This window comes from Nicotiana sylvestris, chromosome 1 (genome assembly GCF_000393655.2).
Source record: "Nicotiana sylvestris chromosome 1, ASM39365v2, whole genome shotgun sequence".
Taxonomy (NCBI): Eukaryota; Viridiplantae; Streptophyta; class Magnoliopsida; order Solanales; family Solanaceae; genus Nicotiana; species Nicotiana sylvestris.
Genome location: NC_091057.1, coordinates 162859715 through 163003893, shown reverse-complemented (window position 1 = coordinate 163003893; position 144179 = coordinate 162859715). Strand labels below are relative to the sequence as shown.

General features: G+C 38.3%; 7 protein-coding genes and 1 non-coding gene across 10 annotated transcripts; 5 read left to right on the top strand and 3 right to left on the bottom strand.

The window, feature by feature from the left end:
* The first annotated feature begins 58877 nt into the window (after positions 1-58877).
* On the top strand, positions 58878-64719 carry LOC104216351 (ATPase GET3A-like). Of its 2 annotated transcripts, XM_009766373.2 has the most exons (7): positions 58878-59309; positions 59929-60053; positions 61343-61493; positions 61671-61781; positions 63366-63504; positions 63899-64014; positions 64217-64719. In XM_009766373.2, exons 1-7 carry the CDS (start codon positions 59043-59045, stop codon positions 64391-64393), a joined length of 1086 nt encoding a protein of 361 aa, XP_009764675.1. In that variant the 5' UTR covers positions 58878-59042; the 3' UTR covers positions 64394-64719. The 2 variants fall into 2 exon arrangements, with proteins under 2 accessions (XP_009764675.1, XP_070026627.1); XM_070170526.1 differs by lacking the exon at positions 64217-64719 and having other exon boundaries at positions 63899-64020.
* A 212-nt stretch (positions 64720-64931) lies between these two features.
* Positions 64932-65012, top strand: TRNAL-AAG (transfer RNA leucine (anticodon AAG)). The gene has a single exon. It is a non-coding gene; the product is annotated as a tRNA-Leu (tRNA).
* Positions 65013-65679: 667 nt separating this feature from the next.
* Positions 65680-69982, bottom strand: LOC104216350 (ubiquitin-related modifier 1 homolog 1-like). The gene is made up of 4 exons (XM_009766372.2): positions 69434-69982; positions 66508-66583; positions 66311-66393; positions 65680-65935 (listed from the first exon to the last, which is right to left on the bottom strand). The coding sequence occupies exons 1-4, from the start codon at positions 69454-69456 to the stop codon at positions 65818-65820; spliced, it is 300 nt and encodes a 99-aa protein (XP_009764674.1). The 5' UTR covers positions 69457-69982; the 3' UTR covers positions 65680-65817.
* A 10676-nt stretch (positions 69983-80658) lies between these two features.
* On the top strand, positions 80659-84870 carry LOC104249108 (peroxisome biogenesis protein 16). Of its 2 annotated transcripts, none has more exons than XM_009805487.2 (8): positions 80659-81003; positions 82188-82262; positions 82601-82817; positions 82973-83271; positions 83364-83632; positions 84212-84279; positions 84389-84450; positions 84560-84870. In XM_009805487.2, exons 3-8 carry the CDS (start codon positions 82618-82620, stop codon positions 84619-84621), a joined length of 960 nt encoding a protein of 319 aa, XP_009803789.1. In that variant the 5' UTR covers positions 80659-81003; positions 82188-82262; positions 82601-82617; the 3' UTR covers positions 84622-84870. The 2 variants fall into 2 exon arrangements, with proteins under 2 accessions (XP_009803789.1, XP_009803788.1); XM_009805486.2 differs by having other exon boundaries at positions 80667-81003; positions 82188-82245.
* A 3492-nt stretch (positions 84871-88362) lies between these two features.
* On the top strand, positions 88363-89253 carry LOC104249109 (transcription factor TCP9-like). Its single transcript, XM_009805488.2, has one exon. The coding sequence runs from the start codon at positions 88363-88365 to the stop codon at positions 89251-89253; it is 891 nt and encodes a 296-aa protein (XP_009803790.1).
* A 6682-nt stretch (positions 89254-95935) lies between these two features.
* Positions 95936-116078, bottom strand: LOC104214588 (phospholipase D gamma 1-like). The gene is made up of 10 exons (XM_070170509.1): positions 113738-116078; positions 112925-113041; positions 112073-112267; positions 109647-109895; positions 109488-109556; positions 109220-109367; positions 100224-100372; positions 99874-100041; positions 99351-99548; positions 95936-96568 (listed from the first exon to the last, which is right to left on the bottom strand). Exons 1-10 carry the CDS (start codon positions 115403-115405, stop codon positions 96275-96277), a joined length of 3255 nt encoding a protein of 1084 aa, XP_070026610.1. The 5' UTR covers positions 115406-116078; the 3' UTR covers positions 95936-96274.
* Positions 116079-116372: 294 nt separating this feature from the next.
* On the bottom strand, positions 116373-116705 carry LOC138876845 (uncharacterized). The gene has a single exon (XM_070155843.1). It carries the CDS (start codon positions 116703-116705, stop codon positions 116373-116375), a length of 333 nt encoding a protein of 110 aa, XP_070011944.1.
* Positions 116706-118863: 2158 nt separating this feature from the next.
* LOC138876842 (uncharacterized) lies at positions 118864-124446 on the top strand. The gene is made up of 11 exons (XM_070155838.1): positions 118864-119313; positions 120638-121132; positions 121292-121441; positions 121706-121996; positions 122146-122269; positions 122352-122630; positions 122741-122803; positions 122896-123316; positions 123408-123528; positions 123618-124138; positions 124236-124446. The coding sequence occupies exons 1-11, from the start codon at positions 118864-118866 to the stop codon at positions 124444-124446; spliced, it is 3126 nt and encodes a 1041-aa protein (XP_070011939.1).
* The last annotated feature ends 19733 nt before the right edge of the window (positions 124447-144179 follow it).

The following is a 144179-nucleotide window of genomic DNA, read 5'->3' as shown; positions in this document are numbered from 1 at the left end:
TTTGCAGATATGGATGACCGAGCACCTTTGCCATCATTCCGAGATTTTGAGCCATGGTTCCCCGGAAAAGACCCGCATAGAAGAATCTTACGCGAGAGCCAAAGAGATCAGTTTGCCCGAAGGAGTCCTGGCTTGGACCTCGTTCTTTCAAGCTCTTACTGCCAGCCAAATACAATGGAAGTTGGGATGGTTGCCCGTTGATGAGGTCTTATATATGTCAGCGACTAAAACTCATTTCTTGCTGATGGGGCTTAAGAGCATTCAACCTTACGCACCCGGCCGAGTTTTAAGACAGTTCGGAAAATGCCAGACAGTACCTCATGAGGAAGATCTAAGCACTCAAGCAATCGAGATAAGTCCTAACGGACAGTTCCCAGAAGCAAAGATTCGCCAAATCTGGAATGAGGGTCAATATTTGAAATCAGATACTTGCGTGCGGGATCAAGCCAAAGGAGAAACGGCGCCAGGTTACCTTGCATGGTACAGAAGGGAACTCGAGCATGAAAGGCCAGCTAAGAGACCCCACATCCGGAATTTTACCGAATCATCACAAAAGCAGTGGGATTGGTTAGCAAAAGAAAGAGGCTATTGCACCGAAATCAGCAGGTTAAAGCAACAAGTGGAAAAATTGAAATATGAACACAACGTGCAAGTTGCTACCGATCTGGGAGAGCGGAACAGGTTGATTCAAGAAAATGAAATGCTCAGAGCCCAGATCAAACAGATAAGGTTGGATGCAGATAGACAACCAAGGCGTCGATCGGACGAGCAGCTGATAAAAGGGCTAAAAGGTGAAATCAGGGAATGGCGAGATGGTTTGGAGAAATCTGAAAACATCATAGCAGAGCTCAAGGCACAGTGGGATACAAGAACGGACAAGCATCGCAGGTACCTGAATCGATTGGAAAGCAACCATGAGAAGACTGTTGTTAAAATGAAAAGAGAGATGGCTGCACTTGAGATCAAAACAGTTAATCAGGCCAAGGATTTCCAAATTGAGAGCAGATACTGGTATGACTCAATAGCCCAGATGAAGTTGGAAGTACGACGACTGAAGCATCAGCATGTACAAGATGCTCAAGTTTTCAAGATATGCAGCGATCAGACAAAACGCCTGCTCGTAGAGAAGAAGCAAACCAGAGATAGGATCAAGGCCATTGCCCATGCCATCACCAGACGATGCCTACGATGTGAGAACATGTCCAGCGCTACCGTCCTCTCGGCAGTAATGGGTTATGTCAAGCAGACTATGCACGAGCTAGAGCAACTTGAGAGGGATCTCACGCCTAGGACCGCGGCGAGGCCGAACGACGCCCCGCGGAAACCAATTTTTAAAACCATAATGCATTCATAGGTCAAATCTGTATCTTAGCATCTTCTGCCTGTTTTTCTTTCATCAGGGTGATTTTTAGTCTATTTTTGAGTCTAGGTTTATTTCCAAAGTTTGCTTTTTCTTTTGCAAAATGCAGTTTGTAATGGACTACTTCAATAATAAAGAGTTTGCTTCTTTCACGCTCATTCGTGTTTTCGAACTACGTAATGATCTGATTCACGTGAGTATCGTGATACGTAGGCAATCCTCATCGGATCCGATCGCATTTTATTTTGCTACAAAAAAATATAAAAGAAAAATAAATGAAAATAAAAAAAAAAAAAGAAAAAAAGGGAAATAAGAGGAAAATACCGGAATGACGCATGCTCTCGTAGCAGACATATAGTAATCCACTTAACTGTATAGGTGCATCATGCCCAACGTGAGATTAACTATCTGTTGTTTGCTACAAATTAACCATGCGCTTGTCATTGAGCATGTTTCCAGGGTTTTTGAAAAGACGGTTGGTTTGGTGAAAGTCTGGCCTCGCACTCATACTTCACGAGGTCAAGGAGAGGTGTTCAACTACCTATTGTTAGGACCAGAAACAGTACTCACACTTACTTCACCAGGTCAAAAGGAAGTGTGGAAATGTCTTCGGAAATTCCATTGCAAACAGTCCCCGTCTCTGAGGAGAGCTCAATCTCAGCCGTCCTCACGCCTGAATCCGCAACTGCAGAAGAAAATAGAATCCTACGGCTCCGCATGTTGGAAATGCTGGATGATTGGAACAATGGGAAAGAGCCGCCAAGTGTCGTCCCCGGATTCCCTGAATTATTCTCCAGGTCAGGTGGGACTTCTAATGTCCCCATAAATTACCCTGCTACCCCATTCGGGTATCCAGCCAACTCCGTTTTCTCCGCCGGATCACCTTCTGAGCCTCATCCCCGAATGTCGGCCACCGATGCAAGCATGAATATCTTTACTGCATCGCCTTGCCCAGCTACGGCACAGCCTGCCACATACAAGCCAAGCTTTGACTCATCCTCTTTTACATTCCAAGCACCATCGTTCTCAATGGAACCAACCAGGTTCGCTACCAACAATAATCCTCTACCGCCTCAGTGCGAACTCGCACCGGGACAGGAACAGAACCCCAGGATTGCAGAACAAAATGAGATTGCTAAGAGAATGAGAAGCCTTGAACAAAGTTTGAAGAATATGCAAGGTTTGAGCGGGCAAAAGAGCGTCTCTTACGCCGACCTGTGCATGTTCCCTCACGTGCACCTGCCGACGGGTTTCAAGACCCCCAAGTTCGAGAAATACGATGGGCACGGTGACCCCATTGCACACCTTAAAAAATACTGCAACCAATTGCGGGGAGCCGGCGGAAAGGAAGAACTGCTAATGGCGTATTTTGGGGAAAGCTTAGTAGGGATAGCTTCGGAATGGTATATGGATCAGGAAATGTCCCGATGGCATATATGGGATGATCTCGCCAGAGATTTTGTAAAGCAATTCCAGTATAACATCGACATTGCGCCAGACCGAAACTCTCTGTCGAATTTGAAGAAGAAGCCTTCGGAAAGTTTTAGAGAGTATGCTATCAAGTGGCGTGAACAGGCGTCGAGAGTAAAGCCTCCCATGGATGAAGTGGAAATGGTCACTACCTTTCTCCAGGCTCAAGAGTCTGACTATTTCCAAAACATGATGTCGGCCATGGGTAAGCCATTCGCGGAAGCAATCAAGATAGGAGAAATGGTAGAGAATGGGCTGAAAACGGGTCGGATTCTGAGTCAAGCAGCCCTAAGGGCAACCTCTCAGGCCATCCAAAGCGGGTCTGGAGGGACGACAAGGGGGAAGAAGAAGGAAGAAACGGCTATGGCAGCCTCTGAAGCAAGGGAGTATCGTCATCACAGGCCCCATTTTCCGGAAAGGGCCTCACAACACTACTACCCCCACTCAAATGCGGCATATGCTCATCAACCTTATATGGTCATGAATGCCCAACCTTATAACCATTCACCACAACAAGCTAACCGAGGCCCAGCTCCACCTCCCAGAAATCAGCCTCCTTACCGCAACCACTATAACCCACAACCCCCGCAAAATAACTACCGCCCCCAAGAGCCACCTCGACGGCGGACTTTCACGCCCATCGGTGAGCCATACTCGACTTTGTTCCCAAAGTTGGTTCAGTTAGGTTTCCTACAACCCATCCCTCAAACAAGGCAAAACCCGACATCTCCTTCTTACAAAGCCGGAGTCAGATGCGCCTATCATTCAGGGGCCGAGGGGCATGATACAAACGACTGCTGGTCATTGAAAAGAGTGGTCGAAAATTTGATAGAGCAGGGGAAGATAGTGCTAAGGGACGAAGAGATCCCAAATGTAACTAACAATCCATTGCCCGCTCACAATAATGGGCCGCTGATCGGCATGATTTGTGAAGACAAAGAGTTCGACCCTGCCTTGAAAGCCATAATTGCCATTGTCGACACAGCGAGGAGGCCTGAAACAGACCAGAAATCAGAAAGGGGGGAGGAGGCCAAGGCTGCAGAAAGCAAGCCCGAAAAGAAGGTGGAGAAGAAAGTAGTACCAGCAAAGGGTGGAGTTCTTTACATACCACGAGGTCAAGCCAAGAAGACGCAGAACTTCGGGGATCAAAAAGACAAAACCTATGTATGTGCCAAAAGGGGCCTATGTGGTCCGGGGGACGATTCAACCACCTCGGCTGAATGAGCCAGTGGTTATCGGACGCGTGCCACAAAAGCCAATGACCAACCCGTCCACAGTGCCGTGGAATTATCAAAAGACTTTGGTAACGTATAAAGGTAAGGAGGTCAGGGAAGAACTTCCAGAAAATACTTTCGTTGGAGGGTACTCAAATACCCAAGAACTGAACAACGCCACACAAAGGCGCTTCCCTCCAAAGGAGCCTGTGAGTGTTGAAGAAGCGGAAGTGTTCTTCAAGCAGATGAAGATGCCGGATTATGAGGTGATAGACCAGCTGCGCAAGCACCCTGAGCGAGTGTCCATGCTGTCACTATTGATGAAGTCAACCGAGCATCAAAAGATCCTGCTGAAAACCCTGAACGAAGCATACGTACCGGTCGAAACCTCGGTAGAACAACTGGAGCGGATGACAGAAAGATTCTTCGCCGTCAACCAAATCTCCTTCAGCAAGAACGATCTACCCCCGGAAGGAGCAGCACACAACAAGGCATTGCATTTAACAGTCAAATGTGAGGACTACTATGTCAAGCGGGTGATGCTGGATGGGGGATCAGGTGTTGACATCTGCCCGCTCTCCACGCTGCAAAGAATGGAAATTGAGACCGGAAGAATCCGACCCAACAACGTCTGCGTGAGAGCTTTCGATGGTATCAAGAGAGACACCATGGGAGAAATAGACCTGTTGCTGGTCATAGGACCAGTCGAATCTCGAGTCACTTTCCAAGTGATAGACATGGACACATCATACAATTTCCTCCTTGGCAGGCCTTGGATCCATGCGGCAGGAGCCGTGCCTTCTACTCTTCACCAGATGGTGAAGTTCGAGTATGAAGACCAAGAGATCGTGGTCCATGGAGAAGATGAACATGCCATTTATCGGGACCCATCTATCCCGTATCTTGAACCAAGAGAAGGGAGTGAGCATACGGTCTATCAAGCTTTCGAGGTGGTATTGGCAGAGCAGCACGAAGAGGGAGTACCTTGCCCCCAGCCTTTCTTGTCTAACGCTTCGGTTATGGTGGCCAAAGAAATGATCCGACACGGATTTAGGCCAGGGAAGGGGCTTGGACGAAATCTTCAGGGAACGACGGAACCCATTACTTTACCAGTCGTCAAGAAACCTTTTGGACTAGGTTTCAAACCTACTCCAGCAGACGAAAAATGGGCAAAGAAAAGGAGAAATGAGGGCTGGAAGTTGCCTCAACCACTGCCGGATTTACATGCGACTTTTGTCAGGCCAGGGTACACTGAAGAAGAAGAAGATGAGGTCTTCACAGTTGAGGAAATCGAGGAAATATGTGGGGCAATGAGGGAAATGCTCTACGAGGTCCACATGGTTCAACCAGGCGAAGGCACGAGCACTGCTGAGATGATATACATAGGGCCAAACGCCAAGCTCCAAAACTGGGAGATCACGCCATTCCCAACTAGACGGAAGTCCGGGTAGACCTGTCCTGCCACCTTTCCTGTATCACAAGTTATCTCCGGGACATAACTTGAACGTTTTCTTCTTTTCATTTGTTATTCCGAATTCCTAGTTGTAAACGTTGTTGTCTTCCAATTTTCAAAAGAAAATAATAAAAAAAAATCATCATTGCTTTCCTATTCTTTCTTTCGTCCTGATTTTATTACTTTTCCTCTTATCTTCCTTTTCAGTCCTAATAATGCGGCTTTAAATATGACATGCTTGCGGACTTCACGCCCAGGTCACAATGAGCTATTTAATTGCGAATTAATGAATCCAGAACCAGAATATGATGCGGAAGAGGCTTTTAGGGAGATAAACCGAGAGTTGGAATATTTCGAGAATAAACCTAAGCCGAATCTGAATGACACTGAACCGGTAAATTTAGGAACCCCGGAAGAAATCCGGGAGACCAAGATAAGCATTCACACGGACAAGAAAACGCGAGAGGCGATAATTCAACTTCTTCTTGAATTTAAAGACGTGTTTGCTTGGTCATATGATGACATGCCGGGACTAGGTGTCGATCTAGTGGTTCACAAATTGCCGATTCATCCTGATTGTCCTCCGGTTCAACAAAAGCAACGAAAGTTCAAAACCGAGGTCAGTGACAAAATTAAAGAGGAGATCACCAAGCAACTGAAAACAGGAGTGATCCGGGTAGTCCAATACACAACATGGTTGGCGAATGTGGTTCCAGTACCGAAAAAGGACGGGAAAACTCGGGTATGTGTAGATTACCGAGATTTGAACAGAGCAAGTCCTAAAGATAATTTCCCGCTGCCCAACATCCACATCCTCGTTGACAATTGCGCCAAGCACGAGATACAGTCTTTCGTAGATTGTTACGCTGGGTATCATCAGGTATTGATGGATGAAGAGGATGCCGAGAAAACTGCCTTCACCACGCCTTGGGGCACCTACTGTTATCGGGTCATGCCATTTGGTTTAAAGAATGCTGGGGCTACTTACATGAGGGCCATGACCGCCATTTTCCATGACATGATGCATCAGGAAATAGAGGTGTACGTGGACGATGTTATAGTCAAGTCCAGGACGCAGGATAACCACATCCAAGACTTGAGGAAATTCTTCGAGAGGCTAAGGAAGTATGACTTGAAGCTAAATCCAGCCAAATGCGCTTTCGGAGTTCCGTCAGGTAAACTTTTGGGTTTCATCGTAAGCAGGAGAGGTATCGAGCTAGATCCGACTAAGATAAAATCTATCAAAGATCTACCTCCCCCAAGAACGAAGAAAGACGTGATGAGTCTTTTGGGCAGGCTGAACTACATCAGTCGGTTTATTGCCCAGCTGACAAGCACGTGTGAGCCCATATTCAAGTTGTTAAGGAAGGATGCGGCGATTAAGTGGACAACGGAGTGTCAAGAAGCCTTTGATAAAGTCAAAGAGTACCTTTCGAATCCCCCAGTCTTGGTCCCTCCCGAACCAGGAAGGCCACTTTTCTTGTATCTGACAGTCTTGGAGAACTCCTTCGGCTGCGTCCTGGGGCAACACGACGTGACCGGGAAAAGGGAACAGGCGATCTACTACCTGAGCAAGAAATTCACCAGCTACGAGGCCAAATACACTCTGTTGGAGAAGACATGCTGCGCTCTCACATGGGTTGCTCAAAAGCTGAGGCATTATCTCCAAGCCCACACTACATTCCTCATAAGCAGGTTGGATCCCTTGAAATATATATTTCAGAAACCAATGCCTACTGGGAGACTGGCTAAATGGCAAATCTTGCTTACGGAGTTCGACATAGTTTATATCACTCGCACGGCAATGAAAGCCCAGGCGTTAGCAGATCATTTGGCCGAAAACCCGGTCGATGAGGAATACCAGCCATTGGATACCTATTTTCCGGATGAAGAGGTAAACACCGTAGAAGCGATCTCGGAGGAAGCTCATGTTTGGAAGATGTTCTTTGACGGAGCCGTGAATGCCAAGGGTATAGGGATCGGGGCAATTTTGATCTCACCTGCCGGTCAGCACTATCCCGCCACAGCTAGACTTCGTTTCTTCTGCACAAATAATACAGCTGAATATGAAGCCTGCATTATGGGCATACATATGGCAATCGATCAGGATGTCGAAGACTTACTGATTATGGGAGACTCTGACCTGATCATCCGGCAAGTTCAAGGCGAATGGGAAACTCGGGATGTCAAACTTATCCCATACCGACAACATGTGGAGGACCTCAGCAAGCGCTTTAACTCAATAGAATTCAGGTATATTCCGAGGTTTCACAATGAACTGGCAGATGCACTTGCTACTCTGGCTTCTATGCTACCCTACCCGGGCAACGCCCACGTCGATCCTTTGGAAATCCAAATCAAGGAAAGACACGGTTACTGCAGTGTAATCGAGGCGGGATCAAATACGCAGCCTTGGTACCATGACATCAAGAAATTCTTGAAGACACAAGAATACCCCGAGCATGCAACTGGAGATCAAAAGAGGACCATTAGGCGACATGCAAGTGGTTTCTTTTTGAGCAGTGAATTGTTATATAAGAGGACTCCGGACCTCAATCTCTTAAGATGTGTCGATATCGAGGAAGCAAGAAAGATCATGCACGAAGTACACGCAGGTGTATGTGGACCTCACATGAACGGGTATGTCTTAGCGAAGAAGATCCTTAGAGCAGGTTATTACTGGATGACCATGGAAAAGGATTGCTTTAGCTTTGTCCGGAAGTGTCATCAGTGTCAGGTGCACGGTAATTTGATTCATGCACCTCCCACAGAACTGCATCCCATGTCCGCACCTTGGCCATTTGTCGCTTGGGGCATGGACGTCATTGGACCAATTGAACCAAAGGCTTCGAATGGACACAGGTTTATACTGGTTGCCATCGATTACTTCACAAAGTGGGTAGAGGCTGTCACTCTCAAGTCGGTCACCAAGAAAGCTGTAGTGGATTTTGTACACTCAAATCTTATCTGTCGCTTCGGTATTCCTGCGACTATCATTACAGATAATGCAGCAAACTTGAACAGTCACTTGATGGGAGATGTGTGCGAGCAATTCAAGATAACACACAGGAATTCCACTCCTTATCGGCCAAAAGCCAATGGTGCTGTAGAAGCTGCAAATAAAAACATCAAGAAGATTTTGAGGAAAACAATACAAAGTTCCCGACAGTGGCATGAGCAGTTACCTTTTGCGTTATTGGGGTATCGCACTACGGTGCGCACATCGGTGGGAGCGACTCCTTATCTTTTGGTTTATGGAACCGAGGCCGTAATACCGGCAGAGATAGAGATTCCTTCACTTCGAATCATTGTCGAAGCAGAAATCGAGGACAGCGAGTGGGTTAAGACTCGACTGGAGCAATTGACGTTGATTGATGAAAAGCGGATGGCTGCAGTTTGTCACGGACAGTTATACCAACGAAGGATGGCCCGTGCTTACAACAAGAAAGTCCGACCTCGGAATTTCGAAGTAGGACAATTGGTACTGAGGCGTATTCTGCCGCATCATGAAGAAGCAAGAGGAAAGTTTGCCCCAAATTGGAAAGGCCCATACATTGTGAGGAAGATACTGCCGCGGGGAGCATTGTATTTAGGTGATATCGAAGGAAATGACCCCGACACAGCAGTAAATGCAGATGCAGTCAAGAGGTACTACGTCTAAATCATACTCCGGTGGTCCTGACACATTTGAAAATGGCAAAGGTTTTATTCCCCACTACTCCCTAAACACTACCCAATCCTCTCAAAAAAAAAAAAAAAAAAAAAAAAAACAAAACATTGATTGAGGCCTGAACTACGTTTGACTTGATTCCGAAAGGATACGTAGGCAGCCTCTCCCTGAGGTTCAGTCACACCAACAACAAAATCCCATTCACCCTGAAATGGAAAACCGGGGCATGTCAGGACACTTGAGAAGTTTAGTCTCAGCTACCTCTCTTCACCAGGTACAAGCCTTCAAATCAATTACCAAAGATGGTGGGAAACCAATAAGCATCACAAAAGGAAACCAGCACACCCTGAGTTGAGAGAAATAAAATGAGAGAGTCTCGGCGGTGAAAACCTTCGGGCACCACGAGGCGACGGGAGAAGAGAAACCAAAATGAGAGAGCTTGTTTAGTAAAAACTCGCAAAGAGTGCTATCAAGCGACGACAGGAAGAGAAATGAGAGAGGTCAGCCAGCGAAAACCCGCAAAGGGCGCTGTCGGCCGAAAAGGATGACGCCACCCCAAGAAAGTCTCGGCAGAGTGCCACCAGTTTGGAATCACAGGTCCGTTTCTGATTCAGGAAAACGCAAGCTCTTAGAAGGTCAGACGTCCAGTCCAAAAGGCATGTCATGTCATTTAAAGCCAGCGTTATCTTCCTCAGATAAGTCTTTCTCTCCCCGAAAAGGGTACTTCTTTTCTGATTTGTTTTCCCCTGCTTTGTTTCTTTTCGAATCCCTTTTGCATTTTAACCCCGAGTTCAGGACACACCGGAAAGGGTAGGTGGCGTGGTTTGTTTACACGGAATCCCGTCTCATGAAGGAAAGCACCTCATCTCGTTGATACGATTACCCAAGCATGATGAATCATGACGTTTGATGGTGTTCCGGAGAAAGGAAAAGAGAGAAATCTTGAAATCTTTCCCAGCAAGTCCACCTTCGGACAAATCCCCACAGAGTCTCCCCCTGTACAAATCCCAACAGAGTCTTGTACAATCTCCCACAAAATCTCCCCAACTCATATAAAAAAAAAAAAAAAAAAAAAAACAAAAATCCTAGAAATCCCAGCACATCCCAGAAAATGGAATCTCCCCAGCACATCCCAGCGGGTCCTTTTGTAGACATCCCCAACAAGCTTACCCCAACAAATCCTAGAAATCCCACTTTGAAATAAATCCCCAGCATGCCCATTGTACAAAATTCCCCACAAAGAATCCACTTTGTAAATATTCCCCACAAAGCTTCCCTTTTGTACAAATCCCCACAAAATACCTCCAATAAAATCCCCGTTGAGAACCTCCAAGCAAAACGGGACACAAAAAAAAAGAAAGAGAGCCTTACGAGGCAAATCATCACAGAATCTGGAAATACAAGCCTGAGCGGTCTAAAGGGTTTCGGCATATGAATCAAATCAATGGCGGGACTTCACAACAGAAATGAAGACGCAACAAAGCAACTGGGAACGATCGAGGTCACCGAACCGACCGTCATTTCCGAACTAACAATTGTTCTTTATCTGAAAAGTTGAAACAGGTATAATCCAAGACAACCGTGCAAGAAGCAGGTGTCGCCCAAAGAGGAAGGTACAAGAAACATTTTGGCAATAAGGAATTCACTCGAAAGGTAAGCTTCCACGAAACTCCCTTTTATCTAAAACAAGAAAACTCAGCATTAGGGTTTTAAACCCTAAACTGAATTTTCCTTTTAGTCAGCATTAGGGTTTTAAACCCTAAACTGAACTTTTCCCTTTCAGCCAGCATTAGAGTTTTAAACTCTAAACTGAGCTCTTCCATGCAATCAGCATTAGGGTTTTAAACCCTAAACTGAATTTTCCTTTAGTCAGCATTAGGGTTTTAAACCCTAAACTGAACTTTTTCCTTTCAGCCAGCATTAGAGTTTTAAACTCTAAACTGAGCTTTTCCATGCAATCAGCATTAGGGTTTTAAACCCTAAACTGAATTTTCCTTTAGTCAGCATTAGGGTTTTAAACCCTAAACTGAACTTTTTCCTTTTAGCCAGCATTAGAGTTTTAAACTCTAAACTGAGCTTTTCCATGCAATCAGCATTAGGGTTTTAAACCCTAAACTGAATTTTCCTTTAGTCAGCATTAGGGTTTTAAACCCTAAACTGAACTTTTTCCTTTCAGCCAGCATTAGAGTTTTAAACTCTAAACTGAGCTTTTCCATGCAATCAGCATTAGGGTTTTAAACCCTAAACTGAATTTTCCTTCCAGCCAGCATTAGAGTTTTAAACTCTAAACTGAGCTTTTCCATGCAATCAGCATTAGGGTTTTAAACCCTAAACTGAATTTTCCTTTAGTCAGCATTAGGGTTTTAAACCCTAAACTGAACTTTTCCTTCTAGCCAGCATTAGAGTTTTAAACTCTAAACTGAGCTTTTCCATGCAATCAGCATTAGGGTTTTAAACCCTAAACTGAATTTTCCTTTAGTCAGCATTAGGGTTTTAAACCCTAAACTGAACTTTTCCTTCTAGCCAGCATTAGAGTTTTAAACTCTAAACTGAGCTTTTCCATGCAATCAGCATTAGGGTTTTAAACCCTAAACTGAATTTTCCTTTAGTCAGCATTAGGGTTTTAAACCCTAAACTGAACTTTTCCTTCTAGCCAGCATTAGAGTTTTAAACTCTAAACTGAGCTCTTTCATGCAATCAGCATTAGGGTTTTAAACCCTAAACTGAATTTTCCTTTTAGTCAGCATTAGAGTTTTAAACTCTAAACTGAACTTTTTCCTTTCAGCCAGCATTAGAGTTTTAAACTCTAAACTGAGCTTTTCCATGCAGTCAGCATTAGGGTTTTAAACCCTAAACTGAACTTTTCCCTTTCAGCCAGCATTAGAGTTCTAAACTCTAAACGGAGCTTTTCCAGCCAATCAGCATTAGGGTTTTAAACCCTAAACTGAATTCTTCCTTTGTTCGGCGTTAGGGTTTTAAACCCTACACTGAACCTTTCCCCAGCTAGTCGATATTAGGGCTCCGACCCTGAACTGAGCACGCATATCCTCTTTCATCAATTTTATGAACTACCTAGTGAATAATTAACGAAATTTTCCTAGTGAAACTGGGGCAGAAAATTTCGTTCGTTTGTTGTCTCCCGCAGGATCGACCTCGAGCCACATGAATCGAAATGACCCACGAGATGAATCCCAGTTCGGAATCAAAGAAGAAAAAGACAAAAAGAGATATCCCGAGATATCAGAGTAAAGGGAAAGCAGATCGACTCCAACATTTGACTAAGGTCCTGACCTCTGCCGGTCACATTTTATTCGGTATCCTGGGGATTAAAAAACAAGTCGCCGCAACTCGCAAGCATCAAGATTCAGATCAGAGTCTACAAGCAGAATCAGCTAAGACCCAAGATCAAGTCGTAAAAGAATCATAGATAGGAATCTTGTAACTAGCAGTTGACATACATAAAAGTAGTTAGTTCAGTTTCCAATTTTCGCTTGGTTGTAATAAGGCGGTCAGTGACATAGCAGTGACAACAGCAGCAGCAGTAACAGCAAGCCTTGCAGTCCCATGGTAGCCCCAGCTACCAAAACCTCCCGAACTACATTGACCTGATTCCTGTTTAGCCCAGGATATGTAGGAAATCTTTGAAGCAAGATTCGGTCAGATCTTTCAAAAAGTGCTTCATACGGAGTGGTCTATAGGCAAAAATCGCTCATACACGCTCACTTGATCTTTGCACGAAAACCCTTCGTGTTTCCGAACAAAGAGGGGCAGCTGTGAGCACGTGATTTTTGCTTCACACGACAATCGCTCCACAATCGCTCCAAAAAGAAATAAAAAAATATATAATTGGCCCCGCTGTACAATTTCGGATTTCTGTGCGGCACCTTGTGGATTTATTTGTGATTTTGGCCCATTCTTATTTATTTACTTTATTAAAATAAAATTCAAAAAATATATATGTGTCCTGCGTAATTCAAACCGTAATTCGGTCGTTAAATAGAAAATCGTGATTAGGCATTTTCGTCCGTGATTTTATTTGGTTTGACCTTACCTGTTTTGAAATATTTTAGTATGTGTGCAAATAATTGTATTTGAGTGTGTATTTAATTTTAATTTGATTTTTGGCTTAGTTTTGTTTTAAAATAAATAAGAAAAGAAATAAAAATAAAAAAAAAAAAAGAAAAAAGAAAGGGCCCTTTCCGGATTTGGGCCAATTTGTTAAAATTGGCCCAACGAACTCAGCCCAAGCGGACAGCCCAAGCCACCAGTCCAAACAGCCCACCCCCAGGCCATGAAACGACGTAGTTTAACACCAAAGCTACGTCGTTTCGATGCCAACCCATCACAACCGTTTAAACCAAGCCGATCCAACGGTCCAAGATCAATCCCCATAACCCATCAACAAACCCGACCCGTTTACACCCGGACCAAACCCAAACCCTCAACACTTGAAACGACACCGTTTCACTTAAGACCATCAGATCCAAACCGTAGATCTAGATTGATCTAACGGTTGAGATCAACCCACCCACTAACTATATAAGCCCAAATCCTTACCCTACCCCCCCTATCCAATACCCCAGCCTCATCGTCTTCACCCAAACCCCCGAACCCTAGAGCCGCCCCTGCACACTCTCACCAGAAACCCGGCGGCCTGAACGCCGGTGACCTTCCCCTTAACACCCTAGAACCCCCTTGCCATCCTGAACATGGATCTGCTAACCATGTAGTCCGAACCATCCCCTAGGTCCTCGAATCTTCATTTGAAGATTCGAGTTAAAACTCGTTTTACACCAACCAACCCCAGCTTCACACCAGACACTCCCCAGACCCCCCTCGTGACCAAACCATACTTGGTTTGGTCCGAATCTGACCAAGGAAGCCTGAATCCCGGATCTGAGCTTTGGAAATTTTTGTATTTCTTCGTCACTGGTTTATACCGGTTCAACCGAAGAGGTTAAGGTCTAATGGACTTTAATCAAAGTGTTTCTCATCTGAGAAACACTTCGATTAAAATCCATTCAGCCTTAAGAAAGGTCTGTCCAAATCCGAGTCGAGGTTTTGATTTTTCAAAGATTTGAGGTGAGTCTTGTTTTCTTTTCCTTTTTTTTAGTCCGTGTGATTGGTCTTTGAAAGTTTGTTCATATTTGTTTTAATTTTATCAACTTTTGTTTGGCCACTTTGTTTGAGCCTCTGTGTTTGTCTGAATCCCTCCCCTCCTATTCTGATAAGGCGTACGTACTGGTGGTATTCCGAATTTGTACTGACTAACTGATTCCTCAAAATACAATTCTGTTTTAATCAGTATAAGTTGAGTCATGTGTCCCATACTTCTGAATGTTTGATTTTTGGCTACGATTGTGTATGTTAATGCTAATATAGTCGAGTCGACAAATGTCGTCAATTAGTTTCAGTAGTTCGAATGTTAACGATTGAACATTTTGCCTGCTGCAACTTTGTTTGAATCAAAGTAAGAATCAAGTAGGGTCATTTATAGTTGTATTTGAATCTGAAAGGATAGATTGTTAAGCTGCAATCTGAATTGAGGGCATGTGCACTCTGTGCACAGCATGTGCATTGTGCACTTGTGCACAGCATGTGCATTGTGCACAGCCTGGTTCCTGCACAAAGGCCCCTTTTGAATTAAAAATAGTTTGACAGCGTGTGCTGTCAAAGCACACCCCTGCTGCCCATGCTCTACTTTAGTTTAAGAAGTATTAAACCTCACTTAAAAGAGTAAGACTGTCAGGGAATATCATGGGGGGACTTTGTTAATACTTAAATAACTAATGGGAATCTGAAATGGAAATGCACATGGGAGGGACTGGGGTATTCTGAAAAAAGGCTATTTAAAAAAAGATAGTTTTGAGGTTTATAAAAGGGGGGGAGATGGACAGAAAAAAGAAGAAAAAGATAGACAGACTGTGAGGATTTTTTTTTTTTGAAGGAGGGAGTTGAAATACACACTGAGAAGGACACACACAGGGATCATAGGAGGACTTGGAGGGTTGTAAAAGAAAAATATTGTGAGGAGTTTGAAAAGGAGGGCTGAAATACATACAAAATAGATACACATAGATAGAGGGAGATTAAGGGATAGAAGGGATACAACCAATAATCAGAAACTTTCTTCCTCCTATTGTTATTGGGTTTTCAGTTGTTTCAATTTGTTCAAACCAATTCTGATCCTCTGAAATCCCAGTTGTGTCTATTAGTTGGTTGCTTTTATTGGTTTACTACTGTTTTGATCTATCTGGAATTCTGATTCTACTCCACTGGGTGCTGCTGTTATTTGGCTATTGTTTTCTACTGGCCATAGTTGCATCACTGCATTCGAGCTTGTTTCTTGCTGCATTGCTTTGTCTGCTGCTATTCTGCCCTGCTGCTACTGATAGTGCTGTGATTGCTGCTGCATTTTGTTGTCATCATACTCTGCTGACTTCCCCCTTTCCTTCAATTGTCAAATATTTCCAGGTACACAACCTCTGAAACTTTGTATGGTTGAAAGTTTGAAGTTGAAGCAGAAATAAAGAAAAGAACAGTTGTTCATGTTATAACATTGGTGTTAAAAAATAGGTCGAATGTTATTTGGGATTGTATATTTTACTGCAAACTGCAAACACTTTGTATAAACTAGCATACATTCTGTTTGAGATGGACTGTCAGATAGCATTGTTCAATAGTAATGACAGTATGACATAGACAACATGTTTTGATTTAGTATACATTCAGTTCAGTATAACACTTGTTTGGTTTAGTTATGACTGTATAACATAGAGTCATAGGCACTTGTATGTATTTTGCCTAGACCACTGAATCAACAAAATTGTGGTACTGGGTCCGGGATAAATGTATCCCAAACAAACTCCCATGCAGTCACATTAAGAGTCTGGCTATGAATGCCAGTTCTCCTGTCAGTTCATTCGCTCCAATGCAGGTTCGATACTGAGTTTCGGTATAGGTTGTTTGTCTCGAAATAATGTGATGATTGTTGAGAAAAACTAATAACCATTTTTTGAGTTCACTTAGTAGTAACTCCCCTGGTAAAACAGTCGATTTCGTTTATCAACTTCAAATAGGTTAAAGTGTTAAAAAATAGAACTTGGAGGTCATTAAACATAACTCAATATATGTTGTTAGTTTGTTTGCAATCTCATTTAGCGAATTAATAAGTTATCCACTCGATGAAGACAAAGCATGCGGTAACCCTCACCTTATGAACAATCAATCAGGTAATCAAACAAGTTTAGTTCCGGCAAACATAATAAGGATTCAGTCCGTATTTGTCCAAACCCGCAAAATTCGGCATCATCCTTCTCTTTAAAGATAAATGTAGTAGAAATGTAGTCATTGTAGGGTACCCTTCTTAAATAATGAGACGAGCCTCGCCGAATAAAAATGCAAACTGCGGGGCCCTCAATAATTGATCACGACAAATACTTAGAATTTGGGAGGGACTGTTTAGAGAATTCCACTACCTTCCCCAAAGATAATAACGCGTTTAGACTCTTTAGGCGCGACTTTAAGTTAAAATATATTCTTAAATTCGGGTGCACATTGATGTGACCCAAATCCAAATCTCAGCGAAGTCAAAATGTGTTGACGATCACGGGTGCATTGATTGTGACGTGGTTCGAGACGCATCTTCACGACGTTGCAATTCTATAAAAATAAATGATAATGATAAAAGCGGTTTAAACTTAATGGGAGCACGCAAGTCATAACATGTATTTAAATCAGATATTTAGCCATTATAACAATTTAAGCGACCGTGCTAGAACCACGGGATTCGAGGGTGCCTAACACCTTCCCTCGGGTCAACAGAATTCCTTACTTAGAATTTCTGGTTCGCAGACTTCATTTGGAAAAGTCGAATATTTTCCTCGATTTGGGATTCAAGATAAACCGGTGACTTGGGACACCAAAAGCCAAACTTTTCCCAAGTGGCGACTCTGAATTAAATAAATAATCCCATTTCGAATATTGTCACTTAAATTGGAAAAACTCCACTCGCGCATCTAACCCCTCGGGGCGGGGCGCGCAAAAAGGAGGTGTGACAGAACCTGCACGGATTGGGCAACCAGGTCAGTGTGGCTTACAAGGATCTATGCCCTTTCCCGGACGTCCAACTCCCGGTTGGGTTCAAGATGCCTAAGTTTGATTTGTATGAAGGGCACGGTGATCCCATGGCCCATTTGCGGGGCTTTTGTAGCAAAATGAGAGGGGCAGGCGGCAAAGACAAGCTACTGATAGCTTATTTCGGTCAAAGTTTGAGTGGGTCGGCACTGGAATGGTATACCAGGCAAGATTCTAGCAGATGGTACACTTGGGATGATCTGGCGCAGGCTTTCGCAGGTCACTTTCAATATAATCTCGAGATAGTCCCTGACCGTCTCACGTTACTGAGGACCGGAAAGAAGCCTGGGGAAAGTTTTTGTGAGTTTGGTTTCCGCTGGAGAGAACAAGAGGCCAGAGTTGATCCTCCCATGAGAGATGGGGAAATGGTGGACTACTTCTTGCAAACACTAGATCCAACTTACTTTGGTCACTTGGTGACGACGGTTGGGAAATCCTTCAATGAAGTAGTGAAGATAGGGGTCATGATAGAAGAGGGTCTGAGGTCTGACAAAATCCTGAACTACTCAGCGCTCAAGGTGACGACCCAGGCTATTCAGAGCGACACAGGGGGTGCGCTTGGAAGGAGGAAGAAAGAAGAAATTGCCACGATTGAGGCAAGCAGTTGGTCCAGGTCCGGCAACCATACTACAACCAACCCAGACCCCACAGGCCAAGCTACCCATACAGCCCACCACAGCACTACTATCCACCTCAAGAACCACACTTCTCTGTACACCAAGACCAAACCTACACTCAGCTTCCGGTTCGCCCACAATGGAGTGCGCCGGCTCCCCAGAACACACAAGCACCACCACAAAATACCTATCCTCCAAGAACGTACAGGAATCCTCCGGGGGCAGGCTTTCGAGGGAGTCAAGCTGCTAGAAATGATAGGCTGCAGAAACATAGAGCCTTTACTGAATTGGGAGAGACCTATACCACCGTATTCCACAAATTGAGACGACTGGGTTTGGTGAGTCCTGTCAAACCTAGAGAGCAAAACCCCCCACCCCAAAATTTGGACAGATCGATAAGCTGCGAGTACTGCTCAGGAATGCTGGGGCATGATACTGAAAAATGTTGGAGGCTGAAGCAGGCAATACAAGATCTTATTGATGCCAACAAAATCGAGGTCCAGGCACCGGAAGCGCCCAACATCAACCAAAACCCATTGTCAGTACACCGCGAAGCTCACATGATCGAGTTGGTATACGAGGGAGGAGAGCTAATGAGACCATCCCAGACAGTGATGACAATCCAAGCCGTTCCGAAAGAGGAATCGACCGGTGGAAGACCAGGGGTACAGTCGCAGGGAGAAGGCGTCAAGCCAGTAGTGATATTGGGAAAGAGTCTGTCCACCGTAACAAAGAAACCCGAGCCAGCCAAATTGGTAATATCAGGGACTCCACCCACACCCGCAGTTGTGTTGAAAGGGGTATACAGGGAACTGGTCACCATAAAGCCTGTAGTCCAACTGCCGATGATTGATAGCAAGGCTGTGCTTTGGAAATATGAGAAGGCAGTGGTGATGTACAAGGGAAAACCAGTGGAGGAAGATAGTTGTGAAGCGCAAGGGCTGACTCGATCAGGACGGTGCTTTGCTCCGGTGGAGTTAAGAAGACCCAACCCAGCTGCAACCAAGAAACCTGTGTCCGAAGAAGAAGCTGAGGAATTCTTAAGGAAGATGAAAGTGCAGGATTATTCCATGGTCGAACAGTTGAAGAAAACACCAGCCCAGATCTCGCTGCTATCATTGCTAATCCATTCTGATGAACATCGTCGGGCCCTGATGAAGATACTGAATGAAGCCCATGTGCCCAACGAGATTTCTGTAAATCACCTGGAAATGATAGCCAACAAAATCTTCGAGGTGAACAGGGTAACATTCTCAGATGATGATCTGCCAGTGGAAGGCACGGAGCATAATAAGGCTCTCTACCTAACTGTCAAATGTGAAGATTCGGCAGTTACTCGGGCATTGGTGGATAACGGCTCAAGTGCCAATATTTGTCCATTATCCACCCTGAACCAGTTAAAGATCGACCACAGAAGAATTCACAAGAATAGCATTTGCGTCCGAGGATTTGACGGAAATGGAACAGCCACCGTGGGGGATATTGTACTCGAATTGACCATCGGTCTAGTCCAGTTCACCATGGAGTTCCAGGTATTAGATGCTGCGGTATCTTATAAACTTCTGTTGGGACGACCGTGGATCCACGCAGCGAAAGCAGTGCCTTCCACCTTGCATCAAATGGTCAAGTTTGAATGGGATAGACAAGAGGTCGTATTGCACGGCGAGGACACTGCGCACACCATGGGTGGCGCCATTGTGCCCTTCATAGAGACCAATGATGACAAGGGTCCCTGGGTCTACTAGATTTTCGATGGGATGTCGGCAAATAAGATTTCTGAGGATGAGGTCATTCAGCACCCTAAGGTAGCTTCTGCAACGATCATGATGGTCTCAGAGATGCTGGATAATGGATTTGTGCCGGGAAAAGGCCTAGGGGTTGAGCTTCAGGGGATTGTACGACCTATCTCCTTGCCCAAGAATTTGGAAACCTTTGGGTTGGGGTTCAAACCAACTGCGGCAGATGTAAAGCGAGCGCGGAAAATGAAGAAAAAAGTCTGGTTTCTTCCCAAACATGTGCCACGTCTCTCAAGATATTTTGTTAGAGCAAGTGCTAAGGGGTCACCGGTCCCAAAAATTCTCGGACCATTGATTGGGATGGACAGGGACCTGAATCAGAGTTTCGAGAGGCTATTCGCTAATGTCAATATGGTAGAAGTTGGAGAAAGTTCCAGCGGCGCAGACATACAGTTTGTGGGGCCTGAGGCCAAAACCAACAATTGGACGGTTACTCCTTTTCCTATCCGGGGGGAGTCCTGGTAGTAGGCTTTGATTTTTGCTTTTCTTGTTCGGATTATTCCAGGGTGTAATCCAAATTTTATTTTTGTTTTGTAAAAGTGTGAACCCTGTTATCCCGCAAGTTTAATAAAATTCTCTTCTTTTGTCTCATTTTAATTTTGTTTTGTTCTTTTTCTTTCTAAACAGTTCTCTTTTTACTGGTTCTAATGACATGGCATGCACAACGGATTTTCGACCTAGTCTAATAAATCAATCCGACTCCGACTCAATGATACAAGAGGACGATCGCGACAATGAGTCTGAATATGACGAGGATGAAGCCTTCGAAGAGATAAACCGAGAACTGTGCCAATTTGAAGAGAAACCCAAGCCTAATCTGAATGACACGAAGGCTGTGAATCTAAGGGATGCGGATAATGTCAGAGAAACCAAAATCAGCATCCACATTGAGCCAAACGTCAGGGAGGAATTGATCAAAACCCTCATGGAATTCAAAGACGTTTTTGCATGGTCATATGATGATACGCCGGGATTAAGCACCAATCTAGTGGTTCACAAATTGCCCACCGACCCGGCATACCCTCCAGTCAAACAAAAGCTAAGGAAATTTAAAACAGAGATGAGTGTAAAGATCAAAGAAGAGGTGATTAAGCAGTTGCAGGCGAGGGTCATTCGGGTCACTCGATATCCCGAGTGGTTGGCCAATGTGGTACCAGTGCCGAAGAAGGACGGGAAAATCAGGGTGTGCGTCGACTACCGCAATATCAACAAAGCAAGTCCTAAGGATAACTTTCCGTTGCCCAACATCCATATCCTGATCGATAATTCGATGGGCGTGAGATCGGATCCTTTGTGGACCGCTATGCAGGATATCATCAGATCTTAATGGACGAAGAAGATGCGGAAAAGACAGCTTTCATTACACCATGGGGAACTTACTGCTACCGGGTCATGCCATTCGAACTGAAGAATGCTGGGGCAATGTACATGCGAGCAATGACTACTGTGTTTCACGACATAATACACAAAGAAATTGAGGTGTACGTAGATGATGTGATCATAAAGTCTCGGCGACAGGGAGACCATGTAGCAGACCTAAGGAGATTTTTTCAAAGACTCAGAAGGTATGATATCAAGATCAACCCGGCCAAATGCGCATTCGGGGTTCCATCAGGAAAGCTGTTAGGATTCATCGTCAGCCGACGGGGTATTGAGTTAGACCCATCCAAGATCAAATCCATCCGAGATTTGCCACCGCCAAAGAACAAAACGAAGGTAATGAGTCTATTGGGGAGGCTAAATTATATCAGCAGGTTCATCGCCCAACTCACGGCAACTTGTGAACCCATATTTCGGCTGCTGAAAAAAGATGTTGCGGTAGACTGGACGGCAGAATGTCAAGAGGCTTTCGACCAAATCAAAGGGTATCTGTCCAATCCACCTGTGTTGGTTCCACCTGAGCCAGGGAGGCCATTAATCCTTTATCTAACGGTCCTAGAAAATTCGTTTGGTTGTGTACTGGGGCAACACGATGTCATAGGAAGGAAGGAGCAGGCCATTTATTATCTTAGCAAGAAGTTCACAGTGTATGAGGTCAAGTACACTCAACTCGAGAAAACATGTTGCGCCCTAACTTGGGTGGCTCAGAAGTTGAAGCACTACCTGTCCTCGTATACTACTTATCTCATATCCCGTTTGGACCCATTGAAGTACATTTTTCAGAAACCTATGCCTACAGGGAGATTAGCAAAATGGCAAATTTTGCTCACAGAGTTTGATATCATCTATGTGACGAGGACGGCCATGAAAGCCCAAGCGCTGGCCGACCATTTGGCAGAGAATCCCGTTGATGAAAAATATGAGCCTTTAAGAATGTATTTTCCCGACGAAGAAGTGATGCATACATGTGAGCTGGAATTACCCGGGGAATCGGGTTGGAAGCTTTTCTTCGATGGAGCTGCAAACGCGAAAGGGGTTGGAATAGGAGTAGTACTCATTTCTGAAACACGACATCACTATCCTGTTACAGCTCAACTACGCTTTTATTGCACCAATAATATGGCCGAGTACGAAGCCTGCATTTTGGGTATGCGATTAGCTGCGGACATGGATGTCCAAGACGTCCTGGTCTTGGGAGACTCGGACCTCTTGGTACATCAGATTCAGGGTGAGTGGGAAACACGGGATTTGAAATTCATACCCTATCGACAATGTTTGCACGATCTGAGCAAGCGATTTCGATCAGTGGAATTCAAACATATCCCAAGAGTCCATAACGAGGTTGTCGATGCATTGGCCACCTTAGCATCAATGTTACACCACCCCGACAAAATGTATGTTGACCCGTTGCACATTCAGGTTCGTGATCAGCATGCTTATTGCAACGCGGTAGAAGAGGAAGCAAATGGCGAGCCTTGGTTTCATGATATAAAGGAGTACCTCAAAATGGGGATATATCCGGAACAGGCCACTAGAGACCAAAAAAGAGCCCTCCAGCGTTTGTCGAATGGTTTCTTCCTCAGCGGAGGAGTGTTGTACAGAAGAACCCAGGACTTGGGATTGTTAAGATGTATAGACGCCGGTCAAGCCACGACGGTTATGGCAGAGGTACATGCTGGAGTTTGAGGGCCACATATGAGTGGATATGTATTGGCAAAGAAGATCCTTCGAGCAGGGTATTATTGGCTCACCATGGAGCATAACTGTATCACTTTCGTGAGGAAATGCCATCAGTGTCAGATACATGGAGATCTGATTCATTCTCCGCCAACAGAGTTGCATACGATGTCAGCCCCCTGGCCATTTGTCGCATGGGGCATGGATGTCATTGGGCCTATCGAGCTGGCAGCGTCCAACGGCCATAGGTTCATTCTGGTGACCATCGACTACTTCACCAAATGGGTTGAGGCTAAAACCTTTAAGTTGGTAACTAAAAAGGTAGTGGTGGATTTTGTTCACTCCCATATCATCTGCAGATTTGGGATCCCAAAAGTGATCATCACGGATAATGGTGCAAATCTTAACAGCAGCCTGATGAGAGAGGCATGCCAACAATTCAAGATTACATACCGCAATTCCATCCCATATCGTCTCAAGGCAAATGGAGCGGTCGAAGCAGCCAATAAGAACATCAAGAAGATACTGCGGAAGATGGTGGAAAGATCTAGACAATGGCACGAGAAATTACCCTTTGCCTTGTTGGGTTATCGCACTACAGTCCGTACTTCCATAGGTGCAACTCCTTATTTGTTGGTGTACGGAACTGAGGCAGTAATACCAGCGGAGGTCGAAATTCCGTCCCTCCGGATTGTCGCTGAAGCCGAGATTGATGATGATGATTGGGTCAAAGCTCGATTGGAACAGTTGAGTTTGATAGACAAAAAAAGGTTGGCAGCAGTGTGCCATGGTCAGTTGTATCAGAAGAGAATGGCAAGGGCGTACAATAAGAAGGTACGCCCCAGAAAATTTGAAGTAGGGCAGTAGGTATTGAAACGGATCCTCCCGTATCAGGTCGAAACAAAAGGCAAGTTCGCCCCGAATTGGCAAGGGCCTTATATCGTGACCAGAGTGTTGTCCAACGGTGCTTTGTGCCTAACAGATGTCGAGGGAAGATGTGTCGACATGGCTATCAATTCTGATGCAGTCAAAAGATATTATGCATAATTTCTTCGATTACGATAGCTATTGGTTCGTTTGTTTGTATTTGGTACTTATTGGATAATGAAATGACGGAGTCAATTCTTTCTTCTATCCAAACACTTTTAACTCTTGCTTCCCCCTTTTTGAGCCTTAAGTTGTTCTTTCATACCCCTCTTTTGGAATCACTAAATGGGAAAAGATATGAAAAAGAAGAAAACTGAAAAAAAAAAAGAAATTAAAAAAGAAGAGAAAGATAAAATCACAAGAAAAACAAGAGAGTTGGGAACTACGTTTGACCTGATTCCTCAAAGAGGATACGTAGGCGCCTCACGGCTCGGTCTTAGTGTGCATAATGCGCATAGCTCAACATAGTGTAAATATAAAATTCCCAAGCAAGAAAACTGGGGCAGGGATTATGTTTTGAATATCCAAAAGGATTTGATTCCAAGAGTTGTAACACTTCACCCATCGATGTTAAGTTAAATATTTGACACACAAAACCGATATCGATGCCCAAAAGACCTCCCGATCAATGTCCGAGAAGTGCCAAGTTAGGACAATGAAAGCCGAGGATAATACGCTGATCTCCAGCAAATAAGGGGATCATAAATGAGAAATGAACTGATAGCCAGAAAGAATCTCCGAAAGAGAGAGTCATGTCGGCAACACCCTAATTCCCCGTTGAAGGGCAAAATGAGAGAGTCTTATCGGTGAAAACCTTCACAGGCACCATAAGGCGACGAAAGATGAGAGATATAAAACGAGATAGTCTTATTGGTGAAAACCTTCACAGGAACCGTAAGGCACCGGGAGCTAAGAGAAAAGAGAGAGTCTTATTAGTGAAAACCCCTCGAAGGTCACTGTAAGGCGACAAGACAGATTGGCCAAAGGATCCACATTGGCGAAGAAATGGACACCTATTCATCCCCAGCAAGTAAGGCCATCAGGCAGGTTGATTGGTACAAATAGACTGGGTCGGAAATACATGGTGCACGACATGATCATAAGGACCAGTCATATCATCCAGATAAGCTCTTTTCTTTTCTTCTTTCCCACCAGCATTTGTTTAGAAAGATTTTTCTCCTTTTCTATCTTCTTCGTTTCTTTCTAGAAATTCGTTTAGAAAAGGATTTTTCAGAGTTTACTACCAGAGGCCAAAGTGGTACAAAAGCAAAGTACGAGTAAGGGATTTGTAGGCCAAGTTCCAAGAAGGTTTCCCCACAGAATGTCGATAAATCGCGGACCCAGGTCCGAGGTGGTCAGACACCACAGGAAAGGAAAATTAATCCGCTGCAAGATAACCCTAACAGTCCTAAAGGTTATCCCCAGCTGATAACATGTTATGCCTTGCAGTTCTGGGAGGAAATAAACTTCTAAGAGAGGGGTTTTAGGATTGAAGAGGACTCCCACAGTTTGTTTTGAAAAGAGAAAGCAGGGAAGAGATAAATGAAAAGCCATCCCCAGTAGACATACCATCCCCAGCAAGCGGCTGTATCCCCAACCAGTTTTGAGAGCACAGAAGGGGAAAAGGAAAAATCATCCCCCAGCAGGAAGGACATTTTTTCTCACCATGATTAAAACTAACAAAATCCTCTTTGTCTGCTGCAGGAAAATAAAGGTTGATAGTGGCAGAGGGACGAGACGCAAGAAAGGTCACCAAAACTGGGGCAGAGAATTTTCTGCCGTTTTCAACATTCTTCTCGGAGGAACGAGGAAACAAAATATTTTTATAGGCGCCCACCTGTATAACGAGAGGAATATTTTATTGTTTTAGTTTAAATAGGCGCCCACCTGTATAACGAGAGGAATATTTTCATGTCTTAGTTTAAATAGGCGCCCACCTGTATAAGGAGAGGAATATTTTTATGTCTTAGTTCAAATAGGCGCCCACCTGTATAACGAGAGGAATATTTGCATGTCTTAGTTTAAATAGGCGCCCACCTGTATAAGGAGAGGAATATTTTCATGTCTTAGTTCAAATAGGCGCCCACCTGTATAACGAGAGGAATATTTTCATGTTTTAGTTTAAATAGGCACCCACCTGTATAATGAGAGGAATATTTTCATGTTTTAGTTTAAATAGGCGCCCACCTGTATAACGAGAGGAATATTTTCATGTCTTAGTTCAAATAGGCGCCCACCTGTATAACGAGCGGAATATTTTATGTCTTAGTTCAAATAGGTGCCCACCTGTATAACGAGAGGAATATTTTATGTCTTAGTTTAAATAGGCGCCCACCTGTATAACGAGAGGAATATTTTCATGTCTTAGTTTAAATAGGCGCCCACCTGTATAACGAGAGGAATATTTTCATGTTTTAGTTTAAATAGGCGCCCACCTGTATAATGAGAGGAATATTTTCATGTTTTAGTTTAAATAGGCGCCCACCTGTATAACGAGAGGATTATTTTCATGTCTTAGTTCAAATAGGCGCCCACCTGTATAACGAGAGGAATATTTTATGTTTTAGTTCAAATAGGCGCCCACCTATATAACGAGAGGAATATTTTATGTCTTAGTTTAAATAGGCGCCCACCTGTATAACGAGAGGAATATTTTCATGTCTTAGTTTAAATAGGCCTGTATAACGAGAGGAATATTTTCATGTCTTAGTTTAAATGTGCGCCCACCTGTATAACGAGAGGAATATTTGCATGTCTTAGTTTAAATAGGCGCCCACCTGTGTAACGAGAGGAATATTTTCATGTCTTAGTTTAAATAGGCGCCCACCTGTATAACGAGCGGAATATTTTATGTCTTAGTTCAAATAGGCGCCCACCTGTATAACGAGAGGAATATTTTATGTCTTAGTTTAAATAGGCGCCCACCTGTATAACGAGGGGAATATTTTCATGTCTTAGTTTAAATAGGCGCCCACCTGTATAACGAGAGGAATATTTTCATGTCTTAGTTTAAATAGGCGTCCACCTGTATAACGAGAGGAATATTTGCATGTCTTAGTTTAAATAGGCGCCCACCTGTATAACGAGAGGAATATTTTATGTCTTAGTTTAAATAGACGCCCACCTGTATAACGAGAGGAATATTTTCATTTCTTAGTTTAAATAGGCGCCCACCTGTATAACGAGAGAAATATTTTATGTCTTAGTTTAAATAGGCGCCCACCTGTATAACGAGAGGAATATTTTCATGTCTTAGTTTAAATAGGCACCCACCTGTATAACGAGAGGAATATTTTCATGTCTTAGTTCAAATAGGCGCCCACCTGTATAACGAGAGGAATATTTTCATGTTTTAGTTTAAATAGGCGCCCACCTGTATAATGAGAGGAATATTTTCATGTTTTAGTTTAAATAGGCGCCCACCTGTATAACGAGAGGAATATTTTCATGTCTTAGTTCAAATAGGCGCCCACCTGTATAACGAGAGGAATATTTTATATTTTAGTTCAAATAGGCGTCCACCTATATAACGAGAGGAATATTTTATGTCTTAGTTTAAATAGGTGCCCACCTGTATAACGAGAGGAATATTTTCATGTCTTAGTTTAAATAGGCCTGTATAACGAGAGGAATATTTTCATGTCTTAGTTTAAATGTGCGCCCACCTGTATAACGAGAGGAATATTTGCATGTCTTAGTTTAAATAGGCGCCCACTTGTATAACGAGAGGAATATTTTTATGTCTTGGCTTAAATAGGCGCCCACCTGTATAACGAGAGGAATATTTTTATGTCTTAGTTTAAATAGGCGCCCACCTGTATAACGAGAGGAATATTTTCATGTCCTAGTTCAAATAGGCGCCCACCTGTATAATGAGAGGAATATTTTATGTCTTAGCTTAAATAGGCGCCCACCTGTATAACGAGAGGAATATTTTCATGTCTTAGTTTAAATAGGCGCCCACCTGTATAGGAGAGGAATATTTTATGTCTTAGTTTAGATAGGCGCCCACCTGTATAACAAGAGGAATACTTTTGAGTCATACTGCAGATTTTGAAATCAGTAACCTCACCGGAAGGCAGAAGGTTACAACAGGAATCCCCAGCAGGAAGCAATAAAAATCCCAGCACCAGGAAGCAGAAGGTTGCAACAAGAGGTCCCAGCACAAATTCAAGCACCTGAGTCAAAAGGAAGAAAAGACACGTCTTGAAAGAAGCGGCTTGTGAACATTAAATTATGCCCAACATAACAAATCTGATGAAGAAAGTCGTATCCCCAGAGGAACCTCCGAAAAGCTTAATGAAGAAAGCCATGTCCCCAGCGGACCGAACAAAATGATGAAAACTGGTATTCAGAAAAGCAAAGGGCCAGTGTCATCCCCAAATTCACGGAAGAAAAGCACCGGAGGAAACACAAGCCGACAAGAAAGCAAGGCAACAAGAACAAGTTGCAGTCTAGCCTAGCTTCTTGTTTTCTTTTTAGCATGATGTAATAAGGAGACCGGTAGAGCAGAAATAACAGCATACAACAGCAGTAACATCATACAACAGCAGTAACAGCATACAACAGCAGCGAACATTACAGTCACATGGTAGTCCCAACTACCGAAACTTCCCGAACTACATTGACCTGATTCCTGTTTAGCCCAGGATATGTAGGAAACCTCTGAAGCAAAGGTTCGGTCAAATCTTTTCCAAAAAAAAAAGTAATGCTTCACACGGAGTACTCGGATGAGCAAAAATCGCTCACTTTATCTTTGCACGAAAACCCTTCGTGTCTTCGGGCAAAGAGGGGCAGCTATAAGCACGTGATTTTTGCTCTATATGAGAATTACTCCCAAAAAATTCAAAATAAAATGATTTTTCTTGGTGTACAATTTTGAGAATATGCGTGACATTTTGATAATTGTTCTGTCTGTAAGCAAAAATACAAAAACACATGTTGCATGCATTTAGGAATTAATGGTATATTTAGAAATTAATTAACCATAAATCGGTTAAAAGAAAATCAAAAAATATATGCATGTGTATTTCTGGACATTGAGTGATTTTTATTTTTTTTTGTTAATTTGTGTGTTAATTATTATAGGTTTTAAATAATATGTGTGATTTTATTTTTTGATTTTTACAATTTATTTAGGAGTTTTGTTTAATTTTGATAATTAAAGAAAAAGAAAAGAGTTGTGAAAAAATGAAAAGAACTCGGATAGGGCCGAAATATAAATGGAAGTCAGGCCCAAATCAATTACCCCAACCCAGTCTAAGCCCAGGCTGCCCAGGCACGGTCCCAAACGACGCCGTATCAGCGTCCCCGTTTGAGCCGTTGATTTGATTCAAATGAACGGTCCCGATCAGGCCACTCATTAAACCTCAACGACGCCGTTTCAGGCAGTCTGATCTGAGTCGTCCAACCCCATTGATCCAACGGATCCAGGCCCTCCCCTAGACCCGTTAACCTGACCCGATCCATTCCCACACCCGGTCTCACCCACCACTTCACCCAAACGACGTCGTCCCCCTCCTGTGAATAGATCCTGGCCATCAATCTCACCTGATCCAACGGCCAGGATCTAAACCCCTAATTCATATATAAACCTAACCCTTTTACCCCGCCCTTTATCCAAGCACCCCACCCTGTTCCTTCGTCTCTCTCAGAAAGGGTCCCAAACCCCTCGAAACCCTAGCAGCCGCCCTGGTTCCCTTTCAACGTAAACCCGGCGGAAAGGACGCCGGTGACTACCATAGCTACACCACTGGACCTACACGCCACCCTGAACACAAAACCCCGGCCACTTAACTTCGAATCACCTCCAGGGTGATCGAATCTTCGATCAAAGATTCGATCCAAAACCCTAAGTCACCTGATGAGTCCCAAAATCACCCCAGTCACTCCCCTGACATCCCTCATACCCTAATCAACTTTTGTTTCGTTCGAATCTAGGTAGAACTCTTCAAACCAAAGATCTAAGCTCAAGAACCCTAAAATCGAATCCATGGGGGTCCGTCCAAATCAATAGCAGGTTGGGGTCTAATAGACCTTAATCGAAGTGTCCTCAGTCGAGAACACTCCGATTAAAGTCCATTCGACCTCAAAAAGGGTCGAGTCCAGTTCGAGCATGGGTTCATTTTGTTTTTAAGTTTCAAGAGGTAAATTTCCCTTTCTTTCCTTCTGTTTGTGTGCTATTTGTATTTGTTTACATGCTAGTTTAATTTGTTTGATTTTTCTGTCATTTTTCCTTTAATTCTATTCTGTCCCCATAAGCTCCTCTATGTGGTCGATTGTTATTTTGCTTGTGTTTGAATACGTTTTGTGATATACATGCTCGAGTTAATTAATGTCGTCAATCATATAGATTCCCTATGTCGTGCAAAATGGTTGAAGGTAGTTGATGCCCCGTTCAGGTCATTTGTTTGATCGATTGATTATTCTACGTCATGATTAGTATAGTCGATTAGATAAACATCGTCGATTAGCTTTATAGGATTGAATGATCAAACATTCTGATTTGTATAGCTATATATGATTGTTTCAAACCATTGTCGCTTAGCTGGTGTTTCACACTAACTGTGAAGGATTCATAGTTGCAATGCACTAGCTGGAACTCAGTTAGGGTGGTTTAAGTTTGGACTTTCAGAAAGTTTAAACTCAGACTGCCAAAGCTTAGGTTAAAACAGTAATATGCCAGGTCTAAGGGGTAATCCTGCGAATTTAGTAACATACTAACAGGCTGTTAAGGATGGGGTCTGCTTAGAGGGTCACTCATTAAGCTTATTTTAATGGCAATAGGGTACTAAAATAGGATTAAACTAATGCAATAGTTGGGAACCAAACTTGGTAGCATGGGAGTGATTAAATATTATAGTCTGCCCATACCTTTGGGCAGAAAATACATGCTGGTAGGCTGTCAAGAAGATGGGATTTGGGGAGTTTTGATTAGTTTTAAGGAATTATGGGCAGGAAAAGGCTGAGGGATCAAAGGCAACCTGGAGCCTGCCATTTCTGCCTATAAATAGACTTATTTAGAACAAGAAAAGGGTCTTGGGAACTGGGAGAAGTCAGTGAGATTTGAGAGCATAGGCTGGAAAATTATTAAGTGTTCAGAGAGAAATAAAGTTGTTAGTTTTAAAGGGTTTGGGTTGTTACTATTTCATTAGGGTATTCTGATTTCTCTGTGGGGTTACTACTGTATTCTGGGCTTCTGTATGCTGCTGATTGATTCTGGTCTTATTGCTATTGAAGCTGTTGTTGGTTATTCATCGAGTTGCTGTGATTATTGAACTGCTGTTACTATTGCATTTGAATATTCTGGGTTTTTCCGTTGGTTTACTACTCTGTTCTAGGATTGTTGGTTGGGGCTCGACCACCTGTGGGTTTTATCGTTGTTGAAACTGCTGTTGGTTGTTCGTGAACTAGTGGTCATACTGTTGCTGTTTGTTGCTGCTGTGTTACTGTTGTATTACTGCTGTCTGTTTGATTGCTGCTGATATCATTCTTCTTCTTCTCGTTCTTATTGTCCAACATCCATGTACACATTCTAATTTCACTGGTGTAATGATGAACTTGGAGCATGAATAAGAGTATAAGAAGAATTGCAGTCTGAATTTAGTATAGTGATTTTTATCTTTTTGCTATTTGCAGTTTAGAACATTCTGTATACCCGACATGTAAAGTTTGACCTCCAAACTGTGTAATGGAATAGTTTTCAGTCTATAAGAGTTTGGTCTAGTAATTATTCGGTGTATGTTAATCAAAAAGAAACTAATGGTGTAGTAGTGATGTTCGGCCAACAATGGTTTCACATAGGGTCGGTTAAGAATGACAATGCGGTAATCGCGTTTGTTTCACCTTGGTTCCTCAGTAGATAATATATATTTCAAATGCATGCTAGGCAGTTTGGATTATCGCAAAAGATAAAAATCGCATAGGTCATGTTATCGGATAAATGTCGCCTGAAACATGTAGTGGTATCACCTAAGTTAGATAGGGCCAGTTTCAGTCTTTTCGCCTTTAAGTGTTGAGCGTGTATGGAATAATTAACTGAACCTCATACGTATGCCCATCGATGAACAAGGTTGCCATATTCATGTCTACTTTTCCGATCCAATCAACTGGTTATCACATTTTGCGAATAAGTAATTGAAAAGTACTTCCCGATTGTTTTATTCCAGAGACGGATTTAATAGAGAAAATGTAGTCATTTTAGGATATCCTTTTTAAAATAAAAATGAGACGAGCCTAACAAAATAAAATGCGTAGATTACGGGGCCCTCACAAAATGTATGGCTTTAATTATTTAGCCTTCGGGACGAGCCGTTTAGCAAATTTCACGGTTTTCCCAAAATACCAATACGTTAGTCTCTCTAGGACGCGCTCTAATAAATCTTACCTTATTAAACTCGGGTGCACATTTATGTGATCCAAATCCAAATCTCAACAGAATCGAATTGCGTCTCTAATCACGGGTACATTGATTGTGACATGGTTCGAGATGCGTGTCCATGACGTTGCAAATTCCTTTCAAAAAATAAGAATGAGATGAGTCTCGCCAAATAAAAATATAAAATTGCGGGACCCTCAGTAAAAATTTGCTTTAAAATTGCTTAGACTTCGGGATGGACCGTTTAGTAAAATTCCACGGCCCTACCCAAAGTAAATGATACGCTAGTCACTTTAGGCGCGTATTTAATAATGTTATCTTCCTAAACTTGGGTGCACATTTATGTGACCCAAATTCCAATCTCAACAGAGTTGAAATGTAGCTCTAACCACGGGTACATTGATTGTGACGTGGTTCGAGATGTGTTTCCACGATATTGCAATTCTTGATAAAATAACAGTAAATAATAAAAGCGGTTAAAAGTTAAATTTTGCACATAGGTTCAACATGTATTAAATCAGATAATCAAACCAAATATGACAGTTGAGCGACCGTGCTAGAACCACGGAACTCGGGAATGCCTAACACCTTCTCTCGGGTTAACAGAATTCCTTATCCGGATTCCTGGTACGCAGACTGTAATATGGAGTCATTCTTTTCCTCGATTCGGGATTAAATCGGTGACTTGGGACACCCTAAAATCTCCCAAGTGGCGACTCTGAAATAAATAAACAAATCCCGTTTCGATTGTCCTTTAATTGGAAAAAACTCCCTACGCCCCTCGCGGGGGCGGAAAAAGGAGGTGTGACATTACTCGTGCGATCAAATCGCCAAAATAACATCATATACATAGGATCAAGCCTCAAACACATGATTTTCTTTTCTTCAACTTTCATAACTCAAATTCTCCATTTTTAGTCTGAAACACGTCATATGACGTCCGTTTTTAGCCAAACTTTACAGATAGTGCTTAACACATATTTAAGACTTGTACCGGGCGTCGGAACCAAAATACGAGCCCGATACCTATATTTTCTAACTCCTTTTCATTTCAAATTTTCATATCAAATTTCAGAAAAACAATTTCTTTCAAAAATTCATTTCTCGGGCTTGGGACCTCAGAATTTGATTCCGGGCACACGCCCAAGTCCCATATTTTTCTACGGACCCTCCGGGACCGTCGAATCACAGGTCCGGGTCCGTTTACCCAAAATGTTGACCGAAGTCAACATTATGCATATTAATACCAAAATTCATCAAATGTTTCACATAATTCACATATTCTAACATAAAAACTTTCCGGCTATGCGCCCGAACTACGCACGCCAATCGAGGCAACTAAAAGCGAGGTTTTCAAGGCCTCGAAAGCGCGGAACAAGGAAGAACTACGGTGATGACCCTTCGGGTCGTCACATTCTCCACCTCTAAAACAATCGTTCGTCCTCGAACGGACAAAAGAAAGAAGTGCCTGAGTCGGGAAATAAATGAGGATAATGGCTCCGCATATCGGACTCGGACTCCCAGGTCGATGCCTCAGGAGGCTGACCTCTCTACTGAATACGCACCGAAGGAAAACTCTTCGACCTCAACTGTCGAACCTGCCGGTCTAGAATAGCCACCGGCTCCTCCTCATATGACAGATCCTTGTCCAATTGGACAGTGCTGAAATCTAACACGTGCGATGGATCTCCGCGATACTTCCGGAGCATAGACACATGAAACACGGGATACACAGTTCACAAGCTAGGTGGCAAGGCAAGTCTATAAGCCACCTCTCTCACACGATCAAGAATCTCAAATGGACCGATGAACCTAGGGCTGAGCTTGACCTTCTTCCCAAATCTCATCACGCCCTTCATAGGCGATACACGGAGCAATACCCGCTCACCAACCATGAAGGCAACATCTCTGAACTTGCGGTCTGCGTAACTCTTCTGTCTGGACTGAGCTGTAAGAAGTCTATCTTGAATAATCCTGACCTTGTCCAAGGCTTCCTGAACCAGATCCGTACCCAATAATCGAGCCTCTCCCGGCTCAAACCATCCAACTGGAGACCAACATCGCCTACCATACAACGCCTCGTACGGAGCCATCTGAATGTTGGACTGGTAGTTGTTGTTCTAGGCAAACTCTGCTAAAGGCAAAAACTGGTCCCACGAGCCTCCAAAATCAATGACACGGGCTCGGAGCATGTCCTCAAGAACCTGAATAGTCCTCTCGGACTGACCGTCCGTCTGGGGATGGAATGTTGTACTCAACTCAACCTGGGTGCCCAACTCTCGCTGAACCGCTCTCCAGAAATGCGAGGTAAACTGCGTACCCCGATCCGAAATGATAGATAGCGGCACCCCATGAAGGCGAACAATCTCCCTGATATAAATCTCGGCTAACCTTTCGGACGAATAGGTGGCTGCAACAGGAACAAAATGCGCTGACTTGGTCAGCCTATCAACAATGACCCAAACTGCATCAAACTTTTTCCGAGTCATCGGAAGTCCAGTAACGAAATCCATCGTAATCCTCTCCCACTTCCACTCGGGAAGTGCAATCCTCTGAAATAGACCACCAGGTCTTTGATGCTCGTACTTAACCTGCTGACAATTCAAACATCGAGCCACGTGCGTAACGATGTCTTTCTTCATCTTACGCCACCAATAGTGCTGCCTCAGATCCTGATACATCTTCGCGGTGCCCGGGTGAATAGAATACCGAGAACTGTGGGCCTCCGCTAAGATCAACTCTCGAATCCCATCAACATTGGGCACACAAACTCGCCCCTGCAATCTCAATACACCATCATCATCTAAGGTTACTTTATTGGCACCTCCACGCTACACCGTGTCTCTCAAGACACACAAATGGGGATCCTCAAACTGCCGCTCGCGGATACGCTCTAATAGTAAGGAACGAGCAACCGTGCAAGCTAACACTTTGCTAGGCTCAGAAATATCCAACCTCACAAGACGATTGGCCAAGGCCTGAACATCCAAAGCAAGCGATCTCTGGCTGACTGGAATATAAGCAAGACTACCCATGCTGGCGGACTTCCTGCTCAATGCATCGGCCACCACATTGGCCTTCCCCGGGTGGTATAAGATAGTAACATCATAATCCTTTAGCAACTCTAACCACCTCCTCTGCCTCAAATTCAACTCTTTCTGCTTGAACAGATACTGAAGACTCTTGTGATCAGTGTAAACCTCACACGTCACGCCATATAAGTAATGCCTCCAGATCTTCAAGGCATGAACAATGGCTGCCAACTCGAGATCATGAACCGGATAATTCTTCTCGTGGATCTTCAACTGCCTCGAAGCATAGGCAATGACTTTGCCTTCCTGCATCAACACTGCACCAAGCCCAATACGAGACGCATCACAATAGACCGTATATGGCCCTGAACCTATGGGCAACACCAACACCGGTGCCGTAGTCAGAGCCATCTTGAGCTTTTGAAAGCTCGCCTCACACTCGTCCGACCACCTGAACTGGACACCCTTCTGGGTCAATTTGGTCATAGGGGCTGCAATGGATGAAAACCCCTCCACGAACCGACGGTAGTAACCTGCCAACCCTAGGAAACTCCGAATATCCGTAGCTGAAGCTAGTCGAGGCCAGTTCTTGACTGCCTCTATCTTCTTCGGGTCTACCTGAATACCTGCTGCTGATACGACATGACCCAGGAATGCGACCGAACTCAACCAAAACTCGCACTTTGAGAACTTAGCATACAACTGACTATCCTTTAGGGTCTGAAGGACCACTCTGAGGTGCTGCTCATGCTCCTCCTGACTGCGGGAGTATATAAGAATATCGTCAATGAAGACTATCACGAACAAGTCCAAATAAGGTCTGAACACTCGGTTCATCAACTCCATGAACGCTGCTGGGGCATTAGTCAATCCAAATGACATGACCAAAAACTCATAGTGCCCATACCGAGTGCGAAATGCTGTCTTAGGGACATCAGACGCCCTAATCCTCAGCTGGTTGTAGCCAGATCTCAAATCTATCTTTGAAAACACCCTCGCACCCTGAAGCTGGTCGAATAAATCGTCGATCCTCGGCAGTGGATACTTATTCTTAATTGTAACCTTGTTCAATTGCCGGTAATCGATGCACATTCTCATCGAACCATCCTTTTTCTTAACAAACAACACCGGCGCACCCCAAGGCGAAACACTGGGTCTAATGAAACCTCTCTCAAGCAAATCCTGCAGTTGTTCCTTTAACTCTTTCAACTCCTGTGGGGCCATACGATATGGCGGGATAGAAATGGGCTGAGTGCCCGGGGCCAAATCAATACAAAAGTCGATATCCCTGTCGGGCGGCATACCCGGCAAGTCTGAAGGGAAACCTCAGGAAACTCCCGAACAACGGGCACCGAATCAATAGAAGGGGCCTCCGCGCTAGAATCGCAAACATACGCCAAGTAGGCCAAACATCCCTTCTCGACCATACGCCGAGCTTTCACATACGAGATAACACTGCGGGTACAATGACCAGAAGTCCCTCTCCACTCTAAACGGGGTAAATCCGGTAAGGCTAAGGTCACGGTCTTGGCATGGCAATCCAAGATAGCATGGTACGGGGATAACCAATCCATCCCCAATATAACATCAAAGTCGACCATGTCCAAAAGCAACAAATCAACACGGGTCTCAAGACCCCCAAACACTACGATACAAGAACGATGAACTTGGTCGACCACAATAGAGTCACCCACCGGTGTTGACACATAAACAGGAATACTCAACGAGTCACTAGGCATAACCAAATAGGGTGCAAAATAGGACGACACATATGAATACGTAGATCCGGGATCAAATAGCACAGAAGCATCCCTATCATAGAACAGAATAGTACATGTAATCACAGCATCTGATGACTCAGCCTCTGGCCTGGCTGGCAAAGCATAACAATGGGGTTGGGCCCCACCTCCCTGAATCATATCCCTGGGACGATCTGCTGCTGGTTGACCCATACCTCTAGCGGTCTGAGCTCCACCTCTAAAACCTCTACCTCCACCTCTATGTCCTCTACCCCCGCCTCTAGCTGGCTGGGCAGGCTGTGGGGCAACTGGTGCCTAGATCATCGGGCGAGAACCCTACTGCTACGAGCTGCTGGAAACTCGAGGGCAATATCTGGCAATGTGACTCACATTGCCGCAAGTATAACAAGCCCTCGGCTGCTGAGAATAACGAAGTGGTGGTGCACTGATAGGTGCTGATAGTGAACTGAAGAGCTGTTGGTCAGAATACTGCGGCTGAGAACCACGACCACCTGGTATACCATGAGAAGCCTGGAGAGCTGACTGAAAGGGCCTCGAAGGATGGCCTCTACCATAAGAATCCCTACCTCCAGACGAGGTACCACTGAATCTACCAGAATGATGGGGCCTCTTATCAGACCCATGACCACCTCCCTGAGCAAGTGCCATCTCTATCCGGCGGGCACCATCTGCCGCCTCCTGAAATGAAATCTCACTACCGGCACTCATGGCCATCTGAACACGGATCGGCTGGGCCAACCCATCAATAAACCTCCGCACCCTCTCTCTATCGGTGGGGAGTATCACAATGGCATGACGAGCAAGATCAATGAACCGGGTCTCATACTAGGTGACCATCATAGGACCCTACTGGAGACGCTCAAACTGCCTGCGAAGAGCATCTCGCTGAGTAACTGGGAGAAACTTCCCCAGAAATAACTCTGAAAACTGATCCCAGGTCAATGATGGCGACCCTGCTGGCCTGGCTAAACAGAAATCCCTCCACCAAGTCTTGGCGGATCCTGCCAGGCGAAAAATGGCGAAGTCGACCCCATTGGTCTCTAAAATTCCCATAGTCCGTAGAACCTCATGACAGCTGAATATGAAATCCTGAGCATCCTCTGAGGGAGTGCCACTATATGTAGTAGTGAAGAGCTTGGTGAAACGATCAAGCCTCCACAAAGCATCCGCGGACATAGCTGCACCATCACTGGACTGAGCCGCAATACCTGGCTGGGCTGCCACAGCTGGCTAAACTGCTGGAACCTGAGCCTGAGGAGCTACCGGCTCTGGAGTATGAGTATCGGGAGTCTGAACTCCTCCCCCAGCCTGAGATGTGGCTGGAGCTGCGGGAAGCAAACCCGCTCTAGAAATGCCCTCCATAAAGCCTACCAGTCGGACCAAAGCGTCCTGAAGCACTAGAGTGGCTATGAAACCCTCTGGGATCTGAGTTGGGCCCACTGGAACAGCTGGGGCCAGAACCTCCTCCTCAAAATCGACCTGAGGCTCCGTCGCTGGAAATGCTGCTCGGGGATGAGCCCTTCCCCAACCTCGGCCTCTGGCACGGCCTCGGCCTCGGCCTCGCCCTCTGCCCCTAATAGGGGTTGTTGCTGGGGGCTCAGGCTGTTCCGCGGTAGAAGAGGAAGCACGTGTCCTCGCCATCTGCGAAAGAACAGAGTGGAAAGACAATCAGTACTTGAGAAATAGAATTGCACGACAAGAATGAACAAGGTGAAGTTTTCCTAACTCGGTAGCCTCTGCGGGATAAATACAGACGTCTCCGTACCGATCCCTCAGACTCTACTGAGCTTGTCCGTGAGTTGTGAGACCTAAGTAACCTAGGGCTCTGATACCAACTTGTCACGACCCGGATTTCCCACCATCGGGTGTCGTGATGGCGCCTACTATCGGAGCTAGGCAAGCCAAATATTTAAAACACCTTTCCTGCTTTCTTTCAAACAATATAATAAACGAGACAAAATCTAAGCGGAAGACTTTAAATCTAAAGCAACTGAAAACCAAAAGTGCGGAAGTTTGAACCAAAATGCTACCCAGAGTCTGGTGTCACTAGCTCACGGACTACTACAGAATACTACTATCAATGTCTAAAGGGAAAATACATCATGTTTATCGGATACAAGATAAACAAATAAAAAAAACATGGAAAGGGACTTCGGCCTGCGAATGCCAGCTAGGCTACCTCGAGAGTCCCTGGACTGAAGATAGCTCCCAGAAGTCCTATTGCTGCGGTCCGTAAGCTGCTCCCTGATCTGTGCACCAAAAATGCACAAAGTGTAGCATCAGCACAACCGACCCCGTGTGCTGGTAAGTTCCTGGCCTAACCCCGGCGAAGTAGTAACGAGGCTAGACAGTACCTACCACAATTAACTTGTACAGATATATACACAACAAGTGCAAGAAAACAATAACAAGATAATACAAAGTAAGACTGGGAGGGGACATTCTATCGGGGAGTAACAGATAAAAATGAAATATCGGAAATAAATAGAAGAAACTCCGGTTTCCATGATATATATATATATATATATATATATATATATATATATATATATATATATATATATATATATATATATATAGTGGACGGCGTGACACACGATCCCATAATATCATATATAAGTGGACGGCGTGCCATATGATCCCATAATATCTTATATAAGTGGACGGCGTGCCACACGATCCCATAATATCTTATATAAGTGGACGGCGTGCCACACGATCCCATAATATCGTATATAAGTGGACGGCGTGCCACACGATCCCATAATATCATATATAAGTGGACGGCGTGCCACACGATCCCATAATATCATATATAAGTGGACGGCGTGCCACACGATCCCATATTATAGTTCATAATATCTGACTTCATATAGTAGACCCCTTCAGGGGAGAATAACAACTCAATACCTTTAACCCGGCAAGGGTACAACTAACAGCCCAAAATATCCCGACAAGGGAGAATATATATATCAGTCTACACATCCCGGCAAGGGAGTATTCACAACACATTCTCCTTTTAAATCATTCTTCCTCAACCGTTCACATTATATGAAACTTATCAAATAAACAAGGAGCTTGTGTCACATTATTCGAATTAAAAGCAATCAAGACTCACGGTCATGCTAGACTCCGGTGCATAGATAACCGTCACCATGCCTATACACCGTACTCCACATTAGCAAGTAGCAAATATCATCCTAATCCTATTCCCTCAAGCCAAAGTTAGAACAAACACTTACCTCGAATGCTCCAAACTCAACTCACGCTTCTAGTATAGCTTTACCTCTTGATTCCACCACCAATCCGCTCGGATCTAGTCATAAGTTACTTAATCACATTAATAATTACTAAATGAATCATCCCCAATGCATGAAAATAGATTTTTCAAGGTTTTTCCCAAAAAGGTCAAAAATACCCCCGGACCCACGTGGTCGAAACTCGAGGTTCGGACCAAAACCCGGTTACCCATTCCCCCATGAATCCCAATAGATGATTTGTTTTTAAATCGGACCCCAAATTGAGGTCCAACTTCTCAATTTGTAGAAAACCTAGGTTCTACCCAAAACACCCAATTTTCCCCATGAAAATCTTTGATTTGAAGTTGAAATTATGTTAAAAGATGTTAAGGAATAAAGAAATTAAGTTAGAAATCACTTACCAATCGTTTTGGAGAAAAACAATTGTTTGGAAAATCGCCTCTTAGGTTTTGGGTTTTTGAAAAGTGAAAAATGACTGAGATTTTTCGAACTTGTATACCTTTCTGAGGACCTGGCGCGGACCGCACAAAAATGTGTTGCGGCCGCGCCGAGTGGGAGAAAAGTGGGGCTTCTCTGAACCCTTCCAGCGCGGACCGCACTGTTTTGGTGCACGGCCGCGCTGGCTAACCTGAAACTCTAGCCCTCAGACTCAGCCACGCGGACCACACAAAAATGCATCGCGGCCGCGCTGCTCCAGCGCGGACCGCGCGGAAATGACCGCGGCTGCGCTGGTGTCTGCAACACCTGAACCTGCATTTTCTTAAGTCCAAGACCTCTCGGGCCCCGTTCAAAACTCACCCGAGCCCTCGGGGCTCCAAACCAAATATGCACACAACCTTTAAAACATCTTACGGACTTACTCGTGCGATCATAATCGCCAAAATAACATCATATACATAGGATCAAGCCTCAAACACATGATTTTCTTTTCTTCAACTTTCATAACTCAAATTCTCCATTTTTAGTCTGAAACACGTCATATGACGTCCGTTTTTAGCCAAACTTTACAGATAGTGCTTAACACATATTTAAGACTTGTACCGGGCGTCGGAACCAAAATACGAGCCCGATACCTATATTTTCTAACTCCTTTTCATTTCAAATTTTCATATCAAATTTCAGAAAAACAATTTCTTTCAAAAATTCATTTCTCGGGCTTGGGACCTCAGAATTTGATTCCGGGCACACGCCCAAGTCCCATATTTTTCTACGGACCCTCCGGGACCATCGAATCACAGGCCCGGGTCCGTTTACCCAAAATATTGACCGATGTCAACATTATGCATATTAATACCAAAATTCATCAAATGTTTCACATAATTCACATATTCAACATTATGCATATTAATACCAAAATTCATCAAATGTTTCACATAATTCACATATTCTAACATAAAAACTTTTCGGTTATGCGCCCGAACTACGCACGCCAATCAAGGCAACTAAAAGCGAGGTTTTCAGGGCCTCAAAAGTGCGGAACAAGGAAGAACTACGGTGATGACCCTTCGGGTCGTCACACATTTTAGCTTTTTTCCAGCGCCTCACTCCTAGAATCTTGAAGCCTATTAAGTATTTCTCTTTTTTTCTTTTATATATGATTTACTCTCTATCATTATTGGTTACTGCATTTGTGTATTTTATTGTCGTGTTATTGTGATTAATCTGCCGCAAGTTTTTATCATATTTGAGCAATATTGTCGTGTTAGAGCTTTCAGATTAGTGAGAAATGGAGAATACTAATGGATTATACTAGCAATCCTCATCTGCTGCTGGGTGGACAGTAACAGTGGCCAAAGAACCAGAAACTGGAGAATTCTATATTGAGGTAGTATGCAACTTTTTACTTTAATGCAAAGTTGGATAATTTATTGCAGAGAGCATAATACAAGTTAGATGCATTGAGAAAGTCTAAAAGGATGTCACCTGTAGTGACATGGAACAGTGGCGTGTGACTATATTATCTGCAGTCCAAGTGCATGCATATGAAGCTCATCTAGATTCTGACGTTGGTGTGATGAGATCTATCGGCTTCCTAGAATCCAAGCTATTGATGTATTTGAATATATTTTATTCTACACTTAATCAAAACATCTGAAAGTGTGCAACAATTTTAGATGCCAACTAAGTTTCCATCTAAAGGATCATTCTGGCATGTCTTCTTCATTATCTCATTAGTAATACAATATATGTTGTCTCTCATTTCCGTCAAAAATTGTCGCCCAAGGACCAAAAATTCTTGAATTTTTACCCATTCCTTTTTGTAGTGATAAACCTCAATACAGAAGACAACTTCTGAAAAATGCACTGCAATATGTCCATGAGCATTTGCTACAATAATGTTCCCTTAGGCACATGATTCATATCAAGCAATTGTATAGCATCATTATTTTTCGTGGAACCTTCATATCAAGCAAATTGTATAGTATCATTATTTTTTATGGAACATTTATTAGGAGATGGAATGAAAGTTTTACCGAAGTCCTAAAATATTTTTAATATTTGGTTGTAAAGATGGTATTAACACTAACATGTTAAACTTTACGGGGCACAACGTTCTTTTTAATTATCCGCATATCGCGCGGGTACTAATACTAGTTATATTAAAAGAAGAGTAGTATGCATTGTGGTTAAGCCAAGTGGCAAGCTAAAATGAAGCCACTTGGCAATTTAGGACAACATTAATTATTAGAAATTATAAATGGAAACATAATCAAAGGAAGTAGTTTAATGAATCTTATACATAATCTAAATATATTTTAGACAAATTTAATCTCTCTCTCTCTCTCTCTCTCTCTCTCTATATATATATATATATATATATATATATATATATATATATATATATATATTGATCCACTCATAGATTTTCTTCTAAATTAGCTAGAAATATGGAGGTAAAAATTAATTAAAAAACTAAAATAGAAAAAAATAAAAAATATAGAAAGACATAAATTGAGATAACCCATGACTATTTATACTTTGAAGTAAGTTAAAATATAAAATAAAACTTACTTAAGATATTAAAGATTTATTGACTTAAAAAATTCAAGCAGTAAAATAAGATCTTACATAAAGTATACAGTTATTTATAAGATAAGAAAAAACTTAAATATTTATATCTTCTATATATACTATCGGGTACTAATACTAGTATTATATTAAAAGGAATATAGTGAGGCATGACATTAAGCCAAGTGGCATATTCAGAAAATGTCACTTAGAAATAGTACATGGAGAAATAATCTAAATAGAAATATTTCTACTTAGTTTTTTTAAGACATAATCTAAATAGGTTTTTAGACAAATTTAATAAGGATTAAAACAACTTAGATTTGATCAAATTTAATTTATGGTAGAAATCAATTAAAATTGCCTCACATTCTTATGCTAAATAAATTTTGATAGCTTTCCAAATATAATTATTAACTAACCACTTGATCTGCTTTCTTTCATTTCATAATTTTATTATTTTTAGAAATAGTACATGGAGAAATAAAATGATAGTGAAATATTATCATTAGATATAATGTGTTCAAATAAATAAGAAATTAACTTTTATGATTAATAATAAAATGAGTGTGGTAGAAATAGATATTAAATTAAACAAGCTAATGAAAGTCACATAACAATGTAATAATATTATGTATTGAATAATATAATAGCAAAAATAAAGAATAAATAGAGAGAAATTAATCAAAACTTTCATCATAAAGAAAAATGATAAAACTTATTTAAATTTGAGATGAGAAAGTTGTTATTTATCTATTATGATAAGAAAGATGATATTGTGGATAATACCACACAACTTATGTCTAACAGATAAAATAAGAACTTAAAAATATTAAAAATAAATTAAAAATAGATTGAGAATATTTATGCTAAGAATTAATTTAGAAAATAAATCAAAGTGATATAAAATACTTAAAAATACTATTGATAAATTTAAAAAACTTAAGAATTCAAGCAATATTTTTAAAATAAAATAGATATTTATTTTAAGATTAAAAATTTTCTAAATTTATCTATATTATATTAAAGGATAGTAATGGATAATAATGCTAAATAAAGTGGCAAATTAATTAAAAGCCATATGAAACTGTCGTAACACCATATATTTGATAACATAATAGCAAAAGTAAAAAAAAAATTAAATATTAGAAATGAAAGGAAAAGACTATTTTGCTTAGAAAGTTCTTAAATTTATGATGAGAATGCTCAAACTATGGATATGACCACCAAAAATTAAAGTCTTACTAGATAAGAATTAAAATTTAAAAAATATAAAATAAATATCTAATATAATAATTTTATTAACTAAAATTAAAAGTCAAATTTTACATATTGAAACTAAAAGATGATTTTTTTATTGCATGTAATACAAAAAATAAATATAAAAAAGCTTAATAGATTTGGAATATAATAATCAAGAAACCTATATATTAATATTTTATACTAATCAAAGTTACAACTTAAAGTCAAATATGATATTATTTTGATTATAAGTAAAATATTAATTAAATATTTCTTAGTAGGAAGAGACTGTATAAAGAAAAAAAATAGATATAATGCGAGAATATATTAAATTAATTTAAAATAAATTAAATAATTGAATAATATTCCAAAATATTATTTATATATTTAAATAGTAAAATAGTTTCGAATAAGAGGATAAAAGCATAGAATATATTAAATTTCAAGAATAAAAAAAATAATATTTATCGATAATTATTAAAAGGATAATAAGCAAAATATTAAGTCAATTAGTAAGCCGAAAAACTCACATGAAAGTATAATAATATTAAATAATAAATAATTTAATAATTATAAGCAAAGAACAAAAACAATTGTGTAAAATTTAAAAGAATAAGACTTATTTAAGCTTTAGATAAAAAAAAAATAAACTAATACTATGAATTTTATTAAAATAATATAATTTAATATGTTTAAACGAGACAAATCACCACATGACATAGTTAGTAATTTTTAACATTGATAACGAAACGAAATTCAAGTACTAAAATTAACATATTGGATTATATAAATATAGAAAAAGAAAACAGGTTCCAATATGAGATTTGCGAAATGGTTTCATGTCTTGCTTCTTAATTAATATCTAATGATTATCTATAAATTTTATCTGGAAGGTTTATATTTTAAAGTTATTTATAAATAATTCAAATAATCCAACAATCCAACATGATTTGTGTCCGCGCATCGCGCGGGTACTGATACTAGTATTATTAATGGGAAGAAGAGAAAGTTAGGTTTTTTTTGGTTTTCTTAGGGAAAGCAAACGGATAGCCGAAAAGGCACATGGAGTCTTTCGAACGGTACTTTAATTTTTACTCAATAAGTGGGTGTCGTTTCAATGAAACGTTCTGCTGGATGGTTAATTAAAGAGGTAAATGGAAAAAATATGAGAAAAATCCAAAAAAATTGTGGAAAAAGATAAATGTATTTTCTAGCTTTTGAGATGTGCCACATCAACTTTCTTTATATATGAATTCTTTTAAGATGCCACATCAGCTTTTGAGATATATATATATATATATATATATATATATATATATATATATATATATATATATATATATATATATATATTAAAGCAAGGTCATATTTGTTTTAAAACGAAACTCCGTGTTCTAAGGCTTTAAAAACCTTATTTAGAGTCACCTCGATTTGTGTCCGCAGTCCAGACGCGTAGCCGGAAAGCATAAATATGATAATCTATTAAAAACGATAAGTTTTGATTATAGAATGAGCTGATTTGACTTCGGTCAACGTTTTGGGTAAACGGACCCGGACTCGTGATTTGACAGTCCCGGAGGGTCCGTAGGAAAATATGGGACTTGGGCGTATACTCGGAATCGAATTCCGAGGTCCCGAGCCCGAGAAATAAATTTTCGAAGAAAATTATTTTCAGAAATTGTTTAAAGAAATTTGAAATGAAATTTGATTAGAACATGATGGTATCGGGCCCGTATTTTAGTTCCGGCGCCCGGTACCGGTCTTATATATGATTTAAGATATTTCTGTGAAATTTGGTAAAAAAACGGATATCATATGACGTGATTTGGACTTAAATTGCAAAGTTGATGTTTAAAGAAATTTTGAGAAGATTTCATTGATCTTGAGATTTAATTTGATGTTCATGATGTTATTTTGATGATTTGATTACACGAATAAGTCCGTAGGATGTTCTTGAGGTTTTGTGTGCACTTGGTTTGGAGTTCCGAGGGCTCGGATGAGTTTCGGGTAAGTTTCGGGATGTTTTATGCTTAAAAACAGAAATTGCAGGTCTCTGAACTCCACCAGTGCGGTCCGCGGTCGACCTTGTGCGGAGCGCGGTGAAGGCTGTGCGGCCGCATCGGCTTTGTGCGGTCCGCACAGGGCGCTGCTGTGCGGCCACAGCCGACTTTGTGCGGTCCGCACAGGGCCCTGCTGTGCGGCCGCAGTCAACTTTGTGCAGTCCGCACAAGGGGTGTGAGGGGGGTATAAATAGACGGGACTTTCTTCTCCAAATCAAATGTAAGTCGTTTTTAACTAGTTTTTTTCAATCATTAACATCTTTTAACATGATTTCTACTTCAAATAAATGATTTTCATGGGGCAAATTGGGTGTTTTGGGTAGAATCTAGGTTTTTTCAAAAATTGGGGATTCGGACCTCGATTTGAGGTCCGATTTCAAACCAAATTATATATTTGAGTTCGTGAGGGAATGGGTAATCGGGTTTAGGTTCGAACCTCGGGTTTTGACCACGTGGGCCCGGGGGCGATTTTGACTTTTTAGGTAAAACTTTGGAGAACTCATTTTTCATGCATTCAAATTGATTCATTTAGCATTTATTGATGTAATTAAGTAACTTATGGCTAGATACGAGCGAATTGGCGGAGGAATCAAGGGGTAAAGCTATAATTGAAGCTTGAGTTGTGTTCGAGGCATCGAGGTAAGTGTTTGGTCTAACCTTAGCTTGAGGGATTAGGAGTTGTGTCTTATTTGCTATTTGTTCCTTGTTGAGTACGACGTATAGGCATGGTGACGAGTATCTATGCGTTGGTGTCAAGCATGACCGTGAGTCTTATATTGTAATTTTCATGATCTCGTTGTATTATCTATGCTTTGGTAAAGATTTCTATTTGTAGTATAAAATTGTGGAAAGAATTGTGACATATGAACATTGAGGAGCGTTGGCTCCAGTTGTATAATGAATTGTGAAAGTATAAGTGATAATCGAAACTCTAGAGCACTGGCTCGAGTTGTGAAGTGAACTGTGAAGTAAAAGTGAGAAAGAGAAGAGATCATTATGTTGCCCCTTGTCGGGCTATTGTTGAGTTGAGGTTCCCTTACATTGTGTTCTTAATGGATATTACGGACGTTCAGGTTGATGATTCTTCGTGTTAGGTATTGTAACAAGTTTGGTTATAGCTGGGTAGTTAGATGTTTAATAAGTTTAGTTATAGCTGAGGTAGTTAGATGTTGAAACTAGTTGAGTTATAGTTGAGATAGTTAGGTGTTGGAACAAGTTTGATTATGGTTGTTTCTCCCTTGCCGGGATGTATATACTTGTACTGTGGAGTTCCCTTGCCGGGATAGAGTAGTCTATTGTTGATCCCTTGCTGAGACGATTAATTATGATTATTGTGGACTGTATATTTGGAACGGGTTGCGCGCCGCAACATTATTAGATATTATATTGGATCGGGTTACACGCCGCAACAGATATTATATTGGATCGGGTTGCACGCCGCAACAGCTATATATGTGGATCGGGTTGCACGCCGCAACAAATATTATATTGGATCGGGTTGCACGCCGCAACAGTTATATATGTGGATCGGGTTGCACACCGCGACAATGTTAAATGATAAGGGATCGGGTTGCGTGCCGCAACAATATTGTTATTGTGTTGATTGTAGACATCGAGTGTTCGTTAATACTTTATTAAGTTTCTGATAGAATTGATATGTTTCCCCGAATCATGTTTCCCCCTCCCTTTAAAACTGTTACTACCTGTTTATATTTCTGCTCTATATTATATAACTGTAAAGGTTTATCTGGAGTTGGTCCTAGTCTCGTCACTACCTCGCCGGGGTTAGGCCAGACACTTACCAGCACATGAGGTCGGTTGTGCTGATACTACACTCTGCACTCTGTGCAGATACCGGAGCAACACTTGATCAGTAGCAGTAAGGGAGCCAGCCTTCAGTCCACCGAGACACCGAGGTAGCCTTGCAGGTGTCCGTAGGCCCGACGTCTCCTTTATCTTTTATTATGTTCTGTTATCTCATGTATCCGAGACAAACAGTGTTATTTTTCCTTCAAACTATTGTATGTAGTACTCCTAGTAGTCCGTGGATATTATGACACCAGTTTCTGGGTAGAGGCATGTGTTGACTTTCAAAACATTTTGGTTTTATTTTTGGTTAAGACTTCCGCTTAAATCTCATATTCCGCTGTCATATAGGTGTTTATCACTTGTTAAAATGAGTTGTAAAAAAAAGATTAACACAGAAGAGCTAAAGATTTCTAAGTTTGTGGCTTCCTTAGCTTCTACAAGTAGGCGCCATCACGACTCCCAAGGGTGGAAATTTCCGGGTCGTGACAAGTTGGTATTAGATCTCTAGGTTACATAAGTCTCACAATAGCTCAGTAGAGTCTGAGGGATCGGTACGAAGACGTCTATATTTATCCCCCAAAGGCTACAGAGTTAGGAAAACTTCACATTTGTTCTTTCTCGTTGTGTGGTTTTGTTTCTCAATACTAATTGAACTTCTACTCTGTTCTTTCGCAGATGGCGAGAACACGCGCTTCCTCATCCACCGCTCAGCAGCCTGAGCCCCCAGCAGTAGCTCCCACGAGTGGCAGAGGGTGAGGCCGAGGCTGAGGCCGTACCAGAGGCCGAGGTAGGGGTAGAGCCTAGCCCCGAGTAGCAGCCCCAGTAGCGGAGCCTCAGGTTGACTTTGATGACGAGGTTCCTGCTCCAGCAGCTTCGGTGGGCCCAGCTCAGGTCCCAGAGGAGTTAATTTTACCCCAGTCCTTCAGGATGCTCTTGTCCGACTAGTGGGCCTCATGGAGAGTGTCACCCGAGCGGGCTTGCTTCCTGTAGCACCAGCCATCTCTCAGGCTGGAGGAGGGGCCAAGACTCTTACTACTCGCACTTCGGAGCAGGTAGCTCCTTAGATTCAGACTCTAGCGGTTCAGCCAGTTGGAGCAGTTTAGCCGGGTGTGGTAGCTCGGACTAGTGATGGAGCGTCTATATCTGTCGGTGCTTTGTGGAGGCTGGATAGGTTCACCAAGCTCTTCACTTCCACTTTCAGCGGTGCATCTACTGAGGATCCCCAGGATTATCTAGACAACTGCCACGAGGTTCTTAGGAACATGGGTATTGTTGACACCAATGGGGTCGATTTTGCTACATTTCGCTTGTCTGGATCCGCCAAGACTTGGTGGAGGGATTATTGCTTAACTAGACCAGCCGGATCGCTAGCCTTGACTTGGGAGCAGTTCACACAGCTATTTCTGGAGAAGTTTCTCCCCATTACTCAGCGAGAGGCTTATCGGAGGCAGTTTAAGCGCCTCCAGTAGGGTTCCATGACGATTACCCAGTATGAGACCAGGTTCATCGACTTAGCTCGTCATGCTCTTTTCATACTTCTTACCGAGAGAGAGAGAGAAAGAGAGGGTGAAGAGGTTCATTGATGGTCTTATTCAGCCGATTCGCCTTCAGATGGCTAGTGAGGCTGGGAGTGAGATCACTTTTTAGGAGGCGGCCAATGTGGCCCGTAGAGTGGAGATGGTCCTGTCACAGGGAGGTGGTCATGGGTCGGATAAGAGGCCCCATCATTCAGGTAGATTTAGTGGTGCCTCGTTTGGAGGCAAGGATTCATATGGTAGAGGCCATCCTCCTAGGCCCTTTCAGTCAGCTCTTTAGGTCTCTCATGGCGCTTCAGGTAGTTTTTTGCCGCAGATGTTGTATTTTGATCAACAGTCCTACAGTGCACCACCAGCTCCTATCAGTGCATTGCCGCTCCAGAGTTTTCGGGGTGGTCATTCGGGTCGCCAGGGTCAGTCTCAGTTTCCTCAGCCACAGCACTCAGGTGGATATTTTGAGTGTGGTGAGTATGGTCATATCAGGAGGTCTTTTCCGAGGTTGGTGGGTACTCAGTCACAGCAGTAGGGTTCCCGTGCTATGGTCCAGGCACCAGGTGTTCCATAGACCACCCAGCCAGCTAGGGGTGGGGGTAGAGGTGCTAGAGGTGGAGGTAGAGGATTTAAAGGTGGAGCTCAGGCCGCTAGAGATGGAGGCCAGCCAGCTGCAGGCCGTCCCAGAGATGGAGCCTAGGGTGGTGGGGCCTAGCCCCGATGTTATGCTCTTTTAGCCAGGCCCGAGGCTAAGGCTTCAGATACAGTTATTACAGGTACGGTTCTGGTTTGTGATAGAGATGCTTCAGTGTTATTTGATCCAGGGTCTACCTACTCGTATGTGTCATCTTATTTTGCACCGTATCTGGTTATGCCTAGTAATTTATTGAGTGTTCCCGTTTATGTGTCTACCCCTGTAGGTGATTTTATTATAGTTGACCGAGTCCATCGTTCTTGTATTGCGGTGATTGGGGGTCTTGAGACTCGTGTAGATTTGTTGCATTTAGACATGGCCGATTTCGATGTTATATTGGGGATGGACTGGTTATCACCTTACCACGCTATCTTGGACTGTCATGCCAAGATTATGACCTAAATTTACCGGATAAGCCTCGTTTAGAGTGTAGAGTGACTTCTGGCCATGCTACCCATAGTGTTATATCTTATGTGAAGGCTCGGCGTACGGTCGAGAAGGGGTGTTTGGCCTATTTAGCATATGTTCGTGATTCTAGTACCGAGGTTCCCTCTATTGATTCTCTGCCCATTGTCCTAGAGTTTCCTGATGTTTTCCCTTCAGACCTGTCGGGTATGCCACCCAACAGGGATATTGACTTTTGCATTGATTTGGCTCCGGGCACTCAGCCCATTTTTATCCCGCCGTATCGTATGGCCTCGCCTGAGTTAAAAGAGTTGAAGAAGCAGTTGCAAGACTTGCTTGAAAAGGGTTTCATTAGGCTGAGTGTTTCGCCTTGGGGTGCGCCGGTGTTGTTTGTTAAGAAGAAGGATGGATCGATGAGAATATGTATTGATTACCGGTGGTTGAACAAGGTTACAATCAAGAATAAGTATCCATTGCCAAGGATTGATGATTTGTTTGATCAGCTTCAGGGTGCCAGAGTATTTTCGAAGATTGACTTGAGATCTAGCTATCATCAGTTGAGGATTAGGGCATCTGATGTCCCTAAGACAGCATTCCGCACTCGGTACGGGCATTATGAGTTCTTGGTTATGTCATTCAGGTTGACAAATGCCCCCGCAACTTTTATGGATTTGATGAACCGAGTGTTCAGGCCTTATTTGGATTTGTTCGTGATAGTCTTTATTGATGATATTTTGATATATTTCCGCAACTAAGAGGAGCACGAACAACATCTTAGAGTGGTTCTTTAGACCTTATGGGATAGTCAGTTATATGCTAAATTCTCGAAGTGTGAGTTCTGGTTGAGTTCAGTTGCATTACTGGGTCATGTTGTGTCCGCAGAAGGTATTCAGTTTGATCCGAAGAAAATTGAGGCAGTCAAGAATTGGCCTAGACCAGCATCAGCTACAGAGATTCGGAGTTTCTTGGGATTGGTAGGCTACTATCGCTGATTTGTGGAGGGTTTTTCATCTATCGCAGCCCCGATGACCAGGTTGACCCAGAAGAGTGCCCAGTTCAGATGGTCGGACGAGTGTGAGGCGAGCTTTCAGAAGCTCAAGACAACTCTGACTACGGCACCGGTGTTGGTTTTGCCCACAGGTTCAGGGCCTTATACAGTTTATTGTGATGCTTCTCGTATTGGGTTTGGTGCAGTGTTAATGCAAGATGGCAAGGTCATTGCCTATGCTTCGCGGTAGTTGAAGATTCATGAGAAGAACTATCCAGTTCATGATTTAGAGTTTGTAGCCATAGTTCACGCATTGAAGATTTGGAGGCATTATCTGTATGGCATGGCATGTGAGGTGTTCACGGATCACAAGAGTCTTCAGTATTTGTTCAAGCAAAAGGAGTTGAATTTGAGGCAGAGGAGGTGGTTGGAGTTGTTGAATGATTATGATATCACTATCTTATATCACCCAGGAAAGGCCAATATGGTGGTCGATGCCATGAGTAGGAAGTCAGCCAGTATGGGCAGCCTTGCTTATATTCCGGTCGGTGAGAGGCCGCTTGCTTTGGATGTTTAGGCCTTGACCAATCGGTTCGTGAGGTTGGATATTTCTGAGCCTAGTCAGGTATTATCTTGCACGGTCGCTCGTTCTTCTTTATTGGAGCGTATCCGTGATCGGCAGTATGATGGTCCCCATTTGTGTGTCCTTAGAGACACGGTGCAGTGCGGAGGTGCCAAGCAGGTTACCCTAGATGATGATGGAGTTTTGAGATTGCAGGATCGAGTGTGTGTGCCAAATGTGGATGGGCTTCGGGAGTTGATTTTAGAGGAGGCCCATAGCTCCCGGTACTCTATTCATCTGGGCGCCGCAAAGATGTATCAGGATTTGCAGCAACATTATTGTTGGTAGAGAATAAAGAAGGATATCGTTGCATATGTAGCTCGGTGTTTGAACTGTCAGCAGGTTAAGTATGAGCATTAGAGGCCTGGTGGTTTATTTCAGAGGATTGAGCTTCACGAGTGGAAGTGGGAGCGAGTTACTATGCATTTCGTTGTTGGACTCCTGCAGACTTGGAGGAAGTTCGACGCAGTATGGCTCATTGTTGATAGGCTGACCAAGTCAGTGCATTTCATTCTTGTGGTAGTCTCCTATTCATCCGAGAGGTTAGTTGAGATCTATATCCGGGAGATTTTTCGTCTTCATGGTGTGCCTGTATCTATCATTTCGGACCGAGGTACGCAATTTACCTCGCGTTTCTGGAGAGTTGTTCAGCGAGAGTTGGGCACCCAGGTTGAGTTGAGTATAGCATTTCATCCTCAGACGGACGGGCAGTCCGAGCGGACTATTCAGATTTTAGAGGATATGCTCCGAGCTTATGTCATTGACTTTGGAGGCTTATGGGATCAGTTTTTGCCTTTAACAGAGTTTGCCTACAACAACAGTTACCAGTCGAATATCCAAATGGCTCCTTATGAGGCTTTATATGGTAGGCGGTGTCGATCTCCGATTGGATGGTTTGAGCCAGAAGAGGCTCGATTGTTGGGTACGGATCTGGTTCAGGAGGCTTTGGATAAGGTCAGGATTATTTAGGATAGGTTTTGTACTCAGTCCAGGCAAAAGAGTTATGCAGACCGCAAGGTTCGAGATTTAACATTCATGGTAGGTGAGCGGGTATTGCTTCGAGTGTCTCCTATGAAGGGCGTGATGAGATTTGTGAAGAAGGGCAAGCTTAGCCCTAGGTTCATTGGCCCGTTTGAGATTCTTGATCGAGTGGGAGGGGTGGCTTATAGACTTGCATTGCCGCCGAGCTTATCAGTCGTGCATCCAGTGTTTCATGTGTCCATGCTTCGGAAATATCGCGGCGATCCATCCCATGTGTTAGATTTCAGCATGTCCAGTTGGACAAGGACTTGTCTTATGAGGAGGAGCCGGTAGCTATTCTAGACCAGCAAGTTCGTCAGTTGAGGTCGAAAAGTTTTCCTTCTGTTCGTGCTTAGTGGAGAGGTCAGCCTCCTGAGGCATCGACCTGGGAGTCTGAGTCCGATATGCGAAGTCGTTATCCCCACATTTCCCCGACTCAGGTACTTCATTCTTCTGTCCGTTCGAGGACGAACGATTGTTTTAGAGGTGGAGAATGTGATGACCCAAAAGGTCATCATTTGTTTTAAAATGAAACTCTGTGTTCTGAGGCCTTGAATACCTCATTTAGAGTCACCTAAATTTGCGTGCACAGTCCAGGCGCGTAGCCAAAATGCTTAAATATGATAATCTGTGAAAAACAATAAGTTTTGATTATACAATGAGCTAATTTGACTTCGGTCAGTGTTTTGGGTAAACGGACCCGGACCCGTGATTTGACAGTCCCGGAGGGTCCGTAGGAAAAAATGGGACTTGGGCATATTCCCGAATCGAATTCCGAGGTCCCGAGCCTGAGAAATAAATTTTCAAAGAAAATTATTTTCTGAAATTGTTTAAAGAAATTTGAAATGAAATTTGATTAGAACATGATGGTATCGGGCCCGTATTTTGGTTTCGGCGCCCGGTACAGGTCTTATATATGATTTAAGATATTTCTGTGGAATTTGGTGAAAAACGGATGTCATATGACGTGATTTGGACTTAAATTGCAAAGTTGATGTTTAAAGAAGTTTTGAGAAGATTTCATTGCTCTTGAGATTTAATTTGATGTTCATGATGTTATTTTGATGATTTGATTACACAAATAAGTCCGTAGGATGTTCTTGAGGTTTTGTGTGCACTTGGTTTGGAGTTCCGATGGCTCGGGTGAGTTTCGGGATATTTTAGGCTTAAAACCAGAAATTGCAGGTCTCTGAACCCCACGAGTGCGGTCCGCGGTGAAGGCTATGCGGCCGCGGTCGGCTTTGTGCAGTCCGCACAGAACTCTGATGTGCGGCCGCAGTCGACTTTGTACGGTCCGCACAGGGCCCTGTTGTGCGACCGCAGTCAACTTTGTCCGGTCCGCACAAGGGGTCTGAGGGGGTATAAATAGACGGGATTTTCAGTCATTTTTTATTTTTCAAAACCCCAAAAAACATAAGAGGTAATTTTTCAAACAACCTTTCTTCTCCAAATCAATTGTAAGTCATTTTTAACTAGTTTTCTTCAATCATTAGCATCTTTTAATATGATTTCAACTTTAAATAAATTATTTTCATAGGGGAAATTGGGTGTTTTGGGTAGAACCTAGGTTTTTTCAAAAATTGGGGATTTGGACCTCGATTTGAGGTCCAATTTCAAAACAAATTATATATTTGAGTTCCTGGGGGAATGGGTAATCGAGTTTAGGTTCGAACCTTGGGTTTTGACCACGTGTGCCCGGGGCGTTTTGACTTTTTGGGTAAAACTTTGGAGAACTTATTTTTCATGCATTCAAATTGATTCATTTAGCGTTTATTGATGTAATTAAGTAACTTGTGGCTAGATACGAGCGAATTGGCGAAGGAATCAAGGGGTAAAGCTGTAATTGAAGCTTGAGTTATGTTTGAGGCATCGAGGTAAGTGTTTGGTCTAGCCTTAGCTTGATGGATTAGGAGTTGTGTCTTATTTGCTATTTGTTCCTTGTTGAGTACGACGTATAGGCATGGTGACGAGTATCTATGCATTGGTGTCAAGCATGACCGTGAGTCTTATATTGTGATTTTCATTATCTCGTTGTATTATTTATGCTTTGGTAAAGATTTCTATTTGTAGTATAAAGTTGTGGAAAGAATTGTGACATATGAACATTGAGGAGCGTTGACTCCAGTTGTATAATGAATTGTGAAAGTATAAGTGATAATCGAAACTCTAGAGTATTGGCTCGAGTTGTGAAGTGAAGTGTGAAGTAAAAGTGAGAAAGAGAAGAGATCATTATGTTGCCCCTTGCCGGGCTGTTGTTGAGTTGAGGTTCCCTTACATTGTGTTCTTAATGGATATTACGGACGCTCAGGTTGATGATTCTTCGTATTAGGTGTTGTAACAAGTTTGGTTATAGCTGGGTAGTTAGGTGTTTAACAAGTTTAGTTATAGGTGAGGTAGTTAGATGTTGAAACTAGTTGAGTTATAGTTGAGATAGTTAGGTGTTGGAACAAGTTTGGTTATGGTTGTTTCTCCCTTGCCGGGACATATATACTTGTATTGTGGAGTTCCCTTGCCGGGATAGTGTAGTCTATTATTGATCCCTTGTTGGGACGATTAATTATGATTATTGTGGACAGTATATTTGGAGCGGGTTGTGCGCCACAACATTATTAGATATTATATTGGATCGGGTTGCACGCCGCAACAGCTATATATGTGGATCGGGTTGCACGCCGCAACAGATATTATATTGGATCGGGTTGCACGCCGCAACAGTTATATATGTGGATCAGGTTGCACGTCGCAACAATGTTAAATGATAAGGGATCAGGTTGCGCGCCGCAACAGTATTGTTATTGTGTTGATTGTAGACATCGAGTGTTCTTTCATACTTTATTATGTTTCTGATAGAATTGATATGTTTCCCCGAAGCATGTTTCCCCCTCCCTTTAAAACTGTTACTACCTGTTTATATTTCTGTTGTATATTATATAACTGCACAGGTTTATCTGGAGTCTGGTCCTAGCCTCGTCACTACCTCGCCGGAGTTAGGTCAGACACTTACCATCACATGGGGTCGGTTGTGCTGATACTACACTCTGCATTCTGTGCAGATACCGGAGCGGCACTTGATTAGTAGCAGTAGGGGAGCCAGCCTTCAGTCCACCGAGACACCGAGGTAGCCTTGCAGGCGTCCGCAGGCCCGACATCTCCTCTATCTTTTATTATGTTCTGTTATCTCATGTATCCGAGACAAACAATGTTATTTTTCCTTCAAACTGTTGTATGTAGTACTCCTAGTAGTCCATGGATATTGTGACACCAGTTTTTGGGTAGAGGCATGTGTTGACTTTCGAAACATTTTAGTTTTATTTTTATTTAAGACTTCCGCTTAAATCTCATATTCCGCTGTCATGTAGGTGTTTATCACTTGTTAAAATGAGTTGTAAAAAAAAAAAAAAGAATAACACAGAAGAGCTAAAGATTTCTAAGTTCGTGGCTTGCCTAGCTTCTACGAGTAGGCGCCATCACGACTCTCGAGGGTGAAAATTCCGGGTTGTGACAATATATATAGAGAGAGAGATTGAACATATTCATATTCGTTCCTCATCGTAGTAACGGCTTAATGCTAGAGAAGAATTAAAAGAGATACATTGCTATATCCAACTAAAAGAGATTCATTAATAAAAAATTTAACATGGTCTGGAACGCTCGTTGTAATTCTTCGTCCTTGAATGCCTCATCTCTTCATCTGGAAATTTGTTTAAATCAAATTCATAATCAGCTGCATTCAAATCAAAATTGTGTCACACTCTTTTAATTGAATCTTCGACATTCAAATCAAATTTGTTTAAATCAAATTCATAATCAACCACATTCTTTCATTATCGTAGTAGCAGAATTTTGGCTTAAGAATAGATTTTATAATACAATGGTGGAAGTTGTTAGGATTCCGGTGTTTATTGACTGTATTTGTGTAAACATTATAAAGTGTTTAAAAAAATAAGATTGATTTATTGGTATTTGAACAAAGTTATCCATAATTGAGGTGTTTGTAGTCTTTAAGGATAATTATTACTAAGGGTAAAAAAGAAAAAAAAAATTAATTTTGTCTTGAACTTCTGAAATGACAAATTTGAAACAATTATTTTTAATAACCACGACTAATAATATGAGACGGAGGGAGTATGCCAGTCATCCAATTCCAATGCCCTTGTTTGGTAAGAAAGAGCAGCACACTAAGGTAGGAAATCTCACAAGTCCATGTGTTAAGAATTTTCACAAAGAGAGTAGTCAATACTTAGGAGATTCAAATTTAAGATGGTACACAGTATATAGTTCTTCTTGTATCTGATAAATATCGTTCGAGCTCTGTTAATTTGGATGCTAGACAATTCATTGCAATTTGCCTATGCATTACTTTTGGTTTTAGTTTGTATACTCGGAGACTGTTCAAATTATTGAGCTATTGTTTGGTCATAGATTCTCAAATTTATTTTAAAAATTTTAATTTGAGTGAAGTTTAATTTGAAGATGAAAATCTGTTTGGACGTAATTTTTTCAAAATATATTTCACTTTTTTTTTTAAAAGAAAAAACATGAAATGTGACTTATACCCACAAGTTTTAAAAACAAAAATACCCAACAACTCCGAAGAAAATTTATACAAAATAGGCGAAATAAATCTTAAGAAAATTTATACAAACATTAGCAGATTTTAGTAAATTACCTTCAAATTTTATCTTTGCGTTGGATTAGATTGGCACAATAATTTTGGCGAAGGTTTTCTCCTGTTTATAGAGATGGGCAAAGCCGCGTGAGTTTAATGAGGGAAAAGTGGGTAGATATGGATTAGCTGAGTCATAATAACAGAAAATGAGCTTCTTTTTTTATAAAATATAAAGTTTAGGGTAATTTTTGAAATTATTTTACAAACCAAACGATAATATTTTGAGCCAAAAATAACTCTTGAGCTGGTTTTGGCATTTAGAAATTTGCCAAAATAAAAAATCTATAAACAAACATGTATATATATTTGCCAAAAAAAATTAGAAAAAATTTCGTAAAATTTATGGCCAAACGGGGATTAAAAAGTCAACTATAAGTATTTATAAAAAAAATCATGATTATTGTAATAATATATATAAAAAAACAACTTATTGTAATTGGCTAATCTTCACATATAGGGTAAATAATTGTTATAGCAAAATAAAAAGAAAGTATTCATTCTGAAGTTAAACATAAATGAGTAGTTGTATAGAAGGACAAATCTTTTTTTCTCCTTTCGATTACATTGAATGTTTTCCATCACTTCACGAGAACTAATAACTTGAAAATTAAATTGTTTTTATTAAAAATGTTACAACCTACATAAATTAGATTTAATTGTGAAAATCTCTACATTAACCTCTAAAATTTTGTTACTTAATTTATGCCTCAAAGACTGTGGGGGACGAGGCGGCCAGATCCCTTACGTCTGTCTCAAACAAATAATCAACCATAAATTTTCTCTCCCTAGTCTTCTGGGTTTTGTACAAGTCTCCACAATAACTAGGTAGAGGAAAACAAAAATACCAAAATCCAAGTCTGACTATATTCATGGCTTCCAATAATAATCAAGATTTACCGGAAGCCACAGTGCAAAACGTGCTAGAGCAAGATACACTGAAGTGGGTATTTGTAGGGGGTAAAGGTGGGGTTGGCAAAACTACATGTAGTTCAATTCTTGGTATCCTTCTTTCTCAGGTCAGATCCTCAGTTCTCATTATATCTACTGACCCTGCTCACAATCTCAGTGATGCCTTCCAACAACGCTTTACCAAGTCTCCTACCCTTGTCAATGGCTTCTCCAATTTGTATGCCATGGTATTCTTCTTCTTTCTTTTTTTTTTTACACCCCTTTTCCTTTAAAGCTCAAATTTTTATTTGGATCTTGTTTGCTTCTTCTTGGAATTAATTAATTGTGTATCACTTGTGAATTTGGTGCTCTTGGTATTGTGGGTTAATAGTTGTTACAGAAAAAAAATGCCACCTTTATTGTTTAGGGAATGAAACAGGTACTACAATTTTGTTATAGTTTTGCTTAGTAACAAAAATTGTGTCTTTCCTTCATGCATGAATTGAGAAATTTAAGGAAAATTCATTTTGAATTGAGACAAAAACAAAGGTTAGAACTTTAATACTCCGAACTCCTTTTTTTGTTTGTTTGTTTTTGTGTGTGTGGGGGGGGGGGGGTTGTTAATTTAGTGGGTGTGGAGGAGACGTTTGCTGGAATTGATTTTAGGCCCTTTTGTATTAAGTAATAGTACTCAGCTTTACCAAGCTTAAGTCTCGTGTTTATATTGGGGTGTATTGAATTCAAGGAGTGACCTTTACTGGATAATTTATGACAACTTCCTGGCAGTTTGAATGTATGGTCAATTTCTTTTTTAACCTAATATGCTGTTGCTGGTCTTGATTTTTTGATTGAACTTGCGTTATTTAGGAAATTGATCCAACTGTGGAGAAAGAAGACTCAGTCACTTCAGATGGTATGGACGACTTTTTGTCTGATTTGACAAACGCAATCCCTGGGATCGATGAAGCTATGAGTTTTGCGGAGATGCTAAAGTAATTGGTATCCCTTTGTAATAAATACCATGATTGTTAACTTTCTTGGGGATAAATGTTTTATGAACCCCAAATTTATTTGAAAGTGATAAAGATTTATTCTTGCGTTAAGCCTCATTTGACACTATGCAATTATGGTAGCATGGAATTAGGAGGATAATGATGTGAAATTAGTATATTGCACTGTATGAAAGGCTCTTTGGATGTATCGTATCCCCTAAACACTGGATGAAAAGATTGAGCCAATTTACAGTATCTTATCTAGTTGATGGACTTGAATGTACATTGAGCAGTAATTTAGTTGCCACAGCATGGCCTTTATTTAGGCTTTTTGTTTATGGGAGATATATTATAGTAAAACTATATAAAGTGCCGGAAGAGCTACAAGTGATCCAAAAATCAATGAGTCTAGGTTTTGGAAGATTCACTACACGAATACACAAAGAACGTATTTTGTTGTTCATGGTTTCTTGGTATCCTCGGATCAAATTGCCCTTCACTTGCTTATCAGGAGAACAAGATATTAAACCAACCTTCAATAGTTGTTTATACATCCATGGATGAAGATCTGTTTTGTTATGTGGTAAATAGAGGACTCAATACTGCTCTACTTTAGGAGATCCTAGAAAAAGCTTCCTACTCTGGATGACATAAAAAACTGTCTTTTAGTATTTAGGCCTAGTTACTTATCAAAAAAGTATATAGACCTAGTTGGCCTGATCCGTTTAATCCAAGAGACCTATCCTGTATTAAAAGGGCCCCTATCATCACCATACTAGACCCACTAGAAGAGGAATAGGGGACAGCTATCTCAATGCACTTCATAATTTAACGGTAACCCCGACAACCCGATAGGGTGTCTGTGGATCTGGATCCATAACATGTGCCCTCCATCACATATGTAAAGAGCCAGTCTTGAATTTGAAAGAAGGACAAGAGTGATTCCACTAGACGATGACGCTTAAGGAGGTATCAAACTGCACTAGTTAACGACCCCTCTAATTGACACATCACTAGATATAAACGAAATTGGACAAGGGATGTTATTTCAACTGAAAGTGATCATCATGACTATTCTTTTTCCTGGACATCTGATTCATTAATTTGTTGAGATCCTTCTAACCCTTTTGGTTCGAAGTTCATTTTCTTATGGTACATCCGTAGTGCTTAAATGTGACTACTTTCTTACATTTGTCTGGAGGCCGATATATTTGTTTATCAGTAGGTTAACACTGCTGGCTTGTTAATCAAATTGGGCTATAACTTTTTTTCCATTCGTTTCTTTCCAGATTGGTGCAAACCATGGACTACTCGGTAATAGTGTTTGATACAGCCCCAACAGGGCATACTCTTCGGCTATTACAATTCCCATCGACTCTAGAGAAAGGGCTTGCCAAAGTGATGAGTTTGAAGAGTAGATTCGGAGGTGTGCTGAGTCAGGTAATCACCCCTCGAAATAAAATTACCCACCTAACCACGGACACAGCCCAAAAGTCCATTTTCCATATTTTTTTTCCCTATAAAAATCCCCCGCTAAGCTGCTAATTTTAAGTTCAAGGTTGATGCTGTTTGCAAGAAAGGAAAACAGAGAAATTTACTAAAGTTTGTCTATTGCAGATGACTCGCCTATTGGGTGTTGATGAAGAATTTGGGGAGGCTGCTATCCTTGGCAAGCTTGAAGGCATGAAAGAAATTATTGAAGAAGTGAACAAACAGTTTAAGGATCCGGTGAGATTCGTACCTCAAGATCGTCATTCCTTCTTTTCTTTCCTTTTCTTTTGGGTTGATAACCAAGAAATCTGCTGTGAGGTAGCTAGCGCAACCCGGTTTGCCCACAAGTTCGAAACTTAGGGAGTATGGACCCGTCCCTCTAATCGGCTCCCACAGAAATTCGAGCTTTCATTTCAATGGTAGGGTTCAAAATTGTAACGTGCGCTCCAATCCACACATCCCCATGCTGTGCATCCTTAACATTGAATCAAAGCCCTGGGAGCAATAAATTACCATTCTTATGAAGACACTTTCATGTGCTCCCTCTGTCCCAATTCATTGGCACTCTTCCCTTTCTTTGGCTCGCAAAACAATTGGCACCTTCCTCTATTTAGAAACTTCATGATCTTTATGTTACCATTTTGCTTTCAATGCTATGCTTTTGTAGGAATTGACATGATATATGGACCAATCGGAAAGGTACTTTTGGTACTGGATGTGTATTTAGCTTATGTGTCGAAAGTCTTCATTTCTTTCATAAAATATGTGTCCAGTCAAATGCTACCAAATAAATTGGGAGGGAGGGTGTAATTGTTGCTGGGCCAAGCCTAGTGTCACAAATTAGTTTAATGTCAGAGATTCATTTGCCTTTGGACCTAAGGAAACAGGTGAAGTTTAAGTTAGCAATCAACAAATTTAGGGAAAGTGGTGCCAGAATATCCTTTTGCAGGATCTCGTCTACTAGAATCTCGTGTTTTAACGGAAGATACAGCTCCTTTACTCTTTGACCGGTCACCGGAGACAAATACAAGCTGTACAACTAAATTTGAACCTTTTCTGTTGGTAATTTGGTATTACTCCGTGTTTCACTCTATTTTAGGGGTGGTTTTATATTGTCTTTTGGCGGTGGGGATAAGTTTGCTTGGACTAGAAACAGAGTACCATGGGTGAGAAAGAAATTTGCTAAAACCAAGACTGAAGTAACGGACTCATTAAATTTTCTAAGTTGTGCATCTCTCGTATCTGCTGGATGCTACTATTTCGAATATCTGTTGCTTCTTTGAACCATCATTAAAATTGGTTGCACAGTAAAGAGTTCATGCAGCCTTGTATTGTTGGTTAGATAACTATTTATCCTAATGTTTCAGTTGTAAATAGTTCTCACTTCTAGTTATTTGTGTAGTTCTTCATTATTAAGGTCTGAACTTTGACACCTAACTGGTTCCTGTGTTTTCTAAAGTTTGAAACAATGAGTTATTTTGAAGTGGGGAGCAAGGCATATTGATATATTCAATACATTTGTTCTGCTTCTTTTACTTTGATTGTGGAGGAATCTGCTGTTATTGCATGTTGATTCAAATTCTGTAGCTTTTGTGCGTGTATTATAATTGCTGGAGCATACCACCTTCCCCTTTTTTTTGATAAGGTAAAAGTTAAATACCACCTTCCCCTTCATAAAGGAAAGAAAAAAAAGGTTACAGATGTGTCTCACCAGATGCTGAATGCTGAATATTCTTTTGTTCTTTGTTCACTTAAACCTCCACTGTGTTATCAAGTTCAACTGATGCATTAACACCATTTTTCTTTTTCCTCTTTTAATAGGACTTGACAACATTTGTTTGTGTTTGCATTCCGGAATTCCTCTCTCTATATGAGACTGAAAGACTAGTTCAGGAACTTGCTAAATTTGAGATTGATACGCACAACATTATAATTAACCAAGTGATTTTCGACGAAGAAGGTACAGTTCCATCTTCTTTCCTTTTTTTCGTTAATTTTCATTTGGCTTGTACATTTCATTGCATTAATATTCCCTGTGCCTTGACCCGTGCTATATAGTATGACGCTTTTTTAATTTTGGGAAGTTCCAAAAGTGCGACACCCTTCTGTCAGTAATTTTATTCATACAACTTACTTGTTCCAAGAACTCAAATTGATGTACCTAATCGAATTCAAACTTTTAAAACTACTCAATTAATATGTTAATATGTTCTTCCACTACTGTTGTTGTACTGTATGTAGTAAACTAATGTTTTAAGTTCCCAATCGATCTCATATAAATTAGGTCAAAAAGAGTTCTAATTTCTTCTGCTTGATGTGATAAACTAATTTGTAAGAGTTGTAATCCTTTTCAGTTGTTGAATCCAAGTTGCTGAAGGCTAGAATGCGGATGCAACAGAAATACTTGGATCAGTTCTACATGTTATATGACGACTTTAACATTACGAAGTTGCCTTTGCTCCCACAAGAGGTATGAAGATGCTCTTGCGCATAGATATCTGCTTCTTCCTTTTTTTACTGATTTATATTCTCCTTGTACTGAGAAAAAAAAATTACTGATCATAAATTCATGAATCTTCTCTAGTAGCCATAACATGAAAAAAACTGCAGCATACCACCAATGTGAGAACCTTTTGTACCAGTCTGCTCATTGATGAGTTATTTTTTGATAGGTTTGTGGGGTTGAAGCCCTAAAAGGATTTTCGCATCATTTTATAACACCATACAAGCCTTCTCTTGCTCGAGGTTCGGTGGAAGAGCTGGAGAATAGAGTAGCTTCATTGAAAGAACAGTTGAAAGATGCTGAAGCAGAATTAGAGAAAGTTAGAAAAGGCAAACAGAAGGTATAACCAATCTCAGACGACCTGGGCGATGGAGCGTGTTGTTTCGGCTTGGTCGCTTTTGTATTTTTATCAAGGGAAGTATCATTGAATGAATACTTGTGTATTTTTCAAGAGGATTTTCATGTACGATTGTTTCATTTATTTTTGGGGAGGTTCTTTTGTACCTTTGATAAGTTAATAAGTCGGGTCATTTAGGCTTACAATGTACTTGTAGAGGAAAAGGGACCAATGGTCTCATTAGATGTAAACCAAATGATGAAGCCAGTATTTATGTAGTGAACCTAAAAGGCAGTGAAAGTTTCTTGGAGATGATGAGCACATTTTTATTCCAATCGTGAACTATAGTGAGAAGGTTTGTGTTACCTTATTTTGATTTGTTCTTTTGTTGAGAATTAGGTGTAATTCTCTTCGATCAATTATTAAATCCTTAAAAAGGTAAGACAAATGTTTACTTTTTATAACCATGAAACAAGAAGCCTGTTAATTTCCTTTAATCCGCATAAACTGAGATTCTAATATTCTAAACACCCTCATAGACAGTGATGTTGAGATGGCCGAGTTGGTCTAAGGCGCCAGATTAAGGTTCTGGTCCGAAAGGGCGTGGGTTCAAATCCCACTCTCAACAATCTGATGTTTCTTTTATTGCTTTTTTCCCCTGCTTCTCTAGAATATAATGGAGTATAAAAGTTAAGCTTCATATACCTTGAAGACAAATCGCCAGACGCAATAAAACCAAAGAGAAATACTCTAAAACGTAAGCTCTACACGTAATACGTCACGAGTAAACCAGAGGTTATGGTGGATAGATCAATTAGAAATCGTTTTTTGAATATTTACCAGAGATGAGAACCAAGTAAGAAAGCACTTGTTTAGTGTAAGAAGTATTCTTTTCTCCTTGTGGTAATTTAGCATTTCAGACCACAGTAGTAGTTTTACTATCATCTTCTCCACAATAACTTCTATTTTTATGTTCACTACATCCACTACTATTTTGTGGCATTGAATGCTAATTTAGTATAAATATATACTTTTATATATACATAGCTCTAATAAGATGCGACCTCTGAATTTATAGATTTTAACCGACTCATTTCGGAATCGACATTTCTTAGTTCTGCTCATATATGTTTCTGGGATATGTTAAAAATTTGTGCTTTTTTGTTATACCATTCCTATTGGTATTTAAGACTAGTAAATCTTTGTGAATTTGGCTCAACCAAAAATTTCTTCGTAATGATTCAAGGTAAAGCATTTGTATCATTTTCCTTCTGCCAAGGTGCCAGGACAGAATGGAATCAGTAATCAAAATGCACTTATATTAGCATCATACATTCAATACACTTCATTGTTGACTAGTACATGACATGATTAATGACCAAAGTTCTATTAGAGTCTGAATTTTTTGAAGCTCCTGATGTATAATATCAACATCAACCGCCATGCAATGTTGAGATGAAAACAACGTTATCCTTCTCTTCCAGCACTGTTTCAAGCTGGCCACTTAGTTCCCAATCAGTGTCATTTACAAGGACTAGAACCCCAGGCCTCCTGCAACAAATACAAGTTATAAAAAGCTATCTTCTGTTTCCTCTTGGCTCGTGTAAGTGTGCAAGTATGTACGTGTTCAAACAAGATATGGGACAAGGAGGTGTCAACATAAATTGGCACTGTATATCCTACAGGATGAAAATAGCATGTTAGATTTCATAGAATCTTTACAAGAATAATCCTTTTTAGTTTTGTACTAAAGGATTACTGACTCGTATACTGCCTTAGCATCAAGTTGGTGCAAAGTTGTTGCATTTTCAACACATGTTCTACTTAGCATGATTGGCACTATATTTGATGGTGGCATCATTTCACTTAGCATGTTCCGCTATGCAGTAAGGTAAGCAGGATGGGTAAAAAGTTAATCCAACTTACACCGAGTCTCCTTTCATAAACATTTCAGGCCTCTCCTTGATCAAATTGGTGCGAACCCAAGTGAGCAAGTTTTTCATCGTCATCTGGTTAAGGAAAAGAATGAAAAAGGAATCACACAACTGCTCCCCTAGACAGATGAAAGTACACGCTTAATTTGATCTATGTATGAACAACATTTATTAGAGATGAAACTGCACCTGCTTCTCTCCATCTTGAGGGTCAACATTAATGTTATGGATCTTCACGGAATCACAAAGAAGTTCCAACCCTCCCCTGAGTTTTGGAAGTAAAAGCATAATTGGAAGATGTCAATAGAGGTCAGATGTGTATGGTAAGGCATTTTAAAAGAAAGTAGAAAAGAACACATAAAGGCTAATCAACGAGTGTCATACTGACAAGAAATGGCAATTCCTGAATATACTTTCAAGTAGTAGATATAAGGTCACGAAATTCTGTCCCACCATCACTAGATATGAGTTTCAAAATTTTATCCACATTTACACAACACAGATGTTAAGATGTTATCCTTGACACACTGCTAGGTCACTGAACAACTACAAATAGAAGTAACAAGGTAGAATCATAGGCAATAGTCACTGCACTATCCCATCATGTATAACAAGCATTTACAGAAGATGGTAAATGATACCACTCTGCTAACAATGACGTCCTTTTAAATTTTGGAGTCAAAACTCAAACATTCCAAGGTGTTGAACAAAATCATTATGCTGAAAAGCAACTTGCTACATCTTAAATCTGAAGAGTCAAGACCTCCAAGGGTTATTTATTAGAACAAATTCTTCTACATGTTACACATGTGTGAATGGATATTTAAAAACCGACTAAACCGACCGAACTGTACCGCACCGAATCGATTTTTAGGTTTCTTTTAAAAAAACCGTAAGTTTTTATCTAAACCTATAACCGTATCAATAACTAGGGTAGGTTTTTTATTTTATAAAAATACCGAACCGTACCGAATAAATTTTACATGTGGAAAATATATTTATACAGTAGGTTTAAAAATAATAAAGCATTACATTTTTCTTTGGACCTTGGAATTATGAAAATAGTTACAAGCAAACAAGTAATTTAACTCAAAATATTAATTACTAAAACCTATTATGCTACTTCTACTTAAACTAAGTTATTTCCAGCATCTTCATTAGCAAGACCCAACATATTTTAGTGATTATGAGTAGCAAACTACAATGCATTGAAGATGTTTCCTTTCATATAATTTAGATTTATCCTTTTGAATATTTAATCTTCTATAGACTTTATTATGAGTTTCTGCCTGGTTAATATCTTTCCACTCGTGTGATTTATATTTTCTCTGTCTTTGCTTGGTTTCTTTTACATTGTTGTAGAATAGTTGATGGATCAGTACTCTGCCATTTTTCATGTTTTTTTAGTTCATCACCCTTTAAACAATAAAAATGTTTAGAAAGATTTGCTAAGTCCTATTAAAGAACATATGTTATTGCATTCTAGTTCTACTGGTGACTTTTACATGACATTTAAAAAAATACCAAAAATTAACCGAACCGATATCGAAGAGAAACCGATATGATCGGGACGGTTTCGAAAAGTCTAATTGTGGTTATATATAATAGAATAACCGAAAAATTGGTATGGTACAAATTCTATAAAATAACGGGCTGAACCGAACCACTGACACCCCGACATATTAGAACAAAGTTCAAGTTATTCAAAAAAAAAATCAGCTAACCAACCCGAGAAAAAAGAAAGAGCTTGAACACTATGCAAATTCCATCTCTCAAGAGTTTCATGATTTGGACCCAATTTCCATTTTTCCATCATTAATATGCTCAGTTATTTGCAAATTGCCATTACTAATGTTCTTCCTGATTTTCATGAAGTACGTACGGACTTCGATTGTAAGATCCCAATTTGCTCCGGCAAAGGAATAAGTTACCTTTAGAACACCGTAAAAAGCTAACAGCAATGCAACACAATAGGTAATTCTTCTCAAGCAAATAGCAACTCATGGAGTAAGGGCTCTAGTTTGCAATATTCATCTAGTAAAAGACCAGCTAAATGGTGTATATAGCATAAAATTTACAACATCATTTAACTAAAGCTTCATAAAAAAGGCAGCTTTTTGTGACATCTAAAAATAAAAAATAAAAAGAGAATTCCTGTGTGAGACTAAATATTAAACTCAAATATCCCACTTTATGCATGAACAGCTGAAACTAATAGCTATAAGCTAATGAAATATAGCAAACATTATGCAGGCACTCAAACACGGTCCTCTTTAGTACAGCAAAAACAAGCACACAAATGATATTACAGAGGGAACGAAGATAGACTATATGAGTGTCTCCCATATTGCTCAATCAAGCAACTACAATTCGAAACTAGTCAGGTCAGATATTTGAATCCTCATCGTCCACAGTGGCGAAGCTACATTGTCCTAAGGATGGGAACACCCTTCGTCGAACCAATACACTGTGAATATAGGTAAAGTATTAGGTTTTAGAGGTATATAATATATATTCAACACCCTTTGTAGGTGAATTATTTTTACTTCTCTCAAATTGGACACCCTTAGGGAAATTCCTGACTTCACCATTGTTCGTCCATGCATTCATACTAATATGGCTGTGTTACGGAGGAATAAGAATCAAATTTGGAGCAGTGACTTACTAATATCTAAGTGCTCTTGCTTGGGGTTTCGTTAGCCCTCAAAAATAATCCAAAGACACTAAGTGCCACTCTCTCAGTAGCACGGGAAAAACAAAGTAGTAAATCAAATACATAGGAAAGAGGCTGATTGTGTCAAGAATTAGCAAGAAACAGAAAACTGGAACATATATTGCAAACAAGATTAAATCTTTCAACAGTTTGTTTAGTCCCAAATGTCTTTAAGGCTTCCAAAATTCATAAATCGCCCATCCAAAAACCTTATATATCAACTTTCCCTTTTCAGCTAACCTGTAAAGGGTTTCAGCTAAAAATCTAATCTTGCAGAGATTACATCCCAGGATTGGAACAACTCTAATCAAATACTTGAAAATTAGCTGAATTTGGATGTACCATTAAAAGACGAAATATAGATTCGATACAACATATAAAAGAAAAATACTAAAAAATTACCCGAATTCGAGCGTCAACTGCATCTCTATTTGAGGTTTATGAAAAGATCAAAACCTTAGGAGGGAGATAGATGGACGACTTGATTTGTAGGGTTTATCGGGACGGTTGAAAGTTGAAGCAGACCGTCTTTTAGAGCTGTTTATTATTCCCGTAATCTTTTTCTCTTTCTTTTCTATTTCCTTGATTTTTCTTCCGATTAATCTAGATATTTCTCATTTCTTTCTTGTTTTCTTTTTTTCCACTTAGTATTTACACGTAAACCATGATATACATTATTTGACTCAAAATATATCGAAACTTTTTTTAACAAATCAATCAAATAAGATGAAGGGGTAAATCTTAGTCAGACATAATTAATTCAAGATCAAAGAGCTAATAGCGTAGATCACATATAGGATAAAAGAGATGTAAATGATCTTATTGAAATTCAATATTGTGTCTCCCATCGATCGATGGGGAGATAGCTTTAGATGTTCTTTTGTAGATTACTTCTTTCCGATCAAGAATACAAGAGGAGAGCTTGGGAGAGAGAAGGGGGGAATAGTCCCCTTAATCGAAGATTTTCCCTTACTATATATAGTCAAGTCACTCTTGTCCTTTACTTGGGCCGACGCCCTCTTGCCTCCAATGTGTCTCGGTCGTCTCTTTAGGCGCTGCTTCTTCCGACTTGACGGATGTCGGAAAAGGGATGCAGAGTGGGGTATGCTATCTTTCACTGCCCAGTCACTTAGGCGGGACGTTGGTCAGTTCGATCGTGACAGTCAGATTTTGACCAATACAGTTAGCCCAGTCACTTAGGCGGGACGTTGGTCAATTTGATCGTGACGGTCAGATTTTGACCAATACATACACATTCGTATATAAAATTTTAATTATTTAGTCGTGATAATTGTTTATACATTCTCGTCATTATAATAAATTATATAATTCAATATAAATATTTCCGTCTTTATGATCTATAATATATCAAACTAAAGTATTCCATACGTAATAATCCTTCCAATAGAATAAACTTTGTCATAAAACTAGAAAAGGCATGGGCGACAGAGTCTAAGGGAAGCTGGTAAATACATAAGTGAATTATGAGTTACATTAGGAGAGAAAGTAAATTTACAAGATTGTTTGTGCAGTGAAAAGCAAGTTCTGATAGTGTATGATGGAATAATATAAGGAGCAAGCAGGCAATATATCAAACTTATCAACTGCTCCTAATAGCTATGCAGTAAATATTTACATCAAATTAAGATACATCACTTAATTTTAATTAATTAATATTTATTCTTACTCTATTAAATTATTTAATTTATGAAAGAATCGAGTGGAGAAAAATATTTATTGTTGCTACGGTGTCATATTTCATCAATCACATTGCTTTGTTTAGTTTACCAAACTGGACAAAACAATTAGATTACATTAATATCTATATCTATATATTTCTATACTATATTAAAAGTATGAAGACTCTTAGCGAAATGTCGTTCGTCATTTTTACCCTTTAAAAAATATAGTTCACATTGTGCAAAACAGTAATTTAGTTATTTTCCTAATTTTTAGGACTTCAAAATTAGTTAAAATTTTATTAAATGTACTAAATCTCCTTTTATTAATAAACTACAACTAATATTTATGAGTTTGTGATCATTAATGAATTTGCTACTTCTATTCTTAAACAAAGAAAGTTCAATGTAAAATCTATATGAATATTAAAAATTTTAAACCTAGACCACCAAGGCTTCCAAAAATCCTACCAAATTTGAGGCTATTCACCTCAACAAAGGAAGTTTTTTTCTTTTTCCATTGATTCCAACAAATGACTCAATGTGATTTTTCATATATTAAGTTATTTATATTAGTTGATAAATCTTTGAGAAATTATGATAAAAGCATATGGATTAACAAATATCCATACTTTTGGGATTTAATAATAGGCCGCACAAATAGTATTATTTTTCAAAAGATATATTTAAAGGATATTAATTTATAAATTCACGTGAAATCGATAGATCAAACAGTTATTTAGTTACGTAAAGTTGAATGACCTTTCAACGTTAAAAACAAGCACTCATTTTATATCATTTATGTACTAAGAATAAATACATATTCTAATAAATTCCCGTTACCCGATATTATTATACTCTTTAATTCTACATCAAAATTCAGAAATACTTAATTAATAAAATATCACTAAACAAATGCACATCAAGTAATTCAAATGATATAATATCTAACTTTAGAGGAGATAAAGATATTATTATTACATCCTCATCATTTAATTTATGTATATCAAATATATTCTATTAAATAATTTCAAAATAAAGAAGAATCGGATAACTTTAATAACTCAATCAGAGGCACCAAAAACGGAAGTCTAAAATCATCATCATTTAATTTTAAACTTTATTAGAACAATAATTAAAACTATAAATTGCACGTTAATCAGTAATTATATACTCATTTTCATCGTTTGCCCAAAATTATCATTTAAGTTTCCCTAATATTTCGAAGTTTTTTTATTAATTATATTTTGTATATTTAATCCTTACTTATTTGAATTGTATATAATTTTTGAATGTTAAATATGTTATATAAATTCTTTCCTTATTAGAATATGTAAACTTTTATTTTATAACTCAAACATAATTTTAATATAATATTTATCTAATTATTTTAAAATATATTATCATGATGGGGTACACAAGCAAAGCGCGTACTCTAGAGGTCGTTTGGTAAAGTGTGTTAGGGAAAATAATGCATGCATTAGCTTTGTGTATTAGTAATGCTTTGTTTGGTACACTTTTTCAACATATGTATAACTAATACAAGCATTAGTTATACACTTTATTTGGTATTATCCTATGTAAGATAGTTTGTTATTGGCAAGTTGGAAGTTGGATTCTTCCCACATCGGAAGAAAGAAGTTCCGTGCCTGTCATGTGAAATACTCCCGGGACCGACCTTACTCGTACCGTGCATGTTAGCCTCAGAACTGATCATTATGAAATAGCACATAACAGGCACGAGATTGTCTCAACAGGCACGAGACTGACTCAACAGGCACGAGATTAACTCAACAGGCACGAGATCCTAGAGTTAATTATTTATTTGAACTTTAAATTCAAAATTCGAATAAATAGTCGTGTCTGTTTGTGAAACAAGACATCTTTCTGAAAGGGTCTGTTGGTTGCCTATAAATACACAAGAATTCCAACGAAGTGGATATAGAAAATCACAAGTGTTACTGCAGGCTTTGTTGTATCCTGAAGAGAATCGTTTTGTATTTTCCCTAAATTAGTATACAGGCGATAACTCTTTAAGGACAGTCGATTTTCACGCCTCACAGCCAATTTGATTATTTTATTTCTAACAATCTTAAAGAGTTATTCTGCTATGGAGAAATTGATGTCTGTTGTTGAGAATCCGAAGGAGTTCATCAAACTTGATCGCTTTGATGGAACGAACTTTACCCGTTGGAGAGACAAGATGATATTCTTGTTGTCCGCTCTCAATATCTACTATGTTCTTGATTCTGCCTTGCCTCTGATGCCTGAGCCCACAGTAGAAGATTCTGACGTAGTCAAGGAAGAAAGGAAGAAACGAGAACATGATGAACTGTTGTGTCGCGGCCATATTCTGAATACTTTGACAGATCGACTCTATGATCTTTACTGCAATCTGAAGTCGCCAAGAGAGATTTGGACTGCTCTACAAACTGCATACCAGAATGAAAAACGAGGTATTGACAAATTCCTGGCTCTGCAGTACTTTGAATTTAAAATATTTGATACTAGGCCTATAATGGATCAGATTCATGAACTGCAAATCTTAGTATCAAAACTAAGTGATCTTGAAGTTAAAATTCCTGATGCACTTCAAATAGGTGCTATTCTTTCGAAATTGCCTTCCTCTTGGAATGACTATAGAAAGAAAATCCTACATTCTATGGATAAAATGACTGTGGAACAATTTCGTACTCACATTCAAATTGAAAGTGAGACTCGTGCTCGTGTCAGCCTTCGAGTTCCGCAGTCAATTTTGTCAGTCAGAATGATTCAGGAAGTGGGAACAAACATCTGAAAGTTTCCAAAAAGTCTTCTTTTAAAAAGAGAAAGAACTTTAGTTGTCATCATTGTGGAAAGAAAGGCCATATGATTCGGGACTGCAGATATAGAAAGGCAGGAATAAATTTCAATGCAGGCAATACCGAAAAGTCTGGAAAGATTAAAAAATCTGGAAATTCTGAAAAGACAAACTTAGTGGAAAATTCTGCCCAAGGACTGGTTGCCATGGTTTCCGCAATGCAAATTGGTATGGTCACAGAGTTGAATGTGGCTACCGCTGCTACAAATACTCAAGACTGGTGGCTAGATTCGGGTGCTACTATTCATGTCTGTTATGACAAGAAGATGTTCAAGACATATGCAGAAGTGCAGGATTCTGAACAAGTCTTGATGGGAAACCATGTTGCGGCAGATGTTGCTGGAAAAGGAAGTATTGAGATTAACTTCACATCTGGCCAGAAGTTGACGTTACTGAATGTGTATCATGTTCCTGATATGAAGAAAAACTTAATGTCCGCTGCTTTGCTGTCAAAGAAAGGCTTCAAGATAGTTATTGAGTCTGATCATGTAATAGTGTCTAAGAATGGTGTTTTTGTTGGAAAAGGCTATAACTGTAACGGCATGTTCAAATTGAGTATTAATGAAATAAATTATGTTTCTGCTTACATCGTTGAGTCTGATTCTTGTTTATGGCATGCTAGACTAGGACATTTAAATTTTGGCTCCTTGAATTATATGTCCAAAAATGGTTATATCTCATGTAAAACTCAACATATAAAATGTGAAATTTGCATACAAGCAAAGATGACAAAGAAACCATTTCGTAAAGTTGAAAGATCCACAGAACTATTAGATTTAATACATTCAGACTTGTGTGAATTAAATGGAGAATTAACTAGAGGAGGCAAAAGATATTTTATTACTTTTATAGACGACTTCTCTAGATTTACATATGTTTACCTACTTAGAACTAAGGACGAAACTTTTCAAAAGTTTAAAGAATACAAGTCTGTTGTGGAAAATCAAAGGAGTAGGAAAATTAAAATTATTCGAAGTGATAGAAGCGGAGAATATTTTCCTAATGAATTTAATAAGTTCTGTGAAGAGCATGGCCTAATACATCAAATGAGTGCCCCTTATACTCCTCAACAAAATGGGTTAGCGGAAAGGAAAAATAGAACTTTGGTGGATATGGTTAATGTTATGTTACTTAATGCACATTTGCCACATAATTTATGGGGTAAAGCACTACTAACTGCATGTTATATTTTAAATAGAGTGCCTTCAAAAAGTATGCATATTTCGCCTTATGAGCTTTGGAATGGTAGAAAACCAAATTTAAATTATTTTAAAGTGTGGGGGTGTATATCTTATTATAGAGTACCTGACCATCAAAGGACAAAATTGGGTCCTAGAGGAATTAAAAGTGTTTTTGTAGGATATGCACAACACTCCAAAGCTTATAGACTGCTAGATCTAGAATCTAATGTCATTATAGAATCTATACATGTTGAATTTATTGAAAATAGATTTATAAATGACAATGTTGATGAAATGACTGAAATAAATGGAAAACGTATCGATGCTAATAAATTGTCGCTTTCTGAAATTATTAAAACTAAGGAAAGAAGTGATGATATGCAAATAGAACCAAGGAAAAGTCAAAGAATAAGAAAAGAAAAACATCTTGGTTCTGATTTTATTTCTTCATAATTTATTGTATTTCTTGTTGAAGGAGATAGGACAAATATTTGTAATCAAATTCCTATTGTATTAAATGTTGAAGAAGACCCAAAGACGTTTCAAGAAGCAATGTCTTCTAGAGACGCTGCCTTTTGGAAAGAGGCCATTAATGATGAAATGGACTCAATTATATCCAACAACACTTGGGTTTTGGTTGATCTTCCTCTTGGATCAAAACCTATAGGTTGTAAGTGGGTCTTTAGGAGAAAGTACAATACAGATGGTTCTGTCCAAACCTTCAAAGCAAGATTAGTTGCAAAAGGTTTCACTCAAAAGGAAGGCATAGACTATTTTGATACATATGCTCCTGTTGCAAGAATAACATCCATTACAGTCCTTTTATCCTTTGCCTCTATCTATGATCTTTACGTACATCAAATGGATGTTAAAACAACCTTTTTAAATGGGAACCTTAGTGAAGAAATATATGTGCAACAACCTGAAGGATTTGTTCTTCCGGGAAACGAGAAGAAAGTTTGTAAATTGATAAAGTCTCTTTATGGTCTTAAACAAGCGCCTAAACAGTGGCATGAAAGATTTGATAGTGTAATACTATCAACCGGATTCGTACATAATAATGCAGACAAGTGCATTTACTCTAAATTTACAAAAGAATATGGAGTAATAATTTGTTTATATGTCGATGACATGCTGATTTTTGGTACGAATCTACAAGGAATTACCGAGACCAAGAAGTATCTAACCTCAGTTTTTAAAATGAAGGATTTAAATGAAGTTGATACTATTTTGGGAATCAAGGTCAAAAGAGATAACAAGCAAGTGACTTTGTCACAAGCACATTATATAGATAAAATCCTTACTAAATTCAGTCATTTAGGAATAAAGGGGTATAATACTCCTTATGATTCTAGTGTTAAGCTAACTGCAAATACTGGAAGAGCAGTAGCACAGTTGGAGTATGCAAGTGCGATAGGTAGTATGATGTATGCAATGCATTGCACTAGACCCGACATTGCATTTGCTGTTTGTAAACTTTCAAGGTTTACCAGTAATCCAGGTAATGATCATTGGAAAGCAATAAGTAGAGTACTTGGATATTTAAAATATACAAAGCACTTAGGCATTTGCTATAATGGTTTTCCTAATGTATTAGAGGGATATTCTGATGCAAGTTGGATTACAAGTGTTAATGATAATAAATCCACATCAGGATGGATATTTACTCTAGGCGGTGGAGCCATTAGTTGGGCATCCAAGAAACAAACATGTATTTCCCATTCTACTATGGAATCTGAATTTATTGCATTAGCAGCTGCTGGAAAAGAAGCAGAATGGCTGAGGAATATGTTACTTGATATAAAGTTGTGGCCACAACCTATGCCAGCCATTTCCATATTCTGTGATAGTGAGACTACAATGTGTGTTGCTCACAATAAAATATATAATGGGAAATCGAGACATATAAGCTTGAGACATGCTTATATAAGAGAATTAATTACAAATGGAGCTATAGCTATAATATATGTGAGATCAAATAAGAATTTGGCTGATCCACTTACGAAGCCATTAGGTAGAGATGTAGTACAACAAACTTGTGGAGGGATGGGGCTGAGACCCTTAAATTAAATACAAGGAATGGGAACCCCACTTTGAGTTAGTATACACTCTAACAATATAAGTTCAATGGGTAATAACAAGTTACTTGTATTGTTTAAGCACTGATCTCCTCTTTAGGAGCCCTAATTCTATTGTACTACTTACTGTTATATGAGGAGTTAAGGAGTTGTTAAATGCTTGTTATAACAGGGGCATAAAGACAAACTCCAAAGTGCATACTGTTACATGAAGAGGTTGATTAATCTTAATGGAATTATTAATGTCTGGAGTAACAGGGACATAGTAACTAATTCCACCTATATGAATATTGAAGTGGTGCCGCTTCTAGCAAGATTTAAAGGGTTGATCTTGTAAATATTCATGAATTCAGGATGAGCACATGGCCGTAAACGTGCTAAAGCGAATACTGGATTTTCTAAGCTACTAGATAACGCTGTGTGTGTGGTATTTTCGGTTTTGGCACAAGGATTTGTGGTTCAAATCTTAAGATACCATTAACTTCGTCAAAACTTTAATATACTTACACTAAAGGAAAGTTCAAATCTGTAAAAGATACTTTCAATTATTCACAAGTGTTATGAAGTGAAATAACAAACTAGTGGGGGATTGTAAGATAGTTTGTTATTGGCAAGTTGGAAGTTGGATTCTTCCCACATCGGAAGAAAGAAGTTCTGTGCCTGTCATGTGAAACACTCCCGGGACCGACCTTACTCGTACCGTGCCTGTTAGCCTCGGAACTGATCACTATGAAATAGCACATAACAGGCACGAGATTGTCTCAACATGCACGAGATTGTCTCAACAGGCACGAGATTGTCTCAACAGGTACGAGACTGACTCAACAGGCACGAGATTGTCTCAACAGGCACGAGATTAACTCAACAGGCACGAGATCCTAGAGTTAATTATTTATTTGAACTTTAAATTCAAAATTCGAATAAATAGTCGTGTCTGTTTGTGAAACAAGACATCTTTCTGAAAGGGTCTATTGGTTGCCTATAAATACACAAGAATTCCAACGAATTGTATATAGAAAATCACAAGTGTTACTGCAGGCTTTATTGTATCCTGAAGAGAATCGTTTTGTATTTTCCCTAAATTAGTATACAAGCGATAACTCTTTAAGGACAGTCGATTTTCACGCCTCAAAGCCAATTTGATTATTTTATTTCTAACATCCTATGTATAGCTAATGCATAGAAAACCATGGCATTAGCTATACAAAGGCTATTAATGCATGCATTAGCATGGTTAAAGACAAAATTATCCTTAAAGTCCCTTAAGTTAAAGAATATGGAGGGCATTTTTGTAAACAATTAAATTTCTTAAAAATTATGCAATGCATTTTAATTTTTAATACACCACACCAAACAATGCATAAGAAATAATCTCTATATAACTAATGGTTGCATTATTAATCCCTGTATTTTTAACCCCTGCATTACTAATGCACCTTATTTAGCGTTATTAGAATAAGTAAACCTTCTTTGTTGGCACATCCAAATTCCAAAACATAAGATTTCTTTTACGGGATATAAGGGAACCTGTAGTTATAAGATTGCATTGGCATAAAGAGGTAAGAGTTAATGTTAATGTTAATGATTGAGGAGGAGGCATTGAGGTGTATTTCTATTATTGGTTTAAATCAAACGTCAAAAGGTCATTGGAAACTGAAAGATATTGGCATTAGCTTTACTGTCCAACTAATCAAACTAGAAATTGAAATGGAAAGTAGATTTAGAAAAAGGAAAAAAAAGAGATATTAAATAAAGGATATTAATAATACAGCTTATATAAAGTTGGAAGAATGAGATATTATAATTTAGATATAGTCTTCAGAATTAAAATTTAAATAATAAATTCTATTAAATGTAACTTTTATGTTTAAATATGACATTCCAACCTCAAAATGCAAAAGATGATATTAAATTTGGAAACGAGAGGGTATTAAGCAAAATATAAAAATAAGTTTTTGATAATTTAAATAGCAGTAATAAACTGTAATTAAAAAAAACAACGGTTTATGCGCAAACAATCTATATACAATGACATTCGCAAGTTTTAAGGTTAAATTTCTTTATTGATTTTTGTAATCAACCCTTTAAGTGATTAAAGTTGTATAAATTAATTATATTCTGCGCATCACATATATTCTTCTAATTTTTGATTTCAAGAAGAAAAAATTAAGTTTTTAATATTGGACTAATGAATTCAAGTATTTAACTAGTGGAACATGATCCGTCTTGTTTTGGATTGAAACATAATTGGTTATTTGTATAAAATAAAATTATAAATAAATATCTTAAAATTCACACTACGAATTCATGAAAGAAGAAAATGTCAGAATATATCACTCTATTGATAATTACTACTATTAATTTTCTTAAGATTAATTAGGCTTGGCTTATGCAGGCGATGCATTAACAAGAAGAAAAAAAAAACAAAGAGGAAAAAGAAAAGGGATTTTTACCTATCTATACCATATATCAAACCTTATTACCAAAAATGTTCATAATTTGTTATTTACCTGTGTAGTCCATACTTTTACTACAAATTATATACCAATCCAAAAATAGGTAGATTTTGCCATAAAAAACGCGCTAAAATGAAGGCACCAGATCTGCGTGTGATTCTGTCAACATTAAATTCGAATTGCTGCGTATTCTCTCCTTCCTCAACGGAAAGAGATCTCTCTTCTCTCACTCAATTACAATTCTCAAAAAACGCAAGCTACTGAAGCTCCAGTAATCAAACGGAAAGGAGATTTGTGTTCTTCATCTTCATCTTCATCTTCATCTGTTCTTCCATATATTTTCCGCCATTGATAGCCATTAAAAAGCTTGAAAGCTTTGAATTCAAATTTGGGTTTTCAAAAATCATTATTTGTTTGGATTGGGTGTTGTTGTAAATAATTCGGAATATGTTTAGGAGTTTATATCTCAATTTTGAGGGGTTTTGGTGAAGATTAGACTTGGTTTTGACTGAATTTTAGATTGAAACTCGAAGAAGAAGAAGACGTATTTCCAGAAATTGTAGATAAATTGTAGTTAAATTGTAGAATTGTAGATATATTGTAGATAAATTGTAGATGAATTATAGATTGGGAAGACTAAAACTTCTACAAATCTTCTACAATTATGTCGAAAATGCCAATTATGCTATAATTGAAATGAGATTTTGGATATTAAAATTCAATGTATCTATTTTGTAGATATCTTGTAGATAAATTGTAGATTATTTGTATTCTGATTGTAGATGCATTATTTTCTGTTTTCATAAATCCAAAACGACTAAAGCTTCTACAAAATCTTCTGCAAAAAACAGTCTACAATTTATCTACAATTTTTCTAATTTGACTACAAAATATCTACAAATTCTGGAAATATGTCTTCTTCATCTTCTTCTTCGAGTTTCAATCGACTGTGTTAACCAGTAACCTTCAACCACTGCCCCCCCAAAAAAAAGAGGTCAAAGAATTTCGAACTCTCTGCCATTATTATTTCCAGTGGGAATTCAAGCGGTTCGATCAAAGAATTTAAAATTTTCTTGTGAATCTTAAAATATGATATTCTTCGACGGTGGTGGGCAGTTGGGGATGATAAACGAGAGGAAGCATAAGAGCATCGTGAGTTGTGTGTGTGTTGTGAACAGTTGAGATGAAAGGAAAGAGAAAGTGGGAAGATAAAGTCCTATTATTATGCCTAATATAAATGAACCCTTAATTATATCCCTAATTTGAATTATGGTATAGAAATGATAATTTAGTATGCTTAAATGTAATAAACACAAACCTTAAACATCGAGGGTAATAAAATTTGATATATGATATAGGTACGTAAAAATCATAACTCACCAAAACGACACCCCTCCTCGCAACTCTCTCTCTCTCTTCTGCCCAGCTCTTGTTCATCCGTTCGAGACGGTTTTCTGTGCAGGCTCCTTCGTAAGCATACTGAATTTCAGAAGAAGGGGCAATTCCGTCAGCTTTTTATCCATATGGGTTTGATCTGAAACCTTCAAAAATTTCCAGGTGTAGGTCTTTTTTCTGCCAATTGAGTGCTGCTAAAAGAGCTACTATAAAAGACACTGTTTTTGGAGTAAAGATTCAAACTTTTTGCTTCTATGGAGGCTTACAAGAGATGGGTTAGAAGGAATCGTGATTATGTTCGCCAATTGAGTTCTCTAGCCAGTGTAAGCCCCTCCTCTTAAACTCTTAACATTTATTGGTTTTATTTTTTAATTTCTATTGTTGTTAGCACAGGTGTCTTTTTACCTCTTGGTTTTTGTCCTGATTAATTGTGTTATATTTTTGGCTTCTGCTAGCTTGCATGTTGATGCTGTTTTGTTATTGGCAATTGTGTGTGAGAACTATTCTTGATTCTGCTTCAGTTTGGGATGATAGTTTCGAGAATGGAACTGATTATGGTGTATGAATCCTAGATAGCTGGTTTATATCTGGATTAGGGATGTGGGTTGCTCTGTGTAAAAACAGCTAATTTATGATGAATGATTATTTATTATTGGAATGAGAGGGGCCGAATAGAATGGAAGGGACATAGAGCCGGCTCCAAGTCCCCTACAAGTTGGGGATTGAGGCATAGTTGAATATTCTTAATAAGCCAATATATCTATTATGAGTATTATGTTGGAGGTTTGTTCCCTTAATTTTTCTTTTGGGGTTTACATATTTCTTTTAAAATTTATCCAGAATAAGAATGTGTTGTTTCGCCAAGTGTTGGTTTTAAATCTCCGCTCAGACTTATCTTAGAAGCTTTTCTAATTCAGCTCGAGGAATGAAGCTGGTTCTAACCATGTATTGCTAGCAAACTGTTAAGGATATGTTACCTTGCCAACATGTGAGGCCTATTACTAGGGGGTTTGTTGAAGAAATTTTATGCAATTTTTCTGTGTTGAAGTTAATTTTGATTTAACTGCTTATATAGGTTCTTCTTTTGCTTTATCCTACCTGTCCTCCCCCCTTCCCTCGGCTGACCCATCCATTAAAAAAACGAAAGCACATATTTGTGCTGCCCCTATGTTTGTGATTGAGTAAGCCAAGATTGTAAAGACTATTGTCTTTTCTAAAGTTTTTGGGTGTAATGGAACTTTGTACCATAGCTTAGATCTTGATTAGTTACGGTAGATTTAAAATATTGAAGAACGAAGGAGATGGCCAAAATTTGGCGGGCCTCCCTTTCTAAAATATTTTCATTTTTTCTTTTTGGATCCTGCAGTAGTATATGTAAGTTTCATTGTTGTCACTCACTTCTACTGATCAAAAAAAAGATCTTACATTATTGTCATTAGCACCGTTTGATTGTCAAGTGCATGAAATCTAGTAGATGGTGATAATCTGGTTTCTAATGTACGACCAGGGAATGACATGGCTTCTTCCAGAGCGGTTTGCTGCATCAGAAATTGGGCCAGAAGCAGGTTTATTTGAAATTTTGGTAACATTGGGCCTCTTCTTGCTGCTTATAAAACTCAGAATAATACCTTTTCTATTTCTAATTAGCTTCCACCATGCGTCTCTTCTTAGGAAGCAAGGCACAAAAATACTGGCAGTTAATCTTTCTGATGTCATTTTGTGAAAATTTTGCAAGTTTAACCAATCAAAGAATATTAAGTATCTTGTCGCTTCATATAATGTTTTAGTTCCCATTGTAACCTTTTTTTTGTAGGCGCCATTTTAATGTAAATAAGTAACTTATTGATGTAGTGGTTTAGCTATGTTGGTTTTCCTACTCCGCATGGTTATGTTTATTCATTGCGCCCTATTTTTTGGCAGTCTCCTCGATCCTTGGAATGGTTACCACCGTAAATGAGCATATTATAGAGACAGCTCCAACCCCTGCGCGTACAAGTTCTGCAGAGACTTCTTTTCTCCCTTTGTCATTATGCCTTACTTTGCTGAGGGACTTGGAAACATTGATTGAAGTAGTAGCTGAGCAGCTCTATGGTGAAGACAAAAAATGGAATTTAATTGTTCTTACAGAGGCTGCCAAGTAAGTTACATATTTAACTTTCACGCTACTTAGTTACCAGCTTCAGCCTCAAATACTCTTTATTTCAACTTCAACTCAAATATTATCCAAACACCTACAAGTGGTAATTTATGATTAAACATTTGTACTGCAACTTCTCTTCCAATGGATGCCAGGGTGTGTGTTAGGCTGGCTGCTTTCAGAAATACAGGATATAAAATGCTTTTGCAAGGTGGGGAGACTGAAAACTTAGAAGATTCAGGTGATTCGAGTCCACAAGAAAGCATGGGGCATTTAACGAAGCCCATCCGGAATCAAGGACCGGGTGCCAATCACCTTCAGGGTTGGAACTCATGGAATCTTGAAGGTAGGGCAATGTCCGCCTTAAGTAACTTCGGTCAGAATGCTAGGACGGTTTCTGAGCCTACTTGGTTGCGCAGGGTTCAACAGCATCAAGCAATTCTGGAACCTCCAAGTAATTATTTGTTTCAGCTGAACTAAAATCTTTTGCTTCTGTTGGTGAAACAGTTATTTTCTAATGTGTTAACTTTCCTTATGTTATTACAGCTAAGGTGATCACAAAGCCCAGTCTGTCAACCTTCTTATCTGAGAAAGGTACTCGTGGAGGGTTATTTGTGACCGGGGAGATTATGTTCATCCTAAGGCCTCTTATTTATGTCTTCCTGGTAAGGAAATATGGAACACGATCGTGGTTTCCTTGGTTCATCTCTTTGGCTGTGGATCTCATGGGGAACAGCATTCTCTCGGTCATAACAATGCCCCAGGATAGCAGGAAAGACCAGCATTTTCAATTTTCTAAATCCGAGAAGGATGAGGTTCGGAATTACAGATTATTGCACAAAATCTTTTTATCTATAGCTTAAACTAATTTCTAATTCACTTTTATTATCCTTAATGGTACCTCCCCTCACCCCATCAAAGAAAAGGCTTCTATTCCCTCAAAAAAGAAAATAAGAGGTGTACCTATCTGCTGTTCCGGTTACCAAATCTCATACTAAACATTTTGCATTGTTGCTTCAGACGTGTTTCATTCAATGGTGGATGGAATAGCGTGTTATTGGTCTTTCTCACTCTTTGTCTTGACTGTCTTGAAAATTACCGTTCTTATCTCCCTGGGGGCTAAAAGTGGTATTTTGAATCCTCCTTGGTGACTCGTACTTCCAACCTGAGGTGGATGGCCCTTTCCACTAGGAATCCATCACTACTCAATCTGCATTTCTTATTTTGTCTTGTCGAGACTATGGATTTTCATTCCATTTCTTGCTTTCTGTCTCACCCTTTCTCCCCTTTGAATATTCAGCTAATTTGTTCATTAGCTTTTGAATTTATCTATTGCAGCCATAAAATTTTACTTCACCTGTAAATGATACTATGTTTTACTCCAAAAACTGCAGTTAAAAAGAAGGAAGCTGCTTTGGGTGCTTTACCTCATGCGAGATCCATTTTTCTCCGAATACACCAGGTAAAGAAACTCTTTTTCTGTCATTTCTTGTTAGGTGCTTCATATAAGAAACGCAGGAAAGTGAACTAACAGAAATTAAAGCAATGCTAATGCCTTAAAATGATTTCAGGCGAAGACTTGAAAACACTCAAAAAATTGTAGAACCTGTTCCTGTAGTTGGATTTTTCGCAGGTATTTTTAACGCACTTTTGTACCTAGTTTCAAGAGTTGCTCCATTTAACATTGTTGATTTAAATTTTCACATGATCCTTCCTAACAATTTTTTTTCTTTGATGTGTAGAAAAATTTATTGAACTACTTATTGGAGCCCAGACTAGATATACCTACATGTCTGGTTCTTGAAGGGAAGCCACTGAATGTTTGATGCATTCTTTGTTACTCCTATTTGGCAATGGAGATCAACTTTTTCTCTTTTTTTTTTCAGTTGTAGCATTTTGAAATCATAATCAAGAAAAGGTGTAGCATTTTGAAATTAGAACTAAGAATAGGTGTATAATTATGTTTCTATCCAAAAGTATATGGAGGTTTGATGCTGCATCAGATGGAGCAGTGATCAAACACTATTATATTGCTGGCTGTTTATTTTATAAATCATGGTGCACTAAGCTCCCGCTATGCGCGGGGTCTGGGGAAGGGCCGGACCACAAGGATCTATCGTATGCAATTTTACCCTGTTTTTTTGCAAGAGGTTGTTTTCACGGTTAGAATCCGTGACCTCCTGGTCATGTGACATAACTTTATTTTATAAATCATGATTAATACTCGGTGGTTAAAGTTGCAGCAGATTACAAACAAATTTAGTTTATCTTTTTCCTACAATTAGTAGCTAACATCATTTTGACAATGATATATAAGAATAATAATATGTTGGAAACTACTCGAATTAGGGTCTGAAGACAAGTAGTCATTTTGAGTGTGAAGACCTGAACTAAAATATGAAAAGGAAGCTTAATCTAAAAAGTAATTGGAAAATCTGGCGATGGTAAACATGTGCGCACCTTGATTATTAGTACATTTGAGTATTTTCAAGTATCTCAATAAAACTCCTTTGCCCTTTTACTTGCTAATGTATTTTATATCATTGGATTAAAGTGACCGACAACTAAAGGTATCCGTTTATGATAAGTTTAATCTGATAACTCAAAAAATAAAGTAAATAACTTGTTCGAGCCGATTATAATACAAGGATAATATAAATATTTCTAAAAACGTGGCTTAGCTAGGGTTTGCAGTGGGGGTACAAACACTCTTTGGGACCATCCTCTAATCTCCCTACCAAGTTTGGTCTTGTAGGTGACGCATAGTCCTATAGATTTAGGTGGCATTCGGATTTTGGTTTTTGGTCTAATTTTTGTAAAACAATTTGCGTATTTAAAATTGGTTTTTAGAAGAAAGAGTTTTGTCTGAAGAAAAGTTTTGGTTGAATATTCGAAAAGGAAAAAGGAAAAAAAAACTTTTGAAGACAATAGGAAGACAGAATGCCAAGGTCATATGAGTAAAAAGTATACTTTCAATTGGTATTTAGATTTTAGACTAAACCTACAAAAACATTATATTTAACCGTACGGCGAAGCTACTTCTTCTTATTGGATGCCCGGTGCCCACCAAAGCACAGACTCTACTCATCCAGCTGGTGAGGCTATTACACTACAAATTGACAAGGATTGATAATAAGCACAAATCAGGCCTTTCGCCGGGATAAAAGGAAGATTCTTTATAGAAGATTTATCACTTAAATATGGTTAGTTAAATATATTGTGACCTCAATTTGTCATATAATCAAAATAAATATGGGTTGTTAATGTTATTTGATGTAAATATTAGACCAAATTGGCAACCGTTGGTTGGGGTTTGTTTTGAATTTTCACATTGGTTTCCTTGACCAACACAGGCTTATTAAGACTAATAGCCCGTTTTGCCCAAGCTTATCCAAGCTAAAAGTACTTTTTTTAATAAAAAAGAGTGTTTTTCTTTCTTTCTTTTTAAAGTGTTTTTTTTTCAAAGTTGAAGCGTTTGACCAAGTTTTTAGAAGAAAAAAAAGTGATTTGAGGAGAAGCAGAAACAGAAAAAAGTAACTTCTTTCCAGAGGCACTTTTTTGAGAAAAATACACTTAGAAACACTTTTTAAAAGCTTGGTCAAACACTAATAGCCTGTTTGGAAAGACACCTTGGAAATGAATTTACTTGGTTAGCATGGAATTGAGTGTAATTGGAGGGGTGTAATTACACTCTTCAACTCTCAAGGTGTAATTACACTCTTCAATTCTCAGGGGGGGGTGAGAATTTGTGGTAATTACACTGTGTAATTACAAGGTTGCTTTTTAGTTTTTTTCCTTTTTGTTTTTATTTTAATTTATTTTCTTTATAACTTTTTATTCTATTATTTTAATTTTTAAATTTTATTTTTACTTTTTAATTTCTTTTGAAATTTTAAAATATATTTTTCTTTGTACATTATTTATTTTTATTTCTCTATCTTTACTTCTTGTGATTCCATGTAATTGCTTATATTTTATTTTTTATTTATTTTATTATTCTATTTTTTGAAACTACATCTCCTAATATTAGAAATAATGAGTCATTAACAAACTTGACATATAATGAGTGATGAAACTAAAGTGAAATTTCGTTGTTGAATGTGGTTATAGATTTGTCATGTTTCCTAATCTTAAGTTGCAGTGGGACTTACTAATATTATGTTGGAATTTGACATATGTTAAACTATTTTTTTTTAAAATTTTGAAAATGTGTTATATTCATGGTTCTAATTTACTTGTTTTAGTAGTATTGGCTCACATTGCATGTTGTTCATTTTTTAGTTGGAATTGATAGATTAGTTTTGTCAAACATTTGAATAATGTTATGACACTATATTTATGAATATTAATTTATTTTATCAAACATGAACTCCATGATGTTCTTACAAAACATATATTTTTAATTTTTGCAAGTATCTAAACTAAATATTATTAATTTTAATATATATATTATTTTTACAATATTAGTTATAAATATCTGATTACTAACTAATGTATATTCACGAAAAAATATACATCTTAAATACCAAATATAATGTCATTTACACTTATAAAAATTTATAGGCATATATTTATTATATTAACTTTTAGTTTTTGATAAGTATTTAATTTAAAATTTAATCTAATTGTGTAATTATATTTGTGCAACCAAACAGTAAACTTGTAATTACACTATGACAAACAAACAAGTCGTCGTAATTACACAACTGTGTAATTACTACCCTAGTAATTACACCAATTCCAATTACAGGGTGACTTTCCAAACAGACTCTAATTGTTGCTTAGAAGTGCTTTTCAAATTAATTAGTCAAACACAAACTATTTTTTACCAAAATTACTTTTAATAAAAAAACACTTTCTCAAAATAAGCTGATTTTTCCTGCCGGCCAAACATGCTATAACTTGGTTTGGTTTTCACAATGCAACGAGCTATGCATGATCTAAGTTGCAATCTAATTGATTAACAAATTTAAGTCGAATGCTTGCCATTCTTAACCAAACTTTAGAGATTAAGATCATGGCATTTCCATCATATTAAAGTACTGAGGTCCAGCACCTATTAACCCATTTACTACAGTAGCCCAACTCGTGCCACTGCCCTACTCTGCTTCTTTCCATATGAGTGCATCATCGACTAGAGATGGTACCCTAACCGAGGGGTCTGTATTTTAAAGCAGTAGATACCAATTCGATGGATTTGGTCAGTTTTAAAAATCTTTTGACAACTCTAGCCATCCCCTAACCTCATTCTTGGCCTATTTGCGGTAGGTAGAAAATAAAATTACCCGTAAAATATCTATCTTGCGTGTATAATTTTAGGAGTAGATATGTTTAAATATGATTGGATAATATGTATTTTCACTTTCATTTGCGATTTTATCATAAGATTAAATTACATTTTGATGTAAATAATATGTATAGAAGGTAGAACCCCCTCAATCAACGTAGTGACATTTATTGGTTCTACACAAATTAAATCATGGTCACACCAAAGCCCATCTTTAGGAGCTATGAGTAATGAGTACTGGCGTTCTATATATAAGCTATGGAAGCAGCACAAACACACTCCATCCCCATGGAATCTAAAAACACCAACAACATTAACAAGTCCTACATGGCAGCGCCACCATCGGCACGGCGTCGGCAGGTAGCTCCGCCAATCGCAACACCATTAATATCTCCCAAGCAAGAGCCTCATGATATGGCTGAGAAACCGCCGGCACCACCCATTATCAAAGTGACACTACCCACCCCAACACTGAAACAGTCGGTATCACCTCCACATATGCCACCGTCACCGCCACCGACACCGCATAACAAGGCTGTTACATCTACAAAAGACCGACACACCAAGGTAGAAGGAAGAGGGCGGAGGATAAGAATGCCGGCAACATGTGCCGCCAGAGTCTTTCAACTTACCCGTGAACTTGGTCACAAAACTGACGGCGAAACTATTCAGTGGCTCTTACAACATGCTGAACCTTCCATAATCTCCGCTACTGGCACAGGCACTACCCCTGCCATTGCCGTCTCAGTTAACGGCTCCGTCGAAATCCCCACCACTAAAAATGGCCCTTTAACGCGGAAACGCAAACGTTGTACTACTAACAGTGAATTTATCAACGTTAAACAAAGAAGTAATTGCCATGCAATTATGACTACATGCAGTCCTAGTACTATTGACGTGAAGTGTAACAAAGTGACAACTATTTTCGCTCCCGTTATGTCAATAGTACCAAGTCAGACAATACTGCCACACGTGTCAATGTTCGCTGTTCCTACAAGAATAAACTCAATGGCAGCAGCGTCACCTGTTTGGATAATTCCACAAACACCATTGATAACAAGAACACCAAGTGTAGCTGATCAGGTGTTGGCGGTGCAGCCTATTAATTGTTGTTGTTATTTCCGTGTTGCGGAAGTCAAATGTATATAGTATGAATAAGTCACAACTATTGTACCAAAAATTATGACAGCCACCAAATAATAAATAAGACAATAAAACAATAATAAAAGAAACACCAGAATTTACGAGGTTCGATTAATTTTGCTTACTCCTCGGACACAACCAATATTTTATTCCACTCCAAAAATATAAGTGAAATAATACTAAAGAGAGAAGATACAAATGCCTTAAGAAGATAAGAAGACAAATGAGAGGTGTGTTTAAATCCTGAACATTAGACCTTCTTTTATAGGGAAAAATCCCCCCCAACTCTACTTCCCAACCGACGTGGGACAATTTGACATCTTCAACAAATCTCCACCTTGACAAAATTCCACATCTTCAATTCTCTCTCAATAACAAATTTTGGTTGTGTCTTCATCTTCAATCTTTAGTGTTCAATAATGTTGATCAAATCCAAACAATGTTGAAACTTGATCGTAGTCACCACTTTTGTCAGCATATCAGCAGGATTCTCTGTAGTATGAATTTTCTTCACCGTGACTCCACCTTCTTCAATGATTTCTCGTAGAAAATGATACCGAACATCAATGTGCTTCGTCCTTGCATGATAAACTTGGTTCTTTGCTAATTGAATAACACTTTGACTATCACAAAAAATTGTGATACTTTTTTGTTCAACACCAAACTCCTTTAGCAATCCTTGAAGCCAAATTGCCTCGTTTACAGCCTCTATAATAGCCATGTACTCTGCCTCTATTGTAGACAAAGCAACTGTTGACTGCAAAGTAGACTTCCAACTAACTGGTGCCTTTGCAAAAGTAAACACATAACCAGTAGTTGATCTTCGTTTGTCCATATCACCGCAAAATCTGAGTCACAATATCCAATTACAGACTGATTGCATTCCTGCTCAAAAACTAACCCAACATCTACAGTATTATGAATATACCGTAGAATCCACTTCACAGCTTGCCAATACTCCTTTCCTAGATTATGCATATATCTGCTAATAACTCCAACAGCTTGTGAAATGTCAGGTCTCGTACAGACCATTGCATACATCAAGCTACCAACAACATTTTCGTATGGTACATTTGACATATACTCTCGTTCAGCTTCATCCTTTGGCGACATAATAGTACTTAGCTTAAAATGGGGAGCAAGTGGAGTACTAACTGGCTTAGTCTTTTCATCTATGCCAAAACGTTGTAGTACTCTTTTCAAATATTCTTTCTGAGATAAACAAAGTTTCTTTGAACGTCTATCTCTTATTATCTCCATGCCAAGAATTTTCTTTGCCTCACCCAAATCCTTCATCTCGAACTCCTTCTTCAGTTGAATCTTCAACTTATCAATTTCTTCCGAATTCTTGGAAGCTATCAACATATCATCAACATATAGGAGAAGATATACAAAGGAACCATCTTTAAGCTTGCGCAAATACACACAATGATCGTATTTGCTTCTCTTGTACCCTTGCCGCAACATAAACTCGTCAAATCGCTTGTACCATTGTCTAGAAGATTGTTTCAATCCGTACAACGATTTTTCAAGTTTGCACACCATATTTTCTTTTCCAGCAACTTTGAATCCTTCTGGCTGAGTCATGTAGATTTCCTCCTCCAAGTTTCCATGTAAAAACGCAGTTTTTACATCCATCTGAACTAGTTCCAAATCCAATTGTGCTACCAAAGCCAACATAATTCTAATGGAGGAATGTTTTACAACTGGAGAAAACACTTCATTGTAATCAATTCCCTCCTTTTGAGCATATCCTTTGGCCACCAATCTTGCTTTGTAGCGAACATCTACTTGGTTAGGAAATCCTTCCTTCTTTGCAAATACCCATTTGCACCCAATTGCTTTCTTTCCCTTCGGGAGATTGGCCAATCTCCATGTATGATTCTGATGAAGGGACTGTATTTCATCATTCATGGCAATCCTCCACTTATCTTCTTCTGAACTTTGGACAGCGTCTTTATAAGTGGTAGGAACATCATCAGCTACAATTGAGGTTGCACAAGCAACCGTCTCTATGAGACGAACAGGTTTCGTTATTGTTCTTTTTGGCTTGCTGGTTGCTATTGATTCAAGTTGTTGTTGAGGTTCCTGAGTTGGAATCTCCTCTACTGGCTCTCCTTCCAAAGGGTAATCTTCATTTGTTTCCTCCTCTGCTTCTTGTGTAGGAAAAATAAATTTTCCCTCAAACTCCACCTGCTTAGAAACACCTTCATTTTGTTTGGTATCTTCTGTTACCTTATTTACCATAGCAGATTCATCAAAGATAACATCCCTGTTGAATATTATTTTCTTTGTCATAGGATACCATAAGCGATATCCTTTGACTCCAGAAGTAATTCCCATAAAAATAGCCTTCTTTGCCCTTGGATTCAATTTTGACTCTGTCACATGATAATATGCAGTTGAGCCAAACACGTGCAAAGAGTCATAATCTACAGCAGGCTTTCCATACCATTTTTCAAATGGTGTCTTGCCATCAACAACAGTAGATGGTAAGTGATTAATGAGGTGACATGCATATGTAACTGCCTCAGCCCAAAATTCTTTGCCCAAACCAGCATTGGACAACATACACCGTACCTTCTCCAGCAAGGTCCGATTCAGACGTTCTGTCACTCCATTCTGTTGTGGTGTATGTCTGACAGTGAAGTGTCGGACGATGCCATCATTTTCACAGACCTTATTGAAATGATCATTTTTGTATTCACCTCCATTGTCTGTGCGAATACACTTGATCCTCTTGCCTGTTTGATTCTCCACCATCGTCTTCCATTTGAGAAAAATTCCCAACACTTCATCTTTGCTCTTCATTGTATACACCCATACTCTTCGGGAAAAATCATCAACAAAGGTTACAAAATAGTGCTTCCCACCCAATGAAGGTGTTTTGGAAGGACCCCAAACATCAGAGTGTACATAATCCAAAATGCCTTTAGTATTATGGATCGTTGTACCAAATTTAACCCTTGTCTGTTTCCCTTTAACACAATGCTCACAAAACTCCAAGTTGCAAGCCTTTACTCCTTTTAACAATCCTTGATCTGATAGAGTTTTCAAGGATTTTCCTCCAGCATGTCCCAAGCGCATGTGCCATAGCTTGGTTGCTTCTGCCTCTTTGTCGTCACTGGATGTCACTGTCGCTGTCCCAATAACTGTACTGCCACGATAGCGGTACATATTATTATTCTTCCGATTAGCCTTCATTACCACTAGTGCACCGGAGCATACTCTCATCACTCCATTTTCTGCAATGATTTTGAACCCTTTTGATTCTAGGGCTCCCACAGAGATGAGATTCTTCTTCAAATCCGGTACATATCGAACATCTGTTAATGTTCTGATCATTCCATCATGGTTCCTTAATCGTATTGAACCAATGCCATATGAGGTAAGAGGGCTGTTATCCGCTGTGTGGATGACTCCATATTCTCCTTCTTGAAATTCCACGAACCAGTCCCTGTTGGGACACATATGATAGCTACAAGCCGAGTCCATCAACCATATGTCTGATGATGTTGATGACTCTGTTGTAACTAATGAGAAGTCTGAATCATCACAATCAGCTACATTTGAATCCATAATGGCCTTTCCATTGTTATGTTTGGCCTTATTCTTCAACTTCGGACAGTCTTTCTTCCAGTGCCCCTTTTCTCGACAAAAGGCACATTCATCTTTGCTGGGTCTGGATCTTGACTTGGATCTTCCCTTCTTTGTCCTCGTTTGATTTTGAGGACGACCCCTCACAAATAGTGCTTCTCCTTCTCCGCCCTTCTGTTTTTCTCGCTTTCTTTGTTCATAGCTGTACAAAGCCGAACAAACTTCTCTGAGAGAAACTTCGTCATTTCCATGGAGTAGAGTAGTTTCAAGGTGCTCGTACTCATCAGGAAGTGACGCCAACAACATCAAGGCCAAGTCACCATCATCATAAGTTGTATCCATATTTTGCAAATCTGTGACCAACTTATTGAAACTGGTGATATGTTCATTCATCGTGGTACCAGGAACATAGGTGAAGTGAAACAGTCTCTTCTTCATGTACAATTTATTTTGACTGTTTTTCTTCAAAAATTTATCCTCCAGTGCTTTCCATAATTTACTTGCAGAAGTTTCCTTTGTGTATGGATATTTCTGCTCTCTAGCAAGGTAGGATCGAATGGTACCGCAAGCAACACGGTTGATAATTCTCCAATCTTCTTCTCCAATAACATCTGGTTTCTTTTCTTCAATGGCCAGATCTAGCCCTTGTTGAAAAAGGACATCTAGAACCTCGCCTTGCCACATCCCAAAATGTCCGGACCCGTCAAAAATTTCTACCGCAAATTTCGCATTTGACACAATTCTTGTCATAAGCGAAGATGCCAATGATGACGTATTGTTGATACTTGATGTAGATTCTTCCTGTTTATTGTCTCCCATCTTTGACACGAATATTATTTAATAGCTGACGATACAAATCAAGATTATTTCCTTTCTGGTGTGGAAGATCAGACTAAGCTGCAACCACAGAGCATACTAAGACAGAACCTTGACACAGTACCAAGATAAATCTTTTCTGATGTGGAAGATCAGACTATGCTGCAACCACAGAGCATACTTAGACAGTACCTTGGCTCTGATACCAATTGTTGCGGAAGCCAAATGTATATAGTGTGAATAAGTCACAATTACTATACCAAAAATTATGACAGCCACCAAATAATAAATAAGACAATAAAGCAACAATAAAAGGAACACCAGAATTTACGAGGTTCGGCTAATTTTGCCTACTCCTCGGACACAACCAATATTTTATTCCACTCCAAAAATACAAGTGAAATAATACTAAAGAGAGAAGATACAAATGCCTTAAGAAGATAAGAAGGCAAATGAGAGGTGTGTTTAAATCCTAAACATTAGGCCTTCTTTTATAGGGGAAAATCCCCCCCAACTCTACTTCTCAACCGATGTGGGACAATTTGACATCTTCAACATATAATATTTCTTATCTGGTATAAATATGGAATGATGGAAGATCAAGTTTTAACTTTTCCACTCTTAGATATTATCCTCTTTATCAGCTACCTACAGCAGTAACATACGTAAATATAAATGATATAACTGAAACAAAAATTAATTTGAGTCCACTGAATTCACAGTGTTTCCTTAAGGAATTTAATCCCCTCCTAGTACCCAAGGTTATGGATTATTTCCTCCCAGGATAGAACGAATTACACACTGATGTAGCGGTACTTCAAACCCCAGTATTTCAGCGAACGCAAATTTCGGCAGCAAATCACACTTACAGTTGTTTTGTTTGTAGTTTTAAAACAATGCAGAACAAGGGAGGAGAACTCAGAAGTCGAATGGAAATTTTGAGAGGAAGGAATGCAATGTATAGCCGATGTTGAATTCTTACTGAAGAGGATATCAGATTGCAATTCGTTTTTCCAGTGTATACACAGTGTATACAAAGTGTAGTTTGAGTGTATACAGAGTGTATATCAATTATATACAGAGTGTATATCAATTGTATATTGAGTGTTTCAAGTTTTTTTTTTCCGGTGTGTTCTTCTTTCTCTACAACTTCTGCTCTATTTATAGCAGTCATGTGAGAGAAATCCGCCCCTCCATGGTGGAACAAGCATTAGGATATCACGAAGGAAGCACTTACATGGTGGAATGAACACTTGCTTGGTGGGAGGAGCACTTGGCCATGGTAGGAGGTGCACTAGGCATCTTGTTGCTTTCTTGGTGCAACACAATAACATCCGTTACAAACACGGATTATATCACGTTAATATTCACTATTAACAAATAAATTTGTTCCAAATAATTAATCAATCGATCGATCATTTGATCAAATCCGAATCCAAATCAAAATCTCATTTCCCATTCACTCTCATCTTAAGACTATTTCATCTTAAACAAAAACTCAACAATCCAAAACTCAACATTAATTGCGTTAGTGTTAGGCCAGCTACTTTATTGAATATTCCTGCTTCTGCTTTCCTCCTCCTTCTCGATGGGTCATTGAACCGTAGGTGATAACTTTGGAAAGAAAAAAGAATGTAATAACTATAATTTATGAAGCCATGAATGGTTAATTAGGAAAAAGCTTAACTTCTGTGGCTAATTACATTTGTAAAGTTTTCTTGCATTCATCTGATTAACGCAGCTATAATAGTAACGTGTAACTATTTTTAGTGAGCTTAATTTTGATAACCGACAAACTTAAGTACAAATAACTTCTTATAAACAACTAAAATAAATTATACTACTGCTTAAACTTCTCTACATGCTGAAATCCAACGTTGCAAAATTTTGTTATACCGTCAGCGAATACTCCGTTTTACATTAGAATCTTTTTTTTTTGTCCATTCCGATTGTTTTATTTAGAAATTCTTTAGTTTGAAGATCCAGTTTTGTCTCCAGAGACCTTTATGTCATATATTTCAGTTTATGTGCCAAATTTTTTTTTATTTGTTTTAAAACCATGCCTAGTAAGACATCATCACATAAAATGAAACAAAGAAAGAATAATAGAGAAAATCTATTTTCCTCACGGAATGGCAGTTGCACTTATAATTCTAATAAATCATTGGTACCTAGTCTAGTTTCTCTGAAACTAAACACAACTAGTAAAAGAGTAGGAGAAATAAATTAAAAGAGGAACCAAGAATTTCCAGTAATATGGAGTTCAAGCACATAGTTAAAGAAGCAGAAACAGTTCCATCCATATAGTTCTTCAGAGTAATTTCCACTCAAACAATCTAGCTTGCCACCAAGAGATCACCACAATTCGAATCAAAATTCACAAATTGTTGCTCGCTTGTACAGACTTCAAAATAAAAAATAAAATAAAAAATAAACAGTAAATAGCAACTGTACAATTTTCTACTATACTCAACATTATCACCCTCTTCCTCTGGCCTAGTGTTAACCGTATGAATCAATGGAAAACTGCTTTAGATACTAATAAGGCTGTATAATTTCCTCAGGGTTCAAATTAAAGTCTCTACCAATGATATGCAGGAAAAAAAAGGGGAAATCAAATGGTAAGGTTTTCTTGAATTGCGACAAAGGATCCTATTATGTTTCCACCAACATCTGGGAAATTTGGACATCCAGGAAGATTCTTCACCTTGCCTTTGCGATCAACTTCAACAGGGTATTTTAAGAGGTGCCCTCTCATTTCTGTTACTTCATCAGCTGCAAATTGCTTCCAGTTAAATTCACCCATGGATCTGACCCGTCTTACACATTCTAACGACTCCGGCTGTGTGAAGCAGTCCTCAACAACTCCAAGATGCTCAGCCCACAGAGACATTCTATATCCAAATATCTGCAGCAGATAGACGACAGCAAATGGATCAGATGAAGGTACACACACACAAACATAAAAAAAATGCAAGTATATATACACACACATGTATATTCTTTAAGTTTCCTATATACATCTATATAACCTAGGTCAGAGACTTTGAATGCAAGTGCAACCACTGCTTATATGTTTATAATCCGCGTTGAGGTATTTTGATCAAAATAGGGAAACACAGTGACTTGCAAATACTCCTAGTAGTAAGTAATCACGTTTTCTGGAGCATAAATATTACAGTAAAATAACTCAAGGTCAAACGCAAAATAAGAAAATGTAGGAGAGATGGAGCACCTTAAGCTTTGTTCCACTTGTTAAAAGCAAAGCAAAAGAAATGTCCTAAAGTTTGCATAAAGAATCACTAGAAGATATATGTTTTGGTTTCAGTTTGATATTGACATGGAAGCAAACATGAGCATTGTGCAGAAAACTAGATTATTTAATTAGCAATATAACTTTTGCACTATTCAAGGAGACTGAGCGAGAATAGAAAAGAAATATTTTATACAAGAATTATACAATTGGTGAACGAAGTTAAAAAGCTCATGATTAAAATCTTTAAAGGAGCTTCAACAGTTGGTTGTCCTAAAATAATCTTGTTCTACAAATGCACAAAACAACATAGTCAAAGTGAGACTAGATGAGATTGTGGTTCATGAATACAGATTCAGTTTTTTTTTTTTTTTTTTTTTTTGAAGTAAGATAATTTCATTAAATGGCATGAAGAAGATGCATAGCAAAAAATATATAACAAAAGTGTGGCTGCTCATATACAAAAACTAAGGAACAGACACAATCCTAAAAACTCAAAGCTAGTTACAAGGGCTTGGTTGAACCAACTAAATAAATTGATTAGACAAGTTGCTTTAAGAGAGTGATTAGGAGTTGAAATCCCATCAAAACAACTACCCATTCCAGATGCACCAAAAAATAGAAGCAGACAGATATTTAAGCTCAATATCTTCACGAGAATGACATATTAGATTAATATGCAGCACATAATCAAATAGAATAGGTGAAAGGGGGAAATGCTGTAGGAGTGCTATGCGATAGAAAGAACCTACCAAAGTAAAAGACAAATTTTACATACAGTTACGGACTAGCAATGTTATATGGGAATCAATGTTGGATATTTTAGACTCACCATATCCACAAGATGAGTGCCGTAGAAATGACGATGTTAAGATGGATGAATATTAATATAAGACTAGACAAAATTAAATCACATCCGACACAGGATGCAAGTAACAAAGACAGAGAGTATCACGAGAGAAAGTCGCTTGAGAACGACGGAATTTAGTTTCAAGAGCATATCTTACTCTAATAGGGGGTAATGACTTTCTGAGTGAAGGAAAGGCCAATTATATATGTAATATCTTAGCTGCCAACAAGGCAAGTGCTCTATTAAGCTTACCTGCTCAGGAGCAAGTATTGGAGAAAATATAGAAGAATTCAACAACACTCCCCTCCCTCGTGATTTACACATTCTTAACGGTTGGTAGGTTGTCCAGGATACTTTGATGGTTTTGTTATGCCTTAAGTAGATCTCCAAATGCACAGATTCGTGCAGTACCGTGATGATTTTTTTTTCTGGTGCTGCTGCTAAATTTCATTATTGCCTTTCGTCTTACAAAGAAGAAAAAATAACAACCACTATTACAATGATTGGGAAGAGGTCCTACAATCACATGGAAGGAACTTGTTTCAAAATACGTCCAATCTCTTGGAATCATGCGGTTAGTTAAGAACAAAATACAATGGAAGCAAATGATCAATAGGGTAATACCAACTAGTTGGGATGAAGGCTTAGTTCATGTCATTACACTTACATTATATCTCGTGTTTGCCAAATTTATTTTCAGTGTGAGATCTATTTATCTTATATGGCTTTTTGGTACTGTCCCTTCTTGTCTATATTTTCATTAATGTGGTGCTTATGCTTTCCTGAGCCGAGGGTCTATTGGAAACAACCGCTCTATCCTCACAAGGTAGGGGTAAGGTCTGTGTACACACAACCCTCCCCAAACCCCACGGTGTGGGATAATTCTGGGTATGTTGTTGTTTGTTGTGAGATTTGTTTATCAATTTAGGGATATTTGTGAGATATAAAAACCCTTTAGTTTTTAGTATATTTAATTTGTATGAAAAGACAAATTAATGGGAAATTATATTGGAAAGGCCCAAATAGAGCATAGCCGATAAGAGGATTCATATTACCGACCCGAATTATTTAAGATACCAAGTATTTTTTTATTTTTTTCTGAAATAGGTAACAGTATATTCATCAGCATTTAGGAAATGCCGGACACCATTTTTTAGAAAATATCTAAGCACAAAAACTTGTTCATCTTACAAGGACTACTAGCTAAGACTAACTACAGAGATTAAATCTAGTAAAGATTCAGCATCCTCTGTAAGGTTTTCTTTACACCAGAAATATAAGAGCTGCTATTATTTTCGAAGCACCTTGCATAGTTGCATTTCTCTCTTTCCACTAGATTCGAAGTATAGTTAATTGATTGTTTGATACTAGTTAGTTGACTGATTGACAACAAGACGCAAAAGCATGCGTTGTTGCACATCCTCTTCTTTCTTTGGGAGTGCGTATTTTGGTTCATTTCTATCTATAGTATCTGCTAAGTGCTAGCATGGATGACCAATAAGTACCTTATGATTTTTAAGTCAAGAATTCCTCCGGATTGATAATGTAACCAAATTATTCAGCACTTATATCAAATTTGCTAATCACCTGTCCATAGGGTCTAGACTGTTTTCTTGCCCATGTATGATGAGGTTGATATGCTCCCATTGCTATCTCTGTGTCTCTAGTGCCCTCCAGGGAGCGCTGGTTGATGTTTGCAGATCCCAATATCACATACTCATCATCCACAACCATCCCCTTAGAATGAACGTAAATCATGAATCTGCGGTTTTTTCGACTGAATGCCTGCAACAACATATTCAAACCATTAACTCTGTAACTGATCAATAATGTGCAGTGCAGGGAACATGTAGGCAGACAACTTTACAACAAACAATAGGAGGAAACTTAAAGAAAAAATGACCACCTATTACTATTTGTTTGTGTTTCAAACAAAGCCTCTCCATTAAAAAAAGGCGACAGTCTTACAGCAAAGCAATTAGTAGAAGAAAAGTAAATTTAATAAAATGAAAATAAAGAGAAACTTCCAGGAATAGGTAAGTGACAAAAATCAAAATTTGCAAGTCTTCATATTCTCTCGGAAAAGGAGAATGGAGGTCAATGCAAATACCTGAGGAGTGTTTGCAGTGCCGGGACTCTCAGTTCCCCCAACATTACCAGCCTCACGGTTACCAAGACAGTAGAAATTCAAATAATCTTGTGGAGAGTATGTATCCTCAAGACCAACCTCCTCTAAAGCCTTGTAAATAGTCTCATACATCATTTGCATTGTCTTGTTCTGCAAACCAAAGTGGAGACCTAAGGTTTCACTTGCACAACTTAATAACTTATAACAATTAGAAGACAGTTAATTCAGCTGGAAAGCACATTTCCACGGTTTGTCCTTCACAAAACATTTCAATCAGCTTAGAAAGATATGTTAGCATATTTAGCATGCCGCAAACCTCTCATGTGCTCTACCTGCCAATAAAGAATTCTTTGTGTAGCAGCCCCAGTTGGATTACCCTCTGGCCACATTGGGAGGACAATGTATGCTGCAAACCTCTCATGTGCTCTGATTTTTTCGGCTATTTTTAGTGCAATTTCCATTGGAATCAGATTATTTGCACCTGCAGCACACAGAAAACTCAGTTATCTGAATTGCTTTGACAACCAGAAGAATAGCTTTATTACTTTCCAAGATATGTAAAACTGTTAAAACAAAAATCATTTAGCCAAATAAAGATGTAGCACCACTCTCTTTAAATTTTTTCATAAATAAATGAAAGGTTAAAAATGTAAAATAATTAACAGGATTAGAAGTGCCACAATGTTGTATTAAAAAAAACCTTGGGAGCATGCCTTACGGCTAACCCCCACCCCCCACCCACCCACACACACAAACAAAAAAAAAAAGGAACATGACCTATGGCTATGATTAAAAAACATTATATTCAGTTTCTTTCATCTATAGTGGAATGCCTTTTCAAGTTTCCTTTCCAAAGTCACTTCTCCGTCTTTTACAGTTATGCTTAAAATGCTAAGCTAAATCCGTATCTTTGACTTAGATGTGGAAACGCATTCATCTATCTGATCTGACCTCATAAGTCTAACAAGTTTTTGTCACTTCCAGAACTCGCTCAGCCCACCCCTTCCTGCCTCTAAAAATAAAGAAAACAAGCATATAAAAGGATTAGGAAGAAGATGATACATTAACCACAAATTAGAGCTGGTTAATGGTTATGTCAAACCCCAAGGACATAAGTTATCTATGTAATTCGTGCAGGTGTACTCATAAGTAATCATGTACTGAGTCTAATTTAACAGCCAAAAGAGAGATATATTGGATATGGACAGTTAGACAAGTCAGAATTACTGTCCATAACCATCTGTCCGAAGCATCAGGAAGAACTTGTGGAACATACGTGTAATACTCCTCAAATCTATAAGAGTTTCAAGACGCGCTAAATATAGAATTTAATTTAATTTTTTTTATCTTAAATTATACTTCTATTACGACTTTAAACCCCTGTGATTGATTTTTGAGTTACTTTTCTATTTATAAATAATTGGATATGCAAATAGGGAAATATTAATAATTTTAATATTATTAAATATTAAAAGTATGTATAAGTTAATACTAGTTAAGTCAAAACCAAAAAAAAAAAATGTGGAAAACAAAACAAAAATAAGACTCACATGCCTTAGCCCATAAAGGGCTGGGCAAACTAATAAGAAGCACGTTGCTTAGCCCTTATACAAGAAACAGAATGCTATTCTGTTTACACAGCAAGCGCAAGGCAGCAGGAGCGAAAAGAAAATTTTAGGATTCTTTACAAACCACTAATTCTTGAACTCAGAATCGATTGTTTAACTGGTGGCAATTGGACTGAGGCCTACGTATTGGCTCGAGAAGTTTTGAGGTGAGTTGATATAACCCTTTACCAAAGTGGTTTAACTCACAAAAGTATGCATACAAAGTATTTGATGAATTGGCTAAAAGAGTGAATATGTACTTAATTGAAGTGAGTGAGTTCCTATTAGCTTATAATTAATTTTTTTGTTAAAGTTAACTGAATTATTTTGATATATGTGCATAAATTTTCAGATTTTTGTGTTATTCTTATACGCCATTTTCATGTTGAAAATTCAGGAAAAACAAGAATATTTAGAAATAATTTTGAATGTTTATTTCATTCTTATGTCATACCTTACATTCAAGAATTTTAGAATAAGTATGTTTGAAAGATTTAAACCTGAAAAGTCACAAGAAGAAGTTTTAGAAAGAAAAGATTTTTGGGAGTATCCTTTATTCTGAGAAGGGGTCATCGTCCAGGCCGAGGGTCCTGACCAAGGCGTTGACTTCCTGAAACTACTTGTGCCAAAGTAGGGAGCACACAAGCCGAGGGTCTCACTGCTAAGAAATTTCTTAGTCATGCTAAGGTATGATACATGAGCGCCTACTTGGGAAGAATTTGAAGAGACCTTCATGGCTAACTTTATCCCAGAAGAGGATAGGGAAGCTAAGGCTACAGAGTTCGAACAGCTCAAGCAAGGGAATAAAAGTGTGCAAGAGTACTACATGGAATTCATAAGGTTAGCTAAGCATGCTCCTCACATGGTTAAGACAGAAAAAGCAAAGATTCGCAGGTTTGTTGGCGGTTTAGCTTACCACATTAAGGATACGACATCAGATGCAGCAGTAGGGATGAAAGCCTTCTCCTCTGTTGTGGGATTTGCCAAGCACTTAGAAAAAGGCAGACAACTAAGGAGAGAAGAAAAAGAGCATAACAAGAAAGCTCGGACAACGGGCAGGTTTAATGGTACATCCAGCGGAGGTGGAAGGGATTCCTTTAATAAGGAGTCATTAGCACCAGCTCAGCCCAGTCATCAGTCAGGTGGTGGGTCTTCCTTCAGACGTACTCAGAGTTATGGAAATCAGTCTCGCCAGAATCAGAATTTTAGGACATCATCCTCACATTCAGCCCAGTCATCAGTCATGCTAAGCAACATTCACACCAACAAGGTCTTTGTGGAACATGTAAGCGGCAACATTCAGGTCAGTGCACGCTCGGGTTTCGTGGTTGCTACCATTGTGGAGACATTGGTCATATAAAGGCCAACTACCCAAAGTTGCGACGTAATTTCAGTGGTGGATCAACTCGTCCTTCTAGTTCCTCAGCTACTGCAGTTGCACCACCTCAGGCTCGTGGTTCTCATAATCAGACCGGGCATAGAGCAGGCAGAGATGCTGACCGAGTTACTCAGGGATGGGGACAACCCCGTTTGTTTGCTACACTTGATCGTTAGAGTGCAGAGGCATCTGCAAAAGTTATTACAGGTATACTTTTAGTTTGCTCACATAATGCTTATGCCATAATGGATCCAGGTTCAACGTTTTCATATGTGACTCCATACTTTGCAATTAACCTCGGACTAGAACCTGAACAACTTAGTGAGCCATTCCTAGTATCTACTCCAGTTGGCGAGTCAGTAAAACTCACAAGAGTCTATAGAGGTTGTATAGTTTCAGTCCAAGGTCACAACACCAAAGCCGGTCTCATAGAGTTAGAAATGGTGGATTTCGATGTGATCATGGGTATAGATTGGTTATCTTCCTGCTATGCCATGTTAGATTGTCATGCCAAGATAGTCGGTTCCAATTTCCAAATGAAGAAGTCTTAGAGTGGAAGGGTAGTTCAGCATCACTTGTAGGTAAGTTTATTTCTTACCTTAAGGCACAACGAATGATCGGTAAGGGGTGTCTCGCTTATTTGGCTCATATCATTAATCCAGAATCAGAACCACCAGCTCTTCAGTCAGTGCCAGTTGTTAGAGAATTTCCAGAAGTTTTCCAAGATGACCTTTCCGGACTTCCTTCCGAAAGAATCATAGACTTTGGCATTGATCTCATGCCAGGCACTCAGCCCATATCTATACCTCCTTATAGGATGGCTCCAGCAGAACTTAATGAGTTGAGAGAACAGTTGAAAGACCTTTTTGACAAGGGCTTCATCAGGCCGAGTGTTTCACCGTGGGGTGCCCCGGTCCTGTTTGTTAAGAAGAAAGATGGGTCTCTCAGAATGTGCGTCGACTATCGGCAGTTGAATAAAGTTACAATTAAGAATAAGTACCCACTGCCAAGAATTGATGATTTATTTGATCAACTTTAGGGTGCAAAGTACTTTTCAAAAATAGACTTGAGGTCGGGGTACCATCAGTTGAGAATCAGAGAAGAGGATATATCTAAAACAGTCTTTAGAACTCGCTGCGCGCACTATGAATTTCTAGTGATGTCCTTCAGGTTGACAAATGCTCCAGCTGCATTCATGGACCTCATGAACAGAGTTTTCAAGTCATTCCTGGATACCTTTATTATTGTGTTTATAGACGACATTTTGGTGTACTCTAAGAGCAAGGAAGATCATGCAGAACACCTCAGAATAGCCTTGCAGACCTTAAAGGAGAGTGAGCTTTATGCCAAGTTTTCAAAATGTGAGTTCTGGTTGCAGTCAGTGGCATTCTTAGGCCACGTGGTATCTAGTGAAGGAATAAAAGTAGACCCTCAGAAGACAAACGCAGTCAAGAACTGGCCTAGGCCGACAACGCCAACCGAAATTAGGAGTTTCTTGGGGTTAGCTGGCTACTATAGAAGGTTTGTAAAGGGGTTTTCCTCACTTGCAGCTCCATTAACTAAGTTGACTCATAAAGCAGTTAAGTTCCAATGGTCAGACGCTTGTGAGCAGAGTTTTCAAGAGTTAAAGAAGAGGTTGACCACTGCACCTGTGTTAACCTTGCCGACAGGTTCGGGTGGGTTCACAGTGTATTGTGATGCCTCCAGAGTGGGCCTTGGTTGTGTTCTTATGCAAAATGGAAAAGTTATTGTTTATGCTTCCAGGCAGTTAAAGAATCATGAAAAGAACTACCCCACACACGACTTGGAGCTTGCAGCAGTGGTGTTTGCATTAAAAATATGGCGACACTACCTTTATGGCGAGCATTCTGAAGTTTTTACGGATAACAAAAGCCTCCAGTACATTTTCAAGCAAAAAGAATTAAATTTGAGATAGAGAAGGTGGCTCGAGCTATTGAAAGATTATGACATCAATATCCTTTATCACCCGGGCAAAGCTAATGTGGTAGCAGATGCACTTAGTAGGAAGTCAATGGGTGTCTTGGCCCATCTTGTAGTACAAAGGCGATCTTTGGGTCGACAAATTCAAAAACTAGCAAATGATGGAATTAGATTGGATGAGACCGAAGAAGGAGATATAACTGCTTATGCCTTAGTGCAATCCTCCCTTGTTGCGCATGTTAAGGCTAAGCAAGACGAAGACCCGTACTTAGTGAAATTAAAAGAAGGAATCAGAAACAAAGAAATCACTGCTTTCACTCTGGGAAGTGACGGAGTTTTGAAGTTGAATGATCGGTTATGTGTGCCTGATGTAGATGGTCTTAGGAAGGCCATAATGGAGGAAGCTCACAGTTCGAGGTACTCTATCCACCCAGGTGCTACCAAAATGTATCTAGATTTGAAAGAGTTGTATTGGTGGAAAGGCATGAAGAAACAAGTAGGAGATCATGTGGCTAAATGTTTGAATTGCCAGCAAGTCAAAGCCGAGCATCAGAGGCCTGGTGGCCTAGCTCAAGATATAGAGATACCACAGTGGAAGTGGGAGATAATTAATATGGATTTCGTAGTAGGTCTACCTCGCACATACCGTAAACATGATTCAATTTGGGTTATTGTAGACCAACTGACAAAGTCCGCGCATTTCCTACCCGCAAAGACGACAGATTCCGCAGAGCAGTAAGCGTAGTTGTACATCAAAGAAATAGTCTGATTGCATGGTACTCCAGTTTCAATCATATCTGACAGAGGCCCTCAGTTCACGGCGCATTTTTGGCAGGCATTTCAGAAAAAATTAGGTACCAAGGTCAATTTAAGCACCGCTTTTCATCCACAGACCGATGGCCAGGCAGAAAGGACCATTCAGACTCTCGAAGATATGCTGCGTGCGTGTGTTATAGATTTTGGAGGTAATTGGGATGATCACTTGCCACTTATAGAATTTGCTTACAATAACAGCTATCAGGCCAGCATTGGTATGGCTCCTTATGAAGCGTTGTATGGGCGGAGATGTAGGTCTCCAATGGGTTGGTTTGAACCAGTAGAGGTGCCATTGATTGGTCCAGAGTTTGTTTGTGAGGCCTTGGAGAAAGTTCAGCTAATTAGAGAAAGACTTAAAGCGGCTCAGAGTCGTCAGAAATCCTATTCTGACAAGAGGCATCGTGACTTAGAGTTCATGGTTGGTGACAAGGTGTTTTTGAAAGTTTCACCAATGAAAGGAGTTATGAGGTTTGGTAAGAAGGGAAACTTAGTCCTAGAATTATTGGACCTTATGAGATTATAGAAAAGAAGGGAAACGTGGCTTATGAGCTAGCCTTGCCCGTTGAGTTGTCCTCTGTTCATCCTGTCTTTCATGTGTCTATGCTTAGAAAGTACATTCATGATGAGTCGCATATAATACCTACCGATACCATAGAAATTAAAGAATGCTTGACTTATGAAGAGGTACCTATAGAAATTCTCGATAGGCAAGTAAGAAAGTTGAGAACAAAGTATATAGCATCGGTAAAAGTTTTGTAGAGTAATCATGATTCAAAAGAGGCTACGTGGGAGGTCGAGGAAGATATGAGGAAGAAATATCCATATTTATTTGAGTAACAAGGTATGTGAACCTAGGTTTGGCTTGACATTTATATTTCATTTATTAAATACAAGTTAGCAAGTGTTTCTGTCCTTCCAAGATTATACTTAATTGTTGAAGTAATTTAGTTTTAGTCAGAGTATATTTAGTTATTTAATAATTTAGTGTCATGCCATAATACATTCAACTACTTAAAGTGATTTACTTTTGCTAAAGTGTTGTGCTTTAGATTCTTGTTGGTTATTGTGGTACCTCCTTGCCGGAGTGTGAGTAATTAATTTATGAGCTGTATATGGTGCCTAAGAATGACCTGTTATGGTATATTTGGCTGTTGTTGGTGTAGTTGTGATATTTGTGGCAGGGATAATTTTTGGATAGTCCAATTTACAAGGGAAACTCTACCGAAATTTTTGAAAATTTAGGGAGTTAGGCAAAATTTTGAGTCCCTTAGAAGAGTGAGTAGTGCTAAGAAAACTTAAGAGGTTCAAGGACTTAAGGAATGATTGTTAGCTTAAGAACAAGGCCCTAGCAACATTCGAGGACGAATGTTTTTAAGGAGAGAATATTGTAATACTCCTCAAATCTATAAGAGTTTCAAGACGCGCTAAATATAGAATTTAATTTAATTTTTTTTTATCTTAAATTATACTTCTATTACGGCTTTAAACCCCTGTGATTGATTTTTGAGTTACTTTTCTATTTATAAATAATTGGATATGCAAATAGGGAAATATTAATAATTTTAATATTATTAAATATTAAAAGTATGTATAAGTTAATACTAGTTAAGTCAAAACCAAAAAAAAAGGTGGAAAATAAGACTCACGTGCCTTAGCCCATAAAGGGCTTGGCAAACTAATAAGAAGCACGTTGCTTAGCCCTTATACAAGAAACAGAATGTTATTCTGTTTATGCAGCAAGCGCAAGGCAGCAGGAGCGAAAAGAAAATTTTAGGGTTCTTTACAAACCACTAATTCTTGAACTCAGAATTGATTGTTTAACTGGTGTCAATTGGACTGAGGCCTACGTATTGGCTCGAGAAGTTTTGAGGTGAGTTGATATAACCCTTTACCAAAGTGGTTTAACTCACAAAAGCATGCATACAAGGTGTTTGATGAATTGGCTAAAAGAGTGAATATGTACTTAATTGAAGTGAGTGAGAATATTAGCTTAGAATTAATTTTTTGTTAAAGTTAACTGAATTATTTTGATATATGTGCATAAATTTTCAGATTTTTGTGTTATTCTTATATGCCATTTTCATGTTGAAAATTCATGAAAAAGCAAGAATATTTAGAAATAATTTTGAATGTTTATTTTATTCTTATGTCATACCTTACATTCAAGAATTTTAGAATAAGTATGTTTGAAAGATTTAGACTTGAAAAGTCACAAGAAGAAGTTTTAGGAAGAAAAGACTTTTGGGGGTATCCTTTATTCTGAGAACGGGTCATCGTCCAGGCCGAGGGTCCCGACCAAGGCGTTGACTTCCTGAAACTACTTGTGCCAAAGTAGGGAGCACACGAGCCGAGGGTCTCATTGCTGAGAAATTTCTTAGCCATGCTAAGGTATGATACATGAGCGCTGAGAACAATGAAGCGAGTGGCACCTCGTGGATTGGGCCTATTCGATCAGGTTGGGATCGAACCCGTGTCAATCACACGGTGACTGAGACGGAATTAAGTCAGGATAGTTGGAACTCCCAAAGTATAAAGTGAAGTATTTTTTTTTATAAGAAAGAAAAAGAAAAGAATTTCTTTCAGAATATTCATAAACTGCTATTATGCAATTATTTAGAATTATTCTTATAAGCTTTATGTTTTACATGCATTTAGAACCCTTGCTCGTAATGTATATGTTATTGAAGTTTCTCCCCATGTTGTTGAGACTCACTGAGTACAATGGATAGTACTGACGTTCTCTTTTGGGAACCTACGTTGGTCTGCGGTACAACGTAGGAACCGGATTTGCAGGCGAGCAGGCTACGAGTTAGGACTTCCTTCTCTTCCAGTGCTCTCTTCCAGTGCTATTGGTGAGCTCCGCTTTTGTTCGTGGAGTATTTCTTAGAGTCATCTTTATTTAGTTATTTCTTTGTTACTTAGAGAACTAGCCAGAAAATTCTCATGTCCTGAGCAGTGCGTCAGTTTATCATTAGAGGCTTCATAGACATAGTCATTGGGTTGAGATTCACATTTTTTTTATAATAACTTAGCAGTAATTCAGTAGTTACTACGAATAAAGTTTTGGAGTTGATTTATTTAAATATTTGAATTAATCAAAAGTATTTGGTTAGAGTATTGCCTTGTTGCATATAAAGTTTGGAGCTATAATATATTTGATAAGCAGAGATGGTTCACTCGATCATGTTTAGTGATCGAGTGCCGGCCTCGACCTGTTCAGAAGATGGGTCGTGACAATACGCATGAAACCTCTTTGTGGTGGGCCTAAGGGCCAGTTTCTCCCTCATAGAGAGCTGGCCCTCCCAAAGAATCCTGCATGTGCAGTTGGATGGTCTCCAAATTCAGGAATGAGCTTCACATTGGATCCGTCAGTGGGTATAAAGGGACCCTATAAATGCTGTTGCACTAGCAGCAAAGTAGGAGTATCTAGTCAAAGTTGCAAATAGGCCAAGAACGGTAAATTTTGTAAGTCTACTCCAACGAGATTTTCCATAAAAAGTAACAAATTACAATTATTAACCTGCTTAATCAACGTGTATTAAGACATTAATAGTACTTTGTACATAGCATGAAAATATCCTCTTACCAATATCCTTATGTTGACTCCAATTGAACGAGGAACCAATAAAATATTGATTTTCAATGTAAATGAAATGTTGTGCAGCACGAATGGCCTTCACATATGCTGTGTGTATGCTCATGTCAATAAGTACATTTTTCCCACAGACCAGGTTCTGCAAGAAAAAGAAAAGAAAAGAAAATTAGTATATACTTGGAATAAGTAAACGAGTATATGTTTTGGAGCAGACAAAGGATCTCCTCCCTGTCATTGCCCCTGCATCTTTCTTTCTCACCTTCATTGTAGCTTCTTTGGGATCCTTTGGAAAGCCTTTGACTGAATTTGAATCAATTGAACGAAAAATCTGGTTGATAATTGAAAAAGAATGTCACCACAAGATCAAATACAACACTCCAATTAAATTTCTATCTATCGATATTACGTTAATAACAACCTGTACATGCCAACCGTTAGGGTCATCGCCGCTCACAGATGGAGCATCAGAAATACCAAGAATTTCAGGCATTCTTTCAATTCGGAGCAAAGCATCATCATACGATGTCTTCAACTTTTTAATGCCATGAGGCTTTGAAGCCTTCAACCAGCGCTCCTCGAAGTTTGTGAGAACATCATATGCTGCAGGCCCATCAATTTTACTGTGCAGGTCATGCCATGGTTCTCTAGGACAACCAGTTACACTCCCCTGTTAAGTACATGAGATGGATTACTATCAAAGCAACACAAATAATTACATTGACTTCTTGGTAGAGAAAGGTAATTGTATGACAAGAACTTCACCCCAGAGACATATCAAAGAAACACAACAAAATATTACTCCTCCCTCCAACTTATATAACGTAGTTTGACTTGGCACGGAATTTAAGAAATGAAGACTTTTGGAAGTTGTGGATCTTAAACATGCCATATCATTTGTGTGGCAATGGAAGCTTCTCACTAAGCATAAAATGCGAAGCTTAAAGTAAAATTGTTTCCAAATATAGAACTGTTTCATTCTTCTTTAACGGACTAATAATAAAATAATGTCAGATAAAATGGAACAGGACTAACTCACAAGACAAAAGTTTTCATCTGAAGATGTATATTTCTACTTTAAGATGTGATTGTAAACCCTAATGAAAAAGATTGATACAGTTCACTCATGATAAATAGGTAAAATCTTTTCTCCTGCTACAATACTGAATGATGTAACTTGACTAGGGATAATTATTAAGGCAAGAAACCTAAATGTCAACTGAGGAAGATGTAGGAGGACAAAGCTCATTCTCTTCTTTTGGCCGAACCATTTACTTTTGTTCCAAAGGTTGAAAATGGTATAAGCTTGGTAACAATATTGATCTACATCACAGTCTTCCAGTTTCAAATTCTACACCGTACTTCAACTAGACATGGTTATTAAGATGATGGTTGCAAATTTATATTGTCAACATTATTTCGAAATATGAAAGACGAAGAGTAAGATCTGAAAGAAGTCCTGTAATGGTTCTCATTCAACTTGTTGAACTGTGCAATATTGGAATTAAATTGGAGAAGAAAGTACAGTAGTTCCTTACAGATATATTATTGGGGACATGAAAATAGGGGAACAATGATTTTCGCTATGAAATCAGGAAATAGATTCTCAACTTGATGGGAACTAGACCTGTTAAATGGGCCGACCCGACCCGGACCCGAACCCGTTGACTCTTGGCCCATGGGTCCTCAACCAGGCCGGTCCGGTTCACTTTCTTATAGGGGCCGGTCCGGATTTGACCCATTAATCAAAATATGTTGACCCGACCCGGACCCGTAACCCATAATCCCTTAACTCGAGCCCTTATGGGCCGAATCCAATTTAATTAAAAAAAGTTAAAAACTAATAAACAATAAAAATTTCAAACTTTATACATATATACGAACTTGAAATTACTACATGTCCTTGAAACCCGTTAGAATAAAATGAAAGAAAAATCATACTATGTTAACATGAAGACTTGAGAAACATATGGAATTCGATTATTTCTATAACTAATAGTCTAAACCATATGGAATTCAACTATTTCGACAAGACGCCTCATAGTGTTTGGTACTATATTCTTTCTTCAATATTTAGATTCATTTTTTTAACCACTTGTCTGAATATATATATATATATATATGTGTGTGTGAGCTGGTCCGGGCCAGTTGACCTGTGGGTCAGCTACCGATTCCGGTCCGGTCCGGTTCAGTGGGTCAAAATATTATAGCCCGGCCCAGGCACATTAAATTAATGGGTTGGTCCGGTTAGGGTTTCATGGGTCATGGGCCGGTTAACGGGTCAATTTTAATGGGTTATGTGGGTCGACCCGGCCCATTTGACAGGTCTAATGGGAACGGTGCAGGAAGCACAAATGACAATAACCTGCTCTCTGGTCATTATCAGAATTTATAACAGCTCATATTCTACTAAGCTTTTGAAGAAGAGAGTTCCTGTTTGTAAACCTGAACTGCTTCAGTTTCACACTTATTAAAACTAAAAATAAAAGAGAACCAAAAGAATGGTGTTTCCAACTATAGTAGAAATGTATAGGCATTATTTTACACTAGCTGGGGTTGGCCAAGCTCAAAGATATAAAAGAAAGGTACTATGGATAGTCCGGGTAAGAGAATCCTAAAGAGCTTGAGAATAACCAAGTTTTACATATCATTTGACAAATCATAAATAGTTAGACACTGCAAGTAATCAAGGAATAATCATTGTCAAGAATTTCATACTTGCTAATATAACTACTCTATGTGGTGGAAAATCAGCAAATTAACAACAGTAATTAATGCCTATGAAAACAAACTAAAGGACATTTAAGGATGAAAACAAGCAAAAGGACATTAAGGATGAAAAGTTACAGCATAAGTAGGGTTATGATAGTCATCAGAGTGCACTGTCTGCAGTGTTCGAAATAGAGAATGATCTGGTGTATCATATCGTCCATCACATAAATCAAGTCCTCCAACAAATGCTATGATTTTTCTTCGATTGTTGCCAGCATCAGCATCCACTATTACTGTCTTCTGGTGATGTGTATAAATTACCCCAACTTCCTGCATACCAAACTCACAAGATAGGCTATGGAGTACAATAAAAAAACGGAATTCAAATGAAGTAGTCTAGCAATATAACAGTACAATGTAAAAATTTCGTACTGAAGACATCATCAGATGTACCTTAGTGGCAACGACCTAAAGTTTTCAAATCTTTTGACATAGTGGTAAGAGGCATGCAATACAATAAAAATTTAACGGGACTGTTTCACCCGCATGTTAAAGGACTCTGGGCACACCTTGAATGATTAGCATCGGGACATGCCAGCAAGGAAACATAGCGGGAAAGGCAGAAATCAATGCAGCCAAATGAGATTTAATGTCTGAACAAACTTTGCTCTTGTCGGGGATCATTACTCAAATAGTCCTCACATAGAAAAGGCAAAAGGGGGGTTGGTACTTGGAGAAACTAAAGCTCAGTAGAAACCTAATGGAAAAAGGAAGTTATCTCTTCACTAATCAAGGAAGTTAATTCAACAATGATTTGCAAGTATAATAAATTATATATGTATTAAAACAGAATGATGTTCAATGGCCAGAATCCCAAGATTTAGAATTCTTCCAGGGTTGCTGATATCTTGTAGCTCTTTTTGATAACTGGTCATATAACTTATCCCATAGAGAAACTATAGAAAGAAACGTCAAAATCTAACTTACCCTCTGCTTGACCCAACTGTGACGCTTCCCTGCCACTCGAGGACAAAGCAGCACTTTTACAGAAGAATGTTTAAAAAAACTACGAGTCTCTTCATCATGGGTTGCCATAACGCCATCCTGCAGCTCAAAATTAAGCATTCAAAACTGAATTTACATGAAGCCTTTGGGGACTATCTAAAACAGCTAACAAGAAGATGAAAACACAAAATGATTAGAGCGCCACTATGTATTAGCTCTGCAGAAGAAATGTTAAAACAGAAATACATCATGAGTTGGCCTCGGAGAACTAAATGGATATCAAGATATGCATATGTCATAAGTATAACAGAACCATAAGCAATCTTGCACGTACGAGGCATGGATTCTTTCCAGTTGTCATAATTGATGCACTAGTTTTCCAGGCTGAAAATGATAAATGTGCCCTTGACTGTAATTTGATTTGGCACTCACAGACTATGTAACTTAAAGCCAGTCACTGACTAAGTTTATTAAATATACTGTCTATGAATGTATATATTGGTACTTCACTGATTTAATGATTAGATTTCTGGGTAGAAGTGTTCAATAATTGAATAAACAACACAATATGTGCAGATGATGCATGCATGAGAAGAGACGTACGTCACATAATCTTTTTGCCAGACATTTCAAATGATCATTTGGAAAAATAAAAAGGGAAAACATTAAATTTACATCTGAGGTATGCTGCTAATAACAACTTAAGACATTGAAATTTAATTTAAATCTGTAAATTAAATATTCATTTTCTGCACATACAAAAGACAGAAGTTCACTAAAATATGTATCATTTACCGTCTTATAGCCAAGGATGCTTCTTGATGTAGGGTCATCCCATACAAGAAGCAGCACTCTAACACCTTCTTGTGACTTTGACTTCAAAAGATCCCCTAGAGTGTACTTGTCAAGAGAAGCATCATCTCTAACAAGTCTGACTTTGTGCCATACTGACCAACCTGTAATGTAGATCAACCGTCGGGCTTGGCGTATGGCATTACAAATGTCGCGCCAGCACTTTCCATGTACATATTGCATTCCAAAGTCCAGCATCAAATTTGGTAGGCTTCCATCAGGAACATGAGCATCTTGATACAGAGTAACTGTTCCACCCATCCTCAGTGGGAAGTAGGTTCCAGGAACTCCATAATACTCAGGACCAGCACCAACTCCATGATGGTAAACACTTAATTTATCAATTGGATAATATTGGACTGATATACTCAAAACAGCTCCAGCCTTGCAAGGTCTTCCGTTACTGTTTAGGATCGGAAAGGACCCCTCTATTTTACCCCCTCCATATATCTGTTCTAGTGGGACAGCCACTGTCCCCATAAGCTGAGAACCGACTATATCATCGTCCTTGACAAGAAATTGTACCTCGGCAGCATAGTGTGCAACAGGGACATTAAAATGTTGCATCCACACGGGATTTTCATTATTGCTTATGACATAAGTCCTGCCAATCACTGCATCAGCTACAGTAACTGAGACGTACGGATCACTTGTGATCTTATTACTCATTTGCCCAAACATATCCCCAATGGTTTTGTGGAACATGTCCATGTTCGGGAGATTTTTTGCTTCGTATACCCAAATATCCAGATTACCGTGTAAGAGCAAAACTTTTAAGTTTTTTTTAGAAGGCGAGAATGGCACAACCTGCATAGCCTGAGTATTCTGTGGTTCAGCACAAGAAGTCGGATAGGTTGGTTTTGGAGACTCCGATTCCCACCTTGAAAAGGAATTAGGGTGGCCATAGATAGTCCCTTGAGCATTGTAATTTGAGGGAACAGGGTTTGGCCCCAAGTGATATGATGCCGACGCCGGAGCAGGAGAAGAAGCAGGGGCAGAAGGGTGATTTTCAGACAAATTCACCTTTGCTAAGAGATCATGGATTGGTGGATAAGCTGAAGGGCGAGTGGAGGAGTCATCTCTACCATGATCATAGCTTGCCCCAGAACTACTAACAGATGAAACACTATCTTGGCATTGGAGAGAGTCGTGAACTTTGGATGGTTGGCTCTCCAAAGGCCTTTCTAGCCAGGAATGTGGATAATGCTGAGGTGCAGCATATTGAAAACTGCCTTGCTGTTCAAGAGCAGGCATAGGAGAAGATGTTGCAGGAGGCGGATATGCGTGGGGTGGATAGGCAGGAGCAACACCATGTGGTGGAGGAGGATAACAATAGTCTAAAGAGCTGGAATGGTGGTGAGCGGGCGCTGGAGGTGCTGTTGGAGCTAGTGGATAGGGATGATAGTTATAGTGACCAGAATGTTGAGTGTTGTAAGGGGGAGGATAGTGAGGGGCTTGATGAGGATATGAGTATGGACCAGAAGCAGGAGGAGGATATGCACCAGAACTGAGAGGGGGGTATGGTTGATTTGAAGGTGGAGGAACATGAGGAGGGTACCCATAACCAGTGTTATATGGGTATAAAGGAGAAGAATTATTATACTGATCCATTAATATACACTACCAGATTACACTATTCTTAATTCTTTTGTGTACACTAACATACAAACTGATCAAACCTAACCAACAAATCAAGAGGGTCTGTCCAAGATCCTGAATTTTACCCAATTCAACACACCATAAAAAGAAACAAGCTTCCTTACCCCTACTGGAGAAAAAAAAAAGGAGGGGGGGGGGGTGTTAAATTGCAAAAGATAGATATTCTAAAGGAAATATATCAAATTGATCAGGTGAAAATAGAAGATATCATTGGGGTTCTTGAATCAAGAGAGATATCCATAATCAGCAAGGAAAAATGCAAAAGATCAAGAAAAGAAAGTACCTTATACAGGGTTATGACTGAGTTACTAAAAAGAGAAAGAAAATCAAAGAAAATAGCAGGATCGGGTGAAAAGGAGCCTGGAGCTTCCCAAAAAGACACCAATTGAACTTTGTCAACGCGTTTAAGGTAGATTTTACTGCTTTGGAACAAATGAAGAATGACAGAACTAGAAAGCTGATTTGACGGTGACGGAATTTGGCGCTGGAGTTCATTCACTAAACGGCGTCCATTTCCCAAACTTTTTCTTTGTTGATGACTTTGATTCATTCAAGAAAAAATTACACAAAGATAAAAATAAAAATAAAAATCAATGAAATCAGAATATTTTATGAGTTTGATTTTGGTACGGAATAAAAATCTTTAGATTGTCTTCTAATGGCGTCACTTGCTCAAGAATCTGGTAAACAACTGCAACGTAATCACTTATTTGTATTTTTAGTTAGTGTCAAATATAGCTCACCAGTCGTCATATTATATTTGATTTTTTTTGGTAACTAGCTTCTTTATATTAATCACCAAAAAGTTTTTACATAGCAAAGCTAACATGCTAATCTTTTGCTTACTCCTTATACTAATTTTCCTAGAAACATAAATTATACAAATAATGTTTGTTCCTAGGCGTGACTCTAGCACTAACTATATGATAAACAGCATTCTGAATATCATCGTTTCTGCTTTTTTCTCAAATGCTTTTCTGTTTCTTTCAAGCCATATATGATAAACAGCTTCTGCATACATCATTCTGAATATCATCGCATAAGCAGACTTCCCTTTTGCTTGACTTATGGTCCATTGAAGAAACTGCTTCCAGTTGCCATTTCCCAATTTCTGTCTTCCAAGCCATCTGCACATTCTGTTCCACACTTGGGTTGCATAATCACAATGCCAAAATAGGTGATCTCTTGCTTCCTTCTCTTTTTTACACATCAAACACTCAGGTTCTACATTGGCCTTCCAGCTAACTAACATGTCACAAGTTATTAACCTGTCGTGGATCATCAGCCACGTGATGAATTTTGCTTTTGGCCTTGCTGCATTTTGAAACACTAATGTCTTCTATTCCATTCTTCTATAATATCCCAGTAGGTGCTGGTATATTTGTCTGATCATGCTCTTCTTCCAATAAATTTTGAAAGGGTTAATTTATAATCTGTTTATTGATTCAACCTGTTTTAGTCTTACTTTTGGTTATGAAATTAATTAAAAAATTACTTTAGTGGTGTAATGGTAACGTTACTCTATGAATGTGTGGGTTTATATTTATTTTAGGGAAAAGGTCTAGATTCTGATATATAATTTATATTTATCCTCCGTTATACTTTTTGTCCAGATCCACCCCTACCGTTAGGGTTTGTTTGGAAAGCCACCTGGTAATTGGAATTGATGTAATTACTAGGGTAGTAATTACACAACCTAGTAATTACACAGCTATGTAATTACGACGACATGTTTGTTTGTCATAGTGTAATTACAGTGTAATTATAAGTTTATTGTTTGGTTGCAAGTTTAATTACGCAATTAGATTAAATTTTAAATGAAGTAATTATCAAAACTTAAAAGTTAATATAATAAATATATGCTTATAAATTTTTGTAAGTATAAATGATATTATATTTGATATTTAAGATGTATAGTTTTTCGTGAGTATACATTAATTAGTAATCATATATTATAATTAATAATTGTAAAAATAATTTATATATATTTTCTAAATTAATAATATTTAGTTTAGATACTAACAAAACTAAAAACATACGTTTTGTAAGAACATCATGGAATTCATGTTTGATAAAATAAATTAATATTTATAAATATAATGCCATAACATTATTCAAATGTTTGACATAAATAATCTATTAATTCTAACTAAACAATGAACAACATGCAATGTGAGCCAATACTACTAAAACAAGTAAATTGGAACCATGAATATAGCATAATTTGTTTTTAAAAAAAGTTTAACATATGTCAAATTCCAACATAATAATAGTAAGTTCCATTATAACTTAAGATTAGGAAACATAATAAGTTTATAACTACATTCAACAACGAAATTCCATTTTAGTTGCATCACTCATTATATGTCAAGTTTGTTAATGACCCATTATTTCTAATATTAGGGGCGTAGTTTCAAAAAGTAGAATAATAAAATAAATAAAAAATTAAATATAAGCAATTACATGAAATCACAAGAATTAAAGTTAGAGAAATAAAAGATAAATAATGTGCAAAGAAAAATATATTTTAAAATTTAAAAAAATATTAAAAAGTAAAAATAAAATTAAAAAATAAAAATAATAGAAAAAAAAAGTTATAAAGGAAATAAATTAAAATAAAAAGGAAAAGGAAAGAAACTAAAAGGCAACCTTGTAATTACACAGTATAATTACCACCAATTCTCACCTCCCCTTGAGAATTGGAGTTGAGAATTGGAGAGTGTAATTACACCCTTCCAATTACACTCAATTTCATGTTGACCAAATAATTATTTGGCCAAACAAACATGCCAAATTGTGTAATTACACCCAATTACATCCAAATCAAATTCCTAAGTGGCTTTCCAAGCAGACTCTTAATAAACTTTTTAGAGTTGGCCCAAACCCTAACGCCCCTCCAACCTTGACACCCGACCCCTTTAATAATTTGTAAAAATCTCACTTTATACCTATTAAGCCCAAACTATTTACCTTTTAATACCCATGCCCAAACTATTTACCCTGCCTACCCAGTCGGCCCAATTTATTTACCCGGCCCCCATATTTCACGCGGCCCAATCTACCCATCTCTCCTTATCTTCGATCCAGCCCACCTATTTCACCCGGCACAAGCTTCCCACGCTTTTCTTCGTTCTTTAACAGTTAACAAGTAGACTAGAGTACAGTTTCCAAATCTCCATAGCCAACCGATGAGAACGCAAAATTCACCCACATTCGAGTTTTTAATTTTTTTTTTTCGATTTCGTTCTATCTTTTCGTCTAGTACCTATATTTGGGTGACATTTTTGCTTTGGGTGAAATTTTTGCTTCTGAAAGTACATTTTAGTGAAAGTGGGTTTTCAAAATCATAGGATTTTTGTGTTTTCCTTTGTACTTTTGTGAATCAATGTCTATTGGTTGTTGTTTTCTCTATGGGTCGGAAGCATTGTGCGCGTAGATGGTGGCGCCGTGGACAATATCATTCTTCAACACAAGTAGTTGTTGAATACGTTGCCTCAGCCATGTCTGTTCCTAGTTTTTCCTTATTTTCTGATTCTCAGTCTCTATTTAGTCGTAACCCTAGCAGTAGTCATGTTGAAAACACAACTGAAAATGTAGAATTAGAGGGTAGAAAAGGCAACAATATTAATGCTTCGTCAGTCGATGAAACTCCCTACCTGTCATTACCCGACACAAATTTCGAACCAGTCATAGGAGGTGTTCCTGTGACTGATAAGGGAAAAGGTAAAGTTATTGAGGATTCTGAGTTAGGGGGAAGCCGACGTGAATCCGTGACTAAAACAGAGACTCAACCAGTAGATGTTGATTGTAGCGATGACTCTCAGTTAAAGAAGAAAAAAATTGGTATCGCACCCAAGAAGGTAATTTTCTTACAATTATGATCTTTGAGATTTTTAATGTATAGTACATTGTTATTTTTTGATTTCCTGTTATGCTTTTGTATTATATTATAGTTATAGTCAGTTGTGTTAATTTTAAGTGAATTCTATTTCTTCAAGTTCATTCTATACATTTAAGAGAACTGTTGTAAATTTATTACGATTTCCATTTATCTATTTATTCCAGCTATCCGTTTCATCAAAGTTCAGTGCGACGTAATAGTGTTTATAGCTGTCAAAATCCATCACTAGATGATTAACTAAGAGAAAATCAAGTACCAGCGAATTTTGAGTTTTTGGGTGAAGTTCATTTGAGATGTTCTATGTGTATGTTTCTGTGATATTAGCAAAATATAGGCCTATCATTCTGCTTAGAAGAAGTAAAAGATATCATTTTGTATACATTGTGTTTGAGCGTGAAGGAATTGAGTGATCTTTTCTAGTATATTGTACAGACCAGTTAATTTCCAATAATGAGCTTGTTAATTTTGGATGGCATATTTGTCTTTGCTATTAGTTTCTCAATGTTTTTGAATCAATATAGACAGATTAAATTAATGTTCTGTTTGAGGTTTAAAAAGGGTCACTAATTTAGTAGCTGTTGTAGTCAACCATATTTATTGAAGCCAGAGCTGCTCTGTGATTTCTGATTTTCAGCTTTGCATTAGATGGTTTTGTACATAATTTAGTATTTAGCCAGTTGACAGTGGTGGAGAGAAGCATGGAAGGAATGGGACCGTGTAAGTTAGGAGTGCAGAATGAGCTTTTCTTTATAGGTGGCATTGTGTGGATGGGGTCAATGGGCGAGAAGCGTTGGTACTGTAGCATAAGTTCCTTGTCGAATATTAGCTATCTTGTAGTGCAATTTGATGTGAGTTTATGCTATTCTTTTACTTCCTTAGTAATCTCAAGAATATGCAAGATGAAAAGTATTTTGCTACTATCCTCTAAAATATGTATTTGATAGAATAGTTTCCGGATACTGTAGATTTAATAGCTAAGTTTCTTTTGGCTTTCCCTCCCTAGTAATATTAAATATGCATCTTCAAATGAAACAACTTAAAGTAAGTTTATGCATTGATGGTCACTTAGTATTGCTGAAAAGTGTTCCCACACTATTTTCCTTTTGTTTCCTTATAAGTAAAATTTGTAGTTGCCGGAAATTAGTCAGTAGAATTGTATACCATGCTGCTATAGTTATATATCGTGTTGGTATCGTATGGTAGTTGTAATATTTTTAGTTGGTTTAGTTGCATTTTAAGTGAATTCTATTTCTGAAATTATTTTATATGAACATGTTTTGCAGTGTTGGGATTTCCTTGTGCCTATGGACTTAGATTATAAACCAAAGGTTGATTGGGATACCAACTGCCATGTTATTCATCAATTGAAAGCGAATTTATCAAAGAGGCAACTTTGTCTGTTTAAGAAAACATGCTTTGGCTATTTTTTGGATCTGCCACCAGTTATTGTGCAGATTCGGGTTATGCACCATTTGCTTATTAGAGAAGTACATCATGAAGTGAAAAATGAGATGCGGTTTGTAGTGAATGATTCTAGGTTGCGCTTTGGCTTGGGTGAATTTGCACTTGTTACTGGGTTGAAATGTAAGGGTGATACAAGTATAGAGAGCATAGCAGAGAATAGGTTGATTTCAAAATATTTTGGGACTGCATCCGTGACATTTGCCCAACTAGCAAACTGTTTTAAGAAGAAGAAATGGGAAATAGATGATGATGCGTTGAAGATAGCAGTTCTTTATTTTGTGAACAGCTTCTTACTTTCTCAACTCAAAGCAAAGGTTATTTCACGGTCTTACATTGACTTGATTGAGTGCGGTGATTTTAATAATTATCCCTGGGGTATAGATGTTTATAAAGCTACAATTGACTCGTGTTCCAACAAGTTTCAAGATAAGCCTTCTTTTTATAGACTCGGTGGCTTCCCGTTGGCTTTATAGACTTGGTTGTATGAATGCTGCCCAAGTTTGGATGGTCACTTTGCTGATCATCTTGGAAGAAAACTTCCACAAATTTTGAATTGGGTAGTCATGGGTCAAATACCGAATAAGCGTGTTGCTTTGCAAATGTGTAGCTTGCAACGCGAGCAAGTAATTTTCTCATAGTTTTATTGCCTCTCTTAATGTTTTGGTACAGTCGTTTAGTCACAGTTGTAGCAATATCCCAGTTCAGTGATATACTCTGTTGGTATACATGTATACTATATTGGTATCATGTATACTATATCTCAGTTCAGTGATATACTCTGTTGGTATATATGTATACTATATTGGTATCATATGGTAATAGGGATCTTTTATCTTTCCATACTTTATTATCATTTCTATTTCTAACTAGTGTCTTAATAATTACAGCTAAAGAACATCACCCCAACTGATGATGAGAAGCAACTATTTGATGTGCGTGGTCTAAACTTTGAAATTGAAGTTGAGTGCACTGACAGTCAACCCGATAGCTTTCAGGTTTTTGGCACTCAATTACCAAAGACACAAAGTATGCATGAAAGTACTGGAGGTGATTCCCAACCTACCAATACTGAGATAATGAAGGAGTTACAAGCTTTGAAGCTTTTTGTAGAGACCAAGTTTGAGGAGGTGCTTGTAGCTATTGGTAGGCAGTCAATGAAACTAGAGGGAAATTCAGCAGTATTGATCTTTTATATAATATAATGCTATAGTATATTGTTCAAAGATGCAATATATGCTTATAGGATACTATTCCATTCTTTACTTTTAGTGCACATAGTATTCTTGTAATATACATAATACTAAAATTGTTAGTTTCTCATTTTCAGCATAAGCAACATGATAATGATCCTGACTTTCGTGAGATGCATAATGATTATGACCAGTTTGAAAGTGGCCACGTTGGGAGTGATCCTGTAGTTCTTGGAGATAGCACGCTCAAAGCGCCTTCTAGTATGTAAATCATAGATTTGATTGATTTTTTTACTGTTATTTTTTGAAAATAGTACTCTTGCTTATACTTTTATATATTTAGTATCTGGTTTTGGTGGGGTTGGTCAAGATGGAGGTGCCACTGGTGTCAATGTGAAGAACGTCACAACAAGTGATGGTGTAGTTAATGATGATTTTGGCTTAGATTCTAACTTTAAACTGTCTGCATCTGCAATTGATCAAATCACCGCCATTACACAACAAGCAACATATAAGCAGTCATCTCATGATGTTAAAAAGTCGGGTCCTGCTCCGCTGCTATCAGGAATCCCTATACAGACACGAGCAGATGTTGTTATTGAGTCTAATACTGCTCCACAGGGTACGATGTTGATGTTACTAATTCTGTAGTTAGTATGTAAATGATAGGTTCTTGATAGTTTTTAAATTTTTATTTAAGTAGTGATGCTGATAATGTTTTTATATGTTCAGCATGTTGGGTTGATGGTGTTGGTCAAGTGGATGTTGGTGGCAGTAATGTGAATTTGCCTTCTGGTAATGTCTTCTATATATAACTTTTCATTCTTTTTTTTCTAAATTTCTTAACTTTGTATATTTATTTATTCACTAGCATTTTCTAATTTAAGCTCCATGTCGAGACGGGGGTGATCTTCACTTGGATTCTGATTTTGAATATACTGATTCTCAACTTGATCTAATTGTTGCCATTACACAAGGAGGGAGACGTAATGTAAATCAATCTGGAAATGAACTGACAACTCGTGCTGTAAATAAGTCTAAACCTGATCAGTCGGTATCAAGAAGTATTGTCCAAATACAAACAGACGCTGAAACTACTCCTGCAGTTTTCGCACAAAGAAGGCGCCCCGCAGCTGTAAAACAGTCGCCGTATAGGAATGAATGGCAATCTGGTATTAGTGCAATTGGGGGATCCTCGAAGGTTATCAAAGGAAGATTTTCATTTGTAAATGACATTTCAGAGACTGTTGGTGTTAAGCTTACGACTGCATTCTCAAACTTTGTTGAAGCAAACATGCAATTGGGAGAGTGCGTAATCGTTTCCATGTACTTTTGTTTTCATTTTTTCTTAATGTTTGTTGTTATATTTCTTATCCATATCTTCTTTTATACGAAATAGGAAAGTGTATTTACATGGTGATCAAAAGTTAGAGCCTTGTTTTGACTTTGAAGTTGAACAGATTAATGATAAGACGTTTTTCCATACCTTAAACTATTCTGGCAGGCCGCTCTCTAGTTCGGTATGTGTACTGCTTTTTATTTTTGTTGTTGTAGTAGTTCATTCATATTGTTAGTGGCAGTCATGTTTTCTTCCTCTCTTTTTTTGCAGCACTTGAGTATTATATTCTACTATCTTAGGAAGAAGGCGAAATATGGAATTAATATGCCAATAAAAGTCACAACTACAAATACTCTTTTTAATAATATCATTCAAAGGGTTTTCACAGAATTTGTAAAAGGTGGGAAACAAGATCATTTGATTGATAGATCAGACGATATCATGGAGTACATGAAAGGATTTAGGATGCATTGCAACACTCCATGGCACCAGGTTGATCATGTCATTTTTCCAATTAATTTGGCAGAAATTTGGCATTGGATATTGGGGTGTGTGTCATTCCACAAGAGATGTTTTTACGTATATGACTCGCTACATAGTCGAAAGCACAAAAAAGCTATTCAAAAAGTGGCAGAGACTTACGTTGTGTTGATCCCCCTATTTCTAGTTAGTATTGAATTTTATAACCAAAGAACTGACATTGTAGTAGAAAATGGTCTGCACATGGAAAAGAAGTTGACTGATCCTTTTGAGATTGAACTGATTACAAATCTGCCAACACAGCAAAATTCGTAAGAATAGTTACTTTTTTTACTTTGTTTTCCTCATTCATATTAACATTTTCACTTCTAATTGATTTTTATAGTCCATTCATTTGTTTTATTTCAGAGATTGTGGAGTATATGTTGCTTGCTTTGCTGAGTATACTATTGAAGATCTTCCAATCCCTGTTGCCAATTTTGATGTGGATGGTCTTCGAGCTAGGTTTGGTATACTGTTGTGGCACTATGGGAGGAGCAAACAGTTGCATGTTGAATCAAGTGAATCTGAGGCTCCAGTAGCACCTAAAAAGACTCGTGGAAAGAAACGCAAGAAGTAGTATAGGTCTATTTTTGGTTTTAGTTAATCGTATCATGAAAAGTTTGCAGAATTTTAATAGTTTTTGGTGAAGTATGGTATTATTAGTAGTAAATGACCTTCTGCTGATTCAAGACTGTAGGAAACTTGTGCCTTTATAAAATATTTCCAACTGCTAATATTTCTTTTGTCATATTTAATTATTCTGGTTCAGAATATGTGGTATAGATTTCTTCAAGTACATGGGGGTTATCAGTTTAGTTATGTCTCTTGATGCTGAAAATTTGTTGATTTTGTTTCTGATTTCAACTTGTTTTATTAGACTTTTCTTAGGCCTCTTTCATAAGTTGTTGGTTTATTAGGATGTCGAGGTTCATTCCTTTGCCAGAGGGTAAGGTTTAATGGATCCTGCAAGTGAAAACTAGGGGCAGATGAAGCGAACACTTCCAATAACATACAAAGTAGTTGTGACAGAAGTTAAATGATCTGCTTTCGAATGTGATGATGGTCTAAGCTTTAATGTTCATATGTAGTTTTAGCATAGATGGTGTATTAGTGTAGTAGAACTATATACCAATCAGGTATACTGATATACCATTTGGGTATAATGTTGTATTTGACTCACCTTTCTTCCTTCAACAACTAGATGTAAGTACTGACATGAGTTCCAAAGTGTGCGCATTTTGGGTATCACATTGTATTTGGTGCACCATTTGTATTTCTGCGCATATTTTGTTTTAGTTTAGTGCAATATCACTATATACCAGCGAGGTATACAAATATAACATTTGGGTATCACCTTGTATTAATGTACCTGATGATGTACAATAACTGCATGTAAATGGCTTCCAATTTGTTATACTTCAATATAGATATGAGCTGCAAAGCGTGCCCATTTTGTTAACAAAGTATGTACAAATGTTGCATTTGCAACACCACTTCTATTTCTACACATATTTTGATACTAATAAGATATACAGATATACCAATAAGGTATACAAATATACCACTTGGGTATCACATATATATTTTAGCATCTTTTTTCCTGCAGCAACTAGATGTAAATGCATCCCACTTTTATATACTAAAATAGAAAATAAATAGATTCTTATTGAAAATACAAGTAGCCATATAAATTTGTTGCCAAAAAGTAATTTCTCAAAGAATCATCATACCAAATATATGTCTAATGCAAGAAATGCATTTTATTTTTTTGCAATTCAAATGCTATGATTCTACGATATATGAGTTCTATAAAAATATTGAAGCATTATATCAATCTCTCTTTGGAATATTTTGGCATGTTCTCCGGTTGTGTCCTTTTCTCTCGCATTGTGCACATGTAACTGTATTTCCTTCCCAACCTCCTATGTCTCTCTTCTTTTTAGGTCTTCCTGATTTGATTTTTCCTTTTGGTGGAAGTACCACCTGCGAAGAGACATCTTCTGGAATTTGCCACATTGTTTCATAAGGCAATGGATTTACTGGTATCTCATATGTTTTCAGCAAGTAGTTTATGTTGTAGTAATCCGAGCAATACTTGTATGAATCTATATGGAATTTTGTATAACTGCCATTGCATGTGGACATGGAATATCGTCTAGCTGAAACCTCCCACAAGTGCAGTTTCTTTCATGTAGGCGCACCACATTTCTTGTTTGGCCATCAATTACTAAATGTAAGAATTCAGTTGATGGCAACACCTAGTATAATTTTAATTAAGAAAAGTCATTAGCTATATGAAGTAATAGTATTTCGTAAATAACAATATTCAGTTGTTTAGTGAAATCACTAAGGTAAAAAAGTAAAAATACAGTACATGCAGTATTTTTATGATTTTGAAAATGCATATTGTCATCGTCTGTGATAAGATAGTATTATCTGCTAATATTTTTTCATACTTTGCACCAATCTTCATAAATGATTCCACTGCATCCTTCCGATTGGTGTAATTCCATTTTTGAATCAATGTTATCATAAAGTCAATCAAATTCACAACTGGGAGGTCTCTTGCGTGCTTGTTTGCTGCATTTACTGATTCCGCAATATTCGATGTCATGGTCATGGTTCTATTTGCCTTGGAATGCGCCTGGGACCATTTATCATATCCAATATTCATCAAGTATGTTTTCACTCTACTATCAATAGCTTCTAACTCTGCCATATGCATGTTGAATTCTTCAACAGTGTATGCTCTTGCTAACGCAAAATATACTTCTTTGATTTGTTTTTGGCTCTTCCTGAAGTTTGTCTTTATGTTGTTCCACAGATGGAACATACATGCACAATGAGGGACTTCTAGATAGACAATTGAAGTTGTTTTCCATATAGCATCATGCCTGTCTGATACAATGTACATTCCCTCTCTTTGTCCATAGGTTTCTCTGAACTGCACAAAGAACCATTCCCACGATGCATCATTTTTCGAATCAACAATTGCATATGCAAGGGGTAGAATTTGTCATGTAAACCCAAAGAACAAAATATCAATTACAACGCACTATATTAATTTAGCATTTCATATAGTAGTATAGTCATAGGTAGGTGCAGGTGTGTAGCAAAACAACTATTTACTCTGTTGGTATACTTGTATACCATATTGGTATCATATAATATTTGCAAATATTTTTTGTTTCTTTAAGTGAATGTAATTGAATTGTACACAAAATATTAATTTAGTATTTCATATAGTAGTATAGTCATAGGTACGTGTAGGTGTGTAGCAAAACAACTATATACTCTGTTGGTATACTTGTATACCATACTGGTATCATATAATATTTGAAAATATTTTTTGTTTCTTTAACTGAATGTAATTGGATTGTACACAAAATATTAATTTAGTATTTAATATAGTATTATAGTCATAGGTAGGTGCAGGTGTGTAGCAAAACAACTATATACTCTGTTGGTATACTTGTATACCATACTGGTATCATATAATATTTGACAATGTTTTTTGTTTCTTTAACTGAATGTAATTGGATTGTACACAAAATATTAATTTAGCATTTCATATAATAGTATAGTTATAGGTACGCGCAGGTGTGTAGCAAAACAACTATATACTTTATTGGTATACTTATATACCATGCTTGTATCATATAATATTTGAAAATGTTTTTTGTTTCTTTAACTGAATGTAATTGGATTGTACACAAAATATTAATTTAGCATTTCATATAGCAGTATAGTTATAGGTACGCGCAGGTGTATATCAAAACAACTATATACTCTGTTGGTATACTTGTATACCATACTGGTATCATATAATATTTGCAAATGTTTTTTGTTTCTTTAACTGAATGTAATTGTATTGTACACAAAATATTAATTTAGCATTTCATATAGTAGTATAGTTATAGGTACGTGCAGGTGTGTAGCAAAACAACTATATACTTTGTTGGTATACTTGTATACCATACTGGTATCATATAATATTTGAAAAATGTTTTTTGTTTCTTTAACTGAATGTAATTGGATTGTACACAAAATATTAATTTAGCATTTTATATAGCAGTATAGTTATAGGTACGCGCAGGTGTGTAGCAAAACAACTATATACTCTGTTGGTATACTTGTATACCATACTGGTATCATATAATATTTGAAAATATTTTTTGTTTCTTTAACTGAATGTAATTGGATTGTACACAAAATATTAATTTAGCATTTCATATAGTAGTATAGTTATAGGTACGCGCAGGTGTGTAGCAAAACAACTATATACTCTGTTGGTATACTTGTATACCATACTGGTATCATATAATATTTGAAAATGTTTTTTGTTTCTTTAACTGAATGTAATTGGATTGTATTCTTACCCTCTGCGTCTTGCGTGGAAGCCGTGAGTATGGTCCCTCTATATGTTGACTTTAAAAAACTTCCATTAACTACAACTGTTGGCCTACAATAGACCCATCCTCTAATCGATGCATATATAGCTATGAATGCATACAAGAAGCTCCCATCTCCTTCAGTGTGTAGTCGTGTCACTGATCCTGGGTTAGCGTACTCTAACATATAAAGATATGTTGGCATTTTCTTGTATGATTCACTTGGTGATCGTCTCAATAATTGCATTGTTTTTTCTTTTGATCTTCATGCTTGCATGTAGCTTAAGTCCATATCATATGCTTTTTGGATGTCTCTCTGGATATCTGTTAGTGTATATATGATTTTCGGGTCAACAAGTTTATCATGTACCACAGCTGCAAAAAAAGCTGAGACAGTTTGCTTTTGTGAACAAAATCTCTTATCAGTTAAACAACTGTGTACAGAATTGAAATCCGTCACTTTGAAAAGATTTGATGCTCGCAGGCTTGATGCTTTAAGTCTCCAAGTGCATTTTTCATCCACGCATTCAAGGATATACCTGTTTATAATACAAATACAATTATGTATAATGTTTTATTGATAAAAAACACACACAAAAATCCGTACAATTATATACTCACATGGTATACCCTGTTGGTATACTTATATACTGTATCAGTATCATATTTTGCTGATAAAAAATATAGACAAAGCAACACAATTCTATACTCACATAATATACTGATTTAGCATACATATATACTATATTGGTATTATGTTTTACTGATAATAACAAAGACAAACCAATACAGTTATATACTCGCATAGTATACTGATATAGCATACTTATATACTATACCAGTATCACTGACAAAAAATACAGACAAACCAATACAATTTCATACTCGCATAGTATACTGATTTAGCATACTTATATACTATATAGGTATCACATAGTTTTTTACTTGAAAACATGCAGACGGACCTTCTTGGGCATGATTTATGAACCCGATATTGACATTTTTCTCTAACAGCATACTGTTTCATAACGAGAGCCAGCAGGTTCTTGTCTTCATAAATTTGTCCTTTTTCAACATTTTGATGAAATTGATCAATTATGATGTTTGCATCATCAAGTTCTAAAATGGCGTCATCTCCTTCTTGCACATCAAACATAGTAATCATATCAGTGTTTTCAAATTGTGCAATTTCTGATGAAATTGGAGCAACATCGAAACTGGAGGTGCTTGCAGCTATGGTGTTTTTAGCAAACGACACACACAGAGGAAGTGTTGTCATCCCTGCACTTGATTTTTTTAATTCCATGTAAATACTAACACTCATATCGCTGCAAATTATAATTGGTGGATATCCTTGAGCAATAGCATACTGAATAACTATTATTTTACTGTCCTTTTGCAGTTGCTTTGCAATTTCTCTGAGAAGTTGTTCAAATTTCCAAGAGGTCTTTATTAGAATTGCATCAACATGAAAATTTATGAAATTATTGTTATCATCCCATTCTCCACTATGCTGCAGCAGAATTGGAATATTTTCCATGATTCTGAAGTTATAATCACTTTTATGTCTTGAATTTCAACAATGCAAAATTCAACAGTGTTTGAAATCAACAGTGTTCGAAATCAAAAGTGTTCGAAATTTCAACAGTATATAGTTGCAACAGATTTTTCGAAATCAAACCTCTAGATCTCCAAACCTAGATTAGAATTTTCAGCTAAAATTCAGAAGTTTAGCTCCAAAATCAAAATCAAAACAACAGCGAAATCAAAATCTGAAAACAACAGCGAAATCAAAATCTGAAAAAAAGATGTGAATCAACATCTTCGATCTATTTTTTCACACTTAGTGATCTTCAAATTAGGGAATATTAGTGGAAATCTCAATTTTGTGCGCTGATTTTCTGAAATTTTGAGCAGCTTTTGCGTTTTTATAGGTAGGCAATTAAGCGTGGGGTAGTTATTTTAATATTCCCGTTTATTTATTAAATGGGTAGGAGATTATAATTATTTAGTGGGTAGAATTCTTTAATGGGTAGGGCAGGGTAAATAGTTTCACTTTTATAGGTACTCCTGCCTTTTTCCCTAATAATTTGTCCATGCCAAATCAGTAGGTCCACTTACTTAAAATAATCCATCTCCATAAACTTGACCCTACACAGTTGACCCATCTGACTCATCCTACAAATATAGTTGACCATTAGCCAACTGGACTCGTGACTTGATGTTATTAGCCCTAGCCAAATAGCTCCTTCACCTTCCTCCACCACTCCTTTGCCAGAATTTGCAGTCCAAACACCACAACAAAAATGCAGAACCTTCTACCATGAGAGCCATTGTTTCTATTTCTCGTTTCTTTCTTAGGGTGTGTTTGGTACGAAGGAAAATATTTTCTATGAAAAATGTTTTCCTAGAAAATGAATGGTTTTATTACTTCTTTTTATTATGTGGTTAGTGAATGAATTTTTTTTTCCGGAAAACATTTTCTAGTGTTTGGTTAGAATTTAGAAAATATTCTTACTAATGTATTACTTTACTTTTTTACGCAAAACAATGCTGAAATTTATGCATGCTCCATAACTAAACAATTTTTTTTTTTGAAAAATAAAGTACTCTTTCGACAACATGAAAATAAAGTAATCATTTTGTTGAAATAAAAAAAATTCTACATCATGAAAAAAATACTCATTTTGTTAAAATGAAAGAAAATACTTTTTTTACATCACGAAAAGAAAATACTTTTTTTGTTAAAATGAAAAAATATTTTTTTATATCATGAAAAGAAAATACTCATTTGTTGAAATGGAAAAAAAATATCTATAACATGAAACAAAACTACTATTAATTATATTTTTATTTATGGTGGGTGGGGGTGGGGTGGGGGTGGGGTGGGGTGGGGGTGATGAGTGGGGACGAGGAATAGTACGAGAAAGGTTAAAAAAGAGTTTTGGCTTGAGTAGTAGACTTTTTTTGAGTTGATCCTCATATATTAAAAATTTGAAGCTTTTGGTTTGCAAAGAATTGCTATGCAAAGTTAGGAATTAAGACTAAAAAATAAACTCTGAGAATACAAAAGGTAAATTAATCTAGTTAAACAAATAATTTATAGTAGTTAAACTATTTTTAAGGAAATTTTATAATTGGAGGTGTTCTTTTATTAAAAATATATTTTGTGCAATTTCCTTTCATAATATGTAGTGAACCGATATTATAATGAAATGGATAATGGGAATCACATACACAAATATAAGAGTTCATCTTCAAACAATTACAAACACTTGAAACAAGTAACCAAATCTTCCATAGGAAGAAGAAATAAAAAAGGAAGAAGGGAGGGAGGTTCTAGATCTATCCTCTAAGAAACTAACGAAAATAAAATAAACCAAGTTCATAGCATAAGCCAAATAGAATGTTTCCTATCGTATATATGCTCCATCTAACCTCGGGTCCCAAATGTAATTTGCTAAGTTTCCGAATGTGCACCGGCCTTAGTCTTTTGGTTATTTTGATTCATAACATAATATAATTTAATTTAAGCTTGAAAATAAGGTAGCTAGACAAAATCGAACGCAAAAACCTTATCAAGTCATGCTACATTAACTTGTTCCTTTCCAAATCAGATATCTCCCCCTCCTTTGAATTCAAATGAACAGCCAGCCTCATATAATCCAAACCTTCTTGCCATATCACCCAAAATGGAATGACTTACTGTAAAATTTCCAAGGAGATCTAACAATACTGCCCCTAGCAAGGGAGGCGGAAGCAACGATGCCACCAACTACCTAATGGGCTGGTCCAGGCCCACTTAAAAGGCATCTTTTCGTCTACACAAGACCAGCCCACTAATAATTCTTCTAACAAATTCCTAGTCCTATCAGATATAGTTACTCATATGGATAATAATGAACCAGCTACAACTAGCCCAACATCCCACCGTCCTTCTAAAAAGCCCATTACCCGAATTACTACTCCAAGCTCATATTATCCAAGCACCCATTTCTGATGTCCAAACACAGACCTCCAAATTGGCCAATCCACAAATCAGCCCTACATGTGGCACTACTAATTACTACACATCTGATAACATTAACCTTTCTTCACACACCCTGCTTTTAGATGATATCTCTCACACGTCAACTGCCACACATATGCCATGTAGTATAAAGTATAAACACATCAATGCTTAACTCCATCACCCCTGCTGACCAATCAAGTAATGATACATCACAAATAGCCTCACAAATACAACCGAGTTCCTCAACACAAATTGGCATTAGTAATAATACTTATATGCATGCTACAGTACCCTATAATATCTTCACTTCCAATAAAATATAATCATTCTACTTCATGTGCTAAACAACATACAACCATCACCCCTACATCTCCCACTCACCGAGCCATTGAGCCTTCCATTATATCACATATTACTGATTCTCCTAATACAAACACTAAACCAAATACTTCACACTTAACTCCCATGCCAGAATCTGCTCAAATCCGCCCACAACTCCCACTGTACTAGACAACCCCGTCGCCTGCCCCACCTCCATATCACGCCATACTAGACACACAAACAAATCAGGAACTCCTAAAAATCCTAGTGGAGATGAGGGAAACTCGCACGGAGTTTCTATGGTTAAAGGGTATTTATCTCGACAACCTTAAGGAGCCGTACGAAAAAAAGTTCATACTAAAATGCGCGCCAGAATTAGTCACATGCAGTCTAAACTTCCGTCTGATGACAAATCACGAAGTGGGGAAATATGCCATGGTCATAGTTCCAACACTTTGTCAGCCTCACTTAATAGCGGATCAGGAAACGATGGCCATGCAGGCTGTCATTCCTCAGCTTCCAGTTCCGATTGACCAGGTTACCACATAACCTTCCAGAATGAATTTTATAATCTGGAATTGTAGGGGTTACCACAATGCTGAATTTAGGCACCACTTCCATTCTTTGTTGGATAACCATAGGCCAGTTTTAGCTATATTTCTTGAGACCCACATGCAGGACCACACAATACTACGCGACGACTTTCAGTTCACTAATATGCAGGTGTCCGCTAATGGGCTCATAGGTGGTCTGGTGGTACTGTGGCATGATGCTTTAATCCACTTAGAACAACTAAGGACGTTAGTGTTAGGGATACAATAGATATGCCCTAGATCCAATATCATATTTTTGTGAATGTTATTCGATATAAAAATATATGGCATTCTTTTATCATAGTTATTATTAATTGTTTGATTAATTTGATAAGGTCCTTGATTAAATTTTGAAACTTGTCATCGTGATAGAGATCATGATAATGAGAGCAAAGTCTCTTACAATTTAATCTAAATTTGTTCTTGATCGTAGGATTATTAATTTGGACATTAGTAATCCGGTTAGATCAATATTTATGTGATCGTCTTTATTGGATAAAGATTAGTTGATCTCATTAACTAAATCACATAGATAGATGATGCACATAGAGATATGATCATTGAACCGACTCATTGGATAATTCCTAATAGTTAGAATTACCATAAATTGTTAATAGGATATTCTCTTGAAGAATGTGATGTAATTGTTTCCTTTGACCTGAGATCGTCATAGTAATTGACAAATTATTTATTGTGCTTTGATACCAGACATCTATGGCCCTAGGGCGATAGTTGAAAGGATATTGGGTACGATTAAATACTTGTAGAATTAGTGATTGATCAAGATGGAATCTGTCAACTCTTAGTAATGAGTTTAAGCTCCATGTTGTCATGAATTATAAACGACCAAATTAAGACCTTGGTCAGGGCAATTGAATGAAAGAAGAAAGGAGTTTCTTAGGTCATTCAATGATCGATTATATTTGACATGAACACATAGTTGGTCGCCTATTAAGATTTGACAGTTGAACCATATCCTAGGGTGATCCAGAGCTATAAGGACAAAAGGAATTACTACATTATTCTTCTACTAGTTCTTGAGAGTAAATTGTATACTTCATGCTATCCGGTCGTTAAGGAGTGTTGCTAGACACCACCCTTGATTAGTATATTGATGTGGTCAATTTACTACTAGTTTAGTATTGAACCTATGGGGCCGCACACTAACGAGTGTTCTGATCTTTGCTAAAGGATTAATTACTTTATTATTTGTTAATTAAATTAAAGAATTTAATTAGTCAAATAAATTTAGTTAGTTAGTCCAAATGAAATATTAATTATATTTTTTTCCTAGCACAGAAGATATAATTAATATTGTGAACAAGTTGAAGTTTTCTATTTGGAATAGAAAATTAAAATTGTCTCTTCGATGAAATATATATATAATATATATAATTAATATTTATTTATATAAGGTATGTATATAAAATATTAATGAATGACTTATGAATCAAATCCAATTAAGAACAGGATATTCACGTGAAAGTCCATAATTGGACGAGTCTCTACCTAAACCCATAAAAATGGGATTTATATTTTTCTATAGTAAAATACTAATAAGGATATTATAATCCAATTTGGTATTGAAATTTATGGAAAGTCCATAAATCATAAAGTCCAATAAGAACGGCAGTAACGAAATTTCCCTGCGAAATTCCATAAAGTTAATTTGTGGAATTAAAATTATTACCCTAAGTAAATCATTACCTCAACCAAATAGGAATAAGGTTTATAGGTGATATTATATAAAGGGCGATGGAGAAAATTTGTCGCACTAATTATGGAGAAGAAAATCACTTTGTGAAAGTGAGAATACAATACAAAGCCAAGAGAGAAAATACAATTACAAGAAAAGGTGTTTCTTGTTCTTCTACAGTTGAGTTGAGATTTTTGAGAAAAAATTTCAGCACAAGGTTTCAATCAGTTTGTTCGCGTGTTTCATTGTTCAAAGAGTTGATAGCAAGGATCGGTCTCGGTGTGGATACTCATAGAGTCTTCGCACTATCGAAGAAATTTTAAAACGACTCTCTTCACCAGGTACGTCTTAGATTCGATCTTTGACATGTAAATAAATTTTAAACACGAAAAGATCTGCCTAAGATTGTTATTGTCTTCCGTTGCGTGTTACGAACATCTATACGCAATCCTTCAGTCAAAACAGGAGATCTACTGCCTTGTTCAAGTATGTCCCTCCACACCTAAATGGTTATTATCTGCAATTTATGCTAGTAATTATTACCAGACTAGGAATACATTATGGGATAATTTAATGTTTTTTCATGATACTTATGTTCAAGGTCCGTGGCTAATGGGGGGATTTTAACGAAATACATAGCTCACAGGAAAAATTTGGTGGTCTGCCAATAAGCAACAATACGGCAGACAACTTTGCAAATTGTATAAACTACTGCAATTTGATGGATTTAGGGTTTCGGGGTAGCCGTTATACATGGACCAATAAACGTCGCCATGAATATACAATTTTAGAACAGCTAGACCGTATTTTAGCAAACTATGATTGGTTAAATATATACACTGAGGCAACAGTGCAACATTTACCAAGAACGTATTCGGATCAATGTCCTCTTTTATTAACATTAGAGTCTAGGCGTCCTGTTACCAAAAAGATTTTTCGTTTTGAGACAATGTGGACATCACACCCACAATTCCATCACTTAGTCCATCAAGTCTGGGCAAACAATTTGGACCTTATTAGTACGACTAATTTATTCCAGGAAGCGGTCCTGCACTGGAATAAATACACTTTTAGTAATATATTCAATTGCAAACGTAAGCTATTAGCTCGGCTCGCGAGCATTCAATCTTCTACCACTATCCTACTAGTACCTTTCTTCTAAATCTAGAACACCAACACAAGACTATAGTAACATTCTTCACTTAGAGGAAGCTTTTTGGAAACTTAAATCTCGTATAGCTTGGCTCAACGATGATGATACCAATACTAAATATTTTCATATGTCAACAATTCAACGACACCGGAAAAATAGGATAACTGCTCTAAATGACACGGTAGGTAACTGGTGTTTCAACCCAACGGAGATCCATCAACAAATTTTGGATTATTACCAAAAATTATTTACTACTGAACACACACAATCTTCCAATGACATTCGTCTGGCATATTCAAATACAATCAGCCTAGATGATTTTCGTTTATTGGAGGTACCTATTAATGATGTTGAAATAACTCGTGCTCTTAATGGTTTTAAACCTTACAAAGCTCCTGGTCTGAATGGCCTACATCTTTATTTCTACCAAAAATACTAGCACGAAGTAGGCCTTAAGGTCAAGCAGTTCTGTCATCAAATTTTCCTTGATAAGGCAATTCCTTCAAACCTTAATTGCACTTATATTTGCCTCATTCCCAAAGTCAAGTACGCGAATACGATCCAACAATATATGCCTATAAGTTTGTGTAACACTATTTACAAGCTAATCACAAAAATTTTAGTTAATAGACTAAAGCCTGTGATTTAAAAAATTATCGGTCCAACACAGACTAGCTTCCAGCAAGGAAAGAGAGCTTCAGACAATGCCATAATAGTTCAGGAAATAATAACTCATTTCCAAAAAATGAAAGGGAAAACTAGTTACATGCTTCTAAAGTTAGACCTCAAAAAAGATTTTGATCGCCTAGAATGGTCTTTTATCAGAATTACACTTCTTTATTTTAACATCCCTAACTCAATAATCCAGTTAATCATGTCTTGTATTACCACTACAACGACATCGATACTAATTAATGGAACCCGTACGTCCTACTTCAGTCCACCGAGAGGCATTCATCAAGGGGATATTTTGTCTCCCGACATATTTATAATGTGTATGGAGATGTTCTCTCGTAGATAGAACAATCAGTAGATTACCTACACTGGCATCATATTCATATTTCAAAAAATGGTCCCGATATCTCTCATCTTTTCTTTGCCGATGACATCATACTTTTTTCTAAAACCAATACACGAAGTTGTCATGCTATTATTGATGTTATCAATTATTTTAATCAAAACCCGAGCCAAAAAATCAACTTCCAAAAATCTAAGATCTTTTTCTCAAAAAATTGCTCGGATTCAACTAAATCTTTTGTGCTGCAATCATTTGCAATGAAGGAAGGCCAGTCTTATGGCAAATATTTAGGCTTTCCCATTGTTTAACCAAAAAATAAAATTTTAGTCAAAGCTAAAATTTAGAAGAACACGAGTTACTGATAATCGAAAGAATATGTAAAAGAGAGTAATTTAGGTAGCAAGAATATAATCAGGAGAAAAATGAGTAAACCAAAGTATATTCCAATAGTGTTTCGTGTCCCTACAATTGATCAATTATCTCCCTTTTATAGCTATTTGGGAGATATGCGTTTTGCCCTTGTCTTAATAAGGCTATTATGAATAATTAAAGATATTGAATGCTACGTTACACAATCATTATATTTAATACAGATTCTCTAACGTATTCAGTTTTTAATGCTCATTAAACACTGTATTTGTACTCTCATATATTGTCAGATTCATTCCCCTGAATTCCCTTACCTAAATGACTTAAATAGATACGGGCGCCGAGTCCTTTGAATATCTGCCTGTGTCTCTTCCTTTGCCTTTGCTTGTATCTGTTGCAACTCGTGTCTCTTTGCTAGTTGTAACTCTGTGACTAGTCTACATGTCTTGACACGTTATCTTTATTCCACTTTAATATGTTAACTCGATTTTTTCCAATACAAATAGTCCCCCACTTGCCATTTATTCATCAATTGAATATTTGGGAAGTGAATTTCATTAAAACAAGAATTTTTGTCACCATTAATGCTATGACAAAATTGACGCTTCAATTGTCGCTTCTATTTAATGTTCTTTACACGTGTCACCTTTTTATTAGTTCTGTAATTCTGCAACCCTTTTTAAGGTTTTTTCATGGCTCCATTATTCACGAAGCGTCAGTTATCATTATTATGGTACTTCCATCATCACACTTTTTCCTTCGGTCGCTTATCAGTATAAATATAACTTCTTTCTTTGTCTTTTCCACATAAAGTTTACTGAATATTCAGTCTCTCAAATCCCTGTTTGCTTCTTTATCGTATCATCCTTCTTCATCATGTCTTCTTCAAATTCTAACCCTAGAAGGGTTCCCAGAGTTGATTCCTTCCCTAATGCCTCCATTAGAAGTAGAAGTAGAAGGGGAGGTAGGCTTCGTAATTTAGGATTTGTTCACGATTTTTCCACTCCTTTACCTAGTTCTGGCCCTTCTTCTAGAACTAGGGGTTCACTTTCACAAGATCTTCTTCAAGAGGTAAAGAACCTTCTGAACCTCTTCGTGAGCCTACAATAGAGGAGATAGTTCTGTAGGAACTATCTTTTTATCATGACATAGAATCTCTTAGGAACCAAGTCTCTGGTTTAGATCGTGTTGATATTTATCCCAGTCAAATTTCAGAAGGTTTGATTTTTGTAGTTCGTAGAGACTATCATTGGAATAGTGATTTCCCTATTATTATCCCAAATCCAAATCAAAGAATTACCTCTTACATAACCGGGTTTTCTTTTATTTATACATACCCTTTCACCTTAGGATTTAGACCATCTATTGACCCTGTTATTCTTGAGTTCTGTTGTTTCTTCGATGTTTGCTTGGGTCAAATTGGCCCAATCATATGGAGGGCTATTGCCTGTTTGAGGCATTTGACCAACACAGCTGGTGTTCCCTTTACTTTCCCTCATTTGATTCACCTTTACTCCCCTAGACTCTTCCACAATGGTATTTTCACACTAGTAGCCAGGAGCAAGAGAGTTTTGGTGAGCCCTGAGGATGACAAAGACCGTGGCTGGTATGCCAGGTTTGTTGCTGCCCCTACTGTTAGTTTAGTGGGTGATGATAATGTTCCCTTCCCTGAGAAGTGGAATTTTGCACGTAAGTCTTTTTAACTTTCTCGTACCTTTTTTCTTCAAATTTGTCAACTTTTCTAATTTTGCTTCTTCTTTTTTTTAGCAACCATGGGAATTGTGTAAGACGTTCCCAATTTCCGTGATTGGGTAGACAAGTTATTGAGGACCGCACCAATGGATGGTAGGTCTTGGAAGACACTTTCTAACTGTTTTGGTTGGAAAGTAAAAACTCATGGTAAGAACTTTTATTTCATCTTTTCGTGTATATTTTTTTTATTGCACTAATTTCAATCCATCTTTTTATCAGGATTTGCTATTCGTGGAGTCACTGCCGAGGCAGTCGCGGCTTCCCGCATCTCTTTGGAAAGGGCTCAAGAAATAATCTTGGGTTCTTCTACAAAAAGAAAAGCCGTTACCGTTGAGGAACAAGACTCTGAAGAGGAGGAAGACAGGGGCTCTTTGGTGACAAGGCCACGAGCTTGAAGACGCATCATTTCTGATGATGAAGCAGAGGTACCCCTCCCCCCCCCCCCCCCGTCATTCTGTTCTTCTTACTGAGTCTGCTGAGACTCCGGTACTAATTCTTGATGATGACGTTGCTCCCGCTGCTGCTCATGACTCTGCTGAGCAGTTTTTTATTAGTGGGTTTGGTAGTGAAGGCTTAGGTCCTGTTTTGGATGAAGTACCATTGGCTTCTTTTTCGACAGTCGTGTTTGTAAGTCATTCTTTGCCAGTTTCGATTGTTTTTGTTCCTCCCCAGACTATCTTTACCACCTCTTATGTTCCTCATTCGACAATTCCTCCTCCAAACATTCATCGCACTAAGGTTGGCTCCTCAAGTAAGAATGCTGCTATGAGGCGAGTAGTCATTGAAGTTCCTGCTAAGGGTAGTCTCTTAAGGAAATCAGGTCAAGCGGATGTATGGCTAGAGCCTTTAATTGGCCCAATTGAGAAAGCTAAGCTAGAGAGCCATAGTTCCTTGACCCTGATGAACGATATTGTGCACGCCACTTTGAAGGTATTCCCTTCTCTTCTTCTTTTACTTTGTAATTTTTCTATCTTTGAGGATTCTTTTTTATTTTTCCCCTTTTTAGGCCAACCTTATCGGCACAGAGATGTTGAAAAAAATTGCCCACTCAGATCAATTAGTGCGTGATTCTAAGTTAGAGGCGTGTAATTAGAAGGAACAGTTTGAAAGCTTGCAAATTGATGTGGAATATTTGGAAGAGAGCAAAAGTACCTTGGAGCAGCAAGTACGAGCTTTGACTTCGGAGTTGGTGGTTGAAAAAGCTTCTTTAAGCCAAGCAGATAAAGAAAAAACTCACCTTGAAACTTCCTATTCAGAACAGTTGTCCAAGGCTAGTGAAGAAATCAGAGAGTTGAAGGCTCTTCTGAATAAAAAGGAAGCTTACGCTGGGGAGCTCATACAAAATTTGACTCAGGCACAAGAAGACCTTCGAGCTTCTTCTAATAAGGTGCGTGCTTTAGAAAGCTCCCATGCCTCTCTCCAAACTTCTTACACATCTGCCTTGGCTGAAAATGAGAAGTTAAAGAACGAAATTGCTGACTGGGAAAGGGATTATGAGATCCTTGAAGATAAATCTGCTATTGAAATAAGTTGGGCGTTTTTGAATTCACGCCGTGATACCCTAATTGAAGCTGGCCAAGAAAATTTCAACTTGGAATCTGAGTTGGCAAAAATCAATGAAACTATTGAGAAAGTTCAGCAAACTCAAAATTTTCCTTCTCCCGTGGCCGAAGCTTCTGTGAATGTTGAAGTCGATACGTGTATCCCAACTATTTCAAATCTAGTCGAGCCTATTGTTGCAGGTCAAATTGAGCCTGCAACTGTTGATACTTCTGCCCGAGTTGAGCCCGTTGTTGTTGATGCTTCTACTTCAGTTCCTCCAATTTCTCAGTGATCAGCCTTAGTTATTTGAATAACTTTGTTTTTGTTTCATTTGAAAAATTGTGGTGAAACCCTTGGTTCCATTTAAGGGTTTATTTTGAGAATTAAAGTCCCCAGATCTTTTATGGGACAGTTTGTATAAACAATTCATAGTTTTGTGACTAAGTTCGTACTTAATCTTAAGTTTTTAAATATTAAGAAGTTTTTCATGTTATTATCTTGAACTTCTGTTTATTTTATTCTTGCCTTTATTTTTAAGGACTTACAGAATAATTTGTATTTTTGTTCTTCGAAAATGATTTTGTTATCCTCATGACTAATTAATTTGAACATGAGTTTTATAAAAGAGGGCCCTTTTATATTTCGACACTTAATGAAGAAGACGTCTCAACTTTATAATGGTGTTAACATACGATAGAAGAAATAGGAACACACATGTTTCTTTGAAATAACTTTGACAAGTTTTTATTTGAACTTTGTCTAGTTTTGAATAATACTTTACATGTATTTAAAGTACATCTATAACTTTCTCGTAACTATTTTTCTTGTAACATATTTAAAAAAGTAAAAATAATAAACACGAGGTTTTTATTTATAACCCGTTTTAGTACATAGACTTTACCCTAACTATAGTAAGGTTTTCTTTGGCCTTGGCTCGTGACTTCGTGACTTTTACTCTGCACTTGACTCTTTCAGGCTTGATTTTTCCTCCATCTGCTTTGCCTTCTTTATACACATGCCCGTGTATATTATGTAGTCCCCCAAGTATTTCAGTGTTGAAGTATGAAACCTCGAGCACTTGATTGTTTCTCTCATTTGGTCCTTTTCCTGAAAAGGAAAACATACGGAACTCGGAGGTAAGATTATAGATGAAGACTGCTTAACCCGTTCGTATTTCTATCAGAATAATTGTAACCCTAGGCCAGGAACTTTAGTTTATTCCGTGTGCCTTACAGGTTGTGACTCATCATTTAGTACGGGTTAGTGTTTTCCCTATCATCTAAAATTGTTAGTAAAATTTTAACAATTCAAAAATTAAATTCAAAATGTTGATACCTAACCATGAGTATTCCTTAGAAATAGTATCACTTCAAGTGAACAACATTCCAATGTGAAGGTAGTATCTTTCCATCCACTATCTCCAGTTCATATGCTCCTTTTCCTGCAATATCACGAACCATATAGGGTCCTTCCCATGTTGGACTTAATTTACCAGCGTTAGCTGCCTTTTTAGATTGAAAAACCTTTTTAAGCATGAAGTCCCCAATTTTGAAGAACCTGAGGCATGCTTTCCTATTGTAGTATCGTTCTATGACCTGCTTCTGTGCTGCCATTTTTATTAGTGCAGCTTCTCTCCTTCCTTCGAGTAAATCAAGATTTAAACGCATCTCCTTGTCATTGGACTCTTCTGTTGCCTGCGTGAACCTTGCACTTGGCTCCCCTATCTCAACGGGAATTAAAACTTCTACTCCATAAACCAACGAACATGGTGTTTCTCCCGTACTTGTTTTTGTCGTTGTACGATATGCCCATAAAACACCAGATAGCACTTCTGGCCAATTCACTTTTGACTCTTTTAATCGTTTATTTAAATTGTTGATAATGACTTTATTTGTTGATTCTGCTTGCCCATTACCAACTGGATGATAAGGCGTAGACATAATCCTTTTAATTTGCCAACTTTGAAGGAATTTCGTGATTTAAGCTCCTATAAACTGAGGGCCATTATCACATACGATCTCCTTTGGTACACCGAATCAGCATATGATATTCCGCCAAATAAAATCTTTGACTTCCTTTTCTCGCACCTGTTTGAATGCTCCTGCCTCTACCCATAGTAAAATAATTAATGAGTACGAGCAAAAATTTTACCTGTCCTTTTGCTTGTGGTAATGGACCTACGATATCCATTCCCCATTTCATAGATGGCCACGATGCGATGTCCGGATGTAATAACTCCGCAGGTCTATGCATATTGTTACCGTACCTTTGACATTTATCACATTTGGCCACAAAACTTTATGCTTCTTCTTCCATTTTAGGCCAGTAATAACTTGCCCTAATTAAGGTTCTTACTAGTGATTTTCCACCTGCGTGATTCCTGCAATGCCGTTCGTGTATTTCTCTCATTACACACTCCATTTGCAAAGGTCCGGGTCATCTTGCTAAGGGACCACTGAACATTTTACGATATAGATTGCCTTGCTTTAAGTAGTACCGAGCAGCCTTTTTTCGAAGCGCATGAGCTTTTTTCTTATCATCAGGGACGGTACCATACTGCAAAAAAGCTATAATCTCGTTCCTCCAATCCCAAGTTAAATTATTAAAATTTACCTCATTCAGGGTCGAGAACTGAATGAAATAAATGTATAACTGAGGCATTTGCATCACTTGCCACATCAGCCGCAGATACGAGATTAGCTAGGGCGTCCGCTTCAACATTTCCATCCCTTGGTATTTGTATAACTTTCCAGGTTTGAAATTGCTTTATCAATTCCCGTACCTTTTCTAAATACTATTTCATCCTCGCTTCCCTGGCTGTATAAGTCCCAGCATTTGATTAACTACGAGTTGCGAATCATTTTTGATTATAATCTGATTTATGCCAAGTTCTCGTGTCAATTCTAGACCTGCAATTACAACCTCATACTCCGCCTCATTGTTAGTTATAGAATGACATTTAATAGTTTGTCGAATGGTTTTACCCATAGGGGGTACTAAAATAATCCCTAAACCTGCACCTTTTACGTTAGATGAACCATCAGTGAATAAAGTCCAAGTTCCTAGGTTAGCTCCATTGAACACCTGTAATTCTTTCTCAGCTTCTAATTGCATCCCCTGGCTAAAATCAGCTAACACTTGTGATTTTATAGCAGTTCTAGGTTGGTACATGATTTCGTATTCACTTAACTCTACATCCCACTTAGCCAACCTACCTGATAACTCATGCTTATATAATATACTACGTAAAGGGTAGGCAGTTACTGCAGCAATAGGATGACACTGAAAGTAAGGTCTTAACTTCCTAGATGCCATGATTAATGCGAGTGCAAGTTTTTCTAATTGAGGATACCGTGTCTCCGTATCTGACAAAGATTTACTAACGTAATAGATGGGGGATTATTTACCTTGTTCTTCCCGGACCCAAACAACACTTACCGCTACTTCCAAAACAACAAGGTAA

What these genes read in the sequence shown, in the direction of transcription:
- LOC104216351 (XM_009766373.2), top strand. Translation starts at nt 59,043, where the DNA reads ATGGCTTCCAATAATAATCAAGATTTACCGGAAGCCACAGTGCAAAAC. An exon ending in TCGGAGGTGTGCTGAGTCAG is followed by an intron (nt 61,494 to 61,670) that starts GTAATCACCCCT and finishes TGTCTATTGCAG; the next exon opens with ATGACTCGCCTATTGGGTGT. An exon ending in TGCCTTTGCTCCCACAAGAG is followed by an intron (nt 64,015 to 64,216) that starts GTATGAAGATGC and finishes ATTTTTTGATAG; the next exon opens with GTTTGTGGGGTTGAAGCCCT.
- LOC104249108 (XM_009805486.2), top strand. Translation starts at nt 80,935, where the DNA reads ATGGAGGCTTACAAGAGATGGGTTAGAAGGAATCGTGATTATGTTCGC. An exon ending in CTAAATCCGAGAAGGATGAG is followed by an intron (nt 83,633 to 84,211) that starts GTTCGGAATTAC and finishes CAAAAACTGCAG; the next exon opens with TTAAAAAGAAGGAAGCTGCT. An exon ending in TGTAGTTGGATTTTTCGCAG is followed by an intron (nt 84,451 to 84,559) that starts GTATTTTTAACG and finishes TTTGATGTGTAG; the next exon opens with AAAAATTTATTGAACTACTT.
- LOC104216350 (XM_009766372.2), bottom strand. Translation starts at nt 69,456, where the DNA reads ATGCAGTTGACGCTCGAATTCGG. An exon ending in CAGTTGACGCTCGAATTCGG is followed by an intron (nt 66,584 to 69,433) that starts GTAATTTTTTAG and finishes TCCAAAACTCAG; the next exon opens with GGGAGGGTTGGAACTTCTTT. An exon ending in CTCAAGATGGAGAGAAGCAG is followed by an intron (nt 66,394 to 66,507) that starts GTGCAGTTTCAT and finishes TTCCTTAACCAG; the next exon opens with ATGACGATGAAAAACTTGCT.
- LOC138876842 (XM_070155838.1), top strand. Translation starts at nt 118,864, where the DNA reads ATGGGTCGGAAGCATTGTGCGCGTAGATGGTGGCGCCGTGGACAATAT. An exon ending in TTTCTCAACTCAAAGCAAAG is followed by an intron (nt 121,133 to 121,291) that starts GTTATTTCACGG and finishes TTGGCTTTATAG; the next exon opens with ACTTGGTTGTATGAATGCTG. An exon ending in GCAGGCCGCTCTCTAGTTCG is followed by an intron (nt 123,529 to 123,617) that starts GTATGTGTACTG and finishes CTTTTTTTGCAG; the next exon opens with CACTTGAGTATTATATTCTA.
- LOC104249109 (XM_009805488.2), top strand. Translation starts at nt 88,363, where the DNA reads ATGGAAGCAGCACAAACACACTCCATCCCCATGGAATCTAAAAACACC.
- LOC104214588 (XM_070170509.1), bottom strand. Translation starts at nt 115,405, where the DNA reads ATGGATCAGTATAATAATTCTTCTCCTTTATACCCATATAACACTGGT. An exon ending in GCATCCTTGGCTATAAGACG is followed by an intron (nt 113,042 to 113,737) that starts GTAAATGATACA and finishes TTTGAGCTGCAG; the next exon opens with GATGGCGTTATGGCAACCCA. An exon ending in GAGTCAACATAAGGATATTG is followed by an intron (nt 100,373 to 109,219) that starts GTAAGAGGATAT and finishes TGTGTGCTGCAG; the next exon opens with GTGCAAATAATCTGATTCCA.
- LOC138876845 (XM_070155843.1), bottom strand. Translation starts at nt 116,705, where the DNA reads ATGTTAGTTAGCTGGAAGGCCAATGTAGAACCTGAGTGTTTGATGTGT.